General features: G+C 40.2%; 1 protein-coding gene across 2 annotated transcripts; it reads right to left on the bottom strand.

The window, feature by feature from the left end:
* Window positions 1–32683: 32683 nt before the first annotated feature.
* On the bottom strand, window positions 32684–142827 carry DUSP8 (dual specificity phosphatase 8). Of its 2 annotated transcripts, XM_034416860.3 has the most exons (7): window positions 142433–142827; window positions 121582–121985; window positions 97508–97646; window positions 38288–38454; window positions 36650–36809; window positions 34627–34750; window positions 32684–33804 (listed from the first exon to the last, which is right to left on the bottom strand). In XM_034416860.3, the coding sequence occupies exons 2-7, from the start codon at window positions 121810–121812 to the stop codon at window positions 32685–32687; spliced, it is 1941 nt and encodes a 646-aa protein (XP_034272751.1). In that variant the 5' UTR covers window positions 121813–121985; window positions 142433–142827; the 3' UTR covers window position 32684. The 2 variants fall into 2 exon arrangements, with proteins under 2 accessions (XP_034272751.1, XP_034272753.1); XM_034416862.3 differs by lacking the exons at window positions 97508–97646; window positions 121582–121985; window positions 142433–142827 and adding an exon at window positions 55692–56367.
* Window positions 142828–144179: the final 1352 nt, after the last annotated feature.

Genomic DNA, 144179 nt, shown 5'->3' with positions numbered 1-144179 from the left:
ATTGCTTATTTGTTCCCTATGACTATCATTAAGTGTTGTACCTTCTGATTCTTGACGAATGTATCTTTTCTTTTATGCACACTGAGAGCATATGCACCAAGACAAATTCCTTGTGTGTCCAATCACACTTGGCCAATAAAGAATTCCATTCTATTCTATTCCATCCTCAGGATTTCAAGGAACTGGATAAGATGTTGAGTAGTATAAAATCTGTCATATGTGAACTGGCACTCATTCTACCTGGCTTCATCCATGTGAGACAACTATTGTCCATTCTCCAGCATTCTGTGTTTGGAAAGCATTATAGAGGGAGTAGGAAGTAGACTATCTGATTTTCCCCCCCAATTAGGTATCATATATGGCCTTGGGATGGAAATTGCATGGATGACTATTACATGGCTTGGATGATAGAAGCAATCCCTTCTTATTAGCTCACTCAGTACCATTTGGTATACCAATCCTGGCAGATTTTGGAGTCATCTATTAGGGTTAGGAGATCTTTTTATTTAAAAACTTCACTGAATTCTGATATCAGAATTCAGTCCATTCCGTTACATTACATCATTCGCTTTCATGGCTGCAATGCTCTTAATGACAGAAGGATATATACTGTATGTCTTTGGATGGAAAGTAGTAAGCCTAGATGGAAGATGAGAACATGCAATGGCTGAAATCCATTTTTACTAATGCCATTCTCTAAAATGTCATAATTGGGCTGGGAGACTGTGGAAACGGATGTATAGTTTTATAGCTGGTTTTCTTCTTGTCCCATTGCCCAAGTAAATAGCTATTCCATTTAGTACGGTCAGAAGATTAAAATACAATTGCACCATCTAATGGTCATGTGAAAAAATAAACGATGTTTATGTACCGTATGACTTCAGATGATACCGAGGGAATTCGAAGAAAAGAAAATGCAGGTATGAGATAAGAAATTCTATCCCTGGTTGATATTGAAAAAGCTGTGGTTAGTACTTTGATGGGAAAGACGATCTTAAACAAGACTGGGATGTAAGGCAATAAAATCTCCCCACCCACCCCACACCCAAAAAAAGACAGCAAAGGCAAGCCACTTCTATTTTTGTTGCCAGAAGAACTGGCTAGATAATATGAGCACATTTTGCAAGTATTATAAGTTTTTAGAAAATGCTGACCATAATTTCTGGATTCTGTAAGTACTGTAGCTCTGTACTGAAGTGGACCTCCTTCGGAAAAGACAGTACACTTGCACAATGTTCAAGGTTCCTTGCTGAGAGGAGATTTTTCAAATGCGAATGTAAATTCGAACAAGGAATTCTATTCAAAAAAAATACTTTGTTTGGTTAAATGTTTTACATTTGTGAGAATAGTTGGCTGAGGGCCACCACATCCCTCCAGCTACTTTATTAGATTTCTGTAATGAAACATAATATTTACAAGCTTGTGTTTGTATTTACCTTCAGAGCTTGTGTTTGTATTTACCTTCAGAGACTGGTGCTGGCAAACATATTGCCTTTTGCTCTGATGGAAGGAGATGAATCTGACAGGGAAGATTACTCTAACCAGGTTTCTTTTCAACCTATCATGCCTTCTGTCGTAGTAACCCATTCCTATCCCCACCAACACCATCCCTACTACCACCAAATCAATAAATGATCCCTGAGCATGCCAAATTCCTGTTAGCCTCCTTTGCTTGGGGTTAGTATCTTTTTGGATGCACAAGGAACAAACCTCAGAGGACTGAGTTTCCTTTTTTTTTTTTTTGTCCATGCTCTAATTTACAGAGGTACATTTAGGGCCACACTGCCCAATTTATCTCCAGAGACACATTATGCTCCTAGCCTCCCAGTCAAAGCTGCTGCAGCAGGAGAACAGGAGAACCATTTTGAGGGCAATCAATTCAGGATATACAGTATAAGCTTTCACCCTTACCCCACCCAAGGTCAGAACTGAGAGGGAAGGGCTGCCGGCGTGCCTCCTGGACTTTATATTCTATTTAGGATTGACTCCCAAATATTTACCTTCAAGAACATTAATGGATGCAGCAGTTCTTTCTGCTATTTTTTTAAAGGTCCGGTTGCATGGCTTCCTTTGCAGAATAAAGTGTTGTATAGTGTTGTGTAGACGAAGGCAGAGATTTCCTGAAACAAAAGCTCTCCGGGGGAAGTTTAAATGGAGACCGATCGATAGCCAAGCTTCTCAGAGCCTCAGAGATAGTCCACATCAGCTATAATGGAAGAATGAGCTCACTGCTAACAGCCCTGGTAGATGCCAGGCCCAAGGGCACCTATGGGCTCAAACTGAGGAAGGGGGGATAGCATTTCTCCGCATCCTGTTAGTCAGCAACTATGGCGACTCACGTCCAGGGACAGCCAAAATGCTGTGCTTGGAGGCAATGCAATCTGTCTTGAACGAAGGCAAGGACACGCTGACAGTCACCTTGCACCAGCTGTCAAGATTATTGACATGTCTGATTTCTATTCAGTCTGCCAGGCCTGCAGTAGGACTTTTGGAGTACTAATTCAAAAGCTGGAATTCTTCTTTCTCGTGTTCTTTCCTGTAGGGCTATCAAGTGCAGTCATTTAATTGAAGACAACTCTTTGTGGCAGAATGTCATATCTAACCTCATGGGCATAAAAATCATCCCGCCCCCGCCCCCCATATCACATTTTCCCATGAACAAAGTCTCCTTGAATATCTCATCCGGATCTTGTTCCCTTTGTCAAGAAATCTTAGCTCCTCCTGGTCTTTTTATTGAACATATCGTTTGTAATTCAATACATTTTATGAATGATCCAAGACTTTCAGACTTCCAGACTTTCTCCTCCATAAAAAAGACAAAATAGTAACATATTGTACTCTTATTATCAAAGGTAGAACATACTAACACCACCACTATCTCTTTGGCTGGAATCAGCCTCGGATTTCAGTCCACTCAATTAGTTTGTTTGTTCCATTCTTGCTTGTTCAGCAAAATTTGAACTTTTTATTTATTTAATTTAATTTTGTCAAGTACATATTAGATAATATATATAAGTATAAGCATGAATTGAATACATAAAATGAGTACAGTTAAAGGAAACATTAGGACAGGGACTGTAGGCACGCTGGTGCTCTTACACATGCCCCTTACAGACCTCTTAAGAATGGGTTGAGGTCAACAGTAGACAGTTTTAGGTTAAAGTTTTGGGGGGTTTGGGGATGAGACCATAGAGTCAGGTAGTGCATCCCAGGCATTAACAACTCTGTTACTGAAGTCATATTTTCTGCAATCAAGTTTGGAGTGGTTCACTTTAAGTTTGTATCTATTGTGTGCTCATGTATTGTTGTGGTTGAAGCTGAAGTACTCATTGACAGGTAGGACATTGTAGCAGATGATTTTATGAGCTTAGGTCATACCGAAGGTGGCGTAATTCTAAATTTTCTAAACCCAGAATTTCAAGTCTGGTGGCATAGGATATTTTGTTACGATCAGAGAAGTGGAGGTCTCTTCTTGTGAAATATTTCTGGATGCACTCAATTGTATTAATGTCCAATATGCAGTGCAGGTTCCAGACAGATGAGATGTATTCAAGAATTGGTTTAGCAAATGTTTTGTATGCTCAGGTTAGTAGTGTAATATTACCGGAGAAGAAGCTATGCAACATTAGGTTTACAACCCTTAATGCCTTTTTGGCGATGTTGTTACAGTGGGCTTTGGCACTTAGATCATTTGATATGAGTACTCCAAGATCCTTGACAGAGTGAGGGTAATCTACAAGGTCATGTCCACTTAGCTTGTATTTAGTGTTCTGATTCTTTTTGCCAATGTTCTTGTCCAGGTCCAGTATAGCTACCAACCTTCTCCTCTTTATTCCTCCTCTTTGTGTCACACGTACGATTGTTGTAGCATCCCCATGGTCTGTGCATGCGCAGAGCGTATTTGATGACATCTGGATGGGTGGGTGGAGTCTCCCGCCACTGCTGCTACTGGTTCACCTGAACTGGGGCGAACCGGTAGCAACCCACCACTGAGCGGTACCTATTTATCTATTCACATTTGCATGCTTTTGAATTGCTAGGTTGGCAGGAGTTGGTGCAAGTAACAGGAGCTCACCCCATTGCACAGTGTTCGGGTCTCAAATCTGGGCTGTCAGCTTTCCAGGTCTGTTGATGTCATCTTCCTTAGTTCCTATCCTTCATGGACAAAAGCAAGGTGACCAGCTTATAGAAGGCTCTCATAGTGGTATTTTACGAAGTAAGTGGCCCACATACTGGGAATACTGTGTAGGAAGGAGATTCAGACACACAACTTGCCAAAAAGCCCTAGGAGTGATATTTCTCATACCATTCTTGAAACCAAAGTTAGCCTTCTGGTCTCCAGTGGATGACTCATCCTTTTTGGGTCATAACCCACAAATTATAAGGCACATACATTGTTAAGCGAGACCACATATTCTGTGCAACTGATGAATTTTAAGATATGATATAGTTGTCCTCATGGGGAGTCTATTAGTTGCTGTCAAGCATATGTCAACCAAGGAGAGATAGATTTTCATGAACTGTCAGCCTTAATGCTGCCCTCAGAAGGTAGATAGTATGAATAATCTCATCCTTGCAGGAAACAATATTTGTTATTTCTCCAAGTGGCTTTGGGCTAAGATGTCCAGCCAATGGTCCCACTTCCCATTCTGTAAGGAACAGCAGTCGTGTCAATGTTCAACATGATGAACTACTACTTAATAGGTATCAGAATATGATAAATTTATTGGCCATCATGTGGATAGATATCCTAATTAAAGGGGTGAAATGCTACCGGTTTGGGCCGGTTCGCCCAAACCGGTAGTAAAAAATGTAAAAAAAAAGTTCCGACGATCAGCTGAGCAATGCACGATCGTCGGAACTTTTTTTAAAAAACTTTTTTAGCATTTTTTTTACTACCGGTTCTGCTTTAAAAAGTAAAAAAAAAAAAAAGTTCCGACGATTGTGCGTCGCTCAGCTGATCATCAGAAGTTTATTTTTTTACTTTTTAGGCATTTTTTTACTACCGGTTCCGGCGAATAGGTAGTAAAAAATGCTTTTAAAAAGTTTTTAAAAAGGTTCCCACGTGTGCCACAGCTGATCACACCCCTCCACGCTGTTCTACTTACCTTCCCAAGCCTCCTTTTGGTGCGCACTGCGCATGCACACGCAGCTCACATTCAGTGCGCAATGCACATGCACACACATTTGGCACACAGCACACATGCGTGGCCAGCGAACCGGTAGTAAACCGGTTCAGATTTCACCACTGCCTAATTACCCTGTCATATTTCCCTTGGGAACGAATAGATAGAATGACACCCAAATGTGGAATCCAGCAAAGCAAATGTAATCAGTCTTGAGGAGACCCAAAGTAGTAAAGAAATATTCTGAGTTCAAAACAACAAACCTCATGTCAGGGATCTAAAACCATAACATATATTTAATTGCAATAAATTTGATTACAGAATATCACTGTATGATTCTGACAGGATTTTTTCCCCCCTAGATTTTAATAATGGCTAAGCTTGTTTTTTTAAAAAAAGAAGAAGACAGCGACACTGATATGAGAAATTGAAGCTGAAAAGTGGTGTATATAGTGCAGAATAGTGTACCAAAAGTCAAAAGGAACCAGGCAAGCTCTGGTTGAAATGGTCCTTTAACTGCTTGGTCACCAGATGAGCTGGTCTCAGTCTCATCCTAATTTACCATGGTCATTTTGTGAAGGTAGAAATGGTAGGGATGGACAAAAATGCCAATTAGAGGCAAAGCTCATTAACAGATAATGAAAAACACTAGATTATATAACTACCAGTTTGCACATTGGAGCAAATTTGGAGTTAACAAAGGATGTTTTAATTAAAGCTGCACTTAGCTGAATTACCACTAGATGCCACTGATGGCTTCAATTTTCCCCATCCACTTTTCCCAAGGGAGAAGAAGCTTTTCTAATGTGTGAAGAATAGATAAATCTTTGTGATTTACCTAAAAAAACAACAACTTTATTCTGGTTTTTGAAGGCATGAAACAAGACAGATTTTAAAAGAACAAGACAATTGCAAAGGTGTTTGAACATCTTTAGACAAGTATTGTGTATGTGTAAGCTATGGGCATCTTCAATTCAAACACCCCACATTTTGCCAGAAACTCTTTTTGCACAGTCATTAAGCCAGAGGACATGCTATACAGGGGGTCCTTGATTTACGACCACAATTGAGCCCAAAATTTCTGTTGCTAAACGAGACAGTTGTTAAGGGAATCACTGCAGTTGTTATGTTAGTAACATGATTGTTAATTGAATCTGGCTTTCCTACTGACTTTGTCAGAAAGTCACAAAAAGTGTTCACATGACCCCAGGACATTGCAACCATCATAAATATGAGTCAGTTGCCAAGTGTCCAGATTTTGATCACGGGACTGTGGGGGATGCTGCAATGGTAGTAAGTGTGAAAAACGGTCATAAGTCACTTTTTTTAGTGCCGACTTCAAATGGTCACTAAATGAACTATTGTAAGTTAAGGACTATCTGTACTGAATTTCTCAAAGTCTTCAGGTTTTTAGATGTTCAAGAAAAAAGTAGGACTTCTTATCTAGCGGCTTTTTTAAAAGGGAATCCAGAAATCCCTTTTGATATAGCAGGGGCTTTGATATAAATATGCATCATGTTAATTCCTGAAAGTAAATTGAATTAAATCCCATCTTCATTTTAGAATCTACATCAAGTCATATCATAATTAAGGAAGTAGATTCAAAACATACTTTCAGATGTTGCTGCAATTACCATTATGGATTTCGGCTAACAAGACAGAGTGGAAGTAAATTTTGTGATTTTTTTTTATTTTTTTTTTAGAAAAGAGACCTCAAAGAGAATGCGATTTTTTTTTTTAATTTTAATAAACTTTATTGTTTAAAAGAAAGAACATTTAAAAAAAAACACGTACAAGTTTCTCACAATTGAGAGACAAATTTACATATATAGTACATAAACGTCACCTATTAACTAATTTCCATTATTCTATATAAATATATATATTATATGTACATATATATAAACATACAATAAAGTATTCCATCTTCTATACCTCTGACAGTGCTGTTTTTTGTTATATTGATTTCTTCTAAATTTCATCTCTAGCCATTTCCTTTCCTCTGGTTTATCCATTGGTACCATCTATTCCATGTTTCATAATATTTAGAGTCTTCCTTATCCTGTAACTCTAAGGTTAGTCTATCCATCTCTGCGCATGTATATATTTTTTGTATTAATTCCTGATCTGTTGGCAATCGATCGCTTTTCCAGAATTGTGCTAATACTAATCTTGCCGCTGTGATTATATGAAGTATTAGGTATTTTATGTCATTTCGGATGTTCTTTTTGATCATGCCCAATAGGAAAATCTCAGATTCTAATTCAATTTCACAGTCTGTAATTTCTCTTATCCATATCCTTACCTTGTTCCAGTATTTCTTAATGACGGGGCAAAGCCACCAAACATGGTAGAAGGTTCCCTGTGTTTTTCTGCATTTCCAACAGGTCGGATCTACATTTGGGTACATTTTCGCAAGTCTTGCGGGGGCCAGGTGCCATCGATACCACATCTTATAATGATTTTCTTTGTAGGCCACCGATTTTGTCATGCTGTAATTAGTTTCCCAAACTCTTTCCCAGTCTTCTAGCTGTAGGCTGTGCCCGATGTTTCTCGCCCATGCTATCATCTGCCCTTTCACTAATTCTTCTGCCAAATCATATTTGAGTAAATATTTGTAGATTTTTGAAATTAATTTCCCTTCTTTAGATTCTAATAATTTATCCAACCTGTTTTGTTTCAAATCTATTCCCCCCTCCTCCTGATCCTTCCTATATCTTATCTTTATTTGTGAATAGGGCCACCAGTCTATTGCTGTTCCTTGTTCTTTTAATTCTTCCCTAGTTTTTAATTTGCCCTGTGTATCTAATATTTCTCTACATCGTAATATTTTTTGTTCTGATAGTGTATTTGGGTGGGTAATTGCTTCTATTGTTGACAACCAACCGGGGATTTTCATATAATGCTTACTTTGAATTTGTTGCCATGTACTAATTAAAGATTTCCTAATGGTATGATTGTTGAAATGTTTATATGATTTGTTTCCAGAGTTCCAAATAAAGGCATGCCATCCCTTCATTAGGTCATGTCCTTCGAGCTTTAACAATCTTTGATTCTCCAAAGTTATCCATTCCTTGATCCATAGTAAACTGGCAGCCCTGTAATATTTTTGCCACGCTGGAAAGCCGAAACCACCCCTAATTTTATCGTCTTGTAATATGTTTAATTTTATTCTCGATTTTTTCCCCTCCCATACGAATTTTGAGGTTATTTTATCCAAATTATCAAAAAATTTCTTATCCAATTTTATTGGGATCGTTTGGAATAAATAAAGGAGTCTTGGAAGTATGTTAGATTTTACTACTGATATCCTCCCCAGAAGGGACAACTTTAGTTTCCCCCATTTATCTAAATCTTCTTTAATTTTCTGGACCAAGGGTTCGTAATTATCTTGTTTTATTGTTACAGTTCTAGCTGTCAAATGGATCCCCAAGTATTTCACCTTCTTAGTTGCCTGTAATTGTGAAACCTTTACTAGTTGCTCTACTTGCTTTGCTGTCATGTTTTTTGTTATCATATTTGTTTTTTCTTTATTGATTTTTAGTCCTGCTACTCTTCCAAATTTTTCAATTTCTTTTATTAACTTGGGGGTCGTTTCTATTGGGTCTTCTGCAAAAAAAACAAGGTCGTCCGCAAAGGCTTGGACCTTGTACTCCTCTTTCTTAATCTTTAGCCCTTGTATCTCTTTATTTGCCCTAATTCTAATTAATAGATTTTCTAACGTTAAAATAAAAAGCAAAGGGGATAGCGGACATCCTTGCCTTACTCCTTTATTTATTCCAAAAAATCCCATTGGATCCCTGTTTACTAATATACATGCTTTCTGATCCTGGTATATTGATGATATCATTTTTATAAATTTGTCGCCGAAATTCATACTTTTAATTTGATGTTTCATGAATTGCCAGTTTACTTGGTCAAACGCTTTTTGTGCATCCAGAAAGATCAGGGCTATCTGTCTCTCTGAATGCACTTCATAATACTCTAAGACATCCATTACCATCCTTAAATTATTTTTTATTTGTCTTGTGGGCAGAAAACCGTTTTGGTCTTGATGTATTTTGTTTTGTAATATTTTTTTCATTCTATTGGCAATTATATTCATTAGAATCTTATAATCTGTGTTCAGCAAAGAAATTGGCCTGTAATTTTTTATCAATGTGGCATCTGCCCCTTCTTTTGGTATTAGGGAGATTTTAATGCTATGCCTTGTATGTTCCATTATAACTAAATTCTGACGTTAATACAAGATATTTTAGCGTTAAGAGTTTTAATGATGGCGGTGTCTAATGTAGTGTCGTGTTTAAGATGTCAGACTGGAACTGTGGAGACTCAACTTCAAGTTCATCTGTCACTCTTTCTTCAGCCCATCCTACTTCACTCTTGTGAGGGTAAAATGAGAGGAGAGCCCCATGTATGTCGCCTTCCTCTTGGAAGGAAATAGAGCAGTGGTTCTCAACCTGTGGGTCGGGTCCCCTTCGGGGGTCGAATGATCCTTTCACAGGGGTCGCCTAAGACCATGGGAAAACACATATTTTCAATAGTTTTAGGAATAATTTTATGGTTGGGGGTCACCACAACATGAGGAACTGTATTAAAAGGTCACGGCATTAGGAAGGTTGAGAACCACTGAAATAGAGGATATAAATTTAACAATTGAACTGGCTACCTTCCTAACTAATTATTTATTTATTACAGCCACCCATGTTGCAATTGTGACTCTTGTCAGCAAATACAGGATTAAAACCAACAAAAAGCAAACTGAAGAAATAGTAATAATAATAATAGTAATAGTAATAATAATAAAATAAAATAATAAAATAAAAACAATAGAAACAAAGGCAGAATATAAGGAAAAACAGCTGGATGACAGATTATGTAGATGGAAAACCAAAGCTTTCCATGGACAGCACTTGAAAAACATTGAAGGAAAATGTGATGACAACTTTACATGGGCATGGCTTAAGATGGGAACCATCAAGAAAGAAACGGAAGGTTTAATACTCGCTGCTCAAGAACAAGCACTACAAACTAATGCCATGAAGCGAAGATACCAAAATCCACCAACAATCCAAACTGCCAACTTTGCAACAACAAAGTCGAAACTGTTTCACATTTAATATGTGAATGCAGCAAAATCGCACAAACTGATTACAAAGCTAGACACGACCGAGTTGGTAAATTAATCCACTGGTCATTATGTAAAAAATACAACTTTATCCAAAAAGTCATGGGAACATAAAGTGGAAAAAGTTATAGAAAATGAGAAGGTGAAGATCTTGTGGGACTTTCGAATACAGATGGATCGTCATTTGGAACACACCATGCCAGATATCACAGTTGTTGAAAACTGAAACGTACAATTTATTCACATTGTGGTTCCGAGGAGATACCAAGAGTCGAAGAAAAAGAACTGGAAAAAATCATGAAATATCGCGACCTGGCCATCAAAACTACATGGCTATGGATGAAACATGTAACAGTGATACCCATTGCCATTGGGGCACTTGGTACCATGTCCAAGAATTTTATAAGATACATTAACAAATTGCAGCTTCCTGCAATAACACCAGCAGAATTGCAAAAAACTGTGCTACTTGGAACATCGTACATTTTAAGAAGATACTTGGTTAATATCTAGGATGCTGGCAGCAACCTGTATCAACCATTAGCACCAGTCAATGGTATTTGTGATGCATTTTTGAATGTTCAGTTGACTGAGTTTCATGTTTAATGAATAAAGTAAATAATAATAGTAATAATAATAGTAATAGTAATGATGATAATGATGCAATACTAGCATATTAATATTACCCCAGTATTGCATTATTATTACTATTTCTTGGTTTTGCCTTTGTTGGTTTTAATCCTACCATACTAACCAAGAAATCTAATCTGACTGTGCAACCAAGTTAATAATACAATACTAGCACAATTAAATTATGTGTTTTGATAGCTTATTAGCATATACTTTATTTTTATTTCTTTGTAATCAGTGGATAACATATGCCCAATCTCAAAAGCAGCACTACAGATTCAAAGAGAAAAAAGGTACCGTACTTGGGTGTGTGCCTAGGCCTACAAGTAGTACCTCTCCTCCCAGCTGAACTTAGCAATAGATGGAGCTTCAATAAAGAGTTGTCAGCAACTGTCCAAGTGAGCTCCAGATCACCTTTTCCTCTTCAAAACTAAAGCATGCCCAGCCATGTTGGGAATAGTTTGGAGAAACAAATAAATAATCATAGCAGAGGGACAGTGTTTAAAGCAAGGCCAAGTGCAAAGTTCAAGCAGCTTCTCAATCAGGGCAGATTCTTCTCCGTCCCCATGATAAGGGCCACTTATCAACTGAGAATCTTGGGGATGGTTTTTGTGGGGGTGCTTCCGCCCTGTATATTGTTATTGACCTATGGTTACTTTTATGGATGAGACGATGATGAGATGAGATCTCTCATCCATGAGAGATGCTTGAAAAAGCGGCAACAAGATCAACTTGTAGACTAGGAAAATGACTTTCAATAATGGATGCCCTGAAGGAGAACTGATGAAAAGGTATGCTCTTAGCTGGCAAGCAGTTGCTTTTTAGAAGGCACTCCCTTGAATGAACAGTTCCAGAGAAGTATGCTTGTGTGCATTTTCTTTAAGAAGCAATCTTCCAAAGTGGCATAACCCAATGAGGTAATGCGTATCTGAGTCATTGATTCCACTCTGTGCAGATAATGCCTGGCACCAGATCCCTGTCTCAGGTTCCTGGAGAGACATAGTTTCTTCTGTTGGTTTTGCTGAAACCTGTTGCAGCCTTCTGGTTTTGCTAGCTTTTGCTGGCCCTAGTCCAGAACATTGTCATGATACCAAACAAACAGAATAATGGGCATCAGAAATTGTTTTAAGCCATGGTTTCATAAACCATGCTTTATTGGATAAACCACATTTGGCTGTTTTCGCTCACACAACTTGCTAAATTGTATATGACAGCATGTAAACTATGGTGGTTAACATACCATTGTAAACATAACATATGATGGCTTAGTATGATATGTGAACCCTTTTAAGTTTTCACATGAGCTATGGAAGCACCTAGGTAAAGGGCAGGCAGTGCGTATAATAATACCCCAAACCTTTTTTCATCTCCACGGTTCTTTTTCAATGCTGTTTGGAATAGCAAATATGTTACTTGCATCATCAACAAACTAATAACTGTAGCTTTTGGAATCAGCAGAATTAAACTTATGTACCTTATGTACTTACCCCACATGTTTTTCTTAGCCAACCTGTGAGCATATGTCACCATTTATGCCCGCTAAAAAGAAAAACCTTGGAAACTGAAAATGTGGAGGTTACTATTACACTGCATGTCTACGGAGTTTTTCAGTCATCCAGATCATGGTTGTCCCAAAGGTGCTTTTTCAAGAGGCAAGTGGACTTTCTTATTCTTCTTTGAAGAACATTTCGATTCTCATCCAAGAAGCTTCTTCAGCTCTGACTGGATGGTGGGGAATGGAAGGATTTATACCCTTTGCAGACAGCTGGTCATTTGCATTCTTTTAGAGAGTCGTTGAGGCCACCTGGAGGTTGATCTATGTCTTCAGGGTCCCCCCTCAAGGATATTTTGTGAGATTTTGACTGGTGCCCCAGCTGGCGGCACCAGGTGTTTTTACCTTATGGACAGCAAAAAGCACGGAAGCCAAAAGACCTTATTGCGCGTATGCTGCTTGTTCCAGTTCCTTTGTTTTTCATAACTTTGTTCCATACAACTGGTTGAGGAAAGGATTAGGACTGGTTGAATTGAATGACAGAGAATCTTGTGGATGACAGTGAAAGGTTGATGCTCACTGGGTGCAGATGTCTCCCTTTGTGCCACTTTGGCAGGATTTGTGGGTACTGTTGAGGCTCTGACTACCCCAGAGAGAGTGGGAGAAGTGAAAAGGGTGGTGTGATTAAACCCCATGTGCTTAGCCCCAGTGCATGGTTATTGGATCCTGGGGCGGTCTAGTTTCTTGGCTGCTGCTACTGAGTGCCAGGCCAGGCTGTAATGATATCATTCAAGATCTGATAGTGGTGAGAAGACCAACTGGTCATGCATTACCAAAAGCTGATTGGGAGCAGAATGTGCCAACTCTGGTTTTGAATGTAACACTAACCACAATCTCAAGGCAGTGGCTATAGTCATCCAGGTGACCCTGATGGTTTTCAAAGACACGACAGCGTGGATTCCTACTTCTGAGATCTTCTTAATAAAACTGGCCTTTAGGAATCAAATGAGATTGCTAGTGGCTTCCACATCTGAAATGTTTATTCAAGATGACCAGTCCCTCCATGGCAGACTAGTGTGATTTATGATTTGGTTACACCCTAATGGAAATTGCAATGTATTTGACATGGAGCTGCATTTGAAAAACATCCAGCAGTTACACTTGGTCCAGAATGCAGTAACACACAGGCAGAAATGTGCACACCACAATATGCTCCTATAATACCATTACTTGGACCGAGTTATTTGGAGAACTATCTGATTATCTCTGCCTGCCCCACAAGAGTGAGTACAGTGTGTGTCTCTTCTGTGAAACAAGGGCTCAGAAAGTTTGCCTTTTCTGTCACAGGCCACCCTTTGGAACAGCATTCTGCCTGAGATTTAGACGGCCTTCATCCTGTTGGCCTTAAGAACTGAGCTTTCCCACAAAAAACACTGGTTAAGGCATGGGATGAACCTGTCTGATAAATAGGTTTGAAATGTGAACATGCTGTGATTGGCCACAGTGGCATTGTGTTCTGTGTTGTGGTTTTTACAGTCATTTGTTATTTTGTTCTATGTTTTAATCATATGTTAGCTGGTCAGAGTTGCAGCTGGGTGGACACATATATTGATTAGAATAAATTAAATAAATGCTGACACAAAAATGGAAGGCAAACACTAATTGGGAAGATTGCTTAGTTGCTGTGTTGTGCATTGTTTTTCAAAGTCTCAGACAAATGTTAGTGACTGAATACGGAAACTCATTTCCACAAATAAAAGTGTTCCATTGTCAGGTAAACCTTGTCCAGAGGCAGAGCAGTATTTGGGGGCAAAATCTGCCTGAATCATTGAATCATAAAGGTGGAAGAGACCTTAAAGATCTTCTAACCCAATAAGATGTTCAGTGTTGAAGCCACTGGCGCAGTGTTTCATATCCTTGGCAACTTTAGACTCTAGGAGTTGTGTAGACTTCAACTTCCAGAATTCTCAGCATGCTGTCTAGGGAGTTCTGGAAGTTGAAGTCCACACATCTTAAAGTTGCCAAGGTTGAGAAACACTGCACTCTTAAACAGATGGCAATCCAGAGCTGTTGGAACCCATCCCAAGAAGAAGAATTCACTGCATCATGTGATAATACATTTCATGGGATGACACATTTCCATATAGTCAGAAAATTCCTCCAGTATGTAACTTGAATCATCCTCTTTGTGGTTTAGCCCACTGGCCTGTCTTGCTCTCTTCTGAGTGACAACCCTTCAGATATTTGAAAACTGCTATTATATCTCCCCTCCATCACTTTTTATTTAGGCTAAACATCAGAATCTTTTAATCATATATTCTAAAGCTTGGTCTTCAGACCTGTCCCCATCTTGGTGACCATCATTGAACTAACTCGAATATGTAATTGATCTTTTTTGAATGGTGGTGTGCAGTACTGAAGACAGTACTCCAAAGGTGGGTTTCAGCAGGTTCTGACCAGTTATGGAGAACCGGTAACAGAAATTTTGAGTAATTCGGAGAACCGGTAGTAAAAATTCTGACTGGCCCCGCCCCCATCTATTCTCTGCCTCCTGAGTCCCAGCTGATCGGGAAGAAATGGGGATTTTGCAGTAACCTTCCCCTGGATTGGGACGGGAATGGAGATTTTACAGTATCCTTCCCATGCCACCCCCACCAAGCCATGTCACTCCCTCCAAGCCACACCCACAGAACTGGTAGTAAAAAATTTTCAAACCCACCACTGCAGTACTCCAAATGGGGTCTGATCAGGGCAGAGTACAATGGCACAATTATGCATGCATTTGTGGTCAACAAGTACATTCAGACCCTTTTCATCCATACGATTGCCAAGCCACGTTTCTCCATCCTGTACTTGTGCCTTTCTTAGCCAGATACTTTATATAAACCTGTTAACATTCCATCATATTAATTTCTGCCAACTGCTTAAACCTGTCTAGCTCTTTTGGAATCTTCTCTTTTCTCTACAGCAATGGCCCCCAATCTTTTGGGCATCAGGGACTAGTTCCGTGGAGAGAGGTTTTTCCGCAGACCAGAGGGGGCATGGTTTTGCATGCCGCCTGCATCCCATGGATTGGGCTTTGCTGGTTTGCACAGCCCAGTTTCTGGCATGCTGTGGCCAGGTGTTGGTCCACAGATGGGGGTTGGGTACTGCTCTACAGTATTAGCCATTCATCTCTGCTTGGTGTTGTCTGCTAATTTTATAAATGCCGCCTCAATGTCCCCATTGTGTCATTGAAAAAATGTTGGAAGGCCACTAATTGCATGTCCTGGTCTCCATTGTGCTGCATTCTTGCAACCACAACTCTGACATGTATGACTTCTATTTCCTTTAATGGATTCCAGAATGTCAGAATTCAGGCATATGTTGTTGCCTGTTAATTGATCAAAATCAGTAGAACAAACACGTCGAAAAAGATCCCACAGAGTCTGCAATAGCAAAGCAATCTCTTCATTTTAAAATGACCAGGAAACCATTATAGCAACTACACGAAGTCAAGGAAGCCATACACTGGCATATGATCTGCAATCAGAAATTACAAGGCACAAGAAGAAGGGCCAGGAGGTAGAAAATGCCATTTGGATTGTTAGCTTGGAAGAGGCTTGCGTGTATGCACAAGCAAAGCTCCATCAACTTCATTGGCATTGACTGTAACCTCTGTTTACATGGCTGAGCCCAACCATAGTGACACCATCTTCTTCTCTGGAAGGAGGCCGACAATGACTTCATTGCAGAGGCTGCAAGAACCAATGTGTTTGCTCCTTGTTTTCCCACAAGACACAGTTGAGCCTCAGGAACTAGAAGAGCCTGTGTGGCTGGCTCATTCGCTTTTCTCACTTGCAATAATAATTATAAATCAAGCAAAAATATTGTTTTATCAAATAGCATCATCATCTAAGAATTCTCTGAATGAGTTATGCCTCATTTCTGGACACATCGATTTTAGAAGTAGTCAGCACTTGTATAAGACATGTAGCTGAAAACTTCTCAAAATCTGACTGGCAGAGGGGGAAATTTCTTTAAACCATTCCTGTATGGATTACCAAACTTATTTTGGTAACTAACTCAGATTATACTGAGAAATTGTAGAACTAAGAGTGAAAATAAGTGCATAGTGTGTTTCTATTATCAAAATTCAATCTTCCCACTATCTAAAAGTTCTGAAACCTTTCACAATCAGAGCACATTCCAGCCATATCTTGTCTATCCTCAGGAAAGGGATATAGATCAATGCTATATTCCATAAAGAAAAGATGTTCATTTGGATAATATGTGCTGGGAGTGGGAGATGACTTGTATCAAAAAATGAGGCACAGGTTGTCTTTCCACTGGTACCCTCTGGAGATTGTAATTGCAGTCAGTGGTCCATAATTCATGATGCAATAATTTGATTGTGCAAACGAGGCCCTAGTCTATTAATATACAAACATTGTAATACACTTTCCTTATTTATTTATTATTGACTTTATAGGCCACCAGACTCCCAGCAATTCTGGACAGAAATCTTTATTAGTACAACATAACCAAGTAATGTAGAGATGACTTGCCTTCAGAAGTTGTGAGTCCTCCATCACTGGACATTTTAAAGAAGAGATTGGACAACAATTTGTCTGAAATAGTATAAGGCCGTGATGGTGAACCTATGGCACGCGTGCCAGAGGTGGCACACAGAGCTCTCTCTGTGGGCACGTGTGCCGTCACCAGCTGCACTGGAGTGCCAGAAAACAGCCTGAAAATGACCTGGAAAACAGCCAGAAAACGGCCTGAAAACCGGCCCGAAAAACAGCCTGAAAATGGTCCAAAAAAATGACCAAAAACAGCCAAAAAACAGGCATGAGAGCCCCGGCCAGCTGGTCTTCGGGTTTTCGGTGCTGCGGCACGCGCACATACACACACATGCACTCGTGTTCCAGTTTGGGCACTTGGTGCTGAAAAATTTCGCCATGACTGGTATAAGGTCTCTTCCTTGAGCAGGGGGCTGGACCTCCAAGGTCCCTTTCAATTCTACTATTCTGTTATTTTATTTATTTATTTATTTAATTTGATTTATATGCCGCCTTTCAGCGGAGACTCAGGGCGGCTTACAGTGCGTTAAGCAATAGCCTTCATACTTTTGTATATTTTATACAAAGTCAGCTTATTGCCCCCACAAACTGGGTCCTCAATTTACCTACCTTAGAAAGGATGGAAGGCTGAGTCAACCTTGAGCCTGGCGAGATTTGAACTTACTTTAATTGCAGACAGCTGGTGTTAAATTACAGTGCTTACTCTGCAGAGCTATCCAGGCTCCTGGATTGGGAGGAATAGAATACCTAAATTGATCCTTCTGAACATTGTTGAGGAATCAAGGCACAGCAGCGGATTGATAGAATTTAAGGAAAAACAAGGCAGAATGATACAGCAGCCTTTCGTATCTTTCCTGTTATACATGGCTGTTATCAAACCTGCAAGAGGGCAAGCTGATTTGATCAGCAAGCCACTCCTTCATGACATGACCAAAAAGGTATTTTGTTTTTTCCCCTGCGTGCATGTCTGGCTGCACATTGCAGTACCCAGTTGGACAGTAAACTGCTGACACAAAGAAGCAGAAAGTAATATACTGGAGGGAGCCCTGCCAAGCTTTGAATGGGTGTCTTGCTTCAGTGAAGGTTCTAAACTAAGCACCCCCTCAAGGGTGCTTTGTGAAGCAACATTATCCCTTTGCTTCTAAGAAGGAAGCAAAGCAACCATATTGCTTTGCTGCTTGGCTGCAGAACCCCTCTTAGCCTTCTCCTGCTGTGCTGACTGAAGGGTTTCTTGGCTGGATAGCTTTGGTGAACATGGCCAGATTGCTTGCAATATGAACTGAAGGTGACCAGCTTAGAATGCCCTTGGTACATGCTATAAGTGTATTGGGCAGAGTGGCTTGAGGGAACTGCCCAGATGTGGTTTCAGCAGGTTCTGACCAGTTCTGGAGAACCAGCAGTGGAAATTTTGAGTAGTTCGGAGAACAGGTAATAAAAATTCTGACTGGCCCCACCCCCATCTAAGAGACTCGGACTACAGGAACCAGGAGCACTACTCAGGTGACCCTGAGGACACAGATAAACCTCCCAGTGCTACAACGACCCTCTAAGAGGATGCAAATGACCAGCTGTCTGCAAGGAATATAAATCCTTTCATTCCCCACTATCCTGTCAGAACTGAAGAAGCTTCTTGGATGAGAAGCGAAAAATCTTCAAAAGAAAAAACAAGAAAGTCCTGAAAAAGCACCTTTGGGACTGTCTCTGAATCATTTCTCCAAGATCACCCCCACAGGGCTGTGCATTTATTGAAGCAAATCTAAATTGTTTCTCAGAAGCCTAATGCAGGGGTGAAATTCAGCAGGTTCTGACAGGTTCTGGAGAACTGGTAGCGGAAATTTTTAGTATTTCGGAGAACTGGCAAATACCACCTCTGGCTGGCCCCAGAGTGAGGTGGGAATGGAGATTTTGCAATATCCTTCCCCCTGGAGTGGGGTGGGAATGGAGATTTTGCAGTATCCTTCCCCTGCTACACCACCAAGTCACACCCACAGAACCGGTAGTAAAAAAATTTGGATTTCACCACTGGCCTAATGCGTGATTTGCAGAATAACCATTTAATTATGTAACACATATTTTGGGATATCTGTATTGGGAGAGTTAGGACTGAATCATTCTTATCAGAGTTGGTAAACACTTGATGGCTATTCATAATGTGTATTACTAGCCGCCCTACACTGAGTGGTCTATTATTGGTCTGAAAAATGGCAGAAAAAGGCTCAGGAAATGGATGCCTTCAGAGTAGTTTATATGCTGAGATGCAGAAATATGACATTCTTCAACTGGCTCACTGCAGCTACTCAACTGGTTGCCCTCTCTTAAGTGATCACAGCACAATTGGAATAAAGCAGGGTGAGATTTGATACCAGCAGGTTCTCATGGAGGCGCAATTTAAATAAATAGATCATAGCCTATTTCAGCAGCCTCTATATTTAGCACAAGAACAGTTATTTATAGGTTTGGCGGCCATTCTGCATCAATAAAAAGCAGAGAACTAGAAAAAGAATAGTTGAAAATTCATGGAAAGAGAACTTCTAAAAGTTGCAGAAGTTCGTCAACATGGTTGTATTACGTTTCGGATTTCCCTTCAAGTTGCTAAAGTTTTATGAAGCTCAAGTGATGCATTGTTGAAGAGACTCCTTGATTAAATTAAAGAAGTAAAGATGCTCCTTGAGTAAAAGAACTGCACAGCCTGGCATTGTCCAGGGACTTTTACCCTTTGTGTACTAGCTTTCTATGGCAGAATGTTATAGTATAATATCTCCTGAAGCCAAAAATCATTGGTCCCTTTTAACACCTTTTTTTCTGAATCATGCTCATGTTGATATTTTATGATTCTTTGCAAAGGACACTGGGAAACAAAGTCTATATTTCCAATCAGAATGATAGTACTTTACCATAGATGCAAATATATATTTGCCTATGGGGGTGTTTTTTGTTTGAGAAAATTGGAAATGAAAACATTGTCCTGGAAATTTTCTGCAGATTTGATTCATTCTTGATTGATTTAAAAGTCAAAAGTGTCCAGACTTTCCATATAATTTCTGTTAGAAATGCCATTTGTGCTTAATCTTACTTTTATCTAGTGATCACCTAAGGACTTCCTGTATATCTTTCTTGGAGATTTAATTAAAGTGAAGAAGCTAAGGGGACTGCAGATTCAAGAGAAGATTGTATAATAAAAGGAAAAAACTCTTACAAAACCAGTTTTTGGCTACTTCATAGTAAGTGAAATACAATCCACGTAGAATAAAAACACAACCCATATAGGAAAAAATGAAAAATTTAGTGAAATTCATTGTCTTTTTCTTCAAAAAATAAATAAATATCAAAAGTAATTTTTTGATCTTCTTTAAATTTTTTAAAATCAGTTCATCATTAGAAAATAGATAACAACTGCAAAACTCTGCATGTTTGAGAATAAACCTCAATGGACTCAAACTTCTGAATAGGCACAGTTAAGAATTCTCCTGAGTGACCTTCCATGAATTAAATTCACAGAGAAAGTCCAAAAACATTTAAAATAGACAAGCAGATTTCAGCTTTAAGATATGAGCACTCTTCTTCAATTTGTGATGCTTTGCCACTAGCAGTCGGAAGGCTGTTCTTCTCAAGGGATCTCCCCCCTTCTTTGAACATTGTCCAACTTTGCAAATAGGTATAAACAGGCAAGCCTTGAGGAAGTGGTCTGAAAGAGCTGCTTGGCTAAGAACAGTACTTAGGCTGTTGGTTTGAGCTCCGAGCTTGGCAATTTGGTTGCAAATGTTTCATCACCATTCGAGGAGAGATCGTCAGTGCATTTTGAATTGTGCTCGTCTGTTAGAACACAGGTCTTTAAAACAGTGGTGAAATCCAATTTTTTTTACTACCAGTTCTGTGGGCGTGGCTTGGTGGGTGTGGCTTGGTGGATGTGGCAGGGGAAGGATATTGCAAAATCCCCATTCCCTCCCCACTCTGGGGCCAGCCAGAGGTGATATTTGCTGGTTCTCTTAACTACTCAAAATTTCCGCTACTGGTTCTCCAAACTGCTCAAAATATCTGCTACCGGTTCTCCAGAACCTGTCAGGACCTGCTGGATTTCACCCCTGCTTTAAATACCTTTTTATGAGATGCAAATTAGTCTGAATGTTGTTTGTTCAGATATTTTAGAGTGCAGTACTGCAGGCTACTTCTGCTATCTGCCGGCTGCCTGCAATTTGGCAGATCGAATCTCACCAGGCTCAAGGTTGACTTAGCCTTCCATCCTCTTGAGGTTGGTAAAATGAGGACCCAGATTGTTGGGATCAATATGCTGACTCTAAACTGCTTAGAGAGGGCTGTAAAGCACTGTGAAGCAGTATATAAATCTAAGTGCTATTGTTATTTCTGAGTCATGGTCTGATTTTGGCCTGTTTGATTGGCTGGCTGTTGTTGCTGGGCTGTAGTTAAATACCATCTGTGTGATGCAGATTAGGATTAGAGTTGTTATTTCTTATGAACCAATGTTACAATTTTGTTGCTGCGTAGTGGGGTGCCTGTTTGTTCATTTTAAATGCTACCTTTGGGATCGTGGTTGATGCAGTTCTTTCGTTCTCAGTGATTGGTAGATTGGGTCGATGTCAATGTGTCTGTTTATTGATGTATTGGTGGAAAACCAGGCTTCAAGGAATTCTCTTTCTCTCCTCGATTTCGCCTGGGTTACAACTGGGTCCCGGTTAAATCAAATTTGTGACCTTCTGAATCAGTACTCTGTGCGGTTGGCAAATCAGCAATACCGAAGGAAACCATCTGCAAAATTTGAGGAGCAATCCCTGCCTCTGCTGGAATCAGACCTAGAAAAGATCCTTCTTCCAAACTGCATTTGGACTTTAATTCAGTTCTTGCCAGAGGAGGAGACTCAACATATTGGCCAATCGGCAGTCTACCCTATTTGTGGCAGGCATTGATCAAAGCACTGTTGGTTACTCTGTGTCAGGCTTTCCAAAGCTTTTACCTCCCCCACCCTCCCTTTTAGTGCACTTTCATCTCGAGCAAAAGATGCATTTCTCACAACCCTGGCAAAGGTTCACTGACAATCAGCACCAGAATCCTGAATCCAAATTTGATCCTCATCAATGGGATCAAATTTGTCAAGAATAACAGCAATATACTATATGTACATCATTTCTTGCGATTTTTAAAGGCACAGTTGCCAAATTGAACATTGATTTGCTGTTGAGATGTGGTCTTGCTGCCTTTGCTATAATTAGAATTGTTGTTGCAGGTCTATTTGCATTTCCAAGCATAATTCAAGCTGGGCCATTAGGTCGCTGGGGTGCGGGGGGGAAGGTTGTTTGCTCATCGACATCCTCTACGACAATTGAGATAGCAATGTAAGAAGAAATTTTGTGACCCACAATAGCACTAGCAATAGCACTTAGACCAGAGGTGAAATCCAATTTTTTCCCCTACCGGTTCTGTGGGCGTGGCTCGGTGGGCGTGGCAGGGGAAGGATACTGCAAAATCCCCATTCCCTCCCCACTCCTGGGGGAAGGAGATTGCAAAAACTCCATTCCCACCCCACTCTGGGGCCAGCCAGAGGTGGTATTTGCCGGTTCTCTGAACTACTCAAAATTTCCGCTACCGGTTCTCCAGAACCTATCGGAACCTGCTGGATTTCACCCCGACTTAGACTTATATACTGCTTTGTGGGAGATGACCAGGCTGAGCCCAAGGCAGGAGTCAAACGTATCATAAGTCCGTGTGTGACCGCAAGAGATCTAAGCCCAGCCCACCTTTAATGCCTGTCTTAGCTCCTGTGTCCTTGACTGCCAGTTGGTCAGATACTAAAAGATACTAAGAGCCTTGATAGTACAGGGGTTTAGTGCACCCTGTTATTAACAAAGCTGCCTGCAATTTCTGCTGGTTCGAATCTCTCCAAGGCTCAAGGTTGACTCAGCCTTCCATCCTTTCTAAGGTAGGTGAAATGAGGACCCAGTTTGTGGGGGCAATAAGCTGACTTTGTATAAAAATATACAAAAGAATGAAGGCTATTGCTTAACGCATTGTAAGCCGCCCTGAGTCTCCGGAGAAGGGCGGCATATAAATCAAATAAAAAAAAAAAAAGAAGAAGAAGAGAGAGAGCTTAAGCTTGCAATAAATCTTTATACTCATTTGAAGTGCCTGAATCTCCTGATTTCCCCAGCGCTTGACAGCTTCACAGTGCTTTACAATCCTCTCTAAGCAGTTTACAGAGTCAGCATATTGCCCCCAACAATCTGGGCCCTCATTTTAGTCGGAAGGATGGAAGGCTGAGTCAAGCTTGAGCCAGTGAGGATTCAACTGCTGGCATCGGCAGAGTTAATCTGCAATACTGCATTCTAACCACTTTGCCACTATGGCTCTTCCTATGCTTCCTTTATGCCCATGTGATTATGCAAACTGATTGCATCGTCTTTGGAATCTTTTTTGTTGTACAATTGCTGTAACCAATTGTTAAAAATGCTATCCCTGCCCATTTCAGAAGGATACAATGGTTGGTGGTATTGCAAACCACCAGGAGACCAAAATGGACCAAAAGGGGAGCATGCCCCTGATTCTGGCTTCTCCAAAAGTCATCAAGAAGAATGACCAATGTGGAGTCTGTGCTATTTCCAAAGTCAACCTTTATTTCTAACTGTACAATTACATATCAGATTATTCATCTTTAGCTACATTCTTCAGGCCACTTTTGCTTTTGGTAAGGGATCGGTTCTAGTCTTCAGGTTTCTTTTAAGGTAGCAAGCTTCCTGGATGTCACTCCCATCCCAACTCTTTTAAGTTTTCAGCTATTGTTTCCTTTCTAGCCAAAAGAGCAGTAACTTTAAGTAAATATAATTGATCTGGAGAATCTTCCATTCTTTCCAAAGTGAACCAAACTAATCTGCATCATTAAAAGAGACAGAGAGATTTGCAATACTGTGAATATGTAAGACGTTGCTAGGAATTGAAGTAGGGAGACCATTTCTGGCCCTGGCGAGACCACACTTCTTTCTATCTGCTGGAGAAGCCCACAGAATAAAGCCTTCATTACTGAACTGAACCATACTAAGATTTTCAGCTGGGGCTGGTGTTAGAGATTAGTATTTTTGTTTAGCTTTTTCCCCACCCAAACCAGGAAGAAAGAGATTTTGAGGCATTGGGTTTTTAAAGAGTACCCATGAATTTTGCAAGGTTTTTCTCCTCTCCTTTCTTTTACTAAGGAAGGTACCTTCTGAAATATTTCCCATGCCACCAGCCTCCCTTCTGTGGACTGAGACATATTTTATATGCCAGTTGTCCCATCTGCAGCTCTCCTGTCTCCCAAGGTACCATATTTTTCAGAGTATAAGATGTTCTGGACTATAAGACGCACCTACCTATTTTGGGGAGAAAAAAAATCTGCCTCTGCCTCCCAGCAATTTTCTTCCTTGCAGCAAACAGCCTGCTTTAGTTTCATTTTCATTTTCATCACAGTCTGATTAGCACAAGAAAAAAAAATCTGCTTCCTAGCAATTTGCCTCCTTGCAGCAAACAGCAGAGGCCCACACGGCAATAGCAATCCCTGCATCCCTGCAGCTGAGGGTCGGGATCCTTGCTGTTTGCTGCAAGGAGGTAAATTGCTGGGAGGCAGAGGCCAAAGGATGGAGGCTGAGGGGTGGGGTGGGTGGGGTTACATTTGGTGTATAAGATGCACTCAAATTTTCACCCTCTTTTAGGGGGGGAAACGTGTCTCTTATACTCTGAAAAATATGGTAATTTCCACATACTATCAACAGTTCTACTCCTTCTTGTAGAGGTAGTTCCAGCCAGTGATAATGGTAGAGCTATCCCAAGACCCCTATTTTGTGATAAGGTCCTTCCTCTCCCTATTTCTTTTCAACACATATGTGAAACCCCTGGGAGAAGGCATTTATCAGCACAGTCTCCAGTATATTTGGGCAATATGCTGATGATACCGAGCCCAAGACTGAGCAAGCAACGTGGTAGGAGTTTGTCTCAGTGCTTGGCAACTGTCAGGGTTTAGATGAGGAAGAATAGACTCCATCTGAATTCCTCCAAGATGGAATGGCTCCAGATTTGAGGTATGAACGATTCCAAAAAAACAAAAAAACAAAACCATATTTACTTTAGAATGGAGATATTCTACCCGGTTCAGAGATGGTCTGCAATTTGGAATTCTTCAAGACTCACAGGCTCTACTTTAAATTCAAGCAACAGATGTAGCTAGGAGGGCCTTTACAATTATATTACATTCATTCTCAGACTGGGAGACTATTGGTCATGGTTATTCACACCCCTGGTCACCTCATTCTTGGATTACTGTTAACATGTTCAAGATGTAGGTGCCCTTGAAGAACATCTGGAAGCTGGTACAGAATGTGGTGGCCCAAGTAGATCTCATAGGGTCAACAATCTCCAGATCCCATACCCGCAAGACTGTAATGGGTCAAAAGTGGTCTGTTTCCATTACTCGCCACATTTTGTGGGCCTCTCCCCCAGAGGCTCTTCGATCAGTCTCCTCTCCCTCCCTCTAAACTTTAGAAAACTCATAAAGGCATTTTTCTTCTGGCTGGCAAAGGAAGAGACTGCTTTATGATATGTAAGTGGAGCCTCCAATGTGCATGGTTTATTTATATGGATTTTGGTTTTTATGCATTTATTGTTAGCTGCCACTCTGGCTAAGAGTGATATACACGTATAACAACCACAGAGTAGATCTGGTATGTCTGAAATTTGCTGACTCCTTAATAAAAAAGCAAAATTGACACTGACTGTTAAAACATCTATCAGGAATTTATTACAACACATTGTTCCCAAATACAAAAGAAAGGAAAAGAAAGAGAGGGTAAAAGCACTGCTGTTTACAGCCTTCAGTAATAAATAAATAAAGTCAATGCAGGGGCCGAGTGTACCACTCAATCCTGCCAAGCAACATCCAATGTCAGCATTCCTTTAGCAGGCAGAAGGGGCTGTAAGTTTGGTTATCACGAGAGAAGGAAGGGGACAAACTCACAGACCAGATGCAGTGTCATTTCCCCCCCTGCATACTTCACCCATCCTAGATAGTACTCAGAATTCATTCCCAGAACACACAGATCTCTATATCCAAATTTCCATTCCTAGAGCAATCCTTGCCTATGAATTGCCCCGAGAATCAGGTCTTCATCACTTGCTTGAGGATCTTCACAGATGAAGGTCTTCAGTTCTGTGCCTGCGTCAGAGGCTCAGCATCTCGTCACCAATTCCCCCGTTAATGTGTTTTACAAGACAGAAGAATTTGCAGAATAAAAATGTGGCTCCACAGACAAGAGGGATTCTGTGTATGCCTTCTGAGAACGTTGGGTTAAGTCGGTTTCTCTACTCTTTCCAAAAGAATTCTGAGCAACAATAAATAAACACAACATATTGCAACAGAAAATTTGCACCTCCTCTCTGAAATCTCAAAACAATCTGTTGAATGGCTATTCTACTGATTCCTACTGAGAACGGCTAGGAAAACATGTGGCAGATAAGATGGTTAGAAAGGACTCTTAGAAATGTCCTGTGTGTTTTGCAATACTGACTTCTATTCATTGAGCAATAAAGGAAAAATGGTGTGGGGCGGATATCAGTCTCTGAACGATTCCTAGAGATAGAGGAATCGCCCCTGGGGGTTTCAGCCACTCCAGGTTCTACAACAAATTAGAGAGGGACACTTGTTCTGTGTGCAAACCAGCCATAATTGCTTCACTATATTGAAGAAGTCAAGAGAGACTTGCCCATGACATGCAACTATACAGAAAAGAGTTGCAGCTTTGAATTTTGTTGGAGCAATAATACTAAATACATTAAATGATAAATATTCCACTGAAATCTATACAACTTTAGAATGAAATACCTGGGTCTTTCATGTTGATACCTGAATACTGTTAACATGAAAAAAGTCCTCACTATCAATAAGGGAGCAGGCTCTGTATCTCTTCTATCCTGTCTAGTCTAATGTAATCGCAATACTATGGTGACAGAAAAGTCTATACTACAAAATTGAATTTAACTGGGTTTTATTACAGGATTTGGAGACTAAATGCCTCATTTTAATTGCTTTTGGCTTCCATCAAACGTATTTGTATGATGGCTATTGATACAGAATCGTGACTTGAAAAGAGGTTGGGAAATTAGATTTTCTCCAGAGTGCAAACAATTTTGTTGAGTTTTTAGCACTCATCAAATTTTAATCCCAAGGATGGGGGGAAATCGTTGCACTGAAATTAGTCTGCATTAGCTCTGTGTCCACTTTCCCCCATCTAATACCATACAGATAAGTAGGAATATAATTCCCCATCACAGCACAATGGCTATAATAATTGTGGGTGCTGGGATTTGTAGCCAAGAAGAGGAAAACTACTGTCAGATGAAAAACAGGTGTTCTATACCTCCTGATGCACTCGTCACTTAACTTAAATCATATTAGAGCTTTTGTCTTTCTTCCTACAAAACTTTAGTGGATCTAGGAAAGCTTCAGTGTCTGGCAGAGTTTTTAAGAGAACATGATATCCCTGAGAGAAGGACTTCTCCACCTCCATCTGTGCACTATTTGGCAATCACACATGCCACAGGGTTGACCAGCCTTTGCATACAGTTGGAATCAGAGAAAGCAGAGGGCAGGTGGAGAAGGGAAAAGCCCATATATATTCACAACAGAGAAACAAAGATCAACATACATAGAAGCAAAATTACATAATAATATAATAATAAATACTTAAATCTATAATCCATACATTGCAATTACAACATTGATAGCTTATTATCATTAGCATTAGGATCCAGAGGAAAGTAGGAAAGACATCCTTTTAAGGGATTGGCATCCAGTAGAGGAGACATGAAAACGGCACATGGGATACAAGAAACAAAGAGGACAGAAATAATAAATAAAACCACAACGGACACATGATAAAACAGGCAGAAGAGTGAAGAATCACAGCAAAGCCTTCAAAACAAAGCTTACAAAACTTTTTGTCACAGGGGAAAAAAGAAAGATGCTGCAAGCCAGAAAAATCCCTATGTAAGACTGAAGATGTTAGATAATTTTGTACCTGTGTGAAGTTAAAGTGACACGTCTCTCCCTCCCTCCCTCCCTCTCTCTTTCTCTCTCCACATTCTGGAGATGGAGAGTTAGCAGCAAGACGATGGTACTGTTAGAGTCAGTTGCACCCCAAAGAAACTGCTTTATGGTTCTCAATTTGGTTTTGGTGAGCATTATATTATAATCACCTTATTTTTTTTCTACAAATATTGAGCCTTATGTGACTTTTGGCTATATTTGAGGAAAGTCGGCACTGGCATTCTATTCAAAAGTAAGATATGCAAGGGCTCTCCTCATCCTCATTTTAAGCAAGCTTAAAAGATCTTGGCATCTTGAAAGGTAAGTTATTTCAGAGTAATACAGGAATCTTGGTATTTCTACGTTATCCCGATTGTTCCTTGGCTCAGCCTATCTGAAAACTCTTGGTGATACTTATGAATATTTCTCATAAGTATCGATGAGAGGAATCCAGAAGCACCTCATCCCAGCTCATCCATCCCAGCTAACTGGCTAGTGCTAATTCTACTTTAATCAAACTTTCACAAGATCAAAAATTCCTAAGGTGGAACTTTTCATCTGCACTTCTGATGCAAGCTCACAGGTGAAATGAGGATTTTGATCTTTTAGCATCTGTGGATACTGAACAAAACCAGACTCCAAGAAAGCTGCAGCAGCAGATGTCATCTTGCTTTCACCGTAACAATTCAACCGTTGTTGTTGTTTTTTTCCAAAAAAGAGAAAATTATACTGCCAGTGTGAGAACCTAATTGCATCTCTCCAGTCTCACTGTCCAATGCCCCTCTGCATATTATTTGCAAAATAGCATTCAGGTCCACATAAGTCACTCCCGAGCTTGCAGCATCTAATCTGAACAGACAGTGGTAAAATAAATACAATGAGGATCTCTCTACTTTGTGTCTTGGCAAAGTAGACAGCAATTACTATGGTCAGGAAACAGACAACCTGATGCAAGAACATGTTATTGCTGCTCCCTCTGTGGTTTGCAAAGTCTGAACCTGAGATTGTTATTTTTGTCTTGTGTATTTAAAAAAAAAATACAGCTGAACAAGAAAGAAATGGGAAAAGAAATGCACTAAAAAGATTTTTTTTCCTTTTAAAAGCTACACAAACAACCCTGAGGTATTGGCTCAAAACAAAAACAAACAAACAAACCAAACAAAAAAAAAACCAGCACGTGATACGAAAGGAGCAAATACAAAACCAGATACACAAAGAAGAAAATGTGCTTTCAGGGAGACAGTACTGTGCCTTTATTTTAAATAGATGAGCAGCCCCTGTGGTGCCTCCGTGTCATGAACTGAGCTGAATCCTTTGCTGCTCGCCACAAATATGTTCAGAGTAGCCGATAATGAAAATGTGCAACATCCTTCCCACTCTTGTGTTTCGACTGGGATCGTACACTTGTGGCCAATTATTATCTTGACATGCGTGTTCATTTGCTTGCCCTAAAGTTCCGTTTTGTACCTGTTCAAGGCAATGTAAACAACATGGCCTTCTGAAATAGAGGCCTTCGACAAATATTTCATACAACACTGGGACTGTAACGTTTACCAGGTTAAAGCAGCTCACTTCCATGGAGAGCTTCCACACAAGAGGTTCCCAAGGAAGTGACCCACTGAGGGGTAAACCCTCTGCTTGGCTGAGCTCATCTACACAGTCAGTGGCTTACAAATAATCTCCCCTACTCCACCAGAAAACCAGCAGTGTGTAGTATTTCTCAATCTTCTCCACCAGAAACACATTTGAATCTGCCTACTGTTCAGTAATGTGAAACCCATTTTTTCTCCTCATCTAAGGCCAGCCCTAGTATCAAGTTGATTGAGCAGGGTGTTTCTACCAGTCAGAAGTGATCTATTTTACATTTGTCATTTTATTACCATATTTTAACAGCTGGGAAAAGGTCCAATTATCCACTTGTGGTGTGAAAAAAATCCTGAGCTATGGCCTCTTCTGATTTAAGATATACCGTATTTTTCGGTGTATAAGATGCACTCCCCTCCCCCAAAAGTGGGTGGAAGTGTCTGTATGTCTTATAGAGCAAATGTTGCTGAAGCCCCACCCACCGGCCTCTGTCTCCCAGCAATTTGCCTCCTTGCAGCAAACTGCCACCCATCGCCACTGACTATTGCTGCCTCCGCACACCCCATTTTCGGCCCGTTCCAGGCAGCGGGGATAGGCGGCGGCTGAAAATGGGGCACGCAAAGGCCGAAAATGGGGTGCACAGAGATAGAAATAGGTGGTGGTGATCCCCGCAGCCTGGAACAGCTGATAGGTGGTATTCCGGGAGGCCGATCCAATCGCCAATCAGCTGCTTGTGCTAAATCAGGCTGTGCTGAAGCTGACCAGGCTGTCTGCTCTTTGCTGTAAGGAGGCAAATTGCTGGGAGGCAGAGACAGGGTTTTTTTTTTTTTTCTTGTTTTCCTCCCCAAAAGCTATGTGCGTCTTATAGTCTGGAGCATTTTATAATCTGAAAAAGATGGTACATCTTTTAAAAGGGGCCAGAGAAACCTTTCCTCCCCCTAAGAAGAAAAATGTTACCTGCAGAAAAACGTTCATCCAAATTACTTCCCAGTGACTTATTTAGATAAAACCTTCAAAACTAGTTTTCTTGTCTTGGTCATCGACACGAGTTTCTTAAATTCAAGACAAAATCTCTGATCAAACTGAAGTCCTTAATAACATTCTAGAGGCTTAGAAAACTGAATTTGGGATGGGTGCTTCACTTTACATCTAAAATATTCTTTATCTTTTCTAGAACTTCATTTCTTGAAAGGCTGTTCACTTTGATGACCTGCTAAGTGAACTTTGTCTTTGGACTATTTGCTCACTGACTGATTTGCATTCACTGAAAAATCCCTGATCGATGGTGAATGAATACTTAGAGGAGACAAGAGATTTTGGATGGTGAACTGAAGCTAAAATGTCGGTTCTTGCAGTAGTAAAAAGACACTGCCTCCTGGCAGCTTCCCTAAAATAGGCCTGAGGATATTTAAGAGATTTTTACTCTAGTACCACAACATAATTTATTCAACATTTCCATGGTCTTAGTTCTCCAAAATTCTCTTCCACCTCCATCTGCCTTCCACAGATGCTGGGTTTAACATTGTTTGAACAAGAGGAGCCATTCAGAGTAGCCTGCCCTTGGGTTTAAGAGCCCACCAGTTCTCCTAAGTCAATGGGAAATTAAATACTCTGGCCTTCTGAAAGCCCTCCCCACTGGAAAAAACAAACAAACCTGGGTTTAGATCTAATGTGCTCCTTTTACAGGTGGCACATATTTAATTGAATATATAGCTCCTATGCAGACTGCTCCCCCTTCCTATTTTTTCTTATAGCTAAGCCTACTCTTACAGCCACAGCTCTCATTATTATCCCCTGCTCAGACCCAGGAAGGAGAAGGTTTTATGGCTTTGATTGCAAGGTGTGATAGAACAAGGAAAATAAAGAAGCATTAAGAAGAATTCCTGGCTCAGTTTGAGTTAAAGATTTTCTCACTTTTTTTAAAAAATAAAAAGCAGATGCCCATATACACACCCACACACATGTGCACACGCGCACGCACACACACACACACCTCTTTTATCTCTTTTGGGGGTGCTTCCACCACTGATGCAAGCCTTTGAAGGAGCCACAGGCCTAAGATATTGCTTTGAAACTCGTGTTTCAGATTTAAATACCATATACATAAAAACAGAGCTGGAGTGCTGCCCCTACATTGTCTGAAAATCATTGCCAGAATGAACAGCTTCAAATAAATTAGAAAGAAAAGTCGAAAATTATTTGTCTCAATAAAAACTGTAGTAAAACCTTTAAACTTTTTTTCTTTGTTTTTTTTCTCTCTTTTATATTATTATATAATATATATTTATATATGTATAGGACTGCTGAACAGCAGCTTTAAAGAATACTAGCCAGAGAAACACAAAGGCCCATGCTCAGTATAGGAAGAGGGGAGCCTCGGAAAAGAAACCTCTCCAGGTTTCTGCACCTGAATTTGGGAAAGAGCCACCAATATATCGTCCAACCCTGATGGAATAGAAAGGAAATGCCCCAGCTGTAATGGAAATGGACAGGCAAAATCTCGATTACTTCCTATAAGTTAGATAGGAATGTACTCATTATCATTAGTAATACACTCTTCAAAGAAAAGAACCTGCTTCCCTTTAACTCTTCCTGTTGCAAATCTGCAGATCAAAGAGCAACCATTTTCCTCCAAGAAAACTTTCACCCCTCCCAAGCTTCAATTTCGCCCTAGTTTCTCTTTCAACCCCATCGTAGGACACATGCATCAGCTCTCCCCGTTCCCTCTGAAGGGGAAGAGAAAGCACCCTTTGCATGCAAAAGGAAAGAACCCAATATTTAAAGAGTTAATATACTCTCCACCTACCCAAGAAAGGGAATGTGATTGTGGTTTGTCGTGGTGGTGGAGGTAGGAACCAAAGGAGGCACTAAGCATGCACCGTTATGTTTCTTGACTTCAGATTCCTTTAGCTTTGCCTTCGTTTTAGCGGATATGCCCTTTGGAAATGCACACGGGCACATGAAAAAAAAAATGCTCCTACGCCCACACCCACCTTCTCCTCCGTTAAATATGTCACCCATCTTCCTCCTCGTCCCTACCTCCCTTCCCCTCCCACACCCCCAGATGCACCCACACTTGCTCTCAAATCTCACACAGTGAAAATCAGGACACCTCTATGATCTCCATGCTGCCTGAAAAGCTAGACTGTTTGCTAATTTTGCCCAGGTCTTCCCGAGATCTGCTCTCCGATAAGGTTTCTTCAAATTCCATCTGGCAGCTCCTTCTTTTGAACTGCTTCTCGGGCATGGTGTCCTCGTGCCAGCTATGCCGCACCTCTCGCTGCTCCCCTCGTTGCTTGTCCCTCAGTCTGATCTCACAGCTTGCCTGGATTGTGCTGCAGCTGAATGAGGAGTAGGTGGTGGCGCTGGCAAAGAGAGTCCCACTCCCGCTGCCTTTGCTGCCCGCTGCCAAGTCTGTGCTGAAGTACCAGGGGTTCTCCGAGGAAGGCGTGCTTGGGGATTCCACGTGCATCCCCCAAGTACCAGCATTGGAGGGGGTGGTGGCTGGCTGTGCCAGCTGCTGCCCTACATTGGGAAGGCTCAGCCGAAGGGTCTGCTTGAGATTGTCCTCCATGCTGGTGCTTTTGTGCATGGCACACATCCCACTGAAATTAAGGCTCAGCCCATGGGCAGGGGAGCCTGCTTGGTGCCTGTGCTTCCGTCGTTGTCGTACTTTGGCCTCTAGAATGAAGTCAGGTCCACTGGGCCAGTCAGAACCATCTGGAAGAGGAGAGAACTGACACGTACCATTGGGACCTGAAGGGCTGTCCAACTTACAAAGCTTGGGAGTTTCCCCTACTTCGGTAGGCACCGGGATCTCCTGCCTTTGGGTAGGACAGTAGGCTGACTTGATGTCCAGAGAAAAAGAACGCTTGAGTCGGTTGGTGTCTTGGATGCGATCAGAAGATAAATGCAGCCCATTGAGTCCTTGCTGCAATGCCATGGGTGAGACAACTTTTGAAATTCCTAGTGATCGCTCAGAGTCAATGGATTGTGTTTCCAAGATTGTGCTTTTTAATACCTCCTCAGTCTTTTCCGAGAGAGACAGAGTCTGGGGTCTATTACCTTCACAAGTCTCAAAGTATTCTTGCTGGGGTTCCCCTTCCCCTTTCTCTCCTTGGGCCTTCAAAGCCTTGAGTAGCTTCAAACTTCTCTCATACTCTAGGAGTTGACCTAAGAAGTTGAAATTGGGTGAAATGGAGGGACGTCTGTCTTTGACAAACCTGTCGGGGCAAGCAAAGAGCCATGATTATTACATGGCATTTTCTTACTTTCAATAAAGATATATTTTATACACCTTGAAAGCATTACCAGGATTTTCAACATCTAATCAGCAAGCCATGGTTGTAAAAGATTCTTAACTCAAAGCAACACTAGAAACACAAATTATATTTGTCTTTCCCACACGCCCATGGCTTTAAAAAGTAGAGATATATTTAAGGATCTCTCCTTATCCAATAGAAGTTCAATTGTTACCAAGTTCCACAAATTTCAAGGATCTATATGGTAATCTATATGGTGATTCCATATCCATATTTAAGCCCTTTCTGTATATAGAGTATTAGTTCAGCACTTAATTTTTTTGTGCAGTGTGCCCTATCAGCAGTTTTTTTAAATAAAAAAATTACTGTGAATCACAAACTGACTAAATTTACATGTGAATGATCCCAAATGGTCAAAGAATGGGAGCCAATCAGCAGGTGAAATTGAAGTGGCTACCACAAGCCTGACAGTTACATAAATCAACTTCTAAGCTTACACTAAGAAAGAATTAAGAATTAGAACTTCACAAAAGACCATTCCCTCACTGGCATAATATTTATGGTATTGTTTCCTTTTTATGTCACCGCACTTTTCTTTCTGTGGGGGGGGAGGGACATGTAGAAAAAACAAAGCTTGATTCCAAAAATAGCTGTCAAAAAAATAAAATAAAAATAAAACCTGTCCTAAGGAACTTTTGAGGATTGAGTGGGAGGGAAGAACCAGTCAACCAGCTATCTCCTTGAAAAGGAAAAAGAACCGTTATCTTCTAGAAATCTACCTACCTGTAGGCATCATCTGAAGACATGCCCATGGTCTTCATGATGTATGCAATGGCAATGGTGGCCGATCGGGAAATCCCTGCCAAGCAGTGCACAATCACCTGGCAGCTAGAAACCTTGGCCTTATCTGCAGGACAAGAAGACAAGGGATCACTTCAAACACAGAAACCTTAAAGGCTACCAAGACTCATTTCAGATTTGGTGAAGTAAAGGCAACCCCAAGAAAGCTTATCTTATCAAATCTGAAATCTTAAAATGTGTCATAAACTTCTTGGTTGTTTTTGTTGCTACAGACTAACATTGCTCTCCCTTGGAGACCAGAAAGAAGAAGCAATAAATTATATGAACAAGATATTTATCTCTGCACAAATGCTTTAAGTCAAAACTTGCTTTAACCTTGTTTTGATTGGTGGGGGTGGGATTTTCACTCCAATAACCTGAACACTACGCCATCATCATTTGTGTATTGACATCCTTATGCAAATGACATCATTTGTATAGTAACGTCATTATATAAATTATGGACTGTTTCAAATTCCATTATATTAAGTTTCAGGTTTCACTGTGCTTGTCATACTGGTTACACAACTCTTGCGTTTAGCTTGCAGCAAGGAGAGGGAATCTGAGGATCTCAGACTACAGCTCTAATTAGCCCAGCCAGCATGACCAGTAGTCTGGGATGAAAAAATGTTGTAAACCAATTGTATGTTCCATATATAACATGGGAATCAGAGAAATATACTTTCTTTGCATAATGCAAATTTAAAATAATTTAAAGTCACCAGACAGGCAAATACATCCTTCATCCCTTATGAGGGAGTGATTTCATTCTTAGAGCCTGGACTATGGCTGTCTATTTGACAATCATTTGCAACAAATTGTGTTGCTTTGACATGATAAAAATTACGGAACGAATAAAGCCCGGATTAAAAATCTGGGCACAGAATTCATTTATTTAAGCAGAGCATCAACTAAATAAATCAACAAATATCAGCATTGTTTGCAAATCTTCCATCCATCCATCCTTTAGATATTTTGGATGTCAACACTCCAGAGCACCCGCCCTCTGGAATGAGCTACCCCCAGGGATACGACTGATCCCGGACCTCCGGACCTTCCGCCGGGCCCTGAAGACTTTTTTATTTCAGCAAGCCGGGCTGGGTTAAAAATCTTTTAATTGGGGAATTTTATGGGCAAGGGGTTTTAAATTGGAGAAGCCAAAGATAATTTAATTTCATTTTAATGTATTTTAATATTTGTATTGTGTGTTTTTATTTTGGCTGTTCACCGCCCCGAGTCCTTCGGGAGAGGGGGCGGTATAAATAATAAATAAATAAATAAATAAATCAATCAATCAATCAATCAATCAATCAATCAATCAATCAATCAATCAATCAATCAATCCTAAAGGTCATTATGGGAGTTGATTCAATACTCCAGAAGGTACCAGGATGGTCAAAAGTGCTTTCACAGACTATCTGAAACACTGCCTACATTCTGTGTCTTAAGAAATAAATAATTTCTTTGTACATATTAACAAATACTATCTGAATAAGCGTGGTTGTTCTGAAGTTTAAAAACCATATTCATCAAAGGAAAGAGCAGTATTATCTCAAGTAGTACTAATTGTTTCTCTGTGATATCCAGATTTACATTAGCTTTATTATCTGGGCATCAGCACCAGGAAATATTTTGTAAAGGTCCACCATCCAAGGGAAGGCTGGTATTTTGCACACCATAGATCACGAATGAGGAACTATGGCCCTGTTATGAGCTGTGGACTTCAACTCCCAGAATTCCTGAGCCAGCAGGAATTCTGGGAGTTGAAGTCCACAAGTCATAAAGGGGCCATAGTTCCCCAGCTCTGCCATAGATCTTAAAATATGGGATCAATGGAACAGGACAAGGGGAACTGAGCAATTTGGACATCATTCCAAAACCTTTTGCATTGGCAGCAGAGAAACTGAAAAGGTATGAAAAAAAACAACGACCTTCAAGAGCTCTTTACCAATAAGACCGGTCTTACCAATGAACTCAATCGATTTATCCAGCCAAGGAAGCAGTTTCTCACAGTAATTGTCATTGACTGGAATGCGCATGAAGTGACTGTCACAGATGAAATCTGGCTTGGGACATGAATTGCTGGCGTTGAGAACATAGCTGATCCCATTCTGGGTCATCAGGTCCTGAAGGAGAAAAAAAAAAGAGCTAGGTTCTTTCATTTGTCAATCATTGCAGAATCCTCTCCCCTATTCTTCCACAGCTTCTGATTATGCTCTAGTTTTAAGAGGCAGTGGAAATCCAGAAGATCTTGAAGTACAGTTCTCAGCAGCCACAGTCAGTATGGCCAAAGAGGAGGAACTTCGACAATGTTGGGAAGGTTACAGATCTTCCACTGCTAGACTTTGTCCTCCTTTCTCCCTTGAATCTCCTACTAGACTGTCTGCCATCAGGGGTTTTGTAGCCATAGGGGGTTTCTATGTATTTTAGCTGCCAGTTTAAAATAGTTGAGCAGCTTCTTGTCATAGTGAACAGCTGCACCTTCAATAACAACATTTTCAGACATTTGAAATGCTTTTATGGCATAAACTCCCAATGGAATCAGATCCATGTACTTCTTGTATTTTCCAATGGGAAAAGAAAATAGGCTTGCAGCGTGTCTTCTAAGAGAGGAATGGACTTTGGGGAAAGGCTACAAGACATTTCCACGCATTAAATCATAAGGCATTAGGGTATTCCAAATATTGCTTTGCTACAGTGAAGGGGGAAAAAAACCCTAAATACAACATAGACGGTTCCCTATGTTTCAAGGGCAACACGATGTTCCTCTTGATGAGTTACCATTTTTCTCCACAGTCCCTGTGCAATAAACTCTAACCTCCGATTCTAGGAGCCAGCCAAACTCCCAAGCTTACATTCTTAGCATTTTTTCATTCTTGTGTCTTTCCACTCCCTGTATAAAATGTTATTTTCTTCCTTTCTGCACCTCTAATTTAGATGCTTCCTCCCACCTCCCTGTGAGCAATACGCTACTGGCTCCCTCTGGCCTGGGATACATGCCCACTGATATTGTAATAATGACTTCTTTCTTATTCTTTCTTTCCTGCAGTCCTATCATAGCCAAAGCATTCTGGCACCTTTTGAAAGGACAGTGCTGCTCTCCCTCCCTTCTCTTCCATTCCCAATGCTCATCTTTATGCATTTGGGGGCCCTCTCAAAGGATTTTTTTTTCCCCTTGCAAATGTAGGCTGCACTGCCTACACTCTCTGGCACCTCAACTTACCATCAGTCACAGCTGAATGCCAAGGCTAATACCTCATCCTCTGGCTGGACATGGAAAAGCTGAAGTCAATGTTGTTCTTTAGCCTGGCTGGCACCGTACACCGGCAATGCAAAACTGGCTCCCCTCACATAACATTTCTTAGGGACAGCCTCACCATCCTGGCATTCCCACTGCTAATGCCTTTAATGCTTCAAGGGAAGCCTATGAAGTCTCTGTCTCTGCACACTTCAGAGATCCAGAAAGACTCGGTTGTTCAACGGGATGGTGTACGATTACGCACAGGTAGCAAATGACTCTTCTTGGGAATGGCCCTTAGCACTTTTACAGAAGAAGATACAGATTCTACAAGACAAGCCCATCTCCCTCAATGTCATAGAGTACCTTATTTAAGACATCTTTCTGGGAACCTAGATAGAGATGAGGCAAGATGCGTGTTGGGCCAACATTGGCCACTGGCAAGCATGGCTGAGAGATACTCATTGGCAGGATGGCAGTTGGTTTTCCTTCACAGAGTCCTGGGAAACAAGACGAGAAGGTGGCAAAGCCCCCTGAAAGAAGGAAGGGAAGGAAATATGTATTAGGAGCAATGCTTCTTTTTCATTAAATGCATTTTATCTGTAGCATTCTATACTCATTCTAATAACTTCAATATTGAACTAAACTTTCTATCTGGTGAGATAACATTTCAATTTTTAGTCTAAAAACAGCCCTTAATTTTCATGAAAACATTAGACATGCATATAAAAGCAAATGATTGATTTTGTACCAGATTTTTTAGACATCTTACAAAGGAAATATACCTGTTCTTTAGCTAAGAATCAAGCATGGCTCTTGGGGATATTGCTATAGTTGTTATGATGTTAGGCTTTGTCAATATGTTGCGTTCCTATACTCTTTAACCATCCTTTTACTTGCCTCACTGTCTCCTTGTTTAGCAACTGCAATCTGTTCCAGAGATTTTGTCATTGAGTGAAATGGTCCCTAGGTGAACACATAACTCGGAGACAGAGAAGAAGAGACACTGCAAAGATGGCTGGTTGCTGCCAGCTCATTCAGATAAAATCTATGCACCTACACCAGGGTTTCTCTCACCCCGATGTTTCTTATTGTCAGGTGCAGAAATGTGGTCATAAGCGCACACATTGGTTGGAACATGAATTTATTTTACTACTAGTTATTACCATTGTATTTGCAAATGATGGTTAACTAAGGTAGTTGCTAAGTGGGGTGTTGCTGTATTAGGTATTCCATTAGTATCAATTTCATCTCTCTTAAAAGTTTCCTGATCTCCTATTTGGTAAAACTTTCTTACAACTCTGTTTCATAAAACAGAATTTCATACACATACATCATATCTTAGTATTATAAAATTATTACTCAGTTAAGAGTAATATTCAGTTAATTCAGTTAAGAAACATAATTAAATAAATATTACTGTGAAAAAAGAAAAACAGGATGAGCAAAGAAAATATGGTTAGAGGAATGAATTAAATTATTGACTTCAGTTTCTCATTCCTCCTTAGTTCATTTGATCCCTTTTACATCTTTTTGAAACTGTTAAAAATATACATACAAATGTTATTAGAAAAATCCACATTTTTACAATAGTTCCCCTACATTATTTTTCATTACTCCCATACTTATTTTGTGACTTTTCTTTAAATTCCGACATGTACCCCACAAATTTGTGAGAATTGTGAATATTAAAAGATAACTATATCCTAGTTTGCACATTTATTTTGTAAACAGCAATAGCACTTGGACTTATATACCACTTCATAGTGCTTTACACTCTCTAAGTGGTTCATAAATGTCAGCATATTGCCCCCAACAATCTGGGTCTTCATTTTACTGACTTTAGAAGGATGGAAGGCTCAGCCAGTCAGGATCAAACTCCTGGCAGCGGGCAGAGTTAGCCTGCAATACTGCATTCTAACCTATGTGCCACCACAGCTTTTGCACATTTTTAAAATCAAAACTCAAATGGATACAATTCTTTCTTCTTTCTTTAAGTCAGTTTGATTAAAAAAAAACCAACAAAACAAACTGGAAAATGAACCTCAGACCTAAATTCCATAGTTCTAGAAACTTTAATAAATTTAAATCCAATAAGAGTCATCAATCAAAGCCTCTCAAAAGAACGAGTAAGTATTTTCTAGAATTCTTCAGACTTATAGCACATTGTTCAAATAGGAATTCTGGATCCTTGGAGAAATATACCATTTTTATGGATGAATACTTGAAAAGAATTATATAAACCAACAAGGGAAATCACTTAAGACTTTGGTAAATAACTGTATTATCTAAAGCAAGAGACGAGAGGTACTTACAACAATGTTTCTGTCAAGACAAAGCATCAGTTTGCATATACTGCACGCTCCAATAAAAATCCACATTTTAAACCCGAGATTAATGAGTCAGCTCATTTATCATATGCATTAATCATTTCATTCTTTCAGTGCTTACTGTAATGACAGTGGTTGGACTTTCCCTTCACCGTTCTTTTTCTATTTTCAAAGCCACTTTCAAGATTGCCTGTTTATCACCCATCGATTCCAACAGTTTACAGAATCTATGCTATCTAATAAAAATCCCAAGTCAAGAACCCTGTTATTTTTTGACATTACTCTTTTGGTGTTTTACAGATCACCATTCCCAGTGCATACTCAAGCAGTATAGGTTTGTTCCAGCGTGCACATTTTTAACTGATTACAAAACAACCGAGTATCTTAGTGATGGGAAGTAGCAGATAAACAGACAGTACTAAATAAAATAAATGGAATCTGCAGGGGGTAGGTGGGGCGTAAGTGTGTGTGCATGCGTGTAATTCTAGGAAGGCAGGAAATAAACTACCTGGACTGGAATTTGGTCAGGGCTTTGAGGGATAATTTTACTTCTCTTTTATAAATAGTCCTCTTGAGAATCTTTAGCAGTCACATGTGAGTGAGATTTGTCATCTGAGAAACGGCAGGCTGAACAGTTGCCAGTGTTGTTATATCCTGGTTTAAGAGAGTCCAAGTCAAGAGAGTTGCTTTGAGCAATGATTTTAAAAATGTTTACTTCTAGAAACCATTCCTGTGCTGATTTTCCCATCGAGAAAAGTCTACTGTATTGCAGAAAATACAATACATCTGGTTTCCCCATTGACTTTGCTTGTCAAAAGGTTGCAAAAGATGATCTCATGACCCTGGGATGCTACAATTGTCATAAATGCGAGTCAGTTGTCAAGCATCTGAATGTAAATCACATGACCACAGGGATGCTGCAATGGTCATAAGTCAAAATGGTCATTTTTCAGTGCCATTGTAATTTCAAACAGTCACTAAATGAACTGTGTTGTAAGTTGAGGACTACCTGTATATCAGTTCACCCATGCCTTTACATCACTATGCACCCTCTGTATGGTCACACATTTTCTCATGTGTGTTATCACATGATTAGACATGCTGAATTAATTACTATCTGCTGAGAAATAAGAATATAATATTAAGTTTTCAAATGGTGGATCAAGCCCCACAACATACAGAAATCTGTGCCAGATCCACGATCTAAAAAAATATAAAGAAAAGGAGTACTGCAAGGCATTTGTAGGTTGCAGATGTGTCCCAGGTCTTAAAAAAATAGAACGTTATGGATCTAAACCACATCCAAGACTTTCCTATCTTTGCACACTTCTAAAAGAGTTTTGTAGTATGTATCAAGGAAGCATAACATATCTTCTAATTAAGGAACACCTAATAAGCTATCAGATTTATCCCCGAAGAACCATTTGAAGATCATTGACTGAACCAATCACTCTTAGGATCTTTCCAAAGCACTGATCCCATAATTTTAGTTCTTGTTCCTTTGTCCATCATCTATCATCTCTGGCTGATTCACTGCCAATTCAGAAGCTGGGTTCTTATAGTTGACAGAGACCTATGTCAGTTTGGCAGTGTTTCAGCACCTTCCTCCCTTCTTTCTTTCTCTCTCTCTTGCTCCTACTCAAGTACATAAAAAAGATCTTTTCTAATTCATTCTCTGGTAACTGGCCAATTAAGCAGCCCCTTGTATAGGTTAATTAGAAACATAAGTCTATACGTTGAGTGGGTGGTCAAGGTATTTAGACAGAGATGGCAGGAATTTATTTCTGAACAGATCCTTGAGCAACTTTAGTGCAAAACATAGTATCTGAATCATGTTTTTCAGTTTCTTTTTTTCTCCCTTTTTTAAACAATTCATACACTCCTTAGCTATGTAACTATTTCCAAAAACTCTTCCATTGTGGGAGGCTTGCTTTCATTAACTCCTAATTTGGATCTAACAGTATTTTCCCCTTGGCAGTATCAGATTGAAAGCAAGCAAAAAGTCCACTACCAACTCCATTCGACTAAAAAAATACTGAAATATGAGTTTTCAGGATCGCTTTGTCAATTTGAGATGCAGAGAGTTAATGCAACACTACCTCTCCCATACCGCTGTGGCATGACATCACTCTCTCAACCAGGATATTAAATCAGAATGAATGAAATGAGATTAGTGCAGGTGTCCAAGAGCTCTGGTTACTTCTATTTATTGCCCCTCTGCCTTTTGCATTCCGTTTCATCAAACCTATGTATTTCTGCCCTTTCACTTGTACCACACGTAAGATTGACAGACTAGCAGTCAAAACGGAAGCATTTCCAGATGCATTTCTAAAAGAAGCCATATTACACCTACGGTAGTACAATACAACTGTTCTATCAGTTAGTACCTCACAACCTACAACAGCATTTATTTTAATTGATAGCTGTTCCTCAAGGCCAGGGCTAAGCAGCACAGGGAGTCCTCGACTTATGACCACAATTGAGCCCAAAATTTATGTTCCTAAGTGAGACACCTGTTAAGTAAGTTTTGCTCCATTTTATGGCCTCTCTTGCCACAGTTGTTAAGTGAATCACTGCAGTTGTTAAGTTAGTAACGTGGTTGTTAAGTGAATCTGGCTTTCCCATTGAGTTTGTCAGAAGGTCACAGAAGGTGATCCTGTAACCTTGGGACACTGCAACTATCATAAATATGAAACAGTTGCCCAGCCTCCAAATTATGATCATGTGACCTTGGGAATGCTGCAAAGGTCGTAAGGGTGAAAATAGGTTTTAAGTTACTTTTTTCAGTGCCGTTGTAACCTCAAACGATCACTAAACAAACTGTTGTAAGTAGAGGACTACCTGTACTGATGTCAGATCTGTGGATTTAGAGAAAGATTTGACCTAACAATGCAAGACGGAGACGGGTTTTAGCAGCAAGAAGGATGCAAAGCACATTGTGTAGAACCCTCCCTCTTTCTGCTAATCAACCTCCTTTCCCAAAAAATCACTACAAATATTCAAAACTCAAGAATGATCAATTTTTAGCATGTCCATCAGGAAAAAAAACAACCTAGAATGATTTTTATTCCACATGTGTTAATGAATATCCCATCTATAGAATCTACAAAGTGCTGTGAACAGAGAGTACATCATCCGCGCATTACTATTCAGTTCATATTTCATTACTTCCTAACTGTAGTACCGCCTTCCTGTCATATTAGAGTATTAGCAAAGAGTTTTCTCACGGAACATTACAACGGGCAACAATATGTAGTGATGGCATTCCTATTCACTCAATCAGAACTTTCCCTTAGGGTTAGCCCTGCAAATCCTGGAATCTATAGAATAAATTCATTTATTTGTCTAGCATGTTTATTATCATCATGAGAACTCTGCCGCTGCTTGGATCATACAGATAGTTCTCACTTAGTGACTGCCTCATTTAGTAACCATTCACAGTTATGATAAAATATTAAATAGGGGCACTGAAAAGAGCACAGAAAAATAAAGGAGAGGAATTCTGCAATTAGTCTTTAAGATTCCCAGTTGCCACTTTTTTAAAAAAAACTTATTTATTTAAAAAGCCAATGTAATTTCATTGAAAATCCATGAAAAAAATACAAGCAAAACACTTAGCCTCTCTGAAGGTGGGGTGGCTTTTGCTTATAATCAATGCTAGCTGCCTTTCTACTTTGAAATCAAGAGAGGAAAATATAATAAGCAGGTCCTTTTACAATTATGACTCTTTGGCAGGATCTCTGGTTTGGGAATGGCATTCTCTTGGCATGAATGGAATTGAGAGAGGGAATGATTCCCTAAGTGGAACAGTGTTGGCAGAAGCAGCTCTCAGGTTTCTTGTAGTTCCTCACACTGGCAGGAAATTTGCCTGCAACCTGGCAAAAACAAATTGCTAATCCGGTCCAGAATCCCAAATCAAAGCTGCTGCAAATCTTTGACATTTTAGGTAAGATTCCCAGTCAACCACTGACATGTACTTGCACTATGCCAAGATGAAAATAAACAGAATGGATGTAAGTAGATATGAGATCTAGTATGAAGAGAGATTTTGATTGCCTACCTAGGTTCTACCTACTAGAGAGCACCTAGATCAGGGGTCGGCAACCTTAAACACTCAAAGAGCCACAAAGGTCCTAACTGGAAGCCCTCCATTCAATTCTAGAGCCGACTGGAAGTCCAGTTCCCCCACCATAGAGACTCCTCCTAGCATGGCGTCCTTTTTCCTCTACTGACTGGAAGTCCGGTTCGCCCTCCATAGAACCTCTTTCTAGCACGGCATCCTTTTTCCTCTACCTGTCCTAACCAAAAGCACTATTCAATTGTGGAGCCAATCAGCGACAGGGAGCCGCAGCAGAGAGATGAAAGAGCCACATGCGGCTCCAGAGCTACAGGTTGCTGACCCCTAACCTAGATATTAGCAAAGATGGGAAACATCAACCTTAGAAACATGGCAACTGGACTTTTTTTTTTTTGTTGGTTCAAAACTTTTTTCGATTTATCAACTTTAGAAGTTGAAGAACTCACAGAGTATTTACATTTTTTGGGGGGAAGTATTTCCTTTTGTTCTGCTCAGATATGCTCTGAAGACTTCTCCAACCTACTAGTACAGATTTGGGGCAGGAGAGGTAGGAAGTATTTGTTTTATTGGTGGATGCCATTTCATCAGTGGACTAATATAATTGGACACACCCAGGAGCAACTTCCCTCTTTAAGTACCTTAAAGAATCCTAGGGATAGTAAGGCAGCCTTTCGCTGTCTGGTATCCTTTCAGAAGACACAACCCTTAATAGCTTTCTAACTCTTGGTTTTGCTTTGACAATGTGTATGGTTACACAAAAAAGGCTATTTACTGTACTATCAATAGCATTTCTTTTGGCCTCCACTGGAGCAAGAAAATTGCTTGAACTGATCACAGCAACCATAAACAATAATTTTGTACATTATCTCTTAAAACCATAATAGGAAGGCTTGTGGCACTATGTTTACTTGTAATTTGCACATGCATAAAGTACAATCTAGTCCAGCCAACAAAAACACTAGCAATCTGCCTATTAGCTGAACCACAATACGATTAAAGTAGCACTCTAAAGTGCTTCTTACCATCTTTACATTAGCACTACACGAGCAAAAAAAAATCTAAGCCAATTACAATACAGTATATTCAGCATTCCTTGCTTCCATTAACACAAAGAATAGAAAAAAGAGAGGAAGCCTTGCCTACATGAGACAATTTTGAACCAAAAACCTTGTAAATGCTCCTCCTTGTGGGAGACATACTTTCCTACAAGAGCTGTAAGTTTCTTAGGTGAATAAAGGGTACAAATGACCATGATGAGCATAAGATATTGGGCTTATTTAACACTGGAAAACCTACAAGGAATGTCTCTCTCAAAGTAGGTAAGAGAAAATAATAGGGAATGCGTGTGTTAGCTGTTGTGTGTGTTACTGTGTTAGATGTAGACAACACTACACAGAGACTCAATGTACCACCCACTTGGTGCTTTTGCAGTCACAGACTTTTATAACAATCTTTTTGAGAACCTCTCATTTACTGCTTGTAACCTCGGGCCATTAAGTTTAATTAACTGTGGAGCAAACTTTCTTTCCTTGCATTTACCAAAATAAGCCTGAAAACAGGAGAGCATGGTATCTGCAAGGCACATTAACTACCAAGGCAAAGAATGTGGGCTTTTACATTTTCACACATATGACAATTGCTAAGCCAATGTTCGTGATACAAAATATTGAATCTATTTTAAAAAGAGAAAAACCAAAAATGGAGGATTTGCAATATCAGATTTCGGAGTCAAGGCAATTTAACTGGAAAAACAAAATTCATCACAGGCATATAAATCAGCTTATGTTATGAAAAGAGAATATGGAAATGGCATGGCATGGCATGGAAAGAATAGAATAGAATAGAATAGAATAGAATAGAATAGAATAGAATAGAATAGAATAGAATAGAATAGAATAGAATAGAATAGAATAGAATAGAATAGAATAGTGATGGTGAACCTATGGCACGTGTGCAAAGAGGTGGCATGTAGAGCCCCTTCTGCTGGCACGTGCGATGTTGCCCCAAGTCAGATCTCTGTGGCGTTTCTTTTGTGAGCTTCTGTTTCCCTGCAAATGATGAAACAGAAGTTCATGAAAGAAAAAGATCTTACCTCTTGCCGCGCTGCCGGTGTTGGGATGTCCCGCCTCCCGTTGGCCAGCTGGTCTTCGGGTCTCTCCCCTGCATGAACGCATGTTCGCACGCATGTCTGCATATGCGCAGGCCCATGTCCACACATGCCCATGCATGCACATGTCCATGCATGTCCGTGCACGCGTGTGTGTATGCACACATTCATATGGACGCATACATGTGTATCTTTCCAATACACATGGACATGCGTGCTTGCGCAGTATGGGAACTCTGTGTCTAAAAGGTTCGCCATCACTAGAATAGAATATTCTTTATTGGTCAAGTATGATTGGAAACACAAGGAATTTGTCTCCGGTGGATAAGCTCTCAGTGTACATACTATAAGCAACATTACCTGCTACATGCTTTGGAGTTGTACAGGTAGTCCTCGACTTATGACTGCAATTAGGACCATAATTCTCCTATACTTAAATTTTCTACTTTGGTCCATTGTAAGATAGATTTTTCTAAATATATATTTTGTCTTCTGAACCCTCATCCAACCCTGGTTTTATTCCTCCTTATGTTTTCTATATTGGGTATTTTAATGTTTAAACATCTAATGTTTTACACAGATCAATCAATTCTGGAACATTCAATGTGGGAAATAAACCACATTCCCTCAGAGAAAGTGTATTGGGGAATTGCATGGCTGCTGAGGATGAAAAAAGCTTTAGGTAGGTCTCAGTTAAAAATAGGAGGATCTTCTCTCTGATATGTTTTCTTTCTGTTTCTGATACACCAGATAAGCATCAAGGATAAAAAGAAATCTGAACCAATCAGAAATCTAAAGTGATCTCTTCTCACAGGATCTTGAAATTAGGTTAAAACCAAAGAAAATTAGCAGGTGAACCAGCTATGTATCCCAACTGAAGTCAGGAATCAAATAAGGAGGGAGGGGAGAAAGGCTGAGGAAGCTTCTTGGATAAGAAGCGAAATGTCTTCAAGGAAAAATAAAGTCCAGCTGCCTGTTGAAAAAGCACCTTTGGGGCTATTGGTTTACAATAATTTTTTTCATTCTCAATTTGTGCATTTCTTGAAAAAAAAAACAGTGTTGGTTTCATGTAACAAACTGTGCATCACAGAACTTTACAAAGCTTCACAGAAACTTCATAAAGCTGTTAACAAAGAGCAGAACATTCACTTCTACCTCTCTCTCTCATTGAACCTGTTTCCAGGTCAATGTAACATTTTTCAAAAAAGCGAACTGGGCTGGGGTCAGAAAAAAATTGGAATCGGGATTAAACAGTGATTTCAGATTTTTGTTAACAACCCTTCATTAGACATGTTTCATAAATATGAGAGCAACAAAAACTGTGAGTTAATGTGAACAGGTCCTTAGTGAAAAAGAACAAAGGAGCAAATGAAACCCGGCTGGGCAAGTCACTGTCTTTCAGCCCAACCCACCTCACAGGGTTGTTGTGGGAAAAACAGGAGGCCGGAGCATTTGGCATGTTCTCCACCTTGAGTTACATATAAAGTAAAAATCAATCAATCAAACAAACAAACAAAGAAGGACCAAATGCCAATTCTTCTTTATGAAGTAAAAATCATCACGTTTGAACTTGCAATTTATTAGATCAAATACCTCTTCTGAAACCTTTGGATATGCACAATAGGTTCTGTTTAGCACAAAGGTGTTTTTGGGATGGGGACTGGTTTATTCTATATATATTCAAGGCCTTTGAGCAAGATGATTGCCCAAGCTGATCCTTGTTAGGACAATTAATATCTACCTCCCAAATAGTAAATATAAGATTATGCTGTTTGGCTAGTAGTGAAAATACTACTAGAAAACGAACACAGTACAAAATTTAGGTAACTGAACAACATAAAACAGGAGTATAAGACCATTCAATATTTCTCAGTTGAACCTGGTGATACATTGCTGGTACATTCTCTATCCTCATGTCTGTAATAACTATTTGCCTGTTGGGTTCAAACGAAACCCAAAATCATTAAGATAACATGAGATTAGGACTCAAATTAATATAAGGGCCTGGTGGCTCAGCAGACTGATAGAATTGTGATTAACACCAGCTGTCTGCAATTACTGTAAGTTCAAATCTCACCAGGCTCAAGGTTGACTCAGCCTTCCATCCTTTCTAAGGTAGGTAAAATGAGGACCCGGTTTGTGGGGGCAATAAGCTGACTTTGTATAAAATATACAAAAGTATGAAGGCTATTGCTTAACGCATTGTAAACTGCCCTGAGTCTCCGGAGAAAGGCGGCATATAAATCAAATAAAAAAAAAATAAGGAAAAAAGTTTTGCAAAGCATGTTACTGTAATAAAGCACATATCTAGGAAGGATTAAGGTAGCCACCTTTCTTGTAAGGTTTACCTGGCAACTTGAAAAGATACACCCAGAGACAAGCTTTCAAAGCAGCCATGTGAACTTTGCAAAGGAAGTGGCTGCTTTAATATTTCAAAGAAAAATGCTGCACTTACAAAAATTCTTTTTCTAAGCACAAGTCTTTTAACTATTTCCTCCCAAGCATGTTTTCTACATGGAAAATCAGTCTACGGGAATGTGCTGGATATATTTGATTACGATACAGTTTTAAATCATCCACAAAAAGATGTCTTTTTTTAAAAAAAGAAAAGAAATGAAACACTAAGGTTTGTTTCAGAAATCAAATTAAAATTTATTGGATTTTTTTTTAAAAAAAAATCATTGATTTATATCAACTCTTTTCTTGTCAGGAAAATTCCATTAATTAGTTACCAAATGGTTTAGGGTTGTTTTATATACAGGTAGTCTTTGACTTACAACAATTCATTTAGCGACCGTTCAAAGTTACAACATCCCTGAAAAAAATGACTTATGACCGTTTTTCACATTTACAACCGTTGCAGCACCCCTTAGTCATGTGGTTAAAATTCGGACGCTTGGCAACTGGTTCCTGTTTTATGACCATTGCTGTGTCCCAAGGTCATGTTATCCCCCCTTTTGCGACCTCCTGACAAGCAAAGTCAATGGGGAAGCCAGATTCACTTAACAACCGGGTTACTAACTTAACAGCTGCAGTGAGATTGACTTAAGTGATGCGGCAAGAAAGGTCGTAAAATGGAGCAAAACTCGCTTAACAAATGTTTCACTTAGCAACAGAAATTTGGGGCTCTATTGTTGTGGTCGTAAGTCGAGGACCACCTGTACACATAAAGCCGTGAGCTAACTTAACATCAGTATAGCACTTATTTGCAATCTGCATTTTGACATGAATCAATTGCACATCAGTTTTGAATTAACTGAAAACCAAACCATACAAAACCTCCACCACTCACAGGTCTGATCTCTATGCCGGCACTTGATCAAACACCGAGGGAAGCCTGCAATTCATGGTCTACCACATTTAAAGAACAATATTCCTCCCACCCTTCCGTTTCGTGCCATATCAAATAAAGAAAACCTAAGCAAGTTAGATTCCTTTTTAATACGCATGCATTTTACACTGATTTTCTTTAACTGAAAGGTCACTGCATTTCCTTCTATATTCTGCCCATCAAGTATACCTGGACAGCATTTTTTTTTAAAAAAACAAAGGCACTTCAATTGCCAGAAATAGCAAGAATTGACTCTGATTTAGTTTGCTCACAATAATTCAAGCCAAAATATTAGCTCCAGTGCTATTAAATCCTTTGCTTCACTGCAGATCGTGATTTAATACTTGTCTTTGTTCTCTAAAGATGCAAGATCCCCACGGATGCCAGGCAAGGCTGGAAGATAAAATATACACCAACAAGCCACCAGATGTCGCCAGGAGTTGAGCAGCCATATAAATTTTTTTACTAAAGAAAAATAAAAATAAAATAAAATAGTTGTACTAAAATACACCCAAGAAGACTTCAAGCCAATCCAGATCCTCTATGGAGATGACGGAAAGCTGTAGCAAACCTCTGTGCTAAGATGCAGCTTTTCAAAAAGATGCATGAGAGTGGAACTGTTGCAACCCCATTCAGCTAAATTTTAAGCTCAGTTTATCTCCAGCTTCCACAACTTTCTTCAAATTTGTTAGTGCCATAGTAATTTCTTTTACGCACCGGAAGGCAATGTTTGTTGTTCGTTCCTATGTTAACAGTTCTAAGGAATAATCTTAATCTGTTTGATCAGCAATGGGGATCAAGTACACCAACATGTTCATACGATTCTAAAGCATTCCACGCTGGAGGCATAAAAGAGGAAATTTTCTTTTCCTTTCTATGAAGGACTCCATTGCCTCAAGGGAATTTCTTATGGGGGATATGCCAACATTGATCATGCTTATTTGCTTTTTAAAAAATTACCTTTTCTTACTGTGTTGCTATTTTTATTCTGAAGAAAGAGAAAGAGGATGTGAGTTTCTCTCTCTCTCTCTCTCTCTCTCTCTCTGTGTGTGTGTGAGAGAGAGAGAGAGAGAGAGAGAGAGAGAGAGAAAGAGACAGAGACACAGAGTGAGAGAGACAGAGAGAGACAGACAGCGAGAGACAGACAGAGAGAGAGTGAGAGACAGAGACAGAGAGAGACAGAGACAGAGAACGAGAGAGAGAGAGACAGACAGACAGCGAGAGACAGAGAGAGAGATAGAGAGCGAGAGACAGAGTCAGAGAGAGAGACAGAGAGACAGAGAGCGAGAGAGACAGAGAGAGAGATGAAATTCAGGACAAGAAATAAAATGACCAGAAACTGCAGATTGTCCTCTCTTGGTTTAAGAGACAGTAAAGTAGTCCACACTTATAAACCGTCCCACTATATTTAGTGTTGTATATATGGAAAGACCTGTTTCCACCATCCATTACCCAGGTGCATGATTTTTAAAGAGTGGGAATCATCCACTTCAATGAACAGCATGGTATTTATTTCAAATGAGGTGTAGAACATAGGCCTGAACTATTTCATACTAGCAGTGTTAATATATCCGTCCTCTACACTAATGAAACATGTGTAGAAGTTAAATTAGAAGACTTTGGTCTTAGAAGGAATCTTATACTATATGGGTGTTTGTGGGTGGGGTAGTTGTAAAATACTAAGGTGGACCAAAGATTGTATTTCAGGTTATTTAGCATCTAAGATTCTTGTTCCTATAATTAAAAATATTTTAATTGCTTCGTGGTGAATCAAGGGACGGTTTTTTGAGGCAAGCATTTTTTGTTAAGGATACGAAGGTGACATGTTTGAATCATATATTCAATGTACAGAAGGCAGGTTAAAAAAAACCCTCAATTCCTCAAATGACAAAAACAGAAAGAAGAGAGGAGAGGCACCTCCCCCCCCTTTTAATTTTATAAGAATGAATTCGGTGCCTTCTTGGAAGATCAGGAAGAGCCTACATGGGGAGGTTGGACTTCCTGTTGTAAATCTCTTGAGAAAACCCAAGTCTCTGACCTCATATTGCCTCCAGCATCTCTGCCTTAATTAGAAGATTGGGTGAGAGTGTGGGAGGAGGGGGAAAGAAGAGAGAAGCTGCCCCTTTTGCTTAAAAGAAGCTTCTGTATGTTTTTTTGTAAGCAGGGCCAACAATGAACTCAGCCTTTGAAAATCTTGCAGGGTGCTTCACAAGAGAGCTTCCTTTTTTTTTTGCTAAAGAGCCTGCTACTTGCCACTCAATCCCCTGAGTGTGAGACAACAGTCCAGATTTGCTTCTTTTGTTCCCACACAAAGCAGTCATACGCTGTCTGTTTGGTCACCAGCAAAACCCACACTTTTTTTAAAAAAAAAAAAACCCACACACACAAAGCTTTTCTTTAGGAATCTTTAGAATAGGGTGGTATACAAATCATGTGAATCAATCGTCCATCTATCAATCAACAAACCTCTCTGATCTAGCTGAACGAGTTGGAGACGTGATGCTTCTTTCAGGAAAGCTGTTGCTTCTTTCCCCCACCCTCTGCCTTCAGTAGATTTTAAGAAGAAAGGCAGGAAGGAAAAAAAAAAAGAAGAAGGAAAACCATGAAAAAGAGAATATAGACCCATGATGGCAAAGCTATGGCACATGTGCCGGAAGTGGCACACAGAGCCATCTCTTCAGGCATGCCAGCCATCGCCCGTTGATCTTCCAGGGTCCAGCCAGCTGGTCTTTGCGCGAGCACCGAAAACTGGAAGAGCAGCTCCCTGGCGCGCATGCGTGCACCGAGAAGCTGAGCTTCCGGTTTCCGGCGCACATGCATGCTAGCCAGCTGGTCTTTGTGCACGCATGCGTGCCAGAAACCAGAAAACCAGGTGATCCGCGCACATGGGCATGCTGGAAACCGGAAGCTCAGCTTCCTGGTGCACATGTGCACGCCAGGGAACTGCTCTTCTGGTTTCTGGCGCTCCTGTGTGTGCACGCTGGGGAGCTGCTCTTCTGGTTTCCGGAACTCCGTGCCGAAAAGGTTCACCAACACTGATATAGACAAATATATCGTTTTGCTTGAGGTGATTATGCATCAGGTCAGTGCCTTGCCATGCTAAGGATGTAGGGGTGAAATGAAAGGGAGGATGGAGACAGGTAGAGGTGTGATGAGGAAGTGGAAGGACGTACAGGATAAGCCACAACCTAAGCGGATGAAAATAAAAGCAAAAGGTGATGGGAAGAAAAGGAAAAGAGAAAATATTGCTTTAAAAAAAGCACCAAATCTTTTAAATCCCTATTTTGGTTGGGTTTTATCTTTATATTTGGCATATATATTTAAAGACCAAAAAAAAAAAAAAAGGGAACTCTCTGAATTTAACTCTCTTGCTTAGAATGTACATTTGCTTTCATGTTGCTTTTAATGTTGCTTTTAACATGAAGGGTTTCTTTTTTTAAGAGGGGGAAATATTAGGATTTAAAAAAAAAGTTTTTTGAATCAATTCTTAAAGTTGGACTAGATGATATATCCAGAAGAAGAAAAAAATCTGCTCAAGAATGCTGTATGAATTTTCCCCAACTTGCAACTTGCTATGGTCAGTATAAAGATGGATAGCTAAATCAGGGTGACAGGGATGCATCAGGCCAAAAATAGTTCACCACTTAAGACCACGCATGGGGCAATGACATTTGGCATCCTTTCGCCTGCTCCCCACCATAATAGGATTAGCATAAGTCAGAGTTAGCTTCCTTCCCCAAGCCCAACCTCAAATGGAGCTCACACCTTATATCAGCTTCATTAGGTCACCCCTGCTGCACTAATTCTTCATCATATCCTTTTTTGTATTATCCAGGGCACTGAGAATGTTCTGCATATTTCTCTTGCAGTCTCACTGCCTTCCTTGTCCAAGCCAGGAGAACATCTGCTGTTTTACCATGACCTTTTAACGAAAGATAAGAGAGATTCTGGGGAGAAAAAATATATATAAGCTGCTCTTATGTTCTCCAGAAGCTGCTTCTTTTGATATTGTGCTCTCAATGGCTTTAGGATCTCACACCAGACTCCTTTTTAAAGGCTATTAATGCTTACTAGATCTCTGCTATCTGGCCTCTTCCTGCTTCAGTGTGCTGGCACATCAGTTGATCTCCCTTTCCATGCTATCAATGTTCACTTTGCAGCACCACAGTTCAAGGCTCACCCATTTCCATCTTCTCCAAGTCAGACTTTTTGAAAGCAATTTCATATTCCACACATCATTATCAATATACCTTTCTCTTTTTTTGTCTCTATGTGATTTATCCATATTTATATACTTAAAGAAAGATCAGTTGTTTCCATTTAACAGATTAGAAATTATTACTTCTTAATTATCCCAACATGGACCAGAAAGAACAGGAAACCTAATTTCATCAGTACTCCCATCTTTCGTACCTAAGCATAATAGGCATTTTCTTTCTAGGTGCCTAATTTTCCTCTTGCTGAGGGAAAATATATGCCAGATGCAAACAGATGTGACTGTATTAATCAGAAAGAATAACCTAGGATAGTGTTTGACAATGTGATGCTCTCCAATGGCTACAGTAAATGTGGTAAACCAGGAAAATTGAAGAATGTATTAGCTGTATTAGGAAATCATTTTGGTTCACAAGTGCCCAACAGGTAATTTCAACTATATGCAGAAAAATTAGAAAGATGTATATAACAGCTCTCAACCTGTCATATTTTTTTGCTGAGTTTTTGCCAACTCTATTCTACTTTCTGACCACAAAGGCTTGTATAACCAGGAAATCAGTCTGAAAAAGCAACAATATGAAATAGTGGTAGCCTTGAAGAATCAGTGTTTATGTGCTGCTGATCCAGATTTTCCCTCTGGTTCATGTATTTTACTTAGACCAGCTTTACAGGTTCTAAGCAGAGAAAAATGTGTCATAACCACAAATGACTTATTGCTAATGACACCATCTCTGAGCTATGCCCTTCCTGACATATTAAAAAACAGACAAACAAAAAAGGCCAAGCACTGTAGGAGAATTTCCATTTTCGTCAAGAGTGATGGGAAACTCTCTTGTCTCACCACTTGGTAAAGTAGGTCACTCTACATCTTTAAAAGGCTGCTTTCCACCCCTTTCTGCAAATAATAAACTATTACGGACATGCTGAGGAATCTTTCTTGAGAACGAATGCTATCCGTCATAGGAAGAAAACAAAGAAAATGTTCTGGATGCAAATCTGAGGATAGTAACACAGGATCTGTTGTTTCTTCCATCTACCCCACCCTCCATCTGCACATCCTTTTGACAGTGACCTCTAAAGAAGAGAGTACGGGAGAGAGGAACATGTGGTGGATTACATAAGAGATCTGTTTTCCTTCTCTGATCTTTCCTTTGCACTCCTGTTTTAACGTGTCTCAGTCAATTACAAAATTAAGCTTGCTTTTCGAGGGAAAAAAATAAAAAGTTCCGGCCTCCTTAAATCAAAATCTAAAAGAGTCCTCAACACTAAATGCCCACTGAAATGACTTTCACACAGTCTTCTTGCAGCAAACAGCAACGTTCAGCACATTTCCCAAAATGTGGGTGTGCATGCATGTATGTATGTATATTATGTATTAGATATACACATGTTTATTTTGCCACACAGTGCCAACCCAATTCAGACTGTATTTCTTCAGAAGGATATTGGAGCATGCTTAGGATTGCTGCCCGTATCTTGCATCTGCACACCCAAGGGAACAATGGGCATTTGTACCCAACCGCCACATGCCTAATGCAGATACTCTCCCAATCCTAAAAGTGCAAGATGTCAGCTTTCAATCCGCCTCCTTCCCCAGCACACACTCCATACTAAGCAAGCTCTCCATGCCCCCCTCCCTTCCTTTCTCCATTCACTTTTCATGCACACCTCTGCCTTTTCTTTTAAGGGTAATAATCCCGGAGACCAACCTCGTATGTCTCTGCTTTCCTTCATTCGCCTGACCCTGATTTTCAGCTTCATCTGCCCCTTGTGCATGTCTGGCCAGGTCTGGTCCTCAGAGGAAGCAATCATAACATCCAAAGGCATCCAGGCAGCTGGATTGCGTCTTTCCCAGAGTTATCTCCTGCCCTCGCCAAACAACAGCTGCTGATGGGGGGGGGGAGAGAGAGAAAGCCTCCTCTTTCCAAAAAAAGGGAAAGAGAGAACCTGATGCACCCACAGATCCAGCTTTGAGGAGAAATTAAAAAGGGAAAGAGGAAGGTAATCGGACAAAAATATTTCTCCTCCTCGGCAGGATTATTTTCCTCCTGACTTCGCCCCTTGTGTATGCGCAGCGCCAACTCCAGCGAGCCTGAATGAGCTCAGCACATGAGCAACAGCCGATCCACCAAGGAGCAGTCATAGCTAACGGGTCAGGCATGCAACCACATTCCTTACTCAGCACACAGACATGCAGTTTAACTCAAGAGCTACGCTATTGGCATATGGTTTGCTCAGCTGCTTAAAGAGACAACATCCCATTTCTCTCCCCCCCCCCCTCTCCTCTGATTCCGGCTCTTGTTCCAAAATGCCACAAACAGCAGCTGGTAAGGGCAAGATGAATAAGCTCAAGTCTCTTTAGCTCTGACAATTTAATATATTTGTAGCGATACTGGGAGCATTAGAGTACGGTGCGGTTCAGCTAATCCATTTGCTGCACGTTCCAAAGCACAAACGAAAGCGTGGCGTAATTGTCTGCTACCTCGCCTGGACGAGTCCATTCAAACTAATAGCTTCCAGTATACTCTTTAGTGCTATTTATTTATGATTCTTTTTTTTTTTTTTTTAAAAGACCATCTTTATTATTTTTATAAGTAACTCAAGGTGGCAAACATAGCCAATACTCCTTCCGTCTTCTATTTTGTGAGGTAGGTTGGGTTGAGAGAGTGTGACTAGCCCAGAGTCATCCAGCTTTCATAACTAAGGCAGGGCTAGAACTCACAGCCTCCTAGTTTCTAGTCTGGTGCCTTAATCATTAGCATTTTCCAGCTGTACAACATTCGTTTTTTCCTCTCTGTGACAAATCTTAAATTCTGCTCTGCACACAGGTGTACTGTCCACTCTCCCATCCCTTTTCCAATTACAGGAGTGTTGAACTAATGTGTTCAAACGTTCCAACAGCTATAATCAAGTCCTTAATCTCTTTCTCCTCTACATTCCAAAACTATGTACTACATAATATATACTGAAAACAAGCTGGTATTTGTTCCAGGACAATGAGAGCATAATTTAAACAATAAAAGAAAAAAGAAAAAGAAGCAGGAATGCTGGTCTGGATATACTCTAAGATAGGAAAGAATTTGAATCCCAACTGCACTTTCCTTTTAGGGCACTTTTAATCAGGACACAAACTGAGGCAATGAATTCTCTCCCCTCTGGCTCATTTATGAGCCCTATCCAGATTGACCGGTTGGTCAATATGATTTCCTTTAAATACACAGGTGGAAATTTAAAAGATGCATTTAGAAGTATGTTACCTACATCTAGTAATATCAACCGAACTCTATACACGGATACATTTTTATTGATTGAGATTATTATCCCGAAGCGCCTCAAACAATTCATTCTGCATAAAAATTCATATCGGATGTACTGTGAATCATCTTAGCATGCCTCAAACAGAAACTCATCAGGTGTAGAACGTGACTGGAAGGATTGCCACCCTGTAGAACTTTAGCACTGACACATTCTTTCTCAATCTAAGTCCAACCTGAAAGATCAAGGTCAACTCTCAATACCTGGATTTACAAAGGGCCCAACATGCCAAGCCATCACAGCACAAAAAGCTAAACAAAGTCTTTACTGACAAGTATGTATCTGAGAATACAAAATGGCTTTTAACACTAATTCCTTGATTTCTCAAGATTGAAATTTGGATATCTGAAGCACTTTCAGTCTTAATTTAATCTAAGATCCATTTTTTTTTCTACAAGTAATGAACTGACATATTTATCAACTGGTATCTTTATCTGAGACACATCCTCAGACATATTTATTAAAACAAGCAAGATAAGAAGCCATCAGAAAAAAATTATTTTAAGTTGTTGTGCAACATTTGTGGAACAGCATTCTTATTATTCTATTTTTTTTCTCCAATTAATATAATCACCCATCTCACCATAATCACTCTGGGCAGCTATGAATGGATAAAACCACTATACAAAATAACAACAGAAAACAAACCAGTCAGTGGTGGGTTTTACTACCAGTTCTGTGGGTGTGGCTTGGTGGGCGTGACTTGGTAGGCATGGCAGGGAAAGAATACTGTAAAATCTCCATTTCCTCCCCTCCCCAATTCAGGGGAAGGTTACTGCAAAATCCCCATTTCCTCCTGATCAGCCGGGTCTCGGAAGGCAAAGAATAGATAGGGGTGGGGCCAGTCAGAATTTTTACTACCGGTTCTCCGAACTACTCAAAATTCCCACTACTGGTTCTCCAGAACTGGTCAGAACCTGCTGAAACCCACCTCTGAAACCGGTATATAAAATCTTTAATGACCACCAAGGTAAAAACCAACCTAGCAAACTAGAACATTCTATGGGCTCCAGCTAACTTCCCAACACCCATAGCTGGAGATTTATTCAGGTCTTTAAATATTTTGGAAATCTGGCAAGATTGAGACTCTATTATGCATGGGAAGAAAAACTGTCCATATTTGTGATATGAATACAAGAAGGAGATGGTTCCAAAGATAGCAAGTATATCATAGCATCTTATCTAAAGTTAACAATGTATTAAAAGACCTGGAGTCTATATCCAATTGTCAGTACTAGCTCTAGTCAGAAATTCGGTGTTACTTAACATATTTTGCATAAAGAGAGATCCAGATTCAGATTTGCTGGCATCTCTGTGAAGCAAATGATAAACTCCTTCTTCAAACTGCAGTTAATAATTGCTTTGGATATGCTTTTCTGGTCTCCAGATGTGTTGAGTTTGCAACTCTTTTTCAGTATGGCCAAACCACATGTGCACTCTGGCATATCTAGATAAGATTAGAAGAACCTGGAAAATCTGTACAGTCCAACCTTCCCAACCTATTACTTATATTATAAATTAAAATTCCTCAAAGCATGCATACATATATGCATATATACAAAAAGCATACTCCTAAGACAGGATGATGAGGTAAATACAGGTAGTCCTCAATTTACAATAGTTCATTTAGTGACCATTCAAAGTTACAATGGCACTGAAAAATGTGACTTATGACAGTTTCACAGTTACGACCTTTGCAGCATCCCCATGATCATGTGATCAAAATTCAGATGCTTGGCAACTGGTTCATATGTATGACTGTTACTGTGTCCAAGGGTCATGTGATCATCTTAAGAGCCGCGGTGGCGCAGTGGTTAGAATGCAGTACTGCAGGCTACTTCTGTTGATCACCGACTGCCAGCAGTTTGGCAGTTCGGGTCTCATCGGCTCAAGATTGCCTCAGCCTTACATCCTTCCGAGATTAGTAAAATGAGGATCCAGATTGTTGGGGGCAATATGCTGACACTCTAAACTGCTTAGAGAGGGCTGTAAAGCACTGTGAAGCGGTTATGTAAGTCTAAGTGCTATTGCTATTTTCCAACCTTCTGACAAGCAAACTCGATGGGGAAGCCAGATTAATTTAACAACTGTGTTACTAACTTACCAACTGCAGTGATTACCTTAACAGCTATTGCAAGAAAGGTCATAAAATAGGGCAAAACTCATTTAACAAACATCTCACTTAGCAACATAAATTTTGGGCTCAATTGTGGTCGTAAGTCGAGGACTACTTGTAGAAAATATATGATGGACACTGGATTGGTGAAAACTAGCATACATATTACTGGACCGCATGACTTAATGGTTTGTCCTTTAAGGCCCCTTTTCTATTTTTCTGAATTGCCACTTGCCTTTCCTCTAACAGGAATGGATAATGTTTAGGATTAGTTTCCAAAAAGGTGCTTTGGCATGCACAAGAGCACCAACACCACACCTGCTGGTGAATCATTCAAACAGGGATCGTGAAAAAAGACACATCTCTTTTAATACATTGCTGACGCTTTTTGAAACTAAAGCAAAGCACTGAAAAATCCTACTTTCTGCAGTCATGACTTCTAATACAGACAGAGGCAACTCTACATCCCCATTCTCCTACAGAATTTCTTTCTTTTTATACCTATGCTATTAACAAAAATAGTATGGTGAAAAAGTCTGATACTCAGCTAAGGTCGTTTCTTCAGTTTTGGCTTAGCATGTTGTGTGATTTTAAGCTATTGCGTTTGTGAGTCAAGTTTACAGCTTTCATATAATATATAACCACAGATGAAATCCAGCCAGTTATATCCGGTTCGGGCGAATCGGTAGGTGCGGCTGCGGGAGGCTCTGCCCACCCGCGCGGATGTCATGACGTTGCTTTTTTTGTGACATTTTAAGCCTCTGCGCATACTCAGGAGGCTTTGCGCATGCACAGACAATGGCGCACACTCGGCACGCGCATATTGGCAAACCGGTAGGGAAGGTAAGTAGATTTCACTCCTGTATATAACCCACTTAATACCAGGTTCTGCCAAGCTAACCATACTGCCGGTAAGGAAAGTGGCAATTGTACTTTCTTTGGAACAAGACCAAAAACAACCAAACAGTACAGGGTAATACTACCAAATCAGGTATGCAAAAATTTGAACTACTAGATGGAAACCAAGTTATTTCCCCCCCTCCCACCCAATGTCTGCTGCCATCCAGTGGTTGTCCATATTTTGCAACACAGTTCTTGTTATCCCATTTCAGGGGTCTCCAACCTAATCGGGTTAATGGGTATATTTTATAAAGCCAATACATGTCATGGGTACCCATAGAAAACAGCTGTCAGGGAATAGCACTATCTTTATGATCCTAGAATACTAAAGACGCTGCCTGGAAGTGAGAAAATAATCGCATTAGGAGTCTCTGTTCTGGGCACCATGTGCTTAAACACACAGATTCGTGAGCACTTTGTTAAAACAAGGAGGACAAGATCTCACCCTTCAGGCTGCCAAAACATGTACTTGACCAGCCAAGCTACAAAAACAAATTAATCAAATTAACAGGTGAATTAGTAAAAAGAACAGATTGGTACATGCGCCAGTGCAGAAACACAGCATAAATTCGATGGGAGATCACCTGGAAAAAGTTCTATGTGTAATTTTTAGTAATTTTAGTTCTATTCTGCACATGCAGAATTCTAAGTGACAAAATTCCACATCTACTGACATTATGATAGTAAACTGACATTGTGGTAGTAAGTGAAGTGACAGAGGACAGATAGTCCTCGGTAGATGACCCATTCAGTGACCACTTGAAGTTGTACCAGCACTGAATGAATGGTACTGATGATTGATCCTCGAAGTTCTGGCCATCCCAGCATTCCTGCAGTCATGGTAACTGCAATCCGGGCACTTGGCAATTGACTTGCACTGAGGACAGGTGCTGTGTCTTGCAGTCACATGATCATCATTTGCAACCTTCCATGCAATGGGGAAGTCAGCAAGAAAGGTCAGAAATTGCTCCCAGGGAACTTGCACTCTGTGGTGCATGCATGCCTGCAGCACCTCCCTGCCCGCACTCCACAACGCCATCCTGCACCCCTCCCTTCCCCATGCTCACAGCACCACCACAGCACCTCAACTGGATATGCTTGCATAGTGCTGCAGCACACACACACTCGTGCTGGCAAGCCACCCATGGATTGCAACTTTCTGCCAGGTTCACCATTGTCTCTGCTTTTTAGAAGACAGAAGGAATTAGCAAGTCATAGTCATGTGACGTCCTCGCTTAACAAGCAATGGTCCTCACTTAACAATGGCATTGGAGACCGTTGCAACTGGCATTGCTAAGTGATGCAGCCCTGTGATATCACACTATAATTGCTTAGTGACAGAAATTCCAGTCCCAATTAATAATATATTAATGAGCCATAATTAAGCGAGGACTAGCTGTAATAAGAACAGGCTTATTTTATTATATACTGCTTTGGTTGAAGTTAACTCAGAGAGGCACACAGTTTCCCCACCAAATACAGATCACACAAGCAAAATTAAATGTAAATAATAACCATAGGACAAATCAATACAAAACAAAAATTAATATCAGGCACAAAGAATCAGGACCATTCATAAAGTTGCAGCATGGAAGATTTATTCAAGCCTGAACCAATAGTCAACTGATGGTCAGCACTAAATTGGCACTAGATAAGAGTTAATGGAATTCATGGGGACTGGATTTGGATCTCTTGTGGCAACACAAGGACTGACGATGCATGTCCTTCTGTCCCCCCACTCCACCACAGCTTTGCTTGCTCTTCTCTGATGATTATATAAAAATACTCAATGGACCACAATTTAAATACCATTTCTCAGCATGGAGATGTCATGGACCTAACTCTGGCCTCCTCTTCAGATGCGAGTTCAGAGGAGGAGGAGGAGGAGGAGGAGGAGGAGGAGGAGGAGGAGGAGGAGGAGGAGGTGGTGGTGGTGGTGGTGCTGGGTCTTGGCACCTCTGGGGAAGATAATACAGGGGGCATTGAGAAACCTGGACCAGGGAGCAGAGGGCTGCAGCTTGATAAAGCACTCGCAGCTGGAACCACCAGGGTGGCAGGCTGAGCCCAAGCCAAGAGAGCTACAGCTGCCGCAGGTTAGCCTGGAGGCTTTGTTGAGTAATGAGAGGAGCTGCCGACAGTCAGCAAAGATAAGGAGGTGGAGTCCCTGCTTCCTCCCAGTCCAAGGACATGCAGGGCAAAGAGGAGAAGGCGCAATGCCGGTCAGTCAGGCTACTTGGCAACCAGGCAGCCTCACTCATGGTGAAAGTCTGTACAGGTAGTCCTAGACTTACGACCACAATTGAGCTCAAAGTTTCTGTTGTTAAGTGAAACATTTGTTAAGTGAGTTTTGCCCCATTTTACAACTTTTCTTGCCACAGTTATTTAAGTGAATCAGCTTATGCAGCTGATAAGTTAGAAACCTGGTTGTTAAGTGAATCTGGTTTCCCCATTGACTTTGCTTGTCAGAAGGTCGTAAAAGGGGATCACGTGAACCCGGGACACAACAAAGGTCATAAATATGAACCAGTTGCCAAGCATCTGCATTTTGATCACGTGACCATGGGGATGCTGCAAAGGTCGTAATTGTGAAAAAGGGTTGTAAGTCATATTTTTCAGTGCCATTGTAACTTTGAATGGTCACTAAACGAACTGTGGGTGTTGCTGGAACAATGTGTCCACACATTGGCTCTGTTGAGCCCAAGCCTCCGCTCGACAATAATGGGATGGGGAGGAGGAGAAAGAGAATGGGCACACGTACCTGATACTGCAAGACTGTGCCCAGCAAACCAAGCAAACGAGGACGCAGGACTGCATCCAGATGCTGAACACAGAAACTCACAAGTGGTAGTGGTGACACCGGGGTTTTGCGGCTGGGTCGGCGGGCTACGGAACGGCGGAGGAGGGGCGGTGACCGGGGTGCTCCCAGGAACGAGGCGCCCGGAAGAGAGGCGTGCGTGATTGCTTGTCACAGCTGAATGCTCTCCAACCAGTAAATTAGGGAGGGGTGGAGCAAATATATAAAGGGTGCTACGTAGCCGCTGTTCTTTTCGACCCACTCTTCGGGGGGTTCCTGTGTAGGTGGGAGGCATTATTTCAGGGATGGCCACAAAGTCAGTCATTGTGGACTGAGCCTTGTCAAGAACTCTGGAATCACTCCAGTCTTGCTGAGTGTGGCAACTGGACCTGCTCGTCATGTGTGGTATACCTTGGAACTAATGGTGGCTTGATTAACCAGGAGTTGGGAATCTAGAAAACTGTTATTATACCAAAGAAGGCTCTGGACATCTAGTAAATTGGTTGCATTTAATAATTTCACTACTGGCAGATGGGAAACACTCTAGAATAGTGTGTCAAATTCCCGGCCCATGGGCCGGATGTGTCACACACTGGCCAGTTTAGCACCCGGTTTAGCGAAGTTGGAAAAAGTCCCATTATGTCACATGATGCCATCGTGATGACCGAGTTTGACACCCTTACTCTAGAACAGGGGTGGGCAAATGTGGCTCTTTGACAACCTGTGGACTTCAACTCCCAGAATTCCTGAGACAGCCAAGCTGAAGTCCACAGGTTGTCAAAGAGCCACATTCGCCCATCCCTGCTCTAGAAAATCAGCAGTAATCAGCGTAAAATACTGCAGGCAGCTCTTTTGGTCAAGGAAACAGTGTTTTTAAAAGGACAAAAGACAAGCCCCACACCACGGGCCTACATTTTCCAAGTATTGTCGATTTTGTAATTTATACAAATTGTAGTGTGAGTCCTACAGGTGACAAGAAGGCTAAACAGGCCTGATAAAGCTATTAGCCCTTATGGTTAACAGTTTTATTCTTCCATGAGAAAGGCATTATTAGCCAAGCCCGTCTTTCCTTTCCTGCAAATTTCTAAGTATTTATTAAGCAGGGCTTTGATGCTTTCTAGTTCCATTTATAAATCAGTGATTCCAAGCTTTGCAAAAAAAAGAAAAAAGAAAAAAAAACACCCCGTCCAGGATTAAACGTAGTAGATAGAATGCTTTGTCTCTTTAAATCCAGATATTTACAAGGACAAGAATCCAAGGTTGAACTGCTTAATGGTAGTTCAGTGTTTTTCCTTAGCAGTGACATCATTCCAGATGAAATCATCCGCGCTGAATAAACCCTCCTACCTCCTCACTTCATGATTAGAACCAGTGTTCTAATGAGACTTGTTATTGTAACAAATGTGGGGTTGATTATTGTCAGCTGTGGGTTGGGATTTGGAGAAAAACAGCCCCCCCCCCAAAAAAATCTAACCAGGAAAACAAAGTCACTATTTAAACAGTGGGAGTATATGATAATCCAAGAGGCTGTCCCTCGTACTCCCAAATTTATCCGGCTTCACCTATGAATTCAATATGTTGTGCTACAGTCCTACTATGAAACTCATTTTTAAGAGGATCAATACAATCGCTACCTAAAGTTTTAACCCAGAAAAATAAAGCAAACCGGTTTCCATTCTATTTTTGACAATTGATTTCTGATACTATTTTCAAAATAATCCCCAAATTCCATGTAGACATTATGACCGAGGCCTTTTATGGGAAAAAAAACCCCCCATTCCATATGCATAAAACTGTTTGTGATGATAGAGCTAATGTTTACAGATCTATGGGTGTTTCCCATAAAAAAACCTGCTCTGCAAATCTGATAGTTTTGATAGGTGGAGATGATGGGATATGAAGCCATTCTGTATTACCTTTTGTATGGCAAAGTTACTATTTCCTTCCTTGAAACAATACTTTTCTTTTTTTTCTTAGGAAAAGAGAAGAGAGTTTTATCAACAATAAATGCAGGTTTATAAAAGGAGAACATGATGTCAGCTTGGTCAATCCAAGGATAATTTCTTACATTATTATTCCCTAAATTCCCCTTTGTCTTTCAGAAATTGACTACAGAGCGACATCATTTGTTTGTTTGGTTTTTTTTTTAACTTTCGGTGTTTTCAGTCCTGTGGAGTATTCCTCTACTTCTCCTTTCCTCATTTTTTTGTTCTTGGTCCAATTGTTACAAAAGCTGTAGGAGAAGAAAGTGGGTGGCAGTGCATTCCAAAGAATAATTATAGAATCAGGAAAACAAGTTTTCTGATGATAGCATTACCAAACTCAATGCCAGAATGCAAGCCTGGAATACAATTCACTAACCACGTGACCTGGCCCTGTTTTCCTGAAAGAGCACACAGAAACATCTACAATTTTGGCTTGTAACTACATCTTAATGGCCAGTCACTTTGAATGAGGTTCCAAGTCCTGCCAGCAAGCATAGCCAGCCATCTTTCCTCACACTTTCTGTCCTTTACAGTTCTAACTCAAATGGACAGGAGGATTAAAACGTGCCAGCAAGAAAACGTATATCTGTCTTCTTGGTAGGTCTCAGCCTGAAGATCCAGGAAAAGAAAAGAAAGAAGGAAAAAGAAGGTGCAATTCTTTATATAGCCATCCTTCTCTCAAAGCTGCTTGAAAGAAAAAGATAAGAGGAATGGGCAGAAAGAAAGATAGAAGATGGAGACCAGCAAACTGTATTCCCTCAGATGTTCAATGGAAGTGGAAAAGCAGGGTAGAGTGTTGACACCTTTGAACTATGTGTTGGAGAGGACTCCTGAGGATACCACGGACAGCCATGTAAACAAATTGCTGGATAACTGAACAAGCTAACCCACAGTTTTCACTCAAAACGTTAATAACCAGGTTCAAATTATCCTATTTTAGACACATTATCTAAAGACTCAAGACTCTGTGAAAAGCGCTAATGCTGGGAAAGGTCGAACGAAAGAGAAGACGAGAACTATCTACCTCAAGGTGGATAGACCGAGTTACAGTGGCAACGATGACTACATTCAAAAGAACACATTAGAGACAGATTGTCATGGAGAAAAATATATTGGTGGGTCACTAGGAATCGAAAGGACCCGATGGCACCTAATCAATCAATCTTTTAGTTTATGGAACGAAGAATCTTAAGGTTAATTGCAAAGTCACTGGCATTCTACTGAAGCATGTTCGCCTTGGAGACATATTACATTTCACTCTCTAACTCAATCCAGACTTCTAAGAAAATTGAAGAGCTGACCTGCTGAAATATGCCTTAAATAAGAGAAAATGCAGTAAGTTCTAGCCAACCATTTCCCTCTGAAATTCAGAGCAGACAGAGCCTATTATGGCTATTAACTTGATATACAAAATCTTGAGTCGCTTCTTCACCTTGGACAGAAATCAGTTTTCTTCAAATATGTATCATTTATTAAAATAAGAATCTGAGACACAATATGCTAATCTGACCAAACAGATGACCTTTGTGTCTTCTTTTTTTTTAAAGGAATGGCCTAAAATATTTGCAGAAGCTTCCATGGGTATTAGCATGACTTCAGACCACTGGACAGTGCAAGCAGGCAATTTTCCAAAACACAGTTCAAAATTTGCAATTCAGACAAATGAAACAAATAAATATTGAATGGAAAGAACTTCAGTTAATAGCCTTTAATAAAAGAACTGGCTGTTCTCAGGGCTGGCTCTCTGAATAGACAAATCTATACAAGTGCATTCAATTCCAGAGTGCCCCACCTCTCCTGAGCTCACTTCTATGTAATTTCCAAGAAAGGAAACAAGTAAGCCTTTATTTGCATAAATAAATTATCATTTGTATCTCTCCGCTCAATGGTAAGTCTTCTGCTGAAAAGACAATATTGCAATATGATGCTACTGAAGTGAAGCTGGCATTGTTAGCGAATATTATAACCAGGGGTGGGCTTCAAAAATTTTACCAAGGGGTTCTCTACCCGAATGCTGGGTGAGCGTGGCCATGGTGGGCGTGGCTTAGTCAGTCTCATGTAACCCCCCCCATGGTGGTGGGGGCACAAATTTTTGTTCTCCCCGGGCTCTGGAGGCCCTCTGGAGGCCTGTTTCTGGCCTTCCTGAACTTCCGGTAGGCCTGTTTTTTGCCCTCCCTGAGCCTCCCCGAGCACCCTGCACTTACCTGCATCCAAAACGGGCCGCGTGGGGATTTCTGGGAGGGGCGGGGTGGGCAGGGCCAGCCAGGAGTGGGATTTGGGGGTTCTCTGAACTGCACAGAATCTTAGTTAGAGGTTCTCCTGAACACCTGCGAACCCCGAACAGCCCATCCCTGATTATAACACTATTCCCAGAATTATATGTAATTTGGGGGCTAGTCATTCAAGTTAGTGTAAGTTTGGTTTCCTATCATAGGAAAGGATAAGCCAACCTTTAAAATTATTAACTAACTGTTGGAGGTGCTACTTACTTTATAGGAGTTGTTTCGTGGCTGTCTCCTTTTCTCAATGATTTGCTGGACAAGCCATAGTGGAATGTATCAAATAGTGTATTTTACAGGCCTCCCTGAGCCCCTTCAGTCTCCTTCAGCACATTTTATAAGCATTTCTAAATGATGCCTATCTTTTCCCAGCTTCAACCACCATAGCAGCATGTGACAACGGATAGAAACATTGGTGTGTGTGTGGGGGGGGGGGGGAAGATGGGTTGAAGGGATGCTGACCTTACATTCTCACAGCTGGCAAAAGTTTTTTTCAATGCAACTAAGGAATGACGCTTCTGCTGTCAGAAAGTTTCCTCTCCTAGCCACTGCTCACAATTGTCTCACAAATGGTGAACAAAGGTATGTAATACATACTGAAAAGCTTTATGCATGGATGTAAGTGCTTCCATTTGGAATGTGGGTAAAGGCTTTTACTGTTTCAGAACTCCAGAGTAGCATGGTGCTGAATGGAAAACCATTTTTGATACTCGCTGATCAGCTGGAGATAAGTACTGCCTGATTCAAATTGCCCCCCACCCCAAAGGTCCCCAGTGTTTCTAGGGCATCAACATAATTGCAGGATGGCTGCAAAGTGCTTTGTGAGAGACAGTGGAGTGGAAACAGTGCAATGGGGAAGTGCACTTTGTCAAACATCCAGCTGAAGCGGCACTTACGGTGCTTCGGCAGAACATCTTATATTCAATTTGAGACACTTATTAAGGAACAAGGTTAAAAATATTAAAACAAGGTATACCCTATTTACTATTTTAAAAAATCCATTTGTCCCAAATGCTACTAGTAGGGTTTCCATGGAAATTTAAGAGCTTGTTCTAGACCAGGAGTGTCAAACTCAAGGCCCAGGGACTGGATCCGGCCCATGGAGTGCTTAGATCTGGCCCATGAGAATGCCCTGGAAACAGCGAAGGACTGGCCCACAATGCCTCTGCCAATGAAAACGGAGCTTGGGAGGGCTGCGTGCGGCCCTCTCAAGCTCCGTTTTTACTGGCAGAGGGTTGCAGAAGGCCATCGTAGCCAAAAACGGAACTCACAAGGACCACGGGGTGCACTCCCAAGCTCCGTTTTCGCTGGCAGAGGATCGCAGGCCATCACAGCTGAAAATGGACCTCACAACGGCTGTGGATGGCACTCTCATTTCCGTTTTTGCTGACAGAGGGTTTCAGGAGGCCGTCACAGCCAAAGCAGAGCTTGGGAGCCCATTTTCGCTGGCAGAGAGCTCAGGTCACCACAGGCACTCCCGACACGAGTGACGTCGAACTGGCTATGACCCCTGACCCCCCCAAGGTCAAACACAACCCTGATGCGGCCCTCAGCGAAACCTCCCCTAAAAATCCACACACCAAAATGAATAATGAAAACTACACAATGAAGTTTTGGGAAATGTGAATGCATTGTTACAGTGTAATTAAAAGGTTCTTCACACACCTTGTCCATTCCCAAAACTCACAGTTTGGGAAAGACTAACACTTTTCAAGATATTTGGATTAGTGGCATATCTGAAATACTGGGAGTCACCGACTCTCTTGATTTTCAAATGATTTTTAAGAAGTTTCCTTTCCATGCATAAATGGTTGCACAATTGTCTTGGCAAAGTAGCTGATGCTGATGCTCTAAACCAGGGTTTTCCAGTGGTTAATATCAACCCCCAAGGGTCAATGGGACTATCCATTCTTGCTGTTTTGGTTGCTGTTGCTATGGTTCGACACACAGTCAGCCAGATGTTCACACTGGATTTACCATTTTTGTCTACCTATTGAGTCCTTCCCAAGAATAGTCAGGTATTGTTCAATAATATTAAGGTATCTTCACAGGATGTAAGCTGTTCCAAGCAAAGCGGCCTTTTGCAATTGATTGATGGTGAATTTGTCAATGCCAATGGTGTTCATGTGGTGCTCCAATGTGTTCTGGGATTGCATCTAAGGCGCCTATTACCACTGGTGGTATCTTTCTTTTCTTTTGCCACAGTCATTCTATTTATTATTGTTATTCATAGTACTATTAATTAAACTAGTATTTATTATTTTTATACAGTTAAATGAGATGTATTTTATTGCCATCTGGTGGTCACCCAGAATTTTGCAGCCCACGTATAATAATCATATGCAATATTGTTGATATCAAACTCATTTGTTTCTAAAATAAATGGAACACAAAGCATCTTGAAGCAGCTTAATACATGCCATTATACATAAAGCCCTCTAAATAAGTATATTATAGTCGACAAAGTTATACTAGAATTATTAGTCTTAAAAATGCCACAATATTCTTTATTTTTGATGCAAAAGATAAAAGTATTATCCAACTGTAAACGGATACTTTTATTGACTTCAGGGATAGCCCAGAATTATTTCCATTCTTCATTTTTATCTTTTACTTGTAAATCATTGTTTGATTCAATCTCAATGAAATAAGAGAAAACGGGTTTAGGTAAAGGTGAAGGTTCCCCTCACACATATGTGCTAGTCGTTCCCAACTTTAGGTGCTCATCTCCGTTTCAAACCCAAAGAGCCAGTGCTGTCCGAAGACGTCACCGTGGTCATGTGGCCGGCATGACTAAATGCCAAAGGCACACAGAACACTGTTACCTTCCCACCAAAGGTGGTCCCAATTTTTCTACTTGCATTTTTTATGTGCTTTTGAACTGCTAGGTTAGCAGAAGCTGGGACAAGTAACGGGAGTTCACCCTGTTACGCGGCACTAGGGATTCGAACCGCTGAACTGCCAACCTTCTGATCAACAAGCTCAGCGTCTTAGCCACTGAGCCATCACATCCCTTCAGGAAACAGTTACTTTAGTTGCAGTAAGTCACACATTTCTAGACAGAGCTAAATTAGGCCAGCAGAAATTATAGGTAATTCTTGATTTACAAGCAGTCATTTAAAGACTGTTCAAAGTTATGATGGACTCAAAAAAAGTTACTTACAACCTATCCTTATGACTGCCGCATATCTGTGTTCACATGATTGCATTTCAAGCCCTTGCCAATTGGGTTTGCGTTTATGACAGAAATCATAAATGTGCAGCATCCCACAAGTCACATATTCATATTTTGTGACATTTTCTTGCTGAAAAATGGCAAAATTAGATTCAGACTCATGACCACTTGATTTGCTTGATGGTCAAACTAAAAACAAAAACTAAAAAGAGTACTCCACTCCTCTACTCACAATAGAATTCCCTATGCCACCAGACTTGAAATTTTGGGCTTGGACAATCTAGAACTGCACTGCCTGTGGTATGATCTAAGCACAGTACACAAAATTATCTGCTACAATGTCTTACCTATCAACGACTTCTTCAGTTTCAACCTCAATAACAAACGGGCAAACAATCGGTACAAACTCAAGGTAAACCGCTCCAAACTCGATTGCAGAAAATACGACTTGAGCAACAGAATGGTCACCGCCTGGAATGCTCTACCTGAGTCCGTTGTTACATCCTTTCACCCTCACAACCTTAAACTGTCTACCGTGGACCTCACCCCATTCCTAAGCGGCCCATAAAGGGGGCGTGCATAAGCACACCAGCATGCCTACCATCCCTGTCCTACTGTCCCCATTTATTTGTATTCATTTCTTTCATTCATATCCATGTTTATATTTATACCTGCTATCTTGTACAAGTTTGACAAACTAATAAATACAAATTGTAAAATCGAATCCAGTCATGTGATGATTCAACTTATGGCTGCAATAACTTGCAATCAAAATTCCAGACTCAACTGCGATTGTAAACTGAGGCCTACCCCTGTATGTTCTATAGCCGTGATGACGAACTTATGGCACGTGTGCCACCTGTGGCAACGGAGCCATATCTGTGGGCATGCGAGCGTTGCCCTAGTTCAGCTCCAGCCCGCATGTGTGCACTAGCCAGCTAATTTTCGGGTCTTTCAGGCCCACCAGAAGTCATGAAACAGGCCATTTCTGGCCTCTGGAGGGCTTCCAGGGGAGTGGGGAAGGCTGTTTTCGCCCTCCCCAGGCTCCAAGAAAGCCTCTGGCACGCACCCTTTTTGCCGTTGGGTGCCAAAAGCGGGGGGAGCACGGGGGGGTTGCATGTGCATGCATGGGGAGGGGGGGCATTGAATTATGGGTGTGGGCACGCATGCGTGCGACCCCTCCACGCTCCGCTTGCTTTTGGCACGTAATGGCAAAAAGGTTAGCCATCCCTGTTCTATAGTATCTTCAAGAACAGAAGGTCTCAAGTATTTGTGCCTCTGCCAAAGATTGCACTCCACATCTCTACATAGCATTGTCCCATGGAATTACTATTGAATAGGGTTATATTCCTCCCAAGTCACTTAATCATCCACATCTAATTTCATCAGATACCAAACTCAACTGGAAATCAATACAAGGGAACAAGGGATGGCGGCATCTTGTGTCATAAATGAATCAGACAGGTAGGTAGTCCCAGATTCAATACTTACTCTTCACTTTCTAATCTATATTCTCCTCTCATGCCCGCTGCTAAACAGCTTTCATAATAGACTCCAAACAAAAACATCCATGGCCTCATTCTGGATGTTCAAATAAACTAAATACTCTGATGTAACCATTTCAATCATTTCCTTTACACAGATATGTATACTGGAGCCCTGTTTTGCTTCATTTACCAGGAACCATTAAGCAAACCAGCATAAACAAATGGAAACGTTAAATGGCCTGACACAAATATTACCTCCTATGAGGTATGAGAATATTTCTCCACAGCTGAATGTAGCAACCCTTCCTAAGTATTTTATTTCCTGTTTCTCTCTCTCTCTCTCTCTCTCCCCCCCCTCTCCCGCCCCTCTCTCACACACACATTCTGTATCTCATAAGAGGGAAAAAAATAAGCTGACTTGCCAAGCTTATAGAAATAGAGTGGAAATAAAATGGGCATGCATGATATGGCTGTGAATGACACAGGCCTGCTACACAGGCCTGCAGGGCTGCAAGCGGTCTGGGATTCAGGCCAGATCTGTCAAAGGCAATGTGCTTGCAGACGAGCTGGGAGTAAGGAAGAGATCTCTCATCAATTACTGCTGTGCCACATTCTTTCCAAATAATGAGTGTAAATGGATGCTCCAAATTTAGAAAGAAGGCTGGAAAAATCTAAACATTCTTCTCAGAATTGGTACAAACTCAAGAGCAGGGAAGATGAGCTCACAAGTATATCGGAGCCAGATGAAAAGCTCCAGAAAGGAAATGAGAGGCCTTAGCACAGGTTTCTGATTGAGAGAGAAGGAAACGCACGCGCAGTCTCCTTGCATCAAAAGCAGCTTTTTCAAATCACACGTATATACAGTAGAATTCTCCCTAACCCAGGTTCTGAAATGAACTGTTGCAAAGCCTCTTTTTTCCCTGAAATAAAACTTGCTCCTAGGGAATACACAAGATCAGGCTATGTTTATTTTGACCCTTTTAATCAAATATTTCCATGCCACTGATTTTTTTCTCTATTACATGCTAGTGCGCACGTAGGCACACAAGAATTCAATTTCATCAGAACGGTCTCAGTTTACAGTACTTGTTTCATATATGGCAACTTTCAGATGTAGAGACTCCTGGAATTCCCCAGCCACCCCAGCTATCAAAAGAGTGCAGGGAAGAGCAACAAAGATGAATAGGGAACTGGAGGCTAAAGCTTACAAAGAATGGGCTAGTCCCATGATGGCGAACCTGTGGCACGCGTGCCACAGGTGGCACGCGGAGCCATATTAGTGGGCACGCCAGCTCAGCTCTGGGGCGCATGCGCATGCCGGCCAGCTGATTTTCGGGCCTTCTGGGCCCACCAGAAGTAGGGAAACAGGCTGTTTCCTGCCTCTGGAGGGCCTGGGGGGGTGGGGAAGGCCCGTTTTTCTTTCTTACCTGACTCCAGATCCTCTCTGTGTATCTGGGATCCACGAAAACAGCCTTTCCCACTCCCTTGGAGGCCCTACGGAGGCTAAAAGGGCCCATTTCCCAACTCCCGGTGGGACAGGAAGTGACATTTTTTCCTGTCCCCAGCCTCCAGAGACCCCTAGAGAGGCTCCTACAGACTCCTAGAGAGGCTCCTACAGACTCCTAGAGAGGTTCTGGAGGCTGGGGATAGCAAAAAATGTCACTTCCTGTCCCACCGGGAGTTGGGAAATGGGCCCTTTTAGCCTCCGTAGGACCTCCAAGGGAGTGGGAAAGGCTGTTTCCGCCGTTCCCAGATACACAGAGAGGATTTGGAACTAGGTAAGAAAGAAAAACGGGCCTACCAGGCCATCATGTGCCAGGAGCGGGGGGGAGGGGTTGCACATACATGCGCGTGGGCACGTGTGCGTGCGACCCTCCCCTGCCCCCCACTCTCCTGGCACGCGATGGCAAAAAGGTTAGCCATCACTGGGCTAGTCTAATGAAGAGAAGGACTAGAGGTGACATGATAGCAATCTTCCAATATATGAGGGGCTGCGGCAGAGAAGAGAGGGACAACCTATTCTCCAAAGCAACTGAGGGCAGGACAAGAAGTAACAGATGGAAGATTATCCAAGAGAGATCCAACCTAGAATTAAGCAGAAATTTCCTTAGTTAGAACAATTCATCAGTGGAACAGTTTGCCTACCGATGTTGTGAGTGCTGCATCACTGGAAATTTTTAAGAAGAGACTGGGCAGCCATTTGTCTCGAATGGCACAGGGACTCCTGCTTGTGCAGGGATTGGACTAGAAAACCTCCAAGGTCCCCTCCAACTCTGATATTTGTATTCTGTATAAAAGCTGAGATTATTGGAAGTTGTTGTGTTTTGGGAAACAATGACCTAAAGTCATTTCTGCTTGACACAGGTTCCACTGCCCAAGTCTTTCAAACTGTGCTGATACTGGATGCGCGACATTAGAAAACACAGCAACCTTGCTCAGCTCACATTCCTCTCCAGCTAGCCAGTCCTCTGAACTACCACAGCTCTTGCTGTAGCAATAATCTTCTCACCAAACACTTCAACAACCATTTAAAAATAGCTAACATCCATAGCCAGCCATTCCTGCTCCTGAACACATGTGCATTTGTATGGGATACTATGCCAATCATCCAGAGTCCTATTTAGAGCCATAAACATGACACAAGCACCCAGCAACCAGGCACTTGCCTGAAGACTTTGGGGGAAGCTGTAGCGAGAGTCATGAGAAGAGATTCTCCTGCCAAGCTATCACTTGCACAGTCTCATCACGAGCAAATATGGATTAAAACATGCAGCGGCAGGAACAGGAAGGAGGTGGTGGTGAATTAGATTTGTGCGCTGTTTAATAAGAAAAAAAAAAGTGTCTTCCTTGTATCAGTAAACATATAAACAATACTCATACTACTTTAAGTCTATCAGATGTAGCAACGTCTGACTTGATATTGATTTTCTGGGCAGAAATGCAAACGTCTTCAATTTTACAGTTATTAGTTAGCTGCAAATGCAGTTACAGGGTCTGACTGTATTTCTGTAGTTGAAGTAGAAGAAAATGTCCAAGGTAAACAAAGAGGCTTATAAGGTTTGCTTTTTTACCCTGAGATCCATTCCTTTGTTCCTACCTTTGTGGTAATAAGAAATCGTAGTGTAAACCACCATCATTCCCTTCCCCAATCTCTCAAAAACAATTTTGAGAAAGACCTGTGATTTTCTGTCCTTGTGTTGACTTTGCAACCCTGAGTTTAAGGAGTGATGGCATAGAGTAGATCTCCCTCTCCCTCCCTCCCTCTCTTGCGCTCAATATATCAGAGAAATAATAAATCTTTATTTCCTGCTGTGTGTATTTGTCTCAAGGGTGAAATCTAAAAATTTTCCTTACTGGTTCTGTGGGCGTGGCTTAATTGGTGGGTGTGGCTTGGTGGTCAGGTAACTGGGTGGGCGTGGCCAATAATAATAAATAATAAAAATAAACAGAAGTAAAAGTACACAGAACAATAAGAGGTACCAAAAACCAACTTTCATACTGTACACACACACAACACAACTGAGACTCACACACAATGTAAAAGCAGCTGCACTTCACCCAAAATGGCCCCTGCAACAAGCAGGAACCCCACACAGCCACAAAAAGCTCAGAAACCAACTTTCACACTTTGCACACACACAACACAACACAACTGAGACTCACACACAATGTAAAAGCAACTGCACTTCACCCAAAATGGCCCCTGCAACAAGCAAGAACCTCACACAGCCACAAAAAGCTCAAAAACTTTTTCCACACAAAATGCCACATACAGCTTTGTGAGATTTTGTGTGTTTGTGGAGTTAGAATGAAACACTACAGAAACACACCAAATCTCATAAAGCTGCACAAATATTTTATTTAATTTCATTATTTTCTTTATATTTTTAGATAACAGCAGCTAAATTTAAAACTTCCTTAACTTTAAATGGCTATGTCTAAAAAAATTAATAAAAATCATAAAAAAACCCCAATTAACTATTTTTTTTAAAGCTCCCAGTTACTTACCAAATTGAAGGCACAAGGCAGGCAGACTGAGTTGCTCACCGATTGGATTGATTACAGGCAGGCAGATTGAGTTGCTAGCTGATGCAATGGATTGCAGCAGCCGAAGCAACACAGGAAAAGCGAGTGAGCCCAAAAGAAGCAGCAAGCTGCCAAGTGGACAAGTGGGGACTGGGCGATTGGGTGGGCATGGGCATGGGTGGGGGCAGGGATTTTTGCTACTGGTTCTCCAAACTACCCGTTGCCATCGCTACCGGATCACCTGATCCGGTCTGAACCAGGAGCATTTCACCCTGATTTGTCTGCTCATATGCAAAATAATTCTAAGGAGTTTCTATGGAAAAGAACTGCAAATTCGTTGAGTTACTATTCCTCTTGTTAAGACCTGCTTGTGTGGTTGAACTGAAAGTATTATTATATATAAATAAATTGATCCAGACAATACACTGTTCACTAAGCACTTATGTATGTAATGTGAAAATATATAAATAAACTGTTTTTTTTAAAAAAAGAAATCTGGTTTAGCTCTTGAAAACAGCCACTCTTGGATTACAAAAGTTTAGATCAAATTGATGCAAACTATTTACATCAGGGGTGAAATGATACAGTTTTGGTCCGGTTTGCCTGAACTGGTAGTAAAAAAAGGCTACTGGTTATCCGAACTGGTAATAAAAAATGTAAAAAAAAAAAGTTCCAATGATCAGCTGAGTGACACGTGATTGTCAGAACTTTTTAAAAAACTTTTTTAGCATTTTTTTACTACCGGTTCTCTGGAACCGGTAGTTAAAAATGCTTTAAAAAGTAAAAAAAAAAAAAAGTTCCAAAGATCGTGTGTTGCTCAGCTGACCTTTGGAACTTTTTTTTTTTTTTTTACTTTTTAGGCATTTTTTACTATGGGTTCTCTGGAACCGGTAGTAAAAAATGCTTTAAAAAGGTAAAAAAAAGAGGCTCCAACAATCATAGCTATGCCGCGCATTTGGCACGCAGCACACATGTGCAGCCACATTTCACCACTGATTTACATGGAAGCGCCCCACTTGCTCTTTAAAGCATGACCAAATGTCCTGAGAACCCCACTCTTCCCCCCTGAACATTGCCTTGGAGCGGAAATGGGTGAATGAATGAATGAATGAATGAATGAATGAATGAATGAATGAATGAATGAAATAAGATAACTGATCTACCTCAATATCCTCAGTCTCTGATTTAAATAACCTTATATCATCATTTAACTTACTGTCATAAAAGTAATCTTCATCTCTCTTTTTTTTAATTTGAAAAGTTTTACAAATACATTTTCTCCCCAATTCCCCCCCAAGCCCTCCCTAACCCTCCCCTTTTCCCCCCAAGACTTCCTCAGAATAAAATCCTAATCGTAATCTTCATCTCTTAACATCATACTGACCTGCCACAGTTTCAATGACCTTTTGTCATTGTTTTATCTTGCTGGCAAACATTGTGGGTATGTGAGGTTTATGAGTATGCCTTCTTTCCTCTGATAATAGCCAGGCTCCACAGTCATTTCTTTCCTAGTGTTTGTGTTGTTTTTTAGCACTATACCTATCACCTCCTCTGTATGGAGGGAACATACTCCAATTATTTTATTTGATAAAGAGGAGGGGGTATATTTGTTAGACTACAATCTGTACAACTTCAAAATAGTATCCTTTAGCCCAGGATGTACCACCTTTATCTTTTCTCATTGTAGCTATAAAAAACAAAGCTGTAGGTTTTGATTTATTTGTCGATTTCCTAATTTTTTCCAGTGTCAATCACTTTCTCCGGTTAAAAAATAAAATATCATAGATACCCAACAGAAAGTTCAACTCAGTAGGATGTAGCTTGCTGCACATTAACGACAGGGCCTTTCTCTCTTCTCTTTGGGGATATTTCTGGTCTTATATTTCTTTCTGCACCTGATTATACCACCTGAATTAGACTTTGTTTGGTACTGCTCAACTAATTGAGACAGTTTTTCAATTTGTGACTGGGAGCAGTATTATTTATTTGTATCCTGCCTTATTTTTTACAAATAACTCAAGGCAGAGAACATATCCAACACATCTTCCTCCTATTTTCCCCACAACAACAACATTTCTGTACGTTTCTTCATTTTCTATTATTTTGTGAGGTGCCCAAATGGCAAGAACATCAGAGAAGGCAACCAAGAGGAATCAAAGTGGAATTCTGCCATTCCATGGGAGAACCATGTCAGGCCCATCCAGAGGTATTCAGCAGGTTCTGACCTGTTCTGGAGAACTGGTAGTGGAAATTTAGAGTAGTTCAGAGAACCGGTAAATACCACCTCTGACTGGCCCCACCCCCATCTATTCTCTGCCTCCCGAGTCCCAACTGATTGGGAGGAAATGGGGATTTTGCAGTAACCTTCCCCTGGAGTGGGGAGGGAATGGAGATTTTACAGTATCCTTCCTCTGCCACACCCACCAAGCCATGGCCACCAAGCCACGCCCACAGAACCGGTAGTAAAAAATTTTGAATCCCACCACTGGACCCACCTTATTCTTGCTGCAGCCCATGAATGACAGATGTCGTCCTACTGTCTAGTGAAGTTTTGAGGAGCATGATAGTATAAGTCAAAAGAGAAGAACAACCAATTTGTCTATAACTACCTGCATACCTGCAAATCTGGATAACAGAGTGTTGAATTATATTAGCAAGACAGGAATTGGCACTACAAAGACAGTAGCAAATTCTAAGATTTGCAATGTTTTGGGCCAACACAAGGAGTAGTATATAGTACTTTAACTCAATTGTAGATACATGGTCTACAGCAGCGTTTCTCAACCTTGGTAGCTTGAAGATGGGTGGACTTCAACTCTTAGAATCTCCCAGCCAGCAGCTCTGGCTGGGGAATTCTGGGAGTTGAAGTCCACCCATCTTCAAGCTTCCAAGATTGAGAAACACTGGTCTACAGTAAGTGTTTCAGTTTTTGCATTTCACTGCCAAAAACTCTCTGCTCCATCAATTATTTCTACTAGCAGGCCAGAAAGGAAAAGTAACTGTCTCAAGAAAGGTTGCACTCATATCCATGCATTTTCTTGGGACTAAACATCACCCGACTCTATTAACTAAGTGTAACATTGAGTTGTCCATCTTTTAATAACCTATTAACCAAATCTATTTTTGAAAGGCTCTGCTGCCCTCCACCTGCAGATCTCTCTTCTATTCCTATTGAAGATAGCCAATGCATACTCTCCATATTCTCTACCAAGTAACAAAAGATCCTTGCAGTTTCACACAAAAGGCAGCTATTATGTCAGCACTTGGATCTATCATGCCAACTCTTCACCCTTCCAAAGAGAAGACAGACTGATGCAAGTATCTTGCCTCTGCTGGTTTGACACCATCACTGCTGACAGCTTGAACTTAAGAGGACTTCAGGCAACATGTCTGATAAGTCAATTATAATAGAAACACAGAGGTGTTGAAGGAGGGGCTGCAGAATCAAGAGGTTAAAGAACAGTCAGGCTCCTATAGGAACAGCAGTTCTGTAAAGAAAAGAATACGTAATGCAGAAAAAATGTTGGCTCCGTTTGTTTTTTTTCAACACTTTTTGTGACATCAGAAAATTCATCTAAAATCAACATGCGTTCTCCTCCTTTAAATGATAGGCAGCAAGCAGAGCTTGCTTGACAAAAGATTATTTAACAAGTAGCAGATTTTCAAAAGGAAGGGAGAATTTGATTTGTCTTATCCAACTATCCATCTCTGTCATTGCTTCTCGTCATACAAAAATAGTTATGTATACTAGAGCAGGGGTCCCCAACCCTTGGTCCATGGACCGGCACTGGTCCGCAGCATGCCAGAAACCAGGCCACGCAAACAAATGAAGCCCCATCTATGGGATGCAGGCAGCATGCAAAAGCACACCCTCTGCAGTCCATGGAAAAAACCTCTCTCCACAGAAACGGTCCCTGGTCCCCAAAAGGCTGAAGGGCACTGCATTAGAGCTATAGGTGTTTTTCCTTCTAGTTCTTATAAATCTTTTGGGATGCTTCTGATACAAAACAACCTGTACTGAGTTCCTTAGAGAAATTCAGCACAGCTTGTTACTCAGGGAAGCCTCGCACCGTGTTAAAAATATTATGTGGCATACAGACTAGGGGTGGTATTCACTTACCTTTGCTACTGGTTCACATGTGAGCCTGCGTGCCTCCTCCATGCATGTGCAGAGCCTTCTGCGCATGCACAGAGAGTCAAAAATGGAACGTGATGACATCTGGGTGGGTGGGCAGAGCCTCCCACCGCCAGCGCTACCGGATCGCATGATCCGGATAGAGCCAGCTGAATTTCACCACTAATGCATATGTATGTGTGTACCGTATTTTTTGGAGTATAAGACGCACCTTTTTCCCCAAAAAAAGAGGGTGAAAATCTGGGTGCTTCTTATACTCCAAATGTAGCCATGCCCAGCTACTCAAACAGAGGTTTCAGAGGCTGAAAAAAGCCTCAGAAAAGAAGCTTCAGAAAAAAAGCCTCCAAACAGAGCTTCAGAAAAAAAAGCCTCTGAAAGGAAGCTTCAGAGACTTTTTTTCTAAAGCTCTGTTTTGGAAGCTTTCAGAGGCAGAAAAAAAAAGTTTTTTCTGAAACAGAGTTTCAGAGGCAGAAAAAAAAAGAGCAAGGCACAGAGCTCACAACCAATGAACCTGTTGCTAAAATTTACCTCTGGGAACAGCTGATTGGGGGTATTCCGAGAGGCCAATCCACCTGCCAATCAGCTTTTTTAAAATTTTCCTCCCCAAAAACTAAGGTGCGTCTTATACTCCGGTGCATCTTATACTCGGTTGCGTCTTATACTCCGAAAAATACAGTAAGTGTATATGTATGCATATATGCAGTTATTATATGTATATGCTATATGTTATATAGTATCATGATCCATAATGCAAATCTGTGTAGGCCCCTGAGTCACCACAGGTAGAGATGAACACTGTCAAAAGAGATACAACCAAGCCACTCTGTGTTTCAGCTCTGTGACACTGGGGAATTCTCACAAGGTAACCAGTTTCATAGATAAAAGGGGAACTCCAGCTGGGGATTTCTGAGCTCAGGGGGGAACACTTGGTAAACCTGTCAGGAAGATACATAGACTTTCAACAACTTTTCTCTTGATGTATGCTTAACAGAGAAAGGGATGCCAGATTACACAGGATATATGGCTTAGGACCTGGTTACTTACGGGACCGCCTGCTGCCACCAGTAGCCTCCCACTGGCCAGTACGCTCCTCCAGGTGCCGTCGGCCAAACAATGTCGACTGGCGGCTCCCAGGGGGAGAGCCTTCTCTGTGGGGGCACCTACTATCTGGAATGAGCTCCCCCCAGAGATACGGAGGAGCCCGGATCTACGCACCTTCCGCCGCACTCTCAAGACCTTTTTATTCCATCAGGCGGACCTGGCCTAACTGTTTCCCTTTCCCCCCTTTTTAAAACGTAAATTTTAATTCATTTTTAATTTATTAAGGTGTTTTAAATCTGTCTTCGGCCAAATTGTTTAATTCGATTTTATTCAGTTTTAAATTTTGTATTTATGTTTTTTATCCTGTGGCTGTTCACCGCCCTGAGTCCTTCGGGAGTAGGGCGATATACAAATCAAATAAAACTAAACTAAAACTAAACTATATCCCCATTTGCTTAACTATCAATTTAGCTGTCTGAAATCTTGTTATCCTTCTATACCTAAGAAAATTTGATCAAAATTACTTTTGTGTGCTTGTTTGCTTTTCACCAGAATATTTTTCCACTTTCATTTTTAGAATACTAACAGCAGTAAAAGATTAAAAGATTTTTGATAATGTAAGATACATGTGATCCACATTAAAATGCAAACTCAAGAGTGTTACGCATAAAAGGAAGCATGCATTGCAGGCCCAATTATGATTTCTTTAAAATATAGCCTCCTGGTTTCCAAACCTGTCTGTGCAAGGGAGAAAAGAAAATCATATTCCCTTGTTCCTCTTCTCTGTTACTTTTAAGATTACATTTTTATTCAAAATGGGAGGGAAGTATCCACTGATTAGCATGTTGATCTGGGAACCTAACAAACAGCAATAACACATAGCAATAGCACTTAGAATTATATACTGCTTCACAATGCTTTACAGCCCTTTCTAAGCAACTTACAGAATCAGCACGTTGCTCCCAACAATCTGGGTCCTCATTTTACCGACCTCGGAAGGATGGAAAGCTGAGTCAACCTTCAGCCGCTTAGACTCGAACTCCTGGAGTGACAGTGAGTTAGCCTGCAGTACTGCATTCTAACCACTGCACCACCATGATCAAAAAGACCATAAATATCCAACTTTATGATCAGCCATAGCCTACACAAAAAAATTAAGCTACCTTGTTTACTTAAGCATTTACAAATATAGAAATTAAAGTCTCTTTTGAGGCAAGCTTGATTCTGAGAATGACTTCATAAGCACAAAGGAGCTTTCCCACTCCAAATTATTTGATTCTAATTACACATTTTGAAATTATTCCATTATGGAAATCAGCTTTTCACTTTAAGTACTAGCCTGATAAAGGCAAATGACAAAGAATTTTACACAAGCGAGTAAGTTATTAGAGGTGAGATAGAGAACTCTGTGCATAATGCAGAAGCTAAGTATACAGACAGAAGGGGGGGAGAATAACCTCACCCATATTTAGCACAGAAATTCAGTAAAATATTGGAAATGGGAAAGAGCTTTCTATCCTTCCTTATTGACAAAAGGCTACCAATATGGCTATTCATAAGTAAAGACACATCACATTATATATTTGATTTTATTTCAAAAAAGACTGCCTAAGAGTGCAGCAGCCCAGCACTGACAGATGTCTCTATTTACTATACATAATTTGTATGTTGATATCTGGTTTGCCATAAGATGCAACAACCAACGTTGGCTACCAAATAGCATGATTAATTGACAAAGTGCCAAGTAATCGAAATATATAACTTCCTGAATTACATACAGAACCTTGTCTTTTTGAAACAATATTGTCACCCATCTTTTCTGGCTAGCAAGTCACTCCTATTTTGTCATATGCAGATGAAGTAACCAGATATACTTTGCTTGATTCTTTCCACTCAACCTGCTGGTGTCTATGGATGTGTAAAATCTGTTTCACATTTTAGGATTTAGCAAAACTAAAGCAACAGGAAAGCAATAAATTCTGGATGAAGACTGACAGTGTAAGTCAGTTGGTTATTACAGGTTTGTTTGTTTTTTAATTCATCTTCTTCTGTCCAGACTCCAGCTTTTTTTCCCCTTTATTCTTTGGAGCCTCAGAAATTAAGAAGAGCATATTCTTTGGCATGTTTTAACAGGTTGTTAGCAGCACTGAGGAAAAGGTATTTCTTGAATGGAAGGCCACACCTGGTTGGGCCAAGTAGAATCTTTAGCCTCCACTGTAACAACTATTCGGATTAAAATAAGTCGATCTACCTTCATTCTCTCCCTACTAGCTGAATTCCCTGGGCATACTGATGATTTGCATGCATGTTATTTATTAGCAGGCAGAAATGCTCATCACACAGAGAAGGTTGCTAAGCTTCCTGCTACTCTTCATTATCTTCAAAGGTTAATGATTGCTCAATGTGCAACATAATTATCGGGTTGCTAATGGTCCTTATCATTTTACTTTTAATTCAGTCTAAAATATTTTGTTTCTGTTTTATGCCTTTTCCTATAATGATAGGATATGCTTTTTTTCTACTGATCTTATAAATCTTCATAAAATGAAAGGAAAGCTCTCTCTTTAGTACAAACATCCCCAATCAAGAGCTCTTCAGATGTATTGACATTTCCAGTCAGAGAAAGGAGACTTAGCCATTCATGATGGGGATGATGGGCATGGTTGTCCAATACACCTGGAAGGTACCAAGTTGCATTTTTAGAACATGGGAGGGAGCTCATTCAATTTTAATAAGCTTTGGGTAGATACCAGTGATGGGTTTCAATTTTTTTTACTACCGGTTCTGTGGACGTGGCTTGATGGGCGTGGCATGGCTTGGTGGGGGTGGCAGGGGAAGGATACTGTAAAATCTCCATTCCCAACCCACTCTAGGGGAAGGATACTGCAAAATCCCCATTTCCTCCCGATCAGCTGGGACTCAGAGGCAGAGAATAGATGGGGGCAGGGCCAGTCAGAATTTTTACTACGGTTCTCCGAACTACTCAAAATTTGCTACCAGTTCTCCAGAACTGGTCAGAACCTGCTGAAACCCATCTCTGGTAGATACCAGGGGTGAAATCCAGCAGGTTCTGACAGGTTCTGGAGAACCGGTAGCAGAAATTTTGAGTAGTTCTCATTTTGAGCAAATACCCACCTCTGGCTGGCCCCAGAGTGGGGTGGGAATGGAAATTTTGCAATAATCTTCCCCCAGGAGTGGGGTGTGAATGGGGATTTTGCAGTATCCTTCCCCTGGAGTGGGGTGGGAATGGAGATTTTGCAGTATCCTTTCCCTGCCATGCCCACCAAGCCCACCAAGCCACGCCTACAGAACCGGTAGTTAAAAAAAAATGGATTTCACTACTGGTAGATACCAAATATTATCAGTTGCCTCAAATGAAAGTTAAGCCACCTTCCCATTGTCTTTGCAATAAGTCAAGAAGCCCCTTCAAGCATTCCCTACCATGTGATCAAGAGCAGTGTCCCAGCTGGATTCATCCCCTTCCCCCTCACTGGAGTAAAGTCTGCAGTAGGGAAATCTGCCAGACACATGGAGACTTCCCCCGTGACAAGGAGCCTTGATTGTTTAAGGATCCAGAGCATGGGGAGCATTTGGCTGTGTTCTCCTTGGCAGACATGCCCTGAACATGTGGACAGCAGGAGATGCAACTGTTAATTAATTATTGGGGGGAAGGGAGGGCAAGCATACCTGAACAGGGCTCATGATTGAATATCTCAATATTAAAACCAGTATCCCATTAGGAAAAGGAACTCGGTTTCAGTGTATTTTTGCATTTTTAAATTGCAATGGATTCACATATCCAATTTTAGCTGTGGAACATCAAGATCTCTACCTGTTCCTGTTAAGACTGCTTTTCAACAGAAAAAAGGTTCATATATCTGATCTAAGGCTGCATTTTGAAAGGAATACTATATATATCAAGGAAAGTTTATGTAAGGCCATTCTCTGAAAAGGAAGCAGATGTGAAAATTGTGAATAGTCGTAGGTACCCACACAATATCTTAAGGCACATTTTTTGGTGCATGACATGAAGCTACAAGCCCCAGACCACCCAAGCAGGGACCCATATAATTTACTTTAATAGCCTACTTTCCGTATTAGACAAAAGAGGAAATTTTGTGCATTGGGGTCTGTGTGTGTGTGTTAGAAATCTCGGCCTGACTATTAAATTTTCAGCAACTTTTTTCTTGCTTTGAGTCATGCTTTCCACATAAAACGCAGCAGCCGTGACCCACTGTTCTACATTTCAGTCCCTTTCCTCCAACCAGCACATTAGTGGTCTGCATTTGACATTAGCGAATTGACAGGCTCCAGGGCATGCAGCTCATGACGCCACAGCAAAATCTCATAGATGAGCACTTGCCAAAACCTCAGGAAGGAAATTAACAGCAACTTCTGGGAACAGGCTTCCTCCCTTCCCTGAATGAAAGAGAACAGTCCATGGATGTGCGCATGTGCACGGGCATATCCAACGGAGAAACAGAGTATGTACATACATACATACATACATACATACATACATACATACATACATACATACATGCAAGCTGGGATAAATGAATGCAAAATAGAAAAGCACCATCTTTACTGACACAAGTTCTGCTGAAGATACCAAATACAAGGACACCTTCCCTTCTCATTTATACTGAAGTTTTCTTTAAAATGCATCCTACTGAATTCTACTTTTCCTCTAGGAGTTAATGGGGAGGGGAATACCAATGGGGGTGTTCTATGCTGGGGAGGGGGTTGTTGATGGCGTAGAGAGAAGATTCCCACCCCTGTATCACCCATCCTCTTGGTTTTTAGTCTCCATGGAATTCTTGTTAATTGCAATCATTTCATATGATCTTTTTCATAAGTAAGCCACCGAGAGTCCCTTCAATAATGAGATGGGTAGCATATAAATGTAATAAATAAATAAATATTTCCCCCCTCTTAGGACAATGAATCAGGGAGCCAAGGTTGCGGAATGGTTAGAGTTCAGTACTGCAGGCTACTTCAGCTGACTGCTAGCTGCAGTTCGGCAGTTCAAATCTCACCGGCTCAAGGTTGACTCAGCCTTCCATCCTTCTGAGGTGGGTAAAATGAGGACTCAGATTATTGGGGGCAATATGCTGACTCTGTAAACTGCTTAGAGAGGGCTGTAAAAGCAGTATGAAGTGGTATATAAGTCTATTGCTAATCAAGGTAGAGGAATAGCATAGCCATTATCCATTAGCAGATCACTGGTTACAGCGAAAGTAACTTTCTTCCGATTTCTACTCCCACCCTTGTTGTCTTCAAAAAGGAAGTCTGAATTTAAGAAGATACATCCCCCCCCCCCAAAAAAGCAAGAAAAATCTGTCTCTGCTTTCATATTCTCAGCAAACTGAAGACAATCCTACCATTTCAAAAGTCTATTATTTGTAGGGGAAACAAAGTTCTCCTTTCCAGTCAACATAGTAATGCCATTTTATAAGATTTACCATTGCTCAAGGAATACAGAAAAGGTAGAATTGGTGGCTCAGATGAGTGGTTTTTTCTCATAGTAAAAGCAAAAATCCAGTGAAAGAGAAATGAAGGGAAAAATCACAGAAGCAACTTATAGCCAAGTACTGCAGGGTGACAAAAAATGTATATACATTGAGAATTAATCTGGTCCACCTCTAATAGAAACTTGCTTGTTATTTTCAGCTGGGCTCTGGTTACGTATTTTATTAACATGCTTCCTCCCCACCCTGCTGGCCTGGAAAAAGCAGAAAGAATGTCTATGAATCAGGATTAATCACAACAGGTTTCAGATGTGCTTGTCCTGCCCCACCTATTCAATAAGCTGATGTAAGATCCCATGTTGTACAATATATACAGAGTTGCTTGACCTCATTTTATACCAGCGTGACTTTGCAATAGTGGCTCACACTCTGCCTGTGCCAGTTCTCCTGCAAGTAGGAATTGCTATCGTGTGAAATTCTTCAGAGCACAATAAACGCACTCACTTGAATCACTTACTCTCCACCTTTGAGTTCTGCAACAATCAAACCGAAGGCAACTTGAGGTCTGGGCAGCAGGCTGTAAAGCCTTAATTACAGATATAATCTTCCTTAGGCTGGTAGTTATTTTAATACTTTCTATAGTAGAAGCAGTAAGCATCTTTAGGCAACACAATCGGATAATGAAACTCTGGGAAGCAGTACTATTGCAGAGCAGCAACCTCCTGATAAAACACTACTATTTACGTTGTCCTTTTTGTGTACAAAAAGGAAAGAAAGGAAAGCAAATCTGCTTGTCAAAAACGTTACAACTTGATGGCGGGACTATTCTCCATAGATGAAACCTATACTCATAAAATACAGGTTTATTCCAGAATGTTGAACTGGTAGATACTATAGCCTAGAACAGTGTTTCCCAAACTTGGCTATTTTAAGATGCATGGACTTCAATTCCCAGAATTCCCCAACTAGTATGCCTGGTTGAGGAATTCTGGGAGTTGAAGTCCATACATCTTCAAAGGGTCAAGTTTGGGAAACACTGGCCTAGAACAGTGATGGCGAACCTTTTTGGCACCGAGTGCCCAAACCGGAACGTGTGCGTGTGCCAGAGCACCGAAAACCCGAAGACCAGCTGGCTGGCGCGGATGCACGTGCCAGCCAGCTGGTCTTCGGGTTTCCGGCACACGCATGCACGCTAGCCAGTTGGTTTTTGCATGCCCCAGAGCACCAGAAATCCAAAGACCAGCTGGCCGGGGCACACATGCCTATTATTGGGGTGTTTTTGGCTGTTTTGGGGGCCATTTTCAGGCCATTTTTCAGGCCGTTTTCCACCCAAAAAACAGCCTGAAAACAGCCCAATAAATGGTCCAAAAAGGCCCCCAAAATGGCCTGTGCGCACCAGAAACTAGAAGAGCAGCTGGCAACGGTGTGCATGCCCACAGAGAGGGCTCTGCATGCCACCTCTGGTACGTGTGCCACAGGTTCACCATCACCGGCTTAGAATCATTGCTTGTTTGTACACCAAGGGGGAATATTATTAATGTCATTCTTTTTTATTTATTATTATGAAATTTATTTGCCGCTCATCTCGTATCCAACAACCCTGGACTCTTTATAAAGATTTTTGGGCTTTATTATTTTGTGAATACATGTAAACCACTGGGCGCCCTTATAGAACTGCAGTACATAAATATGGCAATAAATAAAAAATGAAAATGTTGGGACTTGAATTATGCTGGTGAATACATCCTTAATATTTTTGAGAGATTTTTTAAAATGCACACTGTTTTCCACATATTCACCTTGCATCATCATATTTTTCCTATGAGCTCATACATAATATAACACTATCCCCACCCCATCTACATTATTATGCATTCATTCCATCTTGATAAACATAGTATTGCAACAATAGAGTTGTACTCAAAAACAATCATGCTGGCCCAAGTCCAGCATCAAATGTGATCATGCTGGCTAGGAAAGTTTAATTAAGTTGTAAACAGAATTCTGTAATGCAGTGCTCTTCAGTTCATGATGGAAGTTATATACTGCAGGACATCATGAGTTGCATTTAAGTTAATTTTATTTGATTGTAATACCTGATTACATGTTATCAAGATAGTTGCACTCAACAGGCTTTTTGAGACTATTATTCTTCAAACCGAATAAGGCTTTCCCATAATTATCTCTTGTATGCAATAAGGAAAGCCCTGATGAGATATGATATCTCTGCATGTGCCCATGTGAAAAACAATCATCTTATCACAACACAAAGTCCTTCAAAGGGCTTCAGCACCTTCTGGTCAGTGTAAAATTCAGAGGACTTCCTGTCTTAAGTTGTGAATAAGTCTAAATGATTTAGGGCAATGATGGCTAACCTTTTTGCCATCACGTGCCAAAAGCGGGGGGAGCAGGGCAGGTGTCACTCGTGTGCGTGCCCACACCCATAATTCAATGCATCCCACTCCCTCGCGCATGCGCATACAACCCCCCCCACGCTCCCCACGCTTTTGGCACGCGATGGCACGTTGGGCCTTCTAGGAGCCTGGGGAGGGCGAAAACGGGCCTTCCCCTCCCCCCTGAAGGCTGGAAACAGCCTGTTTCCTGACTTCCGGTGGGCCCAGAAGGCCCAAAAATCAGTTGGCCAGTGCGCACATGGAGATGAGCTAGGGCTGTGATGGCGAACCGGTGGCCATCTCTGGAGATGCAGAGCCATATCTGTGGGCACATGAGCATTGGCCTAGCTTGGCTCCAGCTCACATGTGTGTGCCAGCCAGCTGATTTTTGGGCCTTCCAGGCCCACTGTAAGTCAGGAAACGGGCCGTTTCCAGCCTCTGGAGGGCCTCCAGGGGGTGGGGAAGGCTGTTTTCACCCTCCCGAGGCTCCAAGAAAGCCTCTGGAGCTTGGAGAGGGCAAAAAACAAACCTACCGGGCCCACCGGTAACCTTTTTGCCATTGCATGCCAAAAGCAGGAGGGCGGAGCATGGGGGGCATTGAATTATAGCTGTGGGCATGCATGTGCACGACCCCCCCCATGCAACCCCCACTTTTGGCACGCGACGGCAAAAAGGTTAGCCTTCACTGAGCTAGGGCAATGCTCGCATGCCCACCGATATGGCTCTGTGTGCCACCTCTGGCACGCGTGCCATAGGTTTGCCATCACAGCTTTAGGGTATAGCAAAATTTAGGGTAAGGATAAACAAAGTCTGTCTTCAGCATTATTATTTCTTTTTAAGCAAGCTGTTACATGGAAGGAAGGAAGGAAAGGAGGGTTATATACAGTGGTGGGCTGCCCCCGGTTCGCACCAGTTCTATAGAACCAGAAGTAAAACTGGCGGGAGGCTCCGCCCACCAATCCCGACATCATCAAAACACTTCTGCACTTGCGCAGAAGAGCACATGCACGCACGAGCGAAGCGAGCGCGCACGGCCCCATTGCAAACCGATAGTAAAGATAAGTAGAACCCATCCCTGGTTATATACCTACCTAAATGGAGACATAAGACAATTCCTCACTTAGTCTATATGTCCCCCATGCGGCTCCCAGCTATTTCTTAAGCCAACTTCAGGCATTCCAGTCCGGATTGCAATGGTTTGGCACAGGGCTTGCCTGATACTCAGTCTTTGTGATGGTCACTGTAAGACCAGATTTTGGGGCAGGGAACGGGAGCCTTCCTGTGTGGATTTGCGTATCAGAGCCTGCCTTTTCCTTCCTTTCCTAATCCCCATACTTTTCCTTTCTCAGATGTTTACATATATGAATGTTATATACTAATACCACTCTATAAAGCCCTAGTAAGACCACCTAGAGTACTGCATCCAGGTTTGGTCACCACACTATAAAAAAGATGTTGAGATTCTAGAAAAAGTGCAGAGGAGAGCAACCAGGATGATTAGGGGACTGGAGACTAAAACATATGAAGAACGGTTACAGGAACTGGGCATGGCTAGTCTAGTGAAGAGAAGGACCAGGGGAGACATGGTAGCCATTTTCCAATATTTGAGGGGCTGCCACAGAGAGGAAGGGGTCAAGCTTTTTTCCAAAGCACCTGAAGGCCAGACAAGGAATAATGGATGGAAACTGACCAAGGAGAGATTCAACCTAGAAATGAGGAGGAACTTTCTGACAGTGAGAACAATCAACCAATGGAACAGCTTGCCTTCGGAAGTTGTGGGAGCTTCATCACTTGAGACTTTCAAGAAAGGACTGGACTGCCATTTGTCAGAAATGCTGTAGGGTCTCTTGCTTGAGCGGGGGTTTGGACTAGATGACCTATTAGGTCCCTTCCAACTCTGTTAATCTGTTACTTTACACACAATCATACCCCATCCTTTGAGGGATGAAGGGAGACTGATCTATCTACCCATCCACCCATCTACATATCTACCCTCTACTCTCTTCCATCTACCATCTACCCACCTATCATCTATCTCTATTCATCCATCCACCCCATTGTACATGCCTACACTCAGGAAATGGTGAGTAGCCCTTATTGATGATGTGCTTAGCAGAATGTGAATTCAGTAAACTCTGACAGAATATTGTTAATTTCAAGCCAGAGGGGCTGCAAATGAGATGTCAATGATTCTGTAGGAGATAGGGGGGAAAAAGATGTTTTTTGTTTAATCATTTCCTACGGAGAGTTGAATAGAAATGAAAAAAACCTTTAACTAAACCTAACTCCCAGCAGGACTAAGTATTAAAAAGACCAGCTGGATAGAATTTGAGCAACTGATTGCTTTCTTCAAGAATATAATGTCTGAATAGAGCAGATAATTGTATATATGAAGGGCTTTTGAGAGGTGGAGTAGAAGTTGTAATGCACTATCAACAGGCATATGGCATAAATAGCTGAAAATATATACCTCTCATTGAGAATTACACCTAAAGGTCAAGATTAAATGAACAAACTTCCTGAACTTGTGCCCTCTAGAACTAAAATCCTAGAATTCAAAGCCAGCAGAGAAAATAGTAGGCAAAGTGGTAGAAATATCCACACAGGGAAAATCCGGTGTGTGTGTGTGTGTGTGTGTGTGTGTGTGTGTGTGTGTGTGTGTGTGTTGGTGTTGGTGTTTTAAAAAAACCAACAACCTAAGTTCCCTCTCCTCTTTATTTCTCCATTTCCTTATTTACACAGTGGAACTCCCTCTGCAAAAATCTCCTTGTAGCTGGCCCTCAAGTTGTTGTACCACATCTATTTTTTCTTGACGAACAATAATCTGAAGAATGAATACAGCATTCTTCCGTCTATGAAAAAAAAATGCCCTTATTTTGTAGCGGTTATAAATGTGTAGAATTTGTGGAGTTTCTAAACAAGTTACTTACAACAAAATTATCATTGTTGTTTTTTAAAACATCAATTATATACCTGTTAATGGATAGATCCCTTCTGACCAAAGGTCAAAGTGATTAATTTTCAGCAAAATAAAAAGGGAACACTAGATTCCCCAAGTTCCTGCCCTGTATTAATTTATTCTGGTTTTAATTTGATTATGTCAAGATACATACCAAATAAACTGCATTTCTCTCTGCTTTATGATACGATCATATTTCCTGTACAGTATCAATTAGAAATCTAATGCAGATATAACTATACAGAATAGGTTGCTTCTAGATGAAAGAAAACTGGACTAGACAATTTATATGTACAGAATACATCAACCATTCTTAATTTAATGCCAATTAATGTAAACATTGAATAACTGTCCATAAGTAACTTCATGCTTTTCCATACTTATACCACATCATCCAGTACAGCTCATTATAAACTACAAGTAGCAGGTGACCAAATAAAAATGTTCCTACTGTTTCAGAAGTGTGGTTCTTGAGTTATAACCACTCACTCAGTGATCATTCAAATTTGTGGTGGTGTTGAACAAGGGGGAATTACAACTGGTCCTCAGAGTTCTACCTGTCTCACTATCCTCATAGTCACATTAATCAATTTCCAAAGTTCCCTGCTGACTTCCGTCAGGTCAATGGGGAAGCCAGCAGGAAGTAGGAAGTCGTGATCATGTCGGACCTTTCCTTGCTTAATGACCCCTTCAGTCCTTGCTTAACGCTGGCAAATGGGACTGTTGGAATTGATATCGCTAAGCTACTCAGTCACATGGCATTGTACTTTACAACCATGGCACATAACGAGAACAATTCCGATACCAATTGCCATTGTAACTCAAGGACTACACCTTTTTTATACACATTCAAGAATGAGACCAAACAACCTATAAAATGTACTTCTAACCTTGATCAAGATATCAATGGAATGAATGAGTACTTTGATTTCCCTCTGACTTGTTCTTCCTCTAACTACTTGGACAATTTCATTCATATTTTCCTCCTGCTCATAGCTTGCTAGTACTAGAGTTTCATGCACTCTGCAGAAAGGTGATAACTACAATAACAGCCACATGGACTGTGGAAAGGCTAAACTGTCCTCACCAATCCTGATTCATTACACCAATACTCATATCATCACCCTTCCTTTTTCTCTTTCCAAAAAGAACTCACTCTTTATTTTAAGAGTGCTGGAAGAAATCCCTGCTTGGTTGCTTGCTCATTCATTCATTCATTCATTCATTCATTCATTCATTCATTCATTCTGTAAATATTAAGTTAGTCAGGTAGGGCTGAATCAGAGAAGGAGATGTCTACTTACCCTAGTCCCTAAAACCTTTTCTGCTGCACATGTGAATACACATACCGTGTTTTCCCGAAAATAAGACCCTGTCTTAAATTTTTTGAACCCTGAAATAAGTGCTTGGCCTTATTGCCATGTGCTCAAAAGCCCAATTGGGCTTATTATCAGGGGATGTCTTATTTTGGGGGAAACAGGGTATATACAAAGCAGTAGTGGTTTTCACTTACCTTTGCTACCGGTTCAGAACTGTGAGCGTGTTTGCGTGTGGTGCTTCTGCGCATGTGCAGAACCTTCTGCGCATGCACAGCGCGTCCGTGATGACGTCGGTGGATGGGTGGAGCCTCCCACCCCCACTGCTGCTACCAGTTTCCCTGAACCAGGGCGAACTGGTAAAAACCCACCACTGATACAAAGACTCTCAAAGAACTGAACTGTGCATTTCCTGCTCCATAAAGGTAGCTGTGCTAGTGTATCTGGACCTGATACCAAACTGCAACACAAATAAGGGAAAAGAAAGAAAGAAAAGAATCCAGTTCGCTATGGCATGGCATAATGACTTGTTGTTATGTAACATAATGATTTGTTATCGTGTTGTTCATGTTAGCAATTATATTATGCTCAGTTGTTTAGCATGGGCCACACAGATTCCAGTGGATGAACAACACTACCCTCTACTGGGCAAAAAGAATTTATCCCAGGTGATTTTTAGAAGAGGCCTTCTTGGAGGACACCACCTAGATAACAATCTTTTCCTAAATACGCCACTTCTTTTCACTATGATGAATGGCAAACAATCATATGACCAAATCTGAGATGCACGGCTGTAGACTCTTATTTCACTCAAGCTGCCCTCTATTTTATTTCTCCCCCAGGATATGGGAACTCAGAGATATTTACAGTTGAACTTCAAGACCCATCAGATCATTGGAACTGCCTGTTAATGGACCAGCACTCCATCGAGCCTGATTTAAGCCAGTGGTATCAAGTTGTGATAGCCAATTCCGCATGTTTTATTTTATACCACCCCACACCCGTGCCCACATACCTAAGCACTGAGTATATTTAACTCATATATGAATAAAAATGATGCAGATATATTATAAACACTTCACAAATATTCTCTATAATATATTGTACTATCATATATACTACTGTATATGTATTATTATATACTAATTATAGACTAATAGTCTTTATATACTATTATATACTAATAGTATATAAAGAATATTAGTATTAAAGAGTGTAGAATATTATATTCTATAATATACTAATGCTATTATATACCATGTGGTGGGGACCGGCTGTGCATGTGTTTAAATATTTTCGGGGGTGGTGGTGGTTATTTTTAGGGAGAGCTTATTTTCATAGGGGGGGTTGTTATTTCATTCTGTAAATATTAAGTTAGTCAGGTAGGGCTGAATCAGAGGATGCTGCACACATTAATGTGTTTTCATTAATTCGTTCATTCATTCATTCATTCATTCATTCATTCATTCATTCATTCATTCTGTAAATATTAAGTGTCAGGTAGGGCTGAATCAGAGGAGATGTCTACTTAACCTAGTCCCTAAAACCTTTTCTGCTGCACATGTGAATACACTTACCATGTTTTCCCGAAAATAAGACCCTGTCTTATATTTTTTTGAACCCTGAAATAAATGCTTGGCCTTATTGCCATGTGCTCAAAAACCCAATTTGGCTTATTATCAGGGATGTCTTATTTTCGAGGAAACAGGGTATTATATTACAGTATATAGTAGCATTAGTATGTTATAGAATATACTATAAAAGAGTATTAATATATAACAGTATAATATACATACAGTAGCATATATGATAGCACTATGATATATTGTAATTCCAGCAATATAATATTCAATTGAAATAAAGACTTCAAAGCACAAAAGGATGAATGTCATTAACCACTACAATCAGAAAACCTTACATGAAACAAACCGCAGCTTCTATTATTTTCGAGAATAATTTTCAAAATAAGCATTAATTCCTGTTTAAGAAAAGGTGATAGAAGCAGAAAGCAGGATACCCTCCACCCGTATCAGTTTCACAGACCCAGGCCAGACGTCCAGATTTCAAGACTGATAGCACTTGCAGAGATAATCCAAAAGATATTGTCATATGAACTCTCCATGCCGCCGGAAAAAATGCATTCCATGTTTTTCCACCATTTAAATTTCAGACTGATGAAAATACTTTGAACTCAATAGTCATCATGTATCCCCACTTTAATCTCAGTAGTTAACCATCACTTTAAAAAAAAAACCTGTGGCTTTGCAGAACATAAAGCTTTTCCTCTGGAATTTTAATGCAATTCCTCTTCAAGACAACCTGTTTACATAATAGCACATCACCTCGGCAGCTGTCACTATGGTAAAATTAGGTTCCCCACCCTGCTTCAGAATGGAAACTACTATTAGTGGCCACATTCCACTTCAGACAATATTATCTTTTTGACAACAAGCAGGAAAATAAACGAAGAACAAAATCACAATATGGGAAAAAAGGACAATTTCTGAGACTCTTTGTTAAATGCGGATTTAACAAATTTCATGTTTATAAAAAATACCAAATGTGGGATATACATAAAATATTCAGGGTTTGTTCCATATAAATTATAAAATGCAACGATTCTCTGTCCCTTATCACTATCATTTGGACCAGCAATGCTTCCTCTCTGACTAAAATTAACCAAGATGTCATAAGCACACCAGGAAATTCATGTGCAGATAACTCTTGTGTAAGTGACACCTGGGACTGGCAACTTGGTCATTAAGTGAAGCAGTTGTTAAATGACACCATGACTGTGCTTATAATTTTACTTCAGCTTTTCTTTGCTTTATAGACCTGCAAAAGTTGTAAATGCAAGGATTGGTCGCAAAATTACTTTTTTTTATCATTGTCATAAGTTGCAAACAGCCTCTAAACAAGGCAGTACTATACAAGGATTTATCTATTTTATTTATTTATTAGAATTTGTCAAACAAAAACGAGAACAAGAATAAAAGAATAAAAATACAACGACAGGGATGATAGGCATGTTACTGCACTTACACACGCCCCCTCTCCTGACCACTTAAGTATGATGTAAGGTCCACGGAAGTCTATTTGTGATTGAAACTGTGAAAATTTGTAGCTGAAACAACTGAATCAGGTAGAACGTTCCAGACTTTGACAACTCTATTACAGAAATCATATTTTTTACAGTCAAGTTTAGAACGATTTACATTGAGTTTAAAGCAGTTGTAGCGCACATATTGTTGCAATTAAAACAAAAAAAGTCATTTACAGGTAAAACATTACTACATATAATTTTGTAGGCAATACCTAGGTCTGACCGCAAGCGACGCAATTCTAAGTTATCCAAACCGAGAATTTCCAGCCTAGTAGCATAGGGAATTATATTGTGTACAGAGGAGTGCAAGACTTTTCTCGTGAAATACTTCTGAACCCGCTCGATTGTACTGATGTCAGATATATGGTGGGGATTCCAAACAGTAGAACAATACTCTAAAATTGGTCTTAGATTATTGTAATATTTTTCATTTCATTCTGCCCTCAATGATTCTGCAGGACTACTTCCCTCCGACTATATCTGCTTGACCATAAGACCTGGCAGAAAAATGTGCTTCAGTCCTTTCTATGGAAGTGTCACATAGTGGTATCCAGATGTGCTTTCTCTGTTACAACACATCCTTGTGCAACATCACCACTTCCCTTGACCCTTTCCTGACTCCCTAAGGCCCTGGAAACCCGGCTCTTCCACCAGGCATTGGACTTGAATGCAAGATGAGCTCATCCAGACAAAAAGACCCTGAATGAGATATGCATTGGCTAGCCTTGGTGAATTCTTATTTCTTTAATTACTCCATTGTTCTTTTTCCATTCTAGATATTTATTGCATTATATTTTCTAGTTCCTTGTTTTTGTCCTCCTATCAGCTGAAAGATTTTAAGATTGCTTTTTTTACAAAATTGGATGGCCCTACCTACCTACACAAAAGCATACTAAATAGCAAGGTAAGGTATCCAGCATTTTTCTTCCACCATTTTACCAAAGTCTGCATTGACATGGACACAGGTTTCTGCCTTTCAAGGATATGAAAAAAAATTCAGCCCACCACCCCAACTGCTGCCAAATCCTACCTGTGAGGATGGAGACACTGTGGAAGCAACTATCCAGCTTGCCCAGAAGAATAGATAGGAAACTGTCGGTTGCCAATCCATTTACATCCCTTGTACTCTGATCATAGACCACAACATCTTGGTGTTTCTCTGCCTCCACCTGCAAGAGTAGCATCAAAAGAAAACATGTGAGAGGATGCAAATGGTACTCAAAACATACAAATGTTAGAGAGCTATCAAACACGTATGAAAAACAATTGAAAATGTCTTCACTATTCCTCTCCAGACATATAATATTCCTATGACATCTCATTATCTAAAAACGAACCCAGAAGTTTAAAAATACAATTATGACTTCCATAAAGGGGAAGCGGAGGGAAAGAGAGACAAATTTTGCTTCCTATCACAAAGGCAAAGTGAAACTGAATGCCATGAAAAACAATAGCATTGTTTGTTTATTGTTGTGTTCTTACTGCAGGGAAAGAATTATTTGTAGATTAAAAACAAAACAAAACAGAGTATTAGTTTAACTTAATTGATCTGGATATTATGCGAGGGCAGGGAGAATTAATTCATTTAAGGTAGAAAAATAAACCATAATTATTCTAGTGCTTATATAGAACTTTGAATGTAAGTTGAAACCTATGTAAGGAATGTATTTGTTGTGTTCCTTTGTGGACGGATTCTTCATCCAGATTGTTAAAAAGTGTTTTTCAGAGCCAAAGCAGAAACAAACCTTGCACATTCTAGATTGCAGGTCATTCCCCCATATTAGAATTAACTCTTCTTGTCCACCTGGCTGGGCATCAGTTACTTTCTCAATATGTTTTAGTAGTATAGGATCTTTTGGGTATGGCATATAGTCAAAATGTAGTCCCCTGAGGACTGGGAACAGAGAAGAAGGTTAGCAGATTTCTTTAACACAAAATAACCAAGCCAGCCTCATTTGTGTCCATTGCACTGATCTCTACAGAAAAGCAGATACAGGATTCACCAGCATTAAAATTGCATGAATACATCAGTGCTCCCCAGGTAGAGACAAAAGGGGATTCTTCATGATGTCAAGGCGCATGGAATACCCAGGCAATGAGATGAATAGTCTAGGCAGAGAGCAAGGCACAGGCAAGGGTTGCTGTGCCTAATGAAAGGTTAATGCATTAAAGGCTGATGAAATCCTCATAGTGCCATGGCTCAGTGCATCCACTGAATAGGCTGATCAGTGGCATACGCCGTCCTTCCGAGCTGGTGGCCTTCTGCCCTCTGGAGCAAAGCACATCTATCATTCCGCTGTCAGAGAAAGGCAGCTGCGATGAAGCAAGGTTACAGAAAGGCAGAGAGAGAAAGAAGCCAACTGCAGATAAGGTGGAGGGTGGGGGACCCACATACCTCTTTCCAAGTTGTTCCATGACTACAACAATACTGGAAGGAATTTAAAATCAAGATAATTTTCATCATGCAGAAATGTTCAATGTGTTATATCCCCCCAAAAAGAGAGAAAAAGTTATAGACTCAACAATGATTGAGTTATGCCCTCAACAATATTGAGTTGAAATTATCTGGAACATTTATTTATTTATAGTTGCACTCTGGAAACTCTAATGGGGCAGGGTTTTTTTATGATTTGAAAAGTGTACAAATCAACACCTAGTCCTGATCTCATGTACCTCATCACCCCATCAAAGGAGGGAAGGGAAGGAAGGAAAGGACACACCTGATTACAGAGCCCACTCAGTAATTTCTACAAAGGTTAGGGAAGACAATCAGAAATATCAATATAGCCCTTTCCCCTGACACTGAAGTGTTCACCTTACTCCTTTCCCAATCCAGGACAACTGATCCTACTATGAGTTGGAAAGTAGGGTTGCCATGTCTGCTTCCAGTGGACAAGCGGGGGGGGGGGGGGGGGGGTTAAGTAGTAAAAAAATAAAAAAAAATTACAATTAAATTATATATTTTCTTACAAACATTTTAACACGTATTAAAATAATCACTTCAAAACTTTACTTAAAATTCAAAACATCAAATATATTATAATAATATGTAAGATATTAAATTACATTTTACTTTGCTGTCGTGTGTATTTTTTATTTGACTGCGCAGCTTTGATCAATTCTTTGTGTTTAAGGAATAATTCTTTAATTTCAGTACAACGTTGAGAAATATTAAAAAATATACAAAGTTCACTTCGAACTGATGGTACAAGCAGTCGGTTACGTTCGTCAGTCCACAAATTTCCCATGACGCTGAAAATTCGTTCAACGTTTGCATTTGATACCGGAATTGATGCACTGTGCCTCCTAAGATCCTTATTCTCTTAGACTGTACAGCTTTAAATTACGTACCATTTCATCATAAAGCTTTTGAATAAAAAAAATGTCCACTATTTTGTGAAAAAAAATAGTGAACATAATGTGAAAAAAGCGGACTGTCCGCTCAAATAGTGGACACCTGGCAACACTATTGGAAAGGCAGAGCCTCAGGCAAGCAGAAAAAGGCATTCTCTGCTTCCATGCAAAAGATTCTCAGGCTACAAGAATAGCTTACACTACAATCTCATTTACCCAATGGCCATAAGAGTTGCTAGGTTGCAAGCAGAAGAAAACATGTTTACCTTCAAAAACTCCAACAAGCAGAACTAGAGACAGCTGCAACTTCTTGACTTCATCATCCCCCTCCTTTTGCATCTGTACTAGTACAGTACCCAATATATAGGAATAGGAGGTGGGGGGGAGCAGGGGATATTTAGTGTGGAATTCACAATTAACACGAGTATGGATAGGATAAATGATGGATTAATTATAGCCAGAGTTACAGCCTGCTGACTTACCATTTCAGATTTGGGGGGAAAGAGCGTATTCCATTAGTGTGCAGGTGCTGCCAACACATTCCTCTTAAGACACAGGCATGCATTTCAGACAGCAAATCAGATGTGGCATCTTCACAGAATTAAATGGGCCAGTTGTGATAATGAAGCTTGATGAATGTATTGAAAATGAACAGCAAAATAAAGCTGATATGGGAACGTACTGTATACAATGGCAAATTCCTCTAATCAAGCTATTCACTAGAAAAGGAAATTTAGCACAGAGTTCACAGCATCCTAAATTGCGGAATAAATTAACAATGGCACTAGGAGCATCTTCACAGAGTTAAGAATACGATAATCCATTTGGAATAATTCCATTGGAACATATGTGACACAACCATTCCCAAGATGGTTTTCAAGTGCATTGTTATTAACTAAGGAGTGAGGAATGTATTTTTCTACAATTCCAAGCAACTAACGTTTGAAAAGGCCGTAGAAGTCCAAACAAATTCGACAACCAAGGTACCTTTCTCTGGACACAGAAGAATGGGCGAAACCCACTTGCAAATCCACACAGAAAACAGGTTCTGTTTTATTGTTTTGAATTCCCTGGACCTGTTTAAGTATATGGAGTTGCCTGGCAACTTTCAACATATCCCTTCTGATTGACTCACGTCTGCCTGACAGCATGAAACTTCAGGGATGCTAATTTAACTCTCAATTATGACTGTCAAAACAAACCCCTATAAGAGAACTGCGGAAATAATTATCAGGCATGTCAGATTTCACTAAATATTTCCAGGGGAAAGGACTGTTTGCTTTTGCTCATAATATCCAAAACTCAGGAGGAATCGAATCAAGAAGCAGAAGGATCATCGGGCATTGTGACTGGAAGGGAGAGAACTGCCCTCTAAAATACAGAGGTTTTCTAGCTGTTTCATCATTGGCAAACATGTATAATCATGCATGTATATACTTAAAATCTTGCTATCATTGCTGAAGGGATAAAATCAGAGTCCCAAAGATGCAGATAGCATTGCTCTTATTTTATTTATTTCATTTATTTGATATGGCAACAGCACTCTCAGTCCGAACTTATAGAACAAATATCCCTGCTGGAAAATTTTAACAAGATGGCAATATTGTAAATGTTTGTGGAGATTCTCAGTCATCCAGGTCATAGTTGTCTCAAAGATGGGGTTTTTTTTTCTCCTTCCAAAGGCAACTGGATTATTTTTTCCTTGAGGAAGAAGAAGAAAATGTTTCACTTCTCATTCAAAATGTTCATTTTGAACTTGAGAATCTGAGCTTTTCATCACATTAAAGAACATGATTGACTGTTTCATGTCTGTTTCCTGACATGCATGTAAGAACCTGTGTTACGTGAAAATCCTATGCAACAGGGCAGGAGTTACAGGTAGTCCTCCACTTACAACAGTTCATTTAGTGACTGTTTGAAATTACAACAATACTGAAAAAAGGTGACTTATGACCATTTTTCACACTTATGACCGTTAAAGCAAAGTAAATGATCACATGATTAAAATTCAGATGCTTGGCAACTGGCTCATATTTATGACGGTTGCTGTGCCCCAGGGTCATGTGATCACCTTTTGCGACCTGCTGACAAGTCAGTGGGGAAACCGGATTCACTTAACAGCTGTGTTACTAACTTAACAACTGCAGTGATTCACTTAACAACTGTGACACGAAAAGTCGTAAAATGGGGCAAACTCACTTAACCAATGTCTCACTTAGCAACATAACTTTTGGGCTCAATTGTGGTCATAAGTTGAGGACTACCTGTAGAGTAGCATTTCAAGGGGGATGTATACAGATGATTGTTGTCATTATAAGTTTAGTTAAAAACCAGTACCATGTAACATTATAAAAACACACTCAAAGGGGGCATAGAAATAATCCCTCAGTTTCTAGACTCAAATACGATTGTGAAAAAGGGCCATTTATGCACAGACTAGATACCCTGCTTGCTGCTACAGGTAAAAGAACACACAGGACTGCTCACTATGGAAGAAATTAGCAGCCTCGGAAGCAGAATTATCCTACACTTGGAATTAGGGTTGCTTGCACATGGCAAGTGCTTTGTTTGGGGCATTATTGAAGAGTTGCCGAGCAACGGCAGATAGATGCGATACAGTTTATATCTTATTAAAGTTATAGGGTTTCAGGCAACAGAAATGCCAGACAAGCTCTGGCAATGCAGAAGCAGCCTACGCTGAGTAAACACGGCGCTGCCTGGACAGAGTTCAGAAGGGCACAGGATAGCGAGAGAGGGCGGGCATGATTTGTTTCAGCTCAACAGGATCTTTTTTTCCTTTAACCAAAAATGGGAGAAATGACGCCTCTTTTGAACCCTTGATTAAGAGTTAACAGTACCCTAATGCACAAGATGTCCAAGTATTTGAATACACTTGGAAGGAGAATATTTGTAGCTCAGGGTTGAAACGAGGGGTCCTTGGTGCTCTCTGAGCTTGCTTGTTTTCTTGTAGATGTTTCACTAACTAGGTAACATCATCTGGAACCTGGGAAGGGCAAAAACGCCCCCCCCCCGCCGTGCTGCAGGAGGCTGACTAGGCCATGGCCACGCCCACCCAGCAACCGGGCAGAGAACCCCTTGCTAAAATTTTTGAAGCCCACCCCTGATGTCACCCATTCATGAAGTACAAACTCTTTTGGATTTTCCCCTCATATTCAAAAAGCCTGTTCCCTCAAGCCAAAATTATATCACCCAAATCATTCAGGTTTCAACTTCCCCACCAATTATGTTTTGCAGGTGGGGTAGAAACTAGTTTTATAAATTAGACTGAAACAAATTGATCAGATGATCTTCCTAAATGCTCTCATTCAGTGCCAAAAGTAAAAGTCAGTGAAATCTATAGGATAGCAGTATACTACCTCTCTATACCTGGTTATAATAAAGAATTTTACAAGAAACACACACACACATTGTGCTTATACCACAATGAATCAGGGTGTCATCTACCAAGTCACTTCTGAATACTCTCTTATTTCTCAGTGCCTACAAAATGTTTTACCTCCTTTTTCCCTAGTTTCTTGCATATTTATATTAAGGCTATATTCCTTACTCTCTGCCCTCAGAGAGTTATGGCTCCGGGCATAATGAAGGAGATCCTTAATTAAGCCACTACGAGGCCTGGACCGCCTTTCGATTCTTTTCTTTTTTCTTTCTTAAAAATGCTTGCCTTTTCCCTCCAAGTACAATCTGCTACAATTTGCAGAAAGACTATTGTCTCTTCTGGGAATTTCTTCTTCTCCCTGGTTTCAATCAGGAAACCAGGGAAGATTAAGTGAAGAAGCAGCCAGAGCAAGGAGAAGGAATACCGGATTCAGAAACATCCCTAAATTACAGCCATGCAAAGATTTCAGTGTTAGCAACATTATAAAGCCAATTCCAAAGGCAGAGGCAACCAAGGTTTTTATCAACTCAGCTTTCCTCATCAAACAGCCAAGAGAAGAGAAAAAGGGAAGAAAGGAGGAGAGAGGAGGGCTTTTCAATTAAAACAGAGGAAATTTGCAAATTAAAGAGCTACACTTTAATGTTTGCATTATGTAAAATACGTATAAATCAGTGGTGAAATGTAAAATTTGTTACTACCGGTTCTGTGGGCGTGGCTTGGGGGGGGTAATGTGACTGGGTGGACATGGCCATTTTTTTTTTTTTTTTTACTGTTAAAAACATTTTCTCTACCTCTTCGGCCGAAGAGGTTGCAGAAAAAAATGCTTTTAAAAGCCTCTGACCATCAAGCAACTCAGCTGGGATCGTCAGAGGCTTTTAAAAGCATTTTTTTTTTCTACAACCTCTTCGGCCAAAAAGGTTGTAGAAAAAATGCTTTTAAAAGTCTCTGACAATCCCAGCTGAGCCGCGCGATCATCAGAGGCTTTTTTTTTTTACTTTTAAAAGCATTTTTTTCGGCCAAAGAGGTTGTAGAAAAAATGCTTCTAAAAGTAAAAAAAAAAAGCCTCTGATGATCGCGCGGCTCAGCTGGGCATACGGGGGAGCAGGGATTTTTGCTACCGGTTCTCTGAACCATCGGCCGCCATTGCTACTGGATCGGGCGATCCGGTCCAAACCGGGAGCATTTCACCCCTGGTATAAGTCATCTTCAAGGGTAATCTCCCCTTTAAGCAGTTTACATTTAATAAAAGAATAAAACTAGTGAATGAGTGAGTGAGTGTATGGCATTGGTACATGAAAGCCAGAAGTCTATAAGTTTAATATAGAATAGTAGTTTGGCTGTCTAAGATTGCTAGTTCGTTCAGTTCATGCTTGCTAGCTCACTATCTAGGGCAGTGAACTAGCTCCACATACAAAACAGCTAACGGCGTTCTGCAAGAAAGTCAGTGTCATCCAGGGCCTTTTTCTCAACTGGTTTTTGTCTCACATTCAGACTGGTCTGGTGCCAGTTGGTTTCTTGCTTCCACAAGAGTGGTACCTATTTATATACTCACATTTGCATGCTTTCGAACTACTACATTGGCAGAAGCTGAGGCAAGTGACGGGAGCTCACTCCATCCCATGGTGCTAGGGCTCGGACTGCTGGAATGCAGGAAGGTGACCTTCTCTGGCTGACAATCCCAGTATCCTTAAGCCCCTGAGCCACTGCACCTCTCAAATAATACATTAATAAAAGCTAATATGAAACCCAGAAATAAAGACAGTACAAAGCACTATACAAAATACAAACACCAGTTCCAACCAATCCCTGGACAAATTTGCTGAGGGAAAAAGTTCAGCAATTTACCATATTAATGGGGTCACAAGTAAAGATGGGATCCAGCAAAGATAAACAACAAGGCATTCAAAAAACGTGGGCCTCCAGAAGTCTCTCTCTTCTCTCCTGTTTTATCAACAGAAGCTGTTAAGTTTTGTATAGTGGTTAAGGCATCAGGCTAGAAACTGGGAGACTGTGAGTTCTAGTCCTGCCTTAGGCACAAAGCCATCTGGTAGCCTTGGGCCAGTCATTTTCTCTCAACCCTAGGAAGGAGGCAATGGCAAACCAATTCTGAAATCTTGCATGGGATTTCCAGGCAGAAATAAAAACTGACTTGAAAGCACAAAAAAAAAAAAAAAAAAAAAAAGCAGCAGCCCTAAAATGGAAGAACTTCTGTTCCAGATTTTAAAGCATGGGCAGGTTGACTTGGGTGAACAATTTTCTTCAAGTTGCTTGGCTCCAAACAGTCTAAGAAATGCAAGCACTTCAAACGAGGCAGAGAAACACACTGGGAACTAATGCAACTATGTAGAATAGAGCCACAAAATCAGTCCGTCATCAAAAGCTTTCTTCTGCTTCAGTGAAATTTATGAGTCATCTTCAAAAGCAGCTCCATGAAGACTGTATTTAGCAGTGGAGCCTCTCCAGATATTCTGCATCTGGCATAAGCTGGTAAAAAGGACTCTTGGCTATCACAATCATCAATGCTTGCCAAGGAAATGCAGAGACAGTGCAGAGTCCAAGCAGCCTCTCAAACTGCCCTTTCAGGCCCTCAGGAGAAATGAAAAGCTATTCAAAATGCGTGATAAACCTCCATCAAGAACACTTAGTCTCATTACCTGTGAAATTTCAACCTTGTTCAGAGATTAAATCGCCATCTATTTGTCTTCATCTACCTCAAACAAACAAACAAAAAATTCAAAGGTTTGGGTTCCATGATCTCTTCTAGACAGATAGACTGCAATGCCAGGTGGAATAGATCATCATCAGCAAACACTTCAAACCCACCTTCTGAGTTACTTTCCCTAGCAGTTTCATGCAGTGGCTGAAATGCTGAAGACAATTTTCCAGGCTCCTGCAAGTCCCCAGTGAACACCTGCTCTAGAATGGGTATCATTTGCAAAGCCCATTGACACACGTTTCTTCCCATTTTGCATTTCACAGAGTGTGCCTAACTTCTTCTCTCTCCTCTCCCTTTTCTTTAAAGTGCCGTTCTCTCAAATCACAAGTCAGAAGGCGGACTTGCTTCTTTCTGATCATTATCTACTTATACTGCTCTAGAAATAATCTGAATCTGACGACTACTAAGTAACAATTTACTCAAAAGGGAGGACTTTTTTAAGGAACTCTGGCAAGCTTTTCTTTCCCCTTCCCAAGCTTCCAATTATGTCCACAGGAAACAATAAAGGAGGGTAGGGGCCTGTCAGGAAGAATAATGGGGTAGGACAATTGTGCCTATGATGTCACCCTTCCTGCCATCTGCTATTCAGCAGCAGTTCCATTCACCTCCAACCCCTCCCCCATTATAACTACAAGACTTCATATAACAACTGAATTTGCCAGTGCCCCCCACATGTTCTTTCTCCTTCCAAGAGAAGCTGAAGGAGCATCACTGGTGACAAAAGAAAAGCTCAACCCTTATTTTCAATGTATTGGGGTTGTTTGCTAAATAGTCACAACAATGAAGGCCAAGACTGGTGGCAATACAATGTGACGATATTGTGTAATAAGAGAGCTGCTGCGTTCCTGAATTTTGTAGAGTCCGGAATATACAAAAGTATGAAGGCTATTGCTTAACGCATTGTAAGCCTCCCTGAGTCTCCGGAAAAGGGCATCATATAAATCGAACCAATAAATAAATAAATATCGGTGAAGTGACATGTCCCCCTGAATGCTTTTCAATGGCGCTGGCCTTACAAAAGCCCTCCCACCAATATCATCCAAATGAAGCTGGCTCTAAAGGTAGCCATGCATTCCAGGGAACAATCCATAGGAAGAATATTTTGATATCTATGGCTGAAGACATGTTGCCTTCCATGTGCAGGAAGATGCAAGTGTTGGTGGGAATGCAACAGACAATGTCAAAAATCATGGCCGATCCAACATACACAATTAATTTTCTTCTATCCTATGCACAACTACAATTCAAGGTAACTACAATTCAAGGTAACTTAAAGGACCTAAAAGAGGCACAGTTCAACTTAAGTAAAATCTGGAGAGACCACCAGATTTTTGAATACCCAAGGCTCATGATTCCAATAAATGTGCTTCTTGAACTATCTCATGAAGTTCTCTCCCATCTCACCAGCATACAGAGAAATGACTCTGTAGCCACAAGTTTAAGAGAAGGGCAAAAACTAATGAACAGACTACAATTATTCCTTTCATACTTCAAATAGGGCATCCAACATACAGAGAGGCCTATTTATATTCTATGTATAAAGGTAAAGGTTCCCCTCACACATCTGTGCTACTTGTTCCCAACTCTAGGGGGCGGTGTTCATCTCCGTTTCAAAGCCGAAGAGCCAGCGCTGTCTGAAGATGTCTCCATGGTCATGTGGCCAGCATGACTAAATGCCAAAGGTGCATGGAATGCTGTTACCTTCCCACCAAAGATGGTCCCTATTTTTCTACTTGCATTTTTTACATGCTTTTGAACTGCTAGGTTGGCAGAAGCTGTGACAAGTAACGGGAGCTCACCCTGTTACGCGGCACTAGGGATGGGAATATATATGGGAAGCATGATGCCCAAGGTCATCCTGATTTTAATTCCACCCTTGCCAATTACCTGCCCGAATTGACCTTATTTTTTATTCAATCATTTTAACTTTTAAAATGCAGAGACAGCTGACAAAGCAAAACAAGCCTCTGATACCATCTTCATTTATAACAGGCAGACAATCCATGACCCTGTATGCAATCTCCCAACCCCCATTCTTGTTGCTTCCGGGAAACAATCAGAATGCATCACTGAAATTCAGTATCAAAATGATACAAGACTCCCTTTTTATAGTATTTACCTTGGACTGTAAAATTCAACAACACAGAGCAATAAATCCCTAAAGCCTCTAAACCCTAAAGCAGTAGATTAAAAAATAGAATGGGTAATATGTGGCCACAAAAACAATGCTTACCCCTTAATCTAGAAGAATTTCTTTGGATATCACATAATTCCTCAAGATATTCTTATAAAATAAATGTGATAGGTGACCTACAACCTAGTATTTTGCTCAGAAGTATATCTACCTGTATAGAAGAAAGGGCCCGAAGTAATAAAGAGTGTCCTAGTAACTAGAGAGGATAACAAAGATCAATATTTTATTTTGCAATTTATCATATCTACTCTAGGAGAAATTTTGTGGGAATACCAATAACACCTTGATAATTCCTAATATGCCCTCCAACCCAAGATTCTGAAAACTCCTACCATAAAGGTATGATAGAAGACTAGAATGCAGAAAGCAAGACTTGAAAAAAAAAGTTTTTTTTTTATTTTGCCCCAATAACATATTTATAAAGTAAAATAATACTATATCTTGTGAAATACCAATACATCAAATATCATTGACAATCTGAGGATTAGTCAAACTGTAGCTTCCGTAGTCCCTTGGCTTTGAGGAAATCTAAAGAAAAGCAGCATGATCTACCTATGAACTCCTTGTATGACTTAGAACACTGCACACACATCAACTTTTTCTCAACTTTCTCCTACAATACACAACAGCTGTACGTAATCTTGGCTAGCAGCTGTACAGTAAGTGCTAAAAAAAGTAAATCTTTATACAGTATGCACTAACTCCTGTCCCTGAATCTCTTTTGGTTCACTGTCCTCAGATGGATATTTTTCATTTTCTCATAAACACGTTACAATACATTTACTAACACTTAGACAGGCTTTTGTTTGTACAATCAAGCTTACTAATTTTATTGATGCTGAATAGACATGGATCTCTGCATTTATGATTCTGGGTGTGAGGTTGCCTTCAGAATTCTTTTCCTTAAAAGAGATCAGAGGCAGAACTGAATTCAGGCCTTCTTGTTTGCTTGTAATCAAATGTAGGTGAATTATTTAAATAAGCTAATCATTCAGTGGTTCATAACTTTTCTTTTATATATACATCTTTACATTAGTACTGAAAACTATTAGGAAATGTCATAAGTAGCATTCAACAGTGTTGAGGGAAGGCCCCCTCTCCTAGAAAAATGAAATATTTTGAGAAATATTGTGAGAAATATTAAAAAGGCAGAATATTATATTTCTCTAAAGGAGAAACATGTTTTAAAGGCAGAAAGCAGCTCCCTGCCCCCCACGAATATTTGGTGCCCATTAAGAAAGACCGGGCCAGTTTATCTACAAGACAAAAGACCTTCAGCTCCAGGGTGATGGGATTAAAACATGACCCTTCAGGACATAATAGGACCATTTAGCAGAAGACACAGAGCTCACAGCATCCTAAGGACATTGCATCACTCAGCAAACTTCAACTAAACCTGGGAGCTCAGACAAACATGATCCCATAGGAATCTGACAACAGCCAATATAATACATGTTCTTGCACAGGAACAGGAGGTTCAAGTTCAGAGCCCAAGAGAAAGTATTAAAAAAACCCACTCTCAACTCCAGGTGGTCAGCTGCCCACCCACGTGTTTCTGCTTCACCTTTAAACCATCTTTCCAATCAGCCTCCATGTTTCCAGTGTCTTTTTCCCAACTTGGAACTGTACCAGATGGATATTTCTCCCAATAGTGTGTATTGGGGTCACAAAATTAAATAAAATGTTAACTTTAAAAAAATGTAAATAGCCAAAATCTTGAGAAATCCTATTTCAAAACAAATTGAAAATACTGCAGGAGTTAGCAATTTCCTAACATTTGGGGCATTTTTGAAATTATTTTTATTTTGGCAGCTGCATCAGGAGTGATTTCTAATACCTGTAGAGACCACAGATGGGGAAGCTCTATATAAATAGAGCACATAGTCATGCTGTGCCTGACCTGCAACATAGATCATCTTCAAAACATGTGGGATGAAGTGATAAAATTACAGAAGCCAGAAATGAAGTCACAGCAGAGACTATTTTATTGTTCATATTTAACTTTTCAAGAGAGATGGTACAATACATACGATCTGTATGACTGGGATTCAAATCTCAAAATTGCAATATTCTCTGGTTGGTTTAGAGAATCTAGTTTATTTTTGCAGATAAATTATATCATTGGGCCCTATCTTACAAAATGAAATTCAATGGTGAGAAAAATAGGATTCTACATTTAGGCAAGAAAAACCCAACACACAGGTACAGAATAGGTGGCACCTGGCTCAATAGTAGCAACTGTGAGAGGGATCTTGGAGTTCTAGTAGACAATCACTTAAATATGAGCCAGCAGTGGGCTGCAGCTGCCAAAAAAAGCCAATGTAATCCTAAATTGCATTAACAGAGGCATAGAATCAAGATCATGTGAAGTTGATTTTGTAATGCCTTGGTAAGACCACACTTGGAATATTGCATCCAGTTTTGGTCACCACAATATAGAAAAGATGTTGAGAGTCTAGAAAGTGTGCAGAGAAAAGGAACAAAGACGATCAGAGGCTAAAACAAAGGAAGAACGGTTGTACGAATTGGGTATGTCCAGTTTAATGAAAAGAAGGACATATGATAGCAATGTTCCAATATCTAAGGGGCTGCCACAAAGAAGGTGTGGCATCAATCTATTTTGTTATAAATTTCTAATTGCTTCAACAGAATATTCAATAATTTGATCTTTGGTTCCTTCATAGGAAGCAATGAACAGTTTTCACCTTTAAAATGGTAATGTGAAACCTGAGAGTAGATGGTAGCAGGAGGGGAGAGAGAAATAAAAAGTATTAAATCAAAATCTCCTGGTTTAACATCTCCTTCATAAACCTGATTTTTCAATCTTGGCTGCTAGCATCTACCAAAAAGAGATATAAAGTGATTCCCAGTAAAATAAAATGAATCTCAGAAAGCAAGTATGAAAATTACCAATAGAAACGAATATTAAGTTCTTTTATCATTTGAAACAAACAGGCACTGTAAACCGGGAAGGACACCCATTTTCTGTCAATTGTGCAGTGTTTTGAAGAGCCTGCTGGGAGACTATTTAGAAATATATTTGCTTGTATGCTTAATTCCCTACTCAACTGACATCAGTATTAATTATTTAACTGCACAACATGACATATTCATTATCTTTAGAGATTTTTATGGCTTTTTTCTTGTTTCACTCTGTTTTATGTAGGGTAGAATTTTAAAATGTACAAAACAGGAGTATCAATTAAATGATTAAAAAGCCACATGGGGCTCAAAAGCAGCTGGAAGTTAAAATGAAAAGACATGGAGGAACAAAAAAAAAACCCCATCCTAAGAGAAAGGGGATCATTAGGATTCCGTTTTGGCACAAGTATCACCAACTGGGTCTCAGCATGTGGCAGAATAGATCAGCTTTACCTGGATTCAGAAGCTAAGCAGCTTTGGATCCGATGAATAGATAGGAGAGATACGGGGCTTTAGGCTCAGCCGGAAGTCACAGAAGGAAATGCCAATGGCAAACCTGAAAGCCAGTTTATGTAGTGGGTGAAGGCACCTGGCCAGAAACCAAGAGACTATGAATTTGTCCCTCCTTAGGTACAAAGACAAGTAAATTATACCTTGAGCCAGTCATTCTCTCTCAGCCCCACAAAGCAGGCAATAGCAAACCACTTTCAAAATCTTGTCAAGAAAACTTCAAGGAATTGTCCAGGTAGTTGTCACAAGTAAAAAAAAAAACTGACTTGAAGACCCTTCCCCCTAAAAAAAGTTACACCACTGCCAAGAAAGTTACAGGGATTTGTGTACGAAGTGATCCAGAGTTGCGTTTGACTTGAAGGAGAATCTACTAATATCTGACAGGCATATCTAGCAAGGTATGAGCCCAGATATGTACATCATTTTCCATAGAAGAGAATATACATACCGGTAGCTCAGAATTGAACTGTGGAGTCCTTGACGCTATCTAAACTTGGTTTTTGCTTGCAGACACTTCATTACCCAACTAGGTATCATCATCAATAGTGAGATGGGCAACATGTTAAATAAATAAATAGATAATAAGCAAATAAAATAAATCAGTGCTGATGAAATGACTAGTTGTGTAATGGTGAAGTTACCTAGTTGGGCAATGAAACATCTGCAAGCAAATAAACAAACTCAGACAGCACCAAGGACTCCATTCATCCTTTTGCTAGATTGAGTGACTGCTTTGGAATCAAAAGTCTGAGAACACCTGCCACAAAACATTTTTTTTCTTATATTTTGTATCTGATGATTTGTAATACTCTTTACCATGTACTGGCAAGAGTACAGTACGACTTTAGCACAAAAGTACTTCTAGCTCAAATATAATTGTATAATCCCAGGAAAAGACAAAAGTGTCTTTAACAATTTGCCAGGTGCAGCAGGTGTGCCCACAAGTGCTTTTTCATTTCAGATCTGGAGTGCTGCACAACTCTCCCATCTACCCTGTTTCCCCCAAAATAAGACATCCCCTGATAATAAGCCCAGTCGGGCTTTTGAGCACATGGCAATAAGGCCAAGCACTTATTTTAGGGTTCAAAAAAATATAAGACAGGGTCTTATTTTCAGGGAAACACAGTATTTATCTAAAGCCCAATGTTACAACCAGAATGGTTGAAAATTTGAGGAGGGAGGGAAGGAGGGAGGGAGGGAGGAAGGAAGGAAGGAAAGTAAACTCAGGATGATTCTGCAATGTCCATTTAGAAGTGGCCCCTTACCCATATCTTAACTCTGTGCCTTACCACAAATTTATTTAGCTACTTTCTATTTGGAAAATATTAATAAAGCACTCTAGACCAAAAAGCTCTCTGAGAATTCAACACTGACATATATCCATGCTCACCCAAAGAGACCTCTAAAAATGCACTGTGTTCCTCTGTTGGAACACAGAGCTAAAGAAAAACATTCAAGAATCATTCCTCATGGCCTTGAATATAGCAGACAGAAGGCCAAGGATATTTTTTTTTCCTCACACACAAAGATTCAGGCAGGGGTGATGTCACTGCTAGCCAAATTCAATAAACCATATGCATACATTTAAGGGGAGGGGAAGATGAAGACCCTACAGATGGTTCCAGCTGGGCCCAGCATTTGATTAATCGCTTGAATTGCCCTCCTTTGCTACAAAATAATAAAAATTGGGGGAGGGAAAGGAAGAAGAAATGCTAAAAAAAACCCCCAAAAACGCAGCTTCTGGGAAAAGATGGCTGCTGAACTTCAAAAAATAGCTGGCTTCTTTTAAAGAAAAGCCAGGTCTACCAAGTGGAACAAAAAAGGAACTCTATATAAGCACCTTGCTTTTTGCTAATTTAAACTGGGAGCGGCACAGGCAAAAATCTAAATCCTAGGCACTGAAAAAAAAAAAAGAAAAAAGAAAAAAAAAAGAAAAGCCACAAGGATGATTTCTGATACAGAAACAAGGGGAAAAAATGAAGCTTTTTCCTAGCATCTGGATAACATGGTGGGAACCTGCTTAAGTGCTGCAAATGGAACTGTGGTTAAAGGAAATGAGAACACGCAGTACCAAGGAGTGATAATTAAGCCTCTAGTCCATTACAGGTTTACCTTGTCATATAATCCAACTGAACTGAATAGGATCTACTGCCAAATGTGCAATGTGCTTATTTGAAGAAAAAAAAATCTAGACAGAAATTTCCTTGGAACACAACCTCCTCCACCCCACCACCTCCTGACTTCTTTTAAAACCATCTCCTGGGTCCTTTTCTTCCACCATGTAACCAACCATGTTATGAAACGTAGACAACAGAGCATAATTTCACTATAGAACAGGGCTACGAAAATTTCACAGCTGTAGGAACTACTTTGCCTTCTACCTGAATAGAGTTCGATTTAAAAGAGCTAAAACCAACCTAATCAAGGCTACACTTCAGATCCAAACCAGAAAAGGTGATTTGAAGTAAGCAAGGTCACATATGCCATACTCGTGTTAATATCCTTATAGAAGGTCTTGGGCTCACACAGGGAAATATGTGTTTGGAGGCAAGGAAGCACCAAAGATATATCTCTGCCTACTTCAAAGCAACTTGCAACACTTGTATCTCAAATGCAGATTTTCCTGGGTTCATGAGTCTTTCATGTAGACCTAGGAAAACAGGAATTGCTCCAAAGGATTTTTCTTACTTTGGATTGAAAGTGGAGGTTATCCTACACCAAAAACATAGACACAGAATTGAGCAACACAGTGCCCCCAGGTTTCTAGCCCCCAAATTAATTTGTACTAGCAAGGCTGGGGTTTTCACAAATAAACCTATTTGCCTCCCTCCTCCATAACACCTTTTTCATTCCAGCATTTAATTTAGAATAAAGGAAAAGGAAGTCTGCTTATCATTATTTTTTAAATCCAGCAGTCAAAAGCCCAATGATTTTGATTCTGCCCCTTCATGTTATGAGACAATGCAAAGTATATTTGATTTGACTGGCTATAGGGGCTGTCTTTCTACATCCCTTTGAATGACCATGCAGCTTCAACCTCTGTGGGTTCCCCTTGTTAGACCACATGGCTGGCTCTCTTTGATAGTTTCTGGGAAATATCCCCCTTTCCTTGTTCCTAACTGTGAATTGCAATCTAAAAGAAGACCATAGAAATTAAAATGTATTTCTAGAAATCTACAATTCATTTCAAGACCCTGGAAATCCAAGACTGCTAAACCTAAGAGACTGAGACTGAGTTTGCTTTGGTAGTACTTTGCTAGAAATGTCTTAGGTGCACTGGACCTGTGCCATCTATCAAATAGAGTGTAGGGCAGGATAATAAGATAGGAAAAATGTTTAAAAAGATATGAACAGAAGCTAGTGGGGAGTTCTAAAAAGGCAGATGGAGAGAACAGCCAAATAAATCAAACGACAGATCTGCATTTAACATCTCATAGAAAACTCTGAATTGCCATTAGCAGTTTTAGCAGGGTGGCTATACTAATCATATAACACATTGTCAACAGCAATGGCATCTCTCCCTCATTTCCTAGTCATACCACAACCAATTGCAATGATCTAATCCACATTGATTTTACTGAAGATACCGTCAAAAGGGCACTACACAATCTAAAGCCATCTCTATCTATTGGTCCTGATGGAATATGTGCCTACTTTCTAAAAAAGCTCTCCTCCGTCATAGCTGAACCTCTAAGCACTATCTATGAAGTATCTTTTAGAATGAGCTCCTTGCCTGACATATGGTCATTAGCAACAGTCATACCTATCTTCAAAAAAGGTGACTCCAGCTTTGTTGAGAATTATAGACCATTCTCCCTTTGCTGTATCACCTGTAAAGTCATGGAATCCATCATAAATCAATCCATTACCCTCCACTTAGTGACAAGTAACCTACTCTCTAATAAGCAATTTGGTTCCAGGAAAAAATTGTCATATAATCTGCAACTCATACACTGCAAAAACATTTGGACTTCTCAATTCGACCAGGGTAAAGCAATAGATGCAATCTACATAGACTTCTGCAAAGCCTTTGATTCAGTGGTACATGACAAACTTATGTTAAAACTAAATTCTTATAGCATTTCTGGATCTTTGCACAAGTGGATAGCTACATTCCTATCAGGCAACAAGTAGTTAACATTGGAAATGCTATATCAAACCCTGCAGCAGTTAACAGTGGTGTTCCCCAAGGCAGCGTTCTAGGACCAACACTCTTTCTACTCTATATAAACGACCTTTGTGATCATATTACAAGCAGCTGAGTCCTCTTTGCCAATGATGTAAAACTATTTAACACTACAGACAATTCTATTACCTTACAAAACAACCTAGATTATGTATCTGAATGGTCAAACAATTGGCAACTCCACATCTCTGCTAACAAATGCTCAGTCCTGCACATTGGCAATTAAAATCAGAACATCAAATACAAGCTGGGCGGAAACAATTTAAAAGATGACCCACACTCTGTCAAGGACCTAGGAGTACTCATTTCAAAAGATCTAAGCCCCAGAGCTTATTGTAACAACATTGCTAAAAAGGCACTAAGAGTTGTCAACCTTATTTTATGAAGTTTTCTCTCTGTTAATGCTATACTTCCAACTAGGGCATACAAAACCTTTGCCAGACCTATTCTTGAATACTGCTCACCTGCCTGGAAGCCACATTGTATTTTGGACATTAATACATTAGAGAGGGTCCAGAGGTATTTTACAAGAAGAGTACTCAACTCCTCTGCTCGCAATAAAATTCCTTATACCACCAGGCTTGAAATTTTAGGCCTGGATAACCTTGAACTATGCCGTCTATGTTCTGAACTAAGCTTAGTACACAAGATTATCTACCATAACGTCCTACCTATAAATGAGTTCTTTAATTTCAACCGCAATAACACAAGGGCTATCAATAGATACAAACTAAATGTAATCCGCTCTAATCTTGATTGCAGAAAATACGACTTCAGCAATAGAGTAGTAAATGTCTGGAATACTGTACCTGATCCTGTTAGTTAGTTTCTCTAACCCCCATACCTTTTACCTTAAACTGTCTACCGTGGACCTTACATGATTTTTAAGAGGTCCCTAAGGGGGCGTGCATAAGTGCACCAGCGTGCCTACCGTCCCTGTCCTACTGTCCCCATTTATATGTATTCATTTTATGTGTTTATGGCTATGTTTTGCTTATTTATATCCATTTATTTGTGCCAATTTTCATGTGTCCATGTCTATATCTATACTGATACTTGTTTCCATGTACTTGTTAACAAACAAACAAACAAACAAACAAACACCAGTCTGACCAGGGTGGATTTAAATCATGATTTAAATCATGATTTAAATCACTAGAAAAAGGCTTGATTGAAATCATAATTTTTAACTGTCATCTCTGTCCCGCAGCAGCTCCTCCTCTGACCTGCTGTTGACTCACCGACAGTCCCAATATTATTTTTATTTTTTATTTATTTATTAAATTTATTAAATTTTTATACCGCCCTTCTCCCGAAGGACTCAGGGCGGTGTACAGCCAAGATAAAAAACCAACAATATAAAAGTTAAAAATAATTTAAAATTATTAAATAGTTTGGCCAATAATCTAAAATAAAATAACCCATTAAAATAATATTTTAGGCCAGCCCTGCTTGATGGAATAATAGTGTTTTAAGGGCGCGAATCTGATGAATCTCCGGGGGCAGCTTGTTCCAGAGGGTAGGTGCCCCCACAGAGAAGGCTCTCCCCCTGGGGGTCGCCAGTCGACACTGTCTAACCGACGGCACCCTGAGGAGACCCTCTCTGTGGGAGCGTACTGGTTGATGGGAGGCTATCGGAGGCAGAAGGCGGTCTCGTAAGTACCCAATATTGCAGAATATACAGCCTCATGCTACATAACTAAGCTCCATTTCATGCTGAATAAACTGATTAATGTATCTTAAATAGAAAACTATCTTTAGATAGATTTTTACTCCAAAAGCATTTTATTAAAATAAATTTGATAAAAATAATTTAAAAATCCGGTTTAAATAAAAAAAATCTGATTTAAATAAAAAAAATCAAATTTTCTTGATTTTTTTTTTAAAAAATATCATCGATTTTTATCCACCCTGAGCCTGACAGATATCTTCCTGTAGTATCTGGATATAGCTGTACCTCAGTTGGAAGAATTCCACTCAGGATAAGCTAAGTAGCTACCACCTTTTGTGAGAAGATATTCCTCTCCTTTTCTGACAATATTCTGGAATCTGGGTAAAACAGAAGGGGAAATCCCCTTCTCCAGGATTATGTTTTTAAACAAGCTGCTCCAGTGTCCCCCTTTTATCCAGAAAACAAGGCCCAAACAGTGCACGGTGCTTAGGTAAGCCACATACCAAAATAACAATAAATAAAGGATTTTAAAAATAATAAAAAGGACAAAGTACATATTTCAAAAAAAAAAAAAAGAGCTAAACTAAGTTATGAGGCCACTAACTACGTATATGCAAGTTCAAGCAATCATTAACCACTACAACTCAAATAAAAAAAAAACTCAGAATGTGAACAAGGGTAAAAACTGCCAATGTTTCTGAACCTTAGCAAGTTTAAGATGTGTGGACTTCAGTTCTCAGAATTCCTCAGCCAGCTATCCAATGAAGCACGGAAGCAATTGAAAAGAAATAAAACATTCCTGATGCTTTTGCCTGTACTTCCCCTGTCAGCTTTACCTACAGATTCCAGTCCTTCTTCTTGAAAAGATCTGAGTCCCAGGCCAAATAGGAAATCTATTGCTATAATCCTTGCTACAGGTAGTCCTCGACTTATGACCGCAATTGGAACCAGAATTTCCATTGCTAAGCAAGGTAATTATTAAGTGAGGCACAGTCAATTTTACAACCTTTTTACCAAGGTTGTTCAATGAATTACTCCAATTGTTAATTGAATCAGGTGGCCATTAAGAAAACCCGGGTTCCGCTATTAACTTGGTTTATCAGAAGCCAGTTAGAAAGGTTGCCAATGATAATTACACAGCCCTGGGATACTGCAACCATCATAAATACATATTGCCGAGCGCCCAAATTTTGATCAAGTGACTGTGGGGATGTTATGACTCTGGTAATTGCAAAGACTGGTCATAGGACCCTTTCTTCAGTGGTGTTGTAACTTTGAAGAGTTGGTAAATGAATGGTTGTTAAGTTGAGGACTTACTATACTGACTTGGGGGAAAATACCCTTCAAATTGCCCATCCCATCTTAAACCCTACCCCTGACTTTATCACTGGAAGAGAGTAGTGGCTTTATACTGCTTTGGAATATCTACAATACTTCCATCCTGCCTGCAGACTCTCAAATCCATTATAGTAGCCAGTCTGAGGGGTCTGTGGTGTTCTCCGAGCTTGGCTGTTTTCTTGTAGATGTTTCATTACCCAAATTAGGCAACATAATCAGAACTAATGATGTTAGTATTAAAACTGATGATGTTACCTAGTTTGAGAAATGAAATGACTACAAGAAAATAACCATTTTTAAATAGCACCAAGGACCCCTCATTTCAACCCTGAGCTACAAATATTCTCCTTTATTACGCTCTCCAATTTCAGAAAAAGTAGCACTCAGCACTTCCTCAGTTAAATGAACATATACAACTTTTCTGATATCCATGGACATCCAAGGCTGCCCTTAGTAAAGTAAAAAGGATTGCCCATGGTCTTTCTCTTTCAGCACACAATTGGCTCTGCCTACAGTAATTTTCACTGACATAAATCCCACTTCAAAGGATTATACTTCTGTTAACCCGAAATTCTTGAGAACAAAATATATGCATTTGGCCAGGAGTTCAGAGAGAAACAGAATTAGCCAGACGTAGAACTGCAATGGAAATTCCACACAGCATTTTACATAGTTTTATCTTAACCAGCTAATTCCGTTTGAGATAATTTATTCTATTCTTCCCCTTATTTTCCCATTTATAGATAAACAAGGATATTGATTTCCAGAGATGGGGAATGTGGAAGAAAACTAATATTATCAATAAAAGCAAAGTATATATTCCTTTCATAGTGTAATGCCTGATGTAATCATTCCTAATTCTTAAATGTATGTTTTCAAATCTGAATAAGTGACTAAAATTAACACTAAATTGTTGTTATGTACAGTATTTTTGGGTACATATAATTTGGAACATTATACTATGAGAGATATGAGAGAGAGAGAGATACAAGAGAGAGAGGGGATATACATATACACAAGAGAGAGAGGGCAGGGATGTGTGTGTGTGTACCATGTTTTCCCAAAAATAAGACCCTGCCTTGTATTTTTTTGAACCCCGAAATAAGCGCTTGGCCTTATTTTCGGAGAGGTCTTATTATTTTGGGGTGCTTGGAGGAAAGCAGAGGAAATGGCGGGGGCTGGCTGCACATGTGTTTAAATATTTTCGGGGAGGCCTTATTTTCGGGGGGGGGCTTATTTTAGTGCATGCGCTCAAAAACCCGATTGGACTTATTATCAAGGGACATCTTATTTTAGGGGAATACATACATACATACATGTGTGTGAGAGAGAGGCGGGGAGAGAGAGAGGGAAGAGAGAGAGAGAAAGAGAGGAGGGAGGAGAAAGGGAGAGGGGGAGGGGAGGGGAGGGAGAGAGAAAGAGAGAGAGAGAGATGGATAGATGGATAAATCCATTAGTGATTTCTCTTTCACCCATCCTATCAGTAAGGATTCAATTCAATTTCATTTTGTGGTGCAGATTACATAGAACAAATAAATAGCATTACTGTTGCTGTAAATTATTGAATAGCTTCCATAGAATTTGTTCTATCCTTCCCTTCCTGTTTTAATCAATTGTTTGTCCATACAGGAACAAACCTAGGTCAGCCAAGTAGCTTCTGTTGAAAGACTATCAACAGTTTTTTGACTATCCAAGTAGAATTTACTGGATTTTTGCTATGTTCTTACTTGTTATCACCTCCAAATAGTTGGTGATACAAGATTTTTATGTTAAAGCTGTATGGATACTTTCTTAACCAGGCTTATTCCTCTGAACATTTAAAACATATAAGCTACTTTCTACCAACATAACTAAAACACACAATACTTAACCTTTGAATTATATTCCTGCTTGAAAAAAATCATCACTGATACTTTAATGTCTTTCTTTATTCTCTTGGTTGACAGGATAATCTTTAAAATGTATATTTTGTATTAATTATATTTTTGGGTGAGAGTCATTCCCCTATCACAAACCCTCTTCCCATTCATTCTTGTTGTTTTTCATGTAGAGGGAGGATTTTCTGATAACACAAAAGAAAGCTCACTTTGAATTGGCTTCGTTTGTTCTCAGTAATGACATCACACATATCAAAATAGACATAAAGAGACAATACATGATCTCCATATTATAACACCTACAGTATGTGACAAGTCCCAGAAATAAAGAGAAATAATAAATAAATCAGAAAGGAAGAAATAAAACACTGGCCCTAAACAGGGATAGAAAAGTGCAAGATCATGTAATCTATGAATTTGTAAAACTAAAACTCCAGATTCCTCAACAGATCTCCATCGCAAAGGAAACAGTACATTTTACCCAGCATCCATGCTATATTCACATTAGATAATGTTTGGCTCTCTTCTATCCATGTTTTGGTTTAAGATGGAACTACACATTACATGGAGTTCTTTGGAGTCCTTATTCTTTATAACCAAATAACGAAAATGTGGATATCACAGTACTCTACATACTGCTGAATTGAAACCCCAACCAGTGTTATCAATAAACAGGAAACTTAAGAGTTGAAGTTAGAGATTAGGATTAGATAAAAATAGAAAACTGCATAAAAGAAAAGGACTATGAAATCAAATGCAGGACTTGCATTTGAAACTCTAACCTTAAGGATTTTGTTGTTTTTTTAAACCTAACCCACCTTATTGCATTGCTACATATAATGGAGCATGTTCTTTAAAATTAGGACTTATGACAGGAACATTGAGTCACACTACGATTTAAATTTGGTGGATAACTAAGGGCTAAGGTTGAGTACCTTTATACTGGAGGCTGGCTGGATGAGCTCGGTGATGGATACCTTGTCTTGCTGAAGCCTTCTTTTGACCAGCTTGGAACAGCAGATGTTGACAGAGTTGAGAACATGCCAGGAGTTGTACTCCACAAAGGAGCGGCTATCAATGACCAACATTCCTTCTGTCCCACTCTTCAAGAGGCTGGCAAGCTTCTTGGGATCCATCACTTTGTGTGGAAGTTTGTCCCCGGCCATGGTAGACTGGTCCCTTCCGCAGCAAGTGGGAAAAGGAAAGGAACACCCAGGGAAGAGAAGCCAGCTCAGATATCCCAAAAGTGAAGGAGGAGGGGGAAGGGGGAAGGCAACTTGAAAACAGCCAACTTTTGCCACGCTGCTAAAGCCCTGTAGGCCAAGTCATTGTGCCAAACCTGAGAAAAAGAGAAAAAGAGGAGGAAAAAGTAGTCAGATATTGCAAGTATGCTATGTTGGTACTGATATATTTTGCCCTAGCTCAGATCTGGGAAAAACTATAGTCTTTAGATACTACTCAATTTCCAGAAGTCCACAACTCTTAAAGTTGCCAAGTTTGGAGACCCTTGGTCTAGAGCAGTGGTTCTCAACCTTCCTAATGCCACGACCCTTTAATACAGTTCCTCATGTTGTGGTGACCCCCAACCATAAAATTATTCCTAAAATATGTGTTTTCCGATGGTCTTAGGTGACCCCTGTGAAAGGGTTGTTCACCCCCCAAAGGAGTCGCGACCCACAGGTTGAGAACCACTGGTCTAGAGCAAGGCTGTCAAACTTGATTTCATTGAGAGCCATATTAGGGTTGTGTTTGACTTTGGGGGGCTGAGGTGGGCTTGGCCAGGGTGGGTGTGGCCAGCTTGACATCACTCGTGTCGGGATGCCTGAGCTCCATTTTTGGCCGTAATGGCCTACTGCAACCTCTGACCGCATGCAGTCCTCCCGAGCTCCATTTTCACTGGCAGAGGTACTGCAGGCCGGTCCTTTGCTGTTTCTAGGTCAGCCCCACAGACCAGATCTAAGCACCCCACGGGCCTTGAGTTTGACACCCCTGGTCTAGAGTCTAAAGAAAGCTCTACTTAATGCTACCATTTCAACCTCCAGAAGCATTCAACTTATTCCCCATGCAGCAGGCGCTAAAGTTCGATAAACAAATCAGCTAGAGGAAAAGGAAAAAGGTATCCTAAAGTTATAGCTTATATCATGTTTCACATCTGATTTTGATTTAATCCTAGATGCTTTATCTGTACTTCACATAATTTACTGATTACTGTCTTACTGCTCCCTAATAACAATCTTCTTTACAATAGAGTTTTTGATGTTTTGAAGAATCTAAGGCTTCTGCAAAATACAGAATTATTATTTTTATTAAAGCAATTTGCTTACTTCCATCCAACAGCCTTCAAAATCACATATTCCAGGTTGCATATACTTTTAATTCATCTGAGCCAAAACTCCGCTTTAATCGTGTAGGCCTCAGAGTACGTTGCAGCATTTTATCACTTTAAAATTTTTCATTACCCAAACCATTATGAGAGGAATATCCTGAATATTGAGCTGAAAGCTACAAACCTAGCATTTGAAACTCCTGTCCTACATTGCAAAAATCACAGCACAGAGTATGCATAATTTAATTTTGCATATTAAGAAATGCATATGTATTTCTGTTCGATCACATGCTTGTTAAAGCATCAGGCAGGGATTAAGAAGAGCCAATTAAAATCTTTATGCAGACATGAAACTCACTGGATGATCAAACCAACCAATATTGCTTGAATCCAACTCACAGGTTTATTATTACGGGAATAAAATGAGGGGAGATTCCAAGTAAACCAACTTGAACTACTACAGGCAAGATGGTGTATATAACCATAATGTAGTAATATTTTTTAAAAAATAAAACACCACCTACTGCGTCTGGAGGACCAAACATCATCTAGGATATGCTTCATATTGCAGCCATACACAGCTTCTTTGTAGTATTTATGTAAAAGATTTGTATAGCTGCCCACCTTAAAACAGAACTCTGGGCAGCTGGTTAAAAAAAAAAATAGAAAGTCAAGTTTAATAACAGCTTTTCGTTTTTGGAAATTAATGGTTTCAACACAACCCAGGGTTGGAAACTACCATATTAAAAATTCTCACTTACTGAGATTCTCAGTAAAAGAATGGATATAAGAAACTAGCCTCATAGCTTTAATCTGTCAAACTGCACCTGTTCTCTTGAAAAACCTATCTGAAATAGGTTAGTTGCTTATTGGTAATAAAACCATTATAAAACATAAATGATTTGCAGTACATTTGCAATTAAAAAAGAAAGACAACCTGTCTTTCTTATTATCAAAAAACCTTACACTGTTCTGGCTAGAAACAAGATTCATGAACTTCAATGTTACTTAAAACATACATATAGTTGTGTTTGAGTGAATCCCAATGCATTTCAATAGGCCTTATTTCCAAGTAGGGGGTGGATTTGAGGGATCCTTGGTGGTCTCTGAGCTTGGTTGTTTTCTTGCAGACGTTTCATTACCCCAAACTAGATAACATCATCAGTGCTGAAAACAACCAAGATCAGAGAGCACCAAGGACCCCTCATTTCAACCCTGAGCTACAAATATTCTCCTTTATTGGTACCAAGTAGGTTTGAAAAGGAGTATGCTACCATATATTGTTTACTTACTGATACTAAACTGGAAAACTTGTGCACACACCTTGAATTGTATTGTGGGGGGGGGGGAATAAAAAATATAATCACATCTTCTGTCAGGCCCATTGCTAAAAGACCCGAATTATTATGGTCACCTGAAACATTTGGAGGGAGAAGGGTGTCCTTCTGAGAGAAATCACAGTAGCCTATTTTTAAAATAAAAAATGGATTAGGTGGAGGATCCCTGATAACAATACCAAAAGTCCTCTTTTGCAATACATTATTTGCCCATTCCTTTCTCTCTCCAGTGTGGATTTTAATTTTTATTATTTGAGCTTTGGTAAAAGATGAACTGCTCCTTTGGCAGTTGGCTGGAACAACCCTTTCTCTCCTAACTAACAGCTCCTAATTAAGAGAAGTTTGAAGGGGAAGATGGAGGCTCCTGCGACTCTTAAAGTATACTTCATTATGTGCTTTCAGCCACCCGGAGGATTCCCTGCTGTACTTATTGCTACAGAAATGAAGATAGTCAGAAAGGATGCAAATTAATTGGCTTCTCATCTGTTCCCCACACTCCTTGCTTTCTTCAATCTTTTATCTATGGAGAGGGAGAGGAGAGGAAAAATGAGGAAAGGACCAGCTGAACATTTCTCCAAATTCCACTTTGGAGAAATATTAATTGAAACAGATGGACAGAATGTCCCTAAAGAGAGCTAGATTACACAGGCAAAAGCAAGAGAAGGAAACAGTAGAAAGAAACTGAGGATTGATCAAACAGCAAAGGTCAGCCAATGAACAAGAATTCCATCTTTATTTCCACTTTTAAGCTATGAAGAAGGGCCAAGATCCAGGGTTTTCAAAAGACAGCTCAAGGAGATTCGGGAAAAATTAATATTTTTAGAAATCTCTCTCTCTCTCATTTATATCTATCTATCTATCTATCTATCTATCTATCTATCTATCTATCTATCTATCTATCTATCTATCTATCTATCTCTCAGTGGTGAAATCCAAACTTTTTTACTACCAGTTCTGTGGGTGTGGCTTGGTGGGCGCGGCAGGGGAAGGATACTACAAAATCCCCATTCCTTCCCCACTCCTGGGGGAAGGATATTGCAAAATCCCCATTCCCACCCCACTCTGGGGAGAGCCAGAAGTGGTATTTGCCGGTTCTCTGAACTACTCAAAATTTCCACTACCTGTCAGAACCTGCTGGATTTCACCCCGGTCGGTCGGTCGGTCGGTCGGTCGGTCGGTCGGTCGGTCGGTCTGTCTGTCTGTCTGTCTGTCTGTCTGTCTGTCTGTCTGTCTATCTATCTATCTATCTATCTCTGTTTATCATCATCTATCTTTGTCTTGGCTTTTCTGTGGACAAAAATACAAAATACTTAAGTAACGAATAGGAAATACATAATGCAGAAGAGAAAATTAGCATTTATTGTTTAAAAATGTTATTCAAAGGAAGAGAGTGTGCATTTAATATAAACCTGTTTGTGCAGGATGGATTTCCAGCCTCTGCCCTCCCTTTGTTTTCAACAGTGAAAATGGTTTGTTTGGGATGACTTAGCTAACTAAAATGTTCTGCATTTCTTCATGTATTTGCCTTGGTAATGTCAACCAGCAACCCAGACAGGCTCAGATATTCACAATCTGCTTTCCAGAAATAGAACCAACAACTTTATGAGGGTGTGATGCCCTAGATCAATGTTTCTCAACCTCAGTAACTTTAAGAGGTGTGAACTTCAACTCCCAGAATTCCCCAGCCAACATGTTTTAAGTTGTCAAAGTTAAGAAACACTGCCCTAGATGACACATATTGTGTAGGGAGGCAATCTTTCTTTAGTGGGAGATAGACATTTTGACAGTTTTTAAAACAAAGGAAGAACTTTGAGAGAACGGTGAGCAGTCTCTGATTACTATTGATATCCACGATGAGAAGTGGTCATCCTTCAGAATTAGCAGAACCAGGCTGCTAGGGAAGAATGTTACCTTCAACCAATATTTTATCACCATCCCTTTACTTATGTTTTAGGCAATAGTGTCTCAAGCCTATAATCTCTTTTCTACTTTTTTCTTTTTTAAAAAATATCCACAATTTTGATTTTATTCATCTCCCATGAGAATAGTTTTTCTCCCTGGATGGGCTGAAACCTGTAATCCTGTTCCTTGAAGTGACACCATTACATTACATAATTTATTTCTTTTTTTTTTGTTCCATGGTTATCTGTTCATTTTAGTAAGACATCATTCCTGTAGAAGCTTTCTCTCTCTCTCTCTCTGCCTCTCCCTCCCTCCCTCTCTCTCTCTCTTTCTTTCGAATACCACTCACCAGCTAAATGCTAGATGAGGCAAACCCTGAAAGATAAGACAATATTTCCAAAGGCAGAAGGATGCAATCAGGATGAAAAGACACAAAGGATTGAGACTTCCCATCTTTTATCCTATAGGTTTAGCCATGCTCCTAACATTTGTTCATATTACTTTTGATGAACTCTTGCCTAACCTTTTTTTTAAAAATGATCACTTTATTAAACTTATCAAAGTATAAAATACTAATGAAAACCCTTGCCTAATCTTTAAATGATTCCAGAATTTTTCTACAGTTAAAATCTTGCCTTCATTGGGAGTCAATAAGATATCTGTTAAATCTGAAGGTTGACCTCCCCATTTCTAAAACTGAAGTTAGGACCTTTATGAAGATAGCTCTCTGTGGAGTGCCATTCTCTCAGGAGCCTGGGGAACTTCTAAAAGAATATTTTTCTTTAACCGCTGCCTGCAAAGAAGCATCATCTAAAACAGAAGTCACGATGGATGAAAGGAATTGCTGCTGTCCACTGGCACTCCTATCCACTCAATCAATCGATCTTCCTCACAAAATTCCCCAGCAAAATGCTGAAAGGTTGCCTGCCCAACCTTTCAGCATTTTTTCCATTCTCCCTCTCTTGGCGCAGCCACTGCTGTGATCCCAGCATATCACCTGCCTGCTCTTCCCTCCTCACCCCAGGAACTTAAAATTGAAGCAAATACAGGACTGCAGGCAAGCTGACGGAGTGTAAAGAAAACAGAAACACAGGTCAGGGCATAGATAGCAGGGGGAAAAGAAAGGAAATGAAGGTGCTAAGAAGATCATAAGGTATGGGCAGACTTGTGGATAAGCTGCACTGGGACACTGGTGGTGGTAGCTGAAGAGAAGGAGGGAAGAGAAGGGATTAGGAAGATTAGGAATGGGCAAACTGGTGGGTCATGTTGCGCTGGTAAATCAGCTGTTCAGGGGAGACAGGATGGAGAGATGACAGAAGGCACTGAAAAGATGAGAATGGACAAGCAAATGGGATGTGCCATGCTGGTAGCTGTTGTGGGAAGGGAGGACATGTGCTATTTGTTTGTTTGTTTATTAAATTTTTATGCTGTGCATCTAAAAGGTGACACCCAATTACTCTAGAATCTGTCTGGATACGTTTTATCAAAATTCTGAAATAATCAAAATGTTCTGGGTTTTCTATTTGCTGAACTACAGCCGAGCTAAAATTATTCAGCAGAATATCTACAATGAACATATTTTTCCATTTTCGTGCATACCACTTTATTTCAGAGACAAGTTCCTGGCTGCCTTTAATATACATATACATATACATATACATATACATATACATATACATATACATATACATATACATATACACATACACATACACATACAGACACACACACACCACACACACACACACACACACACACACACACATGCTCCGCTACAAAACTATTTGATCAGGCTTGATAAATCGACACTTAGAGTTTGAAAATTAATGAGTAATTACAATCAGCCTCTCCTCTCCCCTTCTCTCCCTCAGGCTGGCCCACAGAAGCCTCTCCTGTCCTCTCCTCTCCCCTTCTCTCCCTCAGCCTTGCCCCACGGAAACATCTCCTATCCTATCCCCTTCTCTCCCTCAAGCTTTCTAGCCCGTTCTCTCCATGAGGCTTGCCCCACAGAAGCCTGTCCTATGCTATCCCATTCTCTCCAGAATTATTTTCAAGTTGGGAGGGAAGTAGAATATCTAACTAATTAGCATCAGAGCATGTTATAATAATATAGGAAATACTAATGCTCTGATGGTCATTTTGAAACATCCTTTCTTAGTGAGCACCTAGAAGCCAAGAGGAACATACATGGCAAATTTCAAGTTTGTAGGCTTTACAGTTCTGGGTATTTCGTGATTAATGCGTGAGTGGTTTTATCTTTTATATATATAGATTTGTATATGTATGGATTATATGAAAAGCCGCTATACTGCAAAACAAAGGCTTAGTTTATAATATCATCTTTTTCTCCCAAAGTAAATCTGAGCCACACTTCATCTTCATGGCCATCCCCAGAAAATAAAACAATGGATGGCCGCAGCCCACTTCCAAATCACAAAAGCAAACACCTTACACGTTAGGAGTGATAGAATATACCTTCACTCTGTTGGTAAATAAGTGTTTTGTGACTGATGATGTTCATCCCAGCAACCATTTTGTGAAAGCATCACGATATTCCCTGAAAACTCTATAACGTCCTATGTTACATACTCATATTAAGCTTAATTTAATTAAGTCTACAGGAATAAAAACATTTATTAAACACCTGGTGAAGCCAACATAAAGCTCAGGTAGCCAGAAATCTGCCTTTCTGTGATGTGGTCATAAAAAAAAATAAAAACCTACCGTGTTTTCCCGAAAATAAGCTCTCCCCGAAAATATTTAAACACATGCGCAGCCGGTCCCCGCCATTTCCTCTTTTTAGGGTTAGGGAGATAGGGCTGGAAATCAGGTAAGACGGGAAGAGGATCCCCGTCTTGCTCCACGTGTCTCAAAATAATAAGACTTCCCCGAAAATAAGGCCAAGCGCTTATTGTGGGATTCAAAAAAATATAAGACAGGGTCTTATTTTTGGGGAAACACGGTAAATATTGTAATCCAGGCTGAAAATCTTACTTTTTTGCACTCCTTGAAGCTACCTGACAAGCAATGGAAGGCTACTCCTTCAAACATTTTTTAAAAATAATTCTTAGATAAATAAACAACATGTTTTCAAGGGAAGAGTCTGAAATTTTTCCAGTCCTTTCTTGATCAGATTGCCAACTCAAGTAATGACACCTTCTTGGGAACCAGCAGAAAGAGAGTTTGACTTAAGCTGCACACAATAGATTTAAGATTACAATTTAGCCTAACTTGTTTAGTAACCTGGAGGAATGTACTATTTCTCAATCTCTGTAAAATGGAAGTAGCAATGTTCTCTCTCAGACTTAATTACTTTCAAAGTAAATGTGCTAAGAAGATCTCACGTGTTCCAACTTTTAAAAAAGAAAGGTTCTGAAAGTCCACCATCAGATATCAGAGAGACTTACACATAATTATGTAAGTTTCAGAGCGTGGCTGGTCACAGATGGAGCTTTACCAAATTACATCACAAGAATTACGAAGTAAATGTGTACTCTCTCAACAAGGAGGCACCACCGACTTCCATGCCAACCCAGTGATAATCCTAAATAGTTCTGAAGTAATTAAAAAAATAAGGCATGAAATAAAACTAAGGGTTGACACATGTCTTACCATCCCAGGATAGTAAGAGCACACTGACACTTAAAAGAGAGAGAAGGTTAACATGGGACCTAAATCAGGGTTTGGGGGACCTTTTTATCAGTTTATCAAAGCCACCATAATCCTCTTGAGTGCTTCTTAAGAACATTTCCATAATCCTTTAATCCCACACTTCCCTCTTGAATGGTAATAATGAGCAGACAGACACAGGGCCTGAATAAAAGTAATAAATCTGGAGATCCTCTGGCACAAGCTTAGGACAAGGTGGGCATCTTATTAGGACAGGTGAGAATTGGGAAGTCATATAAATTGATTAATAAACAAGCTATCTATTTTAAGAACAGCATTTGATTCCCACGGTGAACCAGGATGGAGGAAGTCGAAACAGAGATAGTCATGCCAAGAAAGCACTAAACTCCATGTATGTAAATGCTGAAGAATAAAGATAGGCAATAAAACTGAGGGAAGAAAACAGCATCTAACTGTTAAGATTACATTGCCCATTTTCAATAATAGTATATGGGACTGAGATTTCAGATAGTTGAAAGTTCTCGCCTAAATTCTTTATTTCCCAGGCCAAGGACTTGCCTTTTCTTGCAGATGTTTCATTATCTAAACTAGATAATATGCTAATGACTGGTGCTGATGATCTCACCTAGTTTGGGTAATGAAACATCTGCAAGAAAACAACCAAGCTCAGAGGTTGCTCAGAGGGCACCAAGGACCCCGAGCTATTCACTTTTATTGATAAAGTAAAATATACTTCTGCATGTCAAACGTCAGAATAAAGTAGCTATAGGAATGCCAAAGTGTAATGCTTGATTCAGCCTTCAAGAATGGCAGTTTATTATATGCAGGATGGATTACGCCCCCACCCCAAAAGGAGCTGTTGGTTTAGAATCCAAAATGGTGGCAGGGTGGCTTAAACTAAGCAGCTATCTATTCTTATTAGGATGCAAATTGGGCATTGCAGAGGAAATCCCTCAACCATCCCTGCTTCTTTCAAGAGCTTAACAACTTGCTTTCTTACCACCCACTCAGTGCCTTATGAAAAATCCCCTCAAATCACAGCGCTACTACAGAATTATTCATATTTTTGCAGCACTGCCAATCAAAAGGCGTAAGTCTTATCAAAGAATTAGCACCTTGCGTTTCCACAGCAACTTCAGAAATGCCAGGCAACCGCTCTACCTCAGAGGCCAGGCAAAGTTAATCAGGATTTGCAGTGCAGATATCCTAGCTCTCAGGTTTCTCAGTCACTGAAACAAACCTCTTGCAGCTGGAACATCTGGCAATATGATCCAAAATGTAAATTGCCGCCCTGTTAGAGGTAGCACACTTTAAGCTAAAATGATCTGCTGCAAGAATTTAATATATCTGAATCAGTATAAGCCGGGATTTGTATCTACTATATCAGAGGGATTTCCACTTGGCTTGTTCTGTTTTCTGACTGGTCCCTACAATATCTTTGGCTGGTTGTAAAATGAAACCAACGAATGTTCTAAACAAGCACCACTAAAGAAAGCACACTGCATATCATCTGCATATTTATAATGCTTATTACCATACTTGACAAGGAAACTTGGTATACTAGAGGATGGAATGCAAGCCGAAAAGCTTACATACGTTATATAATGATTTGCTGTGATGAAATAGTAGCCTTCTAAATGGAAGAGAACTAAGGAGAAATTTCCTGACAGTGAGAACAATTAATCAATAAAATGACTTGCCTCCAGAAGTTGTAGATGCTACAACACTGGAAGTTTTTAGGAAGAGATTGGACTACCATTTGTCTGAAATGATATAGTGTTTCCTGCCTAAGCAGTGGGTTGGACTAGAAGACCTCCAAGGTCCCTTCCAACTCTGTTATTCTGTTCTATTAAAATATAAATATAGATATTTGACCGTTGGAATTTTTAAACATGCAGGCCACCATTGTAGTAAACAGTCACAGCGAGCTGAGGGACTTTTCAGAGAGTCGGGTCTACCTGTTTGCTACCTCATCGTTGAACTGATGAGTAGATCAGTTCAACTGACCAAGCAAGACTTTACTGAGAGAGAAGTAGTAGTGCTCTGTTCCCAGATTGTTTTGCCTAAACAGTCCTTCTTTTCATCCATCTCATTCTGCAGCAATTCATCAACATGGTTAACCTAGGAGTAGGTGAGAAGGCATTCCAAACATGATATCACACTGACTCCCCAAATTTCTTAAACCAATCCCAAAGAGTTACTGAAATGTTCCACAATTATATGGCAAACTAGGCGTATTTACTACTTAACTGTTAGGCGCTGCTAATGATCTAACAGCTTCTTGTATACATATACTTGTTAGCACTATATTTTTTAAAAAACAAGAATAAACTATCTAGGAATCTGGAGAGATTCTGCTTATGACACCATCTTTACACAAGCATAAAGGAGAAGGCATTCAGATATTGAGGCTAATATTATAAAAGACACAATTCTCATTTTTTACTTTAAAATTTAAAATTTTATAGTCCTTGGGGGATGAGAATGGGAAACCAACTAATTACTCTTGTTCCTCCACCCATATGTGAAACAATGCTCACTATGCTGCAGAATTAATGAAAAATTCCTTATGTTGTTCCTACCTTCTATTAAACAACTGAGACCAAGATTAACAATTTCAGAGGGACTACAACATTCCAGCTGGCAAAAGGGATCAGCTCTTAAGTCGATTTGGTTGGGAAAAAGGAAACAGAAGATATCAGTGTGTTTTCAAAAACAATTTAGAAGTCTGTACTTTTCAGGCCATACTCCATTTTGACCAAGATTGTTCTCAATAATGAAAGACTATTCTTCTACTGTGAATGATTTTAGGTATATAATTAAGGTATTTCTAGTATTTGTCTTCAAATCTGAGAATTTACAAAGTTCTTTCTGTTGGCCAAATCTTATATTACATATATTAGACATCTGAAATAAAGCAGGGCATCATTCTGATGAGTGAGGGGTGAGCATGCTTATTTCTCTGATGGAGAATAGAAAGCCAATTTTAACTTAATTTATTGGCCCATAGATAAAGACAAAGACAGCTCAGCCAATCAATAGCTTGTTCTTGGCCACAAACTGAGTGTATCGCTCACCTTCTTCAGTTTCACATTAAAAAATAAACCCTACCATCCGAGTATAAAAAGCCAATAACAAGCCTCCCATTTATCAGCCCTTGTCATGTTTGAGGTATTAGGACCACACGTTAAGTGCCAGTTAAACTGATTTATTGATCATGCCTGTATGCAATATCTTATCAACTAACTAGTCAGCACTAAATTGCCCTAGATAAAAATCAACTGAATTCAAGGGGACTTGGACTTAAGACTATTTATGGGAATATAATGATTCTGGGCTGATTACTTTCTTCACTCTGCCCCCAGGGTTTGCCTGTCCTCTTACAGCCATTCGTGTTTTGGTATTAGAACTCTTCCATTATAGCCATGCCATCTTTCCAGTAAGGTGGGATACAAATACTGAGTGAACAGTTAGTGAACCATGCAACGCTCACTGCTTGCAAACATAATTTTGTAAAAAACTTGAATGGTAATCCTACACTTGCTCATGATAGCTTAGAAACTTGCAAGGGACATGCAGAGAAATCATGCACACTGTTCTGAGCTTCTGTTTGAAAGTCTGCCAGCAACACAATACGATCCTATTTTGTCAATGGCAAGGATTTAAGCTTATGTAATGGCCATTACATGATTGATCACTCAGCTATAGCATTTCTATCTGCTTTGAAGCAGACATGAGTTCATCTGAAGGCTTACAGTTGCCTTTGTTTATGTAACTATTGAGGGCCTTAATGGTCAATTGCTACTGTAGAGAATATAGCATGTTCGAATCAGATTTAATTATGCAAGGTTTTAATCTTTCCACCTCATCTATACTTTGCTGTGGTATTCAATTATAGCATTTCAGTAGAATTAGCATACGGTGGTTGCTAAGAAGTAAAAGTTATACCAAAATCAGGGAGGGGGAATCCCCACACCTTCTGTTTCAGTTCTTTCACTTGTTGTGGAAATAAGAACTGTGCTATTCTCAAAATCCATTCAGAAGAGGGGTTTTAGACTGCATTCAAGAGCACACATAGAGTCTTTTGATGACTCAGTTTTTTTAGGATCCCATATGAGCCTGGAAGAGACAACGCTGCTTTAAGCAGCTGTGTTCAAGATAGCTTCAGGCTTGCATGAAAGCCTGCAAAAAAAAAAAAAGTGACTGTTTTAAAAAAAGTGTCTTTGCTCTTTAGCATTCCAAATCATTTTCAAAAAAATGTACAGCCCTGTGAAATAATTAACAACTTCAAGGCAAAGCATTCTAAGCCATGGTTTCCTTCACTTCACTTTGCTGAATCTACCTCAATTGCCAGGATCTAGGTAACAGATTACGCCCAAACAATCAAAGCATATTTTCACTCATCAATATTATATCAGTCAGCATCAAGTAACTGGACTGTGTGATAGCGAATGACAATTGAAAGCTAGTCTAATCGCTATGAGATGTTTCTAGTGAAAGAAAAGGCAATTATATTTCTTGTTCCTCTAAACACAAATAATGGGGATGCTCTTATTGAAACACCACTTAGAAATAGGTCAGTCACCATTTTTGTTCTTATTTTGTGAACTTTGGTTGATGGCCAGGCATTGCCAATGTTGGCACCTTCTATGAACCATACTTAAAGGACAGCTTGGTGCATTAAAGTCCTTCAAAATGTAGCCAACCAAATTCAAAGGAGGAATGATAGCAAGGCAGCCGACTATTCAAGTATCTCCTCAGAAGCCAACAAACAATAACCAAAATTACTGTAAAACAGATCAGTACTTCTAAGGTTCAGGTGATAAAGTCGCGTACAAATATGCTATAAAATTAAGAGTAAGCCAAAGTACCCAAATATTGCAACTGAATGTCTGTTCCTAATGTTACTTGAAAGGGATGGAGATGAAGCAGAGAATTCTTGCTCCTGTCTTACCTAATTCACAGGATTTGTAATGCTGACAAACACTTCTGAGAGCCCAGATGTTATAAAATTATGTAAATAAGAAGTGCAACATATCTTATTGCAAATGGCAGTAATACCTTACTGTGATAAGAAGAAATACCTACACTGTCTTTATCTTTATATTTCTGCTATTCTGCTACATATGCAATTGCTTTATTAACTATATTTTCTCCTCCTTTTCTCATTTCAGTTTGATGGCGATAGATGCAAAACTCTGGAATTTTATTCTCTCAACAGTCCATTAACATTACTGTAAGAAGCCACTCTGTGTCTGTAGGAAAATTGCCAAAGGCTGCCTATTACATTTTCAAAAGCATTTTGTCTTTGCGAGGGCATCTGCTTTTAGTTTTCACTAACATGCCAGAAAAGTGAATAAACCAACAATAGCTAAATCAGCATAAATGCACCATGAAGACTCCATTATATCGCTACAAAATAAAGTCTTGGTTCATCTAACCAAGTTGTAAAGAAACAAACACACTAAAACAAATCTTACATCCCTATGACTTTATTAGCTCAGCTGCAAAGTTTAAGATTTCAACAATGACTGGAAATCAAACCCTAATTATTTTGAATATACATTATGCAAATACCCATCAAGGTCTCCATGGGGGACAAGATGACTGAAATCATGCAAGCAAACTCCATCCCTTTTATGTACATAGCATGGGAACCCTGATTTAGCCATAGACCAAAAATAGGTATAAGAAGGGTTGGACATCCGCTGTAATGTGTAATTGCCATTTTGCCCAGTACTATATGAAAACATGTTTAACAAGCTCTCCCTAACCTGAACTTTTCCAAATGAGCTGAATTACAATTTCTACCATCCTGCAACAATATAATCAAAGATCTCCTCAAAAGTTGTACTTAGGCATATTAAAATATTAGCAGCAGGTTTACATATGAGAGTAAGCGTAGTGTACGGTAGTCATTAAGGAATGAAGCTAGAAACTGGGTGTCTATGAGTTTTATTCTTGCCTTAGACAAGAACTCAACTGAGTGAACTTGGGCCAGTCACTCTCTCTCAGTCTTGAGAAGGAAGCAATGGCAAGCCACTGCCAAGAAAATTTCTAAGCTTTGCCCAGGTAGCCATGACAAGTCAAAAAATGATTCAAAGGCACCAAAACAGTTGCTAATTAACAGAACAAATGCATTCACCATTTAAGATCCCCCTTTGCCTTCTTAAACCCATCTCAACCCTCTGGAGATAGCTACCAATAAATTGAAATCAATAAACAAATAAATAATTCTCCATATTAAAATTGATGCACCTTTTTTTGCTGAACTATCAGTTATACTCATAACCATCAACAAACTCTAATTATACAATGAGTTCTTACCCAGGGATCCCCAAGCCCCGGTCCATGGCCCAATGGGAATCAGGCCACACAAGCAATGGGCGAGTGCACAAAGTTCCATTTGTGTAAGCGGCGAGCATGAGTGCGAAACCATCGATAAAAATCAAAAAAATCCAATTTAAATCAAAAAAATTGATTTTTATCCACCCTGATCTTAACCACATCAGATTGCAAAACATAAAATGAAAAGTCTAGAATATGAGATGTGTAAAGGGCCTGCCTAAAGGCGTGTTAGTACTGTTTTATAATGCCTTGGTAAGACCATACTTGGAATATTGCATCCAGTTTTGGTTGCCACAATATAAAAAAGATGTTGAGACTCTGGAAAGAGTGTAGAGAAGAGCAACAAAAATGATTAGGGCTGGAGCCTAAAACATAAGAAGAATGATTGCAGGAATTCGGTATGTCTAGTCTAGTGAAAAGAAGAACTGGGCTGATATGATAGCAGTGTTCCAATATTTGAGGGACTACCATAAAAAAACGGGGATCAACCTATTTTCCCAAACACCAGGAGACAGAACAAGAAACAATGGATGAAAACTAATGAAGGAGAGAACCAACCTCGAACTAAGGAGAAATTTCCTGACAGTGAGAACAATTAACTAGTGGAATGGGTTGCCTTAAGAAGTTGAGGATGCTCCATCACTATAGGTTTTAAGAAGAAATTTGTCCAGAAATGGAATAGGGTCTCCTGCTTGTGCAGGGGGCTGGAACAGAAGGCCTTCAATGTCCCTTCAACCTCTGTTATTCTGTTCTGTTCTATTCATTCATTTCACCATTCTCAGTCAGTAAACCTTTGCTTAAATAATATTTTCTCAATCAATCCTGATTTAATTATCAGTTATTCCACAATTAAATGAATTAAGGAGCAAATTGTCTTTATACTTCCCTAAACCACCAACTTTATATAGTATATACATTCACACTGTCAGGGGCGAGTAACAGGAGTCACGATAGAGTTCAACAGCATTGTGAGTTTATTCCATGCAACCTATATACAAGAACCTGATCTACTAACAGTCAAGGCAAATTGGTGCCAGATAACAGTCATCAGACTTCGGGGAGGGAGGGGGAATTATGTCTCTTTCAGGGGTGCAGGGACAGTAGACTGATGATGTGTTTGACCCGGCCCCCAAGCTCCACCTGGTCATCTCCTATACACACACTAAAAAGCAACAACAGAGTTACTTTTATGTGGGTACAATCTGAATTTCAAATTTCACATATTGCTGAACTTTAGGTCCAATCAGGCCCAACTACAATGGTCTAATAGTAAGTGATACTCTGAGTTATAGTTCAACACCAGGTGAAAGACTCACTCTGATGACTTGGAAATAAGTCCCATTCTACTTAATGCAATTCATTCCAAGTTATTTATACATAAAATTATAGCTTAGAAGAAAGTGCTATTTACAGAGATAGTATAAAATTTATAATTAGATTGTTGGATTCATAATGATAAGCTATGAGCTTAAATATCAGCTTAATTATGAAGTTCAGCCCACTGAATAATTTACTGTACAGCAAAATACAAATAACGTCATCTGACGTTACTGTTGTCACCCATATTAATCTCATTCGCAGAGCAGACAGCAATGAGGAAATAACTGCCAGAATAATCTAAAATCAGAGAATGTGTTTATGAAGATCCATCAAAATTCACAAGCTTTCTGAACTTTTAGAAATCTTTATTTGGCAAATTTAAAGAGGAAGGCTTAGGAGTTCTTGAAAACTTTCTACCCTACTGTGTGGGTCAGGCCTACATTCGGAGAACTATAAAACCATGCTTACACAATCTGAAATCTAAATCCAAAAGAGATTATTTGTGGTTTAAGTGACATGCAGGATGATAGCCAGTAAATTGGTCCAGAAACCAACCATCTTGACTTCTATTCAAAAGTTCCAAAGAATGAATAATGGAGAATGAGAATAGGGTCCAATCAAGAGTAATATGCTAGAGAATCTAAGACACGAAGTACTCAGTCTCACAAATTCACAAACAATACTTCTAACAACAAGCCACTTCCAAAGAGCTTTCTAGTAAAGATCCTATTAACCCCACCTTTACTCAACTTTTACTCATTAAGCCTGATCTGTTTGCAAGTTCATCTAAATATTCTGTAGATTTTTCATGCCCAAGATTGTCTTCATACATGTAAGAACTTGGATGTGTCTTCATCAACTGATATGGCAACCGTATCTCTTCATTTGGGCTAGATGACATCAGTGGATGAATCCAGGCCAGAGTCTTGACCAAAACAACTTGAACTAGTAGAAACTGATTCTGACCCAAATCCTGTGATAGTTTAGGTGTAACAGCCTCACCTATTATATGGTTCATTGCACAGTTAACCAGATGTTCAGATTGGATTTGGCATTTTTATCCAGCTATTGAGTCCTTACCAAGGGCCTGGGATAGGCTGATGTGGATGTTTGATGGTTATTATTACATGTATCGTCACAGATTGTAAACTGTTTTAAGTAAAGCTGCAACTGACTGATGTTGATTTTGTCAATGTCGATGGTGTTCAAGTGGTGCTCCAGGTGTTTTGAGATTCCATTCAAGGCACTTATTAGTATTGGTACGCCGTTTGCTTTCCTTTGCCACAATTATTCTATTTCTATTTTGCAGGTCTTTGCCTTTTGCTATTTTCTATTACTATTGTGGTGGTTATTGTTATTTTATATTCTGAAGAACTGAGAAGATACCACAACACTATCATGCTTGTGCTATTTTACTTAGTCCAAATAAAGATATATTACCCAACTGTGGAATCTGCATTTTTCTCATACCCAACATGGCTATAATTCCTTCTTTTGTCTGAGAATAAAGAGGTTTTATTTTAAATATGTTTGCTTGCTTGAGTCCTTGATTTTCTTCCGATTCTATATTGGTTCAAATATTTCTCAATAAAAAACCAAACTATTTGACTCTGCTTAACAAAAATTGAACTTTTGTTAAAAGAAAAAGAAACGATCAAAACTCAACCTCCTCATTTTATGTGTATGGCGTCATTCCGGATTACACTTTCTCTTCCATTGTGTCAAAGAAAATCCTCCACCTTTGTTCAGACTTATTTTAGTTAGAATCTAAATGCTGTAGGCCCATTGCATTTGCTATAAAATATGCTGTTCATTGCTACAAAAGAAATGCACACTAATAAAAATGCCTCTAGATTGTCCTTTGTCTAGCAACTGACTGGGCCTTTGACTGCCACAGACAGCATCAAACTGAAAGTTAGGAAATGTTTACCAGGAGAAGATTTACTATCAGAAAGGAAAATGGATTTCTTGCCTAGCCAGAATATTCTGCAGGGGAGGGAGGCAGCGAGACCTCTCGATTCCTCTTGTTTCTTATGATTCAATTCCCCTGTACACATTCTAGGTCTGACTCTTTTTGGAATTGGGGTGATTTCTCTTGGTCAAGCCTTTCTTCCTGACAGATACATTGCCACCCTGGTGACTGAGACTGCATGCAAATGAAGTGTAAATCACGACACACACACCCTCCCTGCAAATTATACCAATATTGTATTGCCTTTTGAATAACCGTACAGTAATCAAGGCTTTTTTCCAATGTACAGTTCTCCAGCCAACCAGCCATTTCTACCTGCCTGCCTGAGCAATCAGAGATCTTATGCTCCTCTCGACAGATTATAAGGAAAGGTGGGGAGAAGGGAGGTGAGCATGCAGAGAATGGGAAGGATCAATGAAGCTGTGGGGTTTTTTTGCAAGCCACATCTGTAACTGGACTGAAAGAGAAGTGGGTTGCTGTCCTCTAAACCCTTTGGGACTTTATGAATGGAATAAAATAGGGCTACATGGTAGCCTTTAGCAAAATATATGACAGTGTGTAGCTGCATATAATCTTTAATAATGGTTGATTGCAAGCATTCAGAAAGACAAACAGAATGCAATTAGGCTAATGTGGCTAAAAGCTTCTTACTCCAACATACCTTTCACATACATGCATGCTCACTAGACAAATACGTAGAATTGCGCAGACACAAATACATAAATTCATTCAGGCTTGCACAGTTCACATGCAAAATGAGTCAGCTGACCCATCAAATTTTCTCACTGCTGCCTGCTCAGCACACTTCCCTGGTTTGGGTGTACACAGGCTCTTTAAGCTTCCTGACAAAGGGCTTTTTCATCAATAGCAGTAAAAGTGCTATCTGAAAGGTCCAAATATGAAATATATTAGTTAAACTACAGAGGTCAAAATGCATGTTGGGTTTAAAAATAATTTTCTTTCATTTACTCTTTCCCTCTTTTCTACGTCAAGACAGTATATCAGGGTCAGACATTAAATCATGTTTCAGAGTCACTTTGATTTAGCAGCTTGAATGATTACAGTCACATCCAGCCTTTCATTGAAGAACTCAAGGGACCCTCCACAGTGCTCCTTCCTCCTACTTTTCTGAACAATGAACTAGTAAGGTAGCCTTCACCAAGACAGACAGACAGAAATAGAGAATATGGCTGGCTTGAAATCATCCACTGAGCTTGTGTGACGAGTCTTTCTGGTGCCATTTCAACTCCTTAACCACCTGCCCACATAGACACTAAATCAAGATTCAAATCCCTATTCACCTTTACTACACCTTCTCCTGTAGATTTGGAGATGTTTTAAATTCTTTAGATGTTCTACAATTCTAACAAAATAAATCATGGTACTTTGAAGACATGTTGCAGCCAAATCCAGTTAATGTGGGGCTTCCCCTCTACGATTTTTTCATAGTTCAGTGAGGTTTCTGCAAAAACTAATATTCAATTAAACAGTTGCAGAATATTAGGCATTATTTGTTACAGTTCATTCTAAGATTACAAATTAATCAAAAACAGAACTTCAGTTTATAGACTATGAAGCTGAGAACGATGCTATGAAATCTATGAAACAAACACAGATCACACTTTTGATAAAAGGGAAATAAAGACAGCTAAAACCTGATGAAAAGGCCTGGTTGTTGTAGAACCACAATACAAGAGCGGAGCCAGTATCTTTGTCTTTAAGTATCCCAATTTCCCACCACTATTACTCTTCCGTACAAGAACGATTTCAACCTGGCCCAGATACTATATGCCAAATCTTCACAGACTTCAAGAACGCTTCTTTATCTTGGCCCATCATGAAAAAAAAAGTTTCTCCCTGGGCTTTTTTGTTGAACTAGGCGCAAGACAAATAGGGGTGCAGAGCCTTAGTAAGAACCTAAACAGGGCTACAAGTCTGTGTTTTGGAGTAGTCAAGCGCTGACTCACAGTACAAACATGGTTGCTGGCAGAAGCCCTAACTACAAACGCATTGTGGTCGGAACGGCTTTTAACTCTCTTTAATTCACTATGTATTGACTTAGCTGTTCTGCTAAAGGCACCAGCAAGTGGAACTTTGCACAGGCGCCCGTTCCCTATCGCCAAGGCTCTGGGGGCTGAGCAAACTCTTCCTAGCATCAGGAGCACAGCCAGTCCTATGAAACCACCCCCACCTCCCAAGAGCATCAGAGCCTTCAAATTTCAGCATCCCAAAAGAGCGTGTGAACCTCGTCTCCCTTTGGGTTTTCTTTCCAAGCCTGGCAACAGGAACGACAATAAAGGGGAGTAGAGGCTATTTATATATATATCCCCTCCTCCCACACACACCACCAGCAACACCTTCAGATCTTTTTTTTTATTTTTTTACTGACCCTGGGTATATAAATTGTATCTCTCACCCCCAACCCCCTTTAATCCTCCTTCTACTTCAACACACGTCATAAATATGCGATGGGTCGGTTGCAGGTCTGTTTTCTCCGCATCGCCGCTATCGCTGCTGCGCCTTTGCGAATGCCCGCAAGAGCGTTCCTACTCGATCCTGCAGCAATTGTGCATTAAACGCGCACACGCAAACTCCGCCACCAAAGGACCTGCCCCCGCCCGAACAAACTTCCTCTTACAGGGGGAGAAGAAAAAAACAAAAACAAAACCAGGCAAGACCAAATTCACGCACCGTCGCAGATTAAACAAAACCCATTCTGCAGCCACATTTCATCCCCGTTTCCGTCTGCGGCACGCAGGAGGCGGCGTTTGGGTCCTGATGTGGAAGGCACTGCAGTACATGAAGGGGAAATCCTTGTCAGGTTCCCACAGGATTTCAGACCCGCAACGTACCTTTTGGTCCTGCAGTGCTGTGCGGGATGAGGAAGCCCCCGCTCTACTCTTCCCCAGCTCCCGTGCAAGGCAACCCCTTTAATACGTGGGAACACTTACCCGCGCCTGGCACTTCCTCCGCAGCCCAAGATCAAAGCCCTTGCAGCGTTCCGACTAGTTGCAAAATGCTGCACATTCGCCAGGATGATTAAACCACAATTACGAGAGGATCTGATGGGAAAGGCTTGGGCAAGCGCTGAGAAGGCAAGTTCTTAGCCTTTTGCAAACACAACCACGCAGCCACACCGAACTGCGGTCATTATGCCAGCCGAGGAAACTAGGGAGCAGGCATATTCCCGCACCGGGGACGCGGGCGGGCGGGCGCGCGCGCGGGCGCTGTGTTATGTTGGGAGGAGTGGGGGTTGGGGGGGGGGCGGAATAGCACAGATAAGCATTAAACAGGGCTGAAGGATCCAGGAAGACAGAAGGTTGCACTTTAGAACTAAAAATGAACTGAGGATTAGGTCATGCCTTGAAAAAAAGCACCTGACGTCATCCCCAGCCAATCAGAGAGGGAGGCTCAGGGGCAGGATGACGTCAGCCTCTGATCCTGGGCTTTGGGTGCAGATTGAAGAGAGACAGGCAGGCAGAATTGCAATTTAAAAGGGGCTAGATTTTTCTTTTTGTGCTTCATTCCTTTTCAGGTTCTTTTTGTGTGTGTGTGTGTGTGTTTTTGCGAGCTCTTAAAAAGGAAATGCTCCGGTGTTCGGGGGAGGAAGCCGGTGCAGAGGGATTGTAGCAACATAACAGAAAACCTGTCGTTCTAAATCTACATGTCATTTATTGTTGCAGAAGGGAGGGTAGGCTGGCACAGAGATAAATCCTGCTGCTGGAAAGAAAAACCTGGCAATTGCTCCCTCTTTTCTTCCCACAGTGCTAAAAGCAAAGAGAAAGTGGATTGAGTAGTTGCAAAACGAATTAAGACTCCCCCCCCCAATTCTGAATTGCAGAGATGGACTGAGTAACCTCCATTAGGAATACATAACCCTGGCACTCAAATTTCAGCCATGCCTTTGATGTGGAAAATACCCACCAAATATTGGGGTAGATGGCCGCTTCTTAGGAGAAAAGGCTAGTGGTGTTATACTGCTACTACCAGTAGTTGTATTGCATAATTGTATAACCCTGTTGTGCTGCTACTCCTGCAATACACAATAATGCAGGCAATAGTCTCACACAGTATTTGTTATTTTATTCATATCATATCCAAGATTGGCTTGAATTGAGCAAACTCCCTGTATTCAATCAATACCCCCTTCCCATTTTAACTAGTATCCATTCTCTCTTTTGTCATTTCAGGTGTTGCTCTTTCTTTCCCTTCCTGGGTAATACATGTCAGAAATATATGCAGTCAGGAAAACTGTATCTGAGATTTGTACACTTAATCCTATAATACTCTTAATCCAAAAAGCAGATAAATAAAAGGGAATGAGTAGATGTGATCTCTTCCAAATTCCTGTCTTGTGTAGGCTACAGTTTAATACATGTTTTCCCCTCCTCATTATAGATGTATGGGCTTTTAATACGTGTAATTTCATAGGAGAGATGTTTTAATATTATACCGCATCCAATCGGCTCCTTACCAGTTCTGAAAAGACATGCCCAAGTGTTTCCCAGTTCTTTCTCAATCATCTACTTTTCCAAAAAATGTATTATTTATTTATTTATTTATTTATTTATTTATTTATTTATTTATTTATTTATTTATTTGCATTTCTATGCCACCCAACTCCCAAGGGAGTCTGGGCGGTTTACAACAGAAATAAAACAGTGCAACAATATCCCATACAAAAGTTAAAAGAAGACA

This window comes from Pantherophis guttatus, chromosome 1 (genome assembly GCF_059756535.1).
Source record: "Pantherophis guttatus breed Tessera chromosome 1, ASM5975653v1, whole genome shotgun sequence".
Taxonomy (NCBI): Eukaryota; Metazoa; Chordata; class Lepidosauria; order Squamata; family Colubridae; genus Pantherophis; species Pantherophis guttatus.
This window is presented reverse-complemented; position numbering and strand designations above follow the sequence as displayed.

Coding starts and splice junctions, on each gene's coding strand:
- DUSP8 (XM_034416860.3), bottom strand. CDS start 121,812: ATGGCCGGGGACAAACTTCCACACAAAGTGATGGATCCCAAGAAGCTT. Junction 97,647..121,581: donor AGCCAGCCTCCAGTATAAAG/GTACTCAACCTT, acceptor CTACTCTTGCAG/GTGGAGGCAGAGAAACACCA. Junction 36,810..38,287: donor AGAAAGATGTCTTAAATAAG/GTACTCTATGAC, acceptor TTTCTCCTTCAG/GACCTGATGACCCAGAATGG.